At 40.5% G+C, this 144,179-nt stretch overlaps 2 protein-coding genes across 2 annotated transcripts; one reads left to right on the top strand and one right to left on the bottom strand.

Annotated features, from left to right (window-relative positions):
* Nucleotides 1-29,157: 29,157 nt before the first annotated feature.
* Nucleotides 29,158-127,691, top strand: LDAH (lipid droplet associated hydrolase). The gene is made up of 7 exons (XM_015859555.2): nt 29,158-29,349; nt 38,697-38,855; nt 56,747-56,881; nt 70,379-70,548; nt 91,451-91,691; nt 112,730-112,812; nt 124,502-127,691. The coding sequence occupies exons 1-7, from the start codon at nt 29,316-29,318 to the stop codon at nt 124,691-124,693; spliced, it is 1,014 nt and encodes a 337-aa protein (XP_015715041.1). The 5' UTR covers nt 29,158-29,315; the 3' UTR covers nt 124,694-127,691.
* On the bottom strand, nt 124,763-136,215 carry GDF7 (growth differentiation factor 7). Its single transcript, XM_015859484.2, has 2 exons — nt 135,894-136,215; nt 124,763-134,400 (listed from the first exon to the last, which is right to left on the bottom strand). Exons 1-2 carry the CDS (start codon nt 136,213-136,215, stop codon nt 133,481-133,483), a joined length of 1,242 nt encoding a protein of 413 aa, XP_015714970.1. The 3' UTR covers nt 124,763-133,480.
* Nucleotides 136,216-144,179: the final 7,964 nt, after the last annotated feature.

Raw genomic sequence — 144,179 nt, 5'->3', positions numbered from 1 at the left:
AGTTCACCATATGGTTGGGGTAAAGCAAATATATAAAAAACCCACAAAGCATAGCTTCCAAATTTTGGGAGCCTTTCCCCTGTCACTTCTATTTTCATAGAGTTTTGATGCTGCAGATAAAGACATTATACTGTTCTTACTCAGTGGTCCCCAGCCATTACCAGCTCATATGCAACAATACTGATTAGAAAGAACCTGTGTGTAAATCCTGTTTTGGACTTTTTCTCTGATTGATTTCAAATGTCATAATATAATCACATGAGTAAGACTAGAAGACAAAGAATCCATCTTGTTCCAAAGCACAGCATTAAGATTTCAGCAGTTGAACAGCACAAGCTATTCAGGAATCACAGGTTTACTAAGTCTCAAAGTTAAGCAACAGGCAGCTAAAGTTTACCTTCTAGAAAGACCATCATTATTTTTTTTGTTTGCTTGTTTACATTATATCAAATCCATCACAGCCTTCACTATGCAGTGCTCACTGAGAACTGCATGACTGTGAATATCAAGCAGCATTACTTCCATGTTTTTCCTAAACTCCAAATTCATCGGTGCTGTATCCTTCCATGCTACACTAAATAATGGTGGAATAATAAATATTTGGCTGCATGTGCATGCAGATGGGCTTCAAGAAATGTATCAGTTTGGTTTATATACCACTGAACTCCGATATGTTTTGTTTTCCAAATTAAGATCCGTTCTTTTGGTTCATGGTTAAATGTTTTGCTCTACAAAAATATGGATGCATGGAATGGACAGGACATGCCAGAAGGGGCTACATTAAGTGCAGAAGCTACACATGCAACTCAAGACAAATCCTGTTCACACTACTGACCAATGTCAGTCTCCATGTCACCAATGGTATACAGCTCCACACCTCAACCATCGCTGGGATGTCTTGCTGCTTGTTGCCATGGCTCCATCATTATACAGATAATTACTCTAGCAGTGATTATCCATGTAGGAGATTCCCATTGATGTTTATTTTTAGCCATTTGGTTTGTTTTCTTATCCTCAGTTTAAACCAGTATTTTCTTCACATGATTTCTTCTTTTTCTGTGATCAACTGCCAGTGGTCCTCCCGTAGAATCTTATCTCTCCACTCCACCATACCCTTAAAGGTTGTTTCATGTAAAGGCTATAAAAATGTCAACATGGATTAGCCACATTCATATTTTTAATTATCCAATCATTTGTGAAGGACCTGCTTTCAGCTGAATGGCTCTGCAATTGCTTCATCTCTTTCACTCATTTCTTTTATTAAAAAAGACAACCTGCACAGTCTGACAGCCACACGGGAATCACATAAACAGAAGACAAGGAGCTGGCAGAGTTTCACCCAGGTGTTTTGACATTACCCCATCATACGCACTACTTTGGAATACACAGTTATGACTTTCAGGCCTACTGCATGATAATCAGCTCTGTCAGATGACGCTCTTTTCCCTTCTGCCACTTCTATGCTCATAAATGGGAAAGAGATTTGCTCTACTTGAGATTTCCTTAGTGAATTTCAATGGAGGTAGAAAATAATTTGCTATAACTGAGCTACAGCTGAACTTATGAGAATAATCCTACTCTTTTTATGAGTTTTGTAACATTTATAACCCTTATTTTGCTAAATATCAGTGTTAATGGCCCAAAAGTTAATAATTCAAAAGTTAACAAGTGCCCAGGTCAAAAGTGAACCCCTGGTAAACCAAGCTCTTGTTTGACAATGTATCCACCTACAAACAGGTGCAATACTAAGTCAGAAAACTCAGATTTGGAAAAAGTAATTTTTTGTAGCAGAATTTATGGGCAGAATTTCACAAGAGGTGTCATTTTTGTCTCTTCATGTCTTCATATCTCAGCTCTAACTGTAGATTAACCAACCACAAGGTATCACTCTCAGGAAGGAGTAAGAGCATATTTGCTATCTCTATACCGCATAATAAAATTATATTTAATAATATAACATTACTCTGGCCATGAACTCTGCGAACTTTGTCAGATGTACTTGTGGCAGTTCATGATAATATCAACTATTTTATTTTAAAATTCGCATGTCATTGTGATACAGTAAAATGCAAGCACAGTAAAATCTGCACTTCCAAATTTTGAGTAAAAAAATCCCACACAAATAAGTTGAAATTCTTGACACAGGTCAACAATCTTCTGCCAAGATGTTAAGGCAAAAAAAATCCATCCAAGCAGAGGTATATGAAACTTTTTCAGAAGAAAGTGTGCTTCTATGATAGCGAAGGAATTCATCAGTTTAATTCTCTAGTTCTCTAGTATTTTCCTGAACTTCCTAAAATGAACTGAATATAGACTTTTTTCCCCAGTCATATTTGCCTACCTCAACATTTTGGACCTCAAATATTCCTCTGCTCAGATTGCTTAATCATTGACTGTTCCCATGAGAAGGAGGAATGAGAGAGTTCCATCTTCCCTGCGTAGTCTGGTCCGGAGTTGACGGATAGAATGTGGATGACAAAGGTATGCCAGTTTTAATGGGTGTGCAGATGGAAATCAGGAGTTTTTACTCACACAGCATTCATTTTCCTCCTGTTTGCAGAAATATGCCCTGTTTGGACTCGGCAGGTGTGGTGACAGGGCAACAGAAATCCCCTTCTGACCTATTAGAGAAGAAGCATGTTCCCAACTTTCATCACATTTTAAGCTCTGTGGCCTCCAGACTACAGTAAGGCAAGAGATTCCTTGCAATTGCTCTTTCTGGAGCTTTGGTCTCTTTTGTGAGATGGAACATTTGTTTTGTGGATGTCAAGAAGCTGGCAGGGATGTGAGTTCTCAGGAACTTGCTCTAAGATACACAAGTTAAGTCTCAGCTGAGGGAGAGAGAAGGCTGGAGGCAATAAGGGCTGCATTCTTGTGTATGTCTCAGGGGAACTGCAAACAATACTTATAAAGGTCTGAAAAATCTCAATGAGCAGAGGATCCGGGGAACAAACAATGAATGATTCCTTTACCACCTTCCTACAAATCTATGTCCTATTGCCCAGTGACAAATATGAAACAAGGCCAAAGCAGTGGCTGTCAGGTACGTGCGGTGAGACTTAGTCAGCTTCTTCTATGTGAAAAGTGCATGCGATGTGCATGCTGCTGTCTTCCCTTCTCACTTTTCGCTGGATGTCAGCACATCATGTTTTGCTTTGCTTCTCTTTTGACTACTTTTATAGGAAAAATATTTATATATTTCTGAATATGGAAGCTGAAAATCAACAGCAGACACTGCGAGGTCAGTGCTTTTTAGCACATAGCCCTCTCTGCCCCTTCACAGGCTCAGAGTAAATGTTGGGAGTTAGTTGGATTGAGAGTGGAATTCTTTAGTCCCACAGGTTCAATTCAAAACAGATTTTACTCTATAGTTTGTATTTTTTCTGGTGATGTATACTAAGACACTTGATATCTTAATGTGTTGCCATTTCCCAGGCACAGAATCAGGAACAATAGATTTCAGGTGGATGTCAGCAAGCATCTAGAAATGTAGTAGCTGTTCAGACTCTGTGTTTTCCCTCGCAAAGAGGCAAACATACAACCAGATCATTCAGGGTCTTCTCTGAGGCAGAGTATCCCTCAGGAACTTCAGTCATATTTCTCTGCAGACTAACTGTATGGGCTTGTGGTAGCCCTGGCTATTTAGAGGTTGAAACAGTGCATCTAGGTCTGCCTGTTCCATGGTAGCCATAAAATTACTGGCCTGGGAAACATTCAGAACAACTTTCTGGTCCCTCCAAGCTTTCAAATAGAAACATTGAAATGAACACATTAGAAATCTCTAGGATGATGCTCACAGATCAGAATGAATTGCCTGGGCAGATGTGCTTCCAGTAGTTCTTGTTAAAACTAAACTCAGTGGAGCAGTATTGGTCAAACGAATAGACCATCCATCCAGTCTGCCGTGGAGAAAAGAAGCACAAATATCTTTTGTCCTTGGCAGCAACACGTCCATAGTAATGAAATGCAGTTGAATGGGTGCTATCCAGATTCAGTCTACGCTATTCTCACAAGCCTGGAAAGCTTTTATTTATCTGAGCACAATGTTTGTTTTTTAATTGGACATTATGGAAACTCTGACAGTAACGTAAAAGATGATCAGCAATAAAACAAAATATAAACCAATGGCTTCTAAATTTAATAATAGGCTAAATGTCTACATTCAGACATGGTTAATCAAAACCAGTTTGTAAACTTCATTTTATTCAGGTCAGCCAGTCAACAGTACATGTAATGCATACTATAAAACTGATTTAGAGCTTTTGGACACCCAAGCATCTACATAAACCAAGCAAGGATTAACTAGGTCTGTCTACTCATAAATTACAGCACATTGTTTTTAAGTGAACAGGATAAAAAGCAACATGTCGTGAACCATCTACATCATGCTTTTTTCTCCTTTGACCAATTTCCCAGTTACTCTCTCAAATTATCACTCCAGTTCATTCTTTGTTCATCCCTGTATTGTTTCCATATAACTGTCCAAATCCGCCTGCAAGGCAACTAATCAAAAAAGGCTGAAGCAGAAGAACACTGACCACTTGATAGTTTGCCTAGATTATTAAAAATATGAGTTTGACATCCTGCAGCATGTTTTAACAATTGGTTCGCAAATTACAGCATGGCTAAATACAATTAAATTCATTCCATTGTACACAATAACTATTTAACATATGCTGTGAATCTCTTACACAGATCAGGACTCCGCAGTGTTTTTCTACAGCTGTTAGTCAAATCTTGTTGCCTTGTGCTACGGTCCCATCAGATCTCATAACATAAACAGGCTTGGGTTGGGTCGGAGATTTTAGAAAACAAAACAGAAAGAAACAAACAAAAACCTCAAAGAATCTATTCCCATGGGTTTTGGAAGTGGTGATATCCTTCCATAAGCAATGTTTTTCACTTCACTTCTGCACATGCTATGAAAATCAGTGCTGTGTTTAGTCACCCTGCCTTGCAGAGGTGAACTATATCTATCACCTGGACCAGAGCTTTGACTCCTTGTCTGAAAGGCCTGAATGTATCCTTAAACACACCCACAGGGCTGCAAAAACTTACAGCTTATTCCAATTGCAGATCTTGCATAATTTTATAGCCATTTTTCCTCCCATTTCATATAGGCTAAACCTGTACAGTCCGTATTTTATCCAGTGCAATGTATGTGACAATACTTTGGCCCACGTGAACTTACGTGATATAGTATCTGTCCCCCAGATATGACATGGCACTGCACATGCCCTGTATCTGAGAAGCACGTGAGACACAGCTCCCAGGGGATATGAAACACATGTGGGTCTGATTCGCCACTTTGTTATTCCAACTGTACACCACTGGAGCTCTAACGAAGTTACACCAGTGTAAAACTGTTGGACTGAAGTGGAGGATTAAACCCATATGCTTTTATATACAAGCTAAATTTGTGGGACAAAGTTATTCAAATAAATTCAGTAAACATTCAGACCGCTTCAGAGCCCAAAACCCATATAATTCACAGGCAGCACTGCTTCTGCTTCAGGAAAAGCTTTACCTTAGAGACAGCAACTGTTATTTGTTAAAAGAATGTTGGAAACAATCTGGATTATTAAACAGAAAAGCAAAAAGATCAAGTAGATTTGTGATCTATATAACATCTAGAACAAGATGGCATTTCCTCAGACTCATCCAGCCAAGATTAAAATCCTTTTTGCCTGCTCGTAGGCATGCCTCTTTGTATAATTAAAAACACAGCCCATCATCATTTACAAATTTATTTAGAATACAGCAACTTCACTGTGCAAGTTTTCGGAATATTTTTCCTGGCTTCTCTCCAGACAGTACACCTGCATAGTATTTTAGCAATATTTTACTGCAATTGAAAATTAAGTAATTCTGTTTGAATTGGGTTTGTGTAGAATTCTGAAAACTTATAACCTATAGGTTTATATACTAAGGTCAGATACATTTATCCACCAACAGATAAAAAGAAATATTGGACTAATTATTGTAATGCATCATTTAGAAAAGAGGATCTGTGCAGGTGATTTGAGGGGATCTGCTTAATTGAGTTCAGCGGAGAACCCAAAAAATTAAGATTAGCTCCACGTGCAACTCTTCAGAACACTGCAGTGTAGGCTCAAACAGTTAAAATTTCTTTCTGGTTGAAGAAAAATGATTCAGTCATTGCAAAGAATGAGGCTTCATTTCATTTCACAAAGCTGATCGCTGCTTTTAATGTTATAGAAAAAATGCTGACATCAGTGTAAGAATAATATTTTCTTTATAAGAATGGCAACGTTTATTACTTTAAAGATTTTTCCACAATTCACCAAAAATGCACTTTAGAGAAGTTTCAGACACTTATATTCTAATATATAGAAAGAGATTATCTAAAACAGGGAAAAAACAAACAAACAAACAAACAAATCCAGCTCCAGCCCCACCATGATCAATTCCAATGCTACTGAACTCCATCTGATTAGCTGATGAGCAACTTTGATTTGTTGTGTGTGTGGTGACTGCAGGATCCATTTTATGTGTCGTCTTCTGGAAAGTAACACAGAAAATGTTAAGTGATGCCACTTCAGTGCCAACCAAACTCGTCCTAAAATAATATGATGGAAAATGTTCCTTATGTATTTTCATTTAAAACAATCAAAGCCCAAATCTGACTATATGCTATAATTATTTTTTCTCCTGGAAATGTTTTTAATAAGCCATCAGTTTATTTGCATTGTGAACTGCTTAAAAACTATATTATGTACTTCCATACATATACTTGCAACATGATTAGCTATGGCAGTGAATAACTAAACTTTCTTTCCACTTTTCTGTCATTATTTTTATTAACGTGGTACCCAAATAACAGTAGAGAATTCATTGACTGAGGACCAGAAATATCTCTTAGAAATATATTTCTTTATGAATCTTTATGAATCTGGAACTAGAAGGGAGTATCTAAATACTAAATTTTCTATGACATAATCACAGAATGCTTGATTTGGAAGGGACCTTAAAGATTTTCCATTTCCATCCATGTCATGTGCAGGGACACCGTCTACCAGATCACGCTGCCCAGCACCCCAGACTTTGAGCACCTTCAGGGATGAGACATCTACAACCTCTCTTGGCAGCTACGCCAGTGCTGCCTCTCCAGCTTTCTTGTACTCCCCTTTAGACATTGGAAGACTGTAATATCCTTTTCTTTTTAAATAATTATGTCAAAATGCACTTAGGGTAGGATTCCTCTCACTTCCTTTTATTACTCTAAATACTAGGGAGCTGATTCAGTCATTTAAATTTATGTGTCCTATGCTTAGGTTAAGATGCTGGACACGAATATACCTACAGAGCTGGCAGCAATTACATACCACATAGAGTCTTCTGTGGCAGCAGCTGGAGACCAATCAGGAAAATTACATTACTGCTATAATCAGTGGATTGCATTATAATCGGAATTTCCAGTACAGTCAGTGAAATTTATGTAGGACAGCCAGTGGCACTGTAAGAAAAATTCAACACACTTGATACATCCACGGCAGGACTCAGTTAATTATAAGCATCCTGCTGACATTGGGTTTTGGGAGTATCCTCTGAGAGTACCATGCATTCATCCCATCATGAGTTGTGTTGAACAGAACAGATGAAGTAAGCCCCCCTCTCCATTGGAAGCAAAAAATGTTCTTTGATTGGATTTGGTTGACTTAGATGTTGAAACCTAAGGCTCCATTAATTCGCCTACTGTCTTGTGTCACTTTACATTCCCTATTGTGTTTGAAATGATCATATGGTGATGGAAATTGTTAAGATTTAGGGGAGGTGGGAAAGCTTCTAGATCTCTGTAGCAGCAGCTAGGCTGCAAATAAACTAAGATCATCTTATGTTCTTGGCACTAGGAGCCATCTTTGGTGCCACTTTAGATATCTGGAACTTCTGCATGGATTTGACAGGCATTAAACAGAACCTATGGAAAATCAGATCTTTCAGCAACTGGCCAGGTGGGATACCACAGCTAATATCTCATAAATTCCATCCATATAACCTACTGCCATCCCCACTTGAGGTTTGATCTTAAGTCTATCAGCTGGTAGAAGCACTTGGACTGTTCACAGAAGCCCAGAGGTATGGAAGTTTTTCTTTGAATAACTGAACACCAAATCCATTTCACCTTCTCCCTAATGTTTTTCCCACAGCTCTCTGGAGGATGATTTCTCAATTCAAGGCATGATGCTGCTTCCCAGATAATCTGCCTCACTAGATGATATTTCACGGTTTTGTGTTCTAATGGACAACATGCTGTTAGAAATACAACACTTCTGTGTAGCTTCATGTCTAAATCCTACAAACACCAAATCCAAAATTTGGTGTCATCTAAATTTCTATATAAAATGATTGATTAATAACAATCAGAATTATTCTCAGCCTAGAATGTTATAGAAGTAATCCCAGCAAGGACAATACAAGAAAGTATAAAGATAAATTTCATATATATCTCAATATATATCTAACAATCAAATTGAAATATTTCTACTTGAAGGAGATTTATGTTACAGGTACCTTTAACTATATTGCATACAGCATGAGGCGCCACAAAATACAAAAGACATCCTGATGTTTTAGAAAAGCAATGAGAATTTAAATGAGATAAAAACCAGACATCTCTTAGTCCATCTTCAGGCTTCATCCCTTCTTTCTTCTTGTTCACAACATGACTCAGAGGCGCTGATTTTCACCTGATATAAAACAGTCTAGTTTTATCAAAATCAAAGAAGCCACACTTACACCAAAGGAAAATCTGGCACAGTGTATCTAAACTACAGATAGAACATTCACTGTGACTAATTGTGAATGCTGTAGATGTTTCCTTCCTACGCAGTTATGTCTTTACCTGAATATCTTTCTGCTTTTTATTATTAGGCTCAAATGGGACATCAAAGGTTATTTTTTAAAAAATCTGCATGGAAAAATGTCTCTCATTTCCATACGACTCTCTAAACTTCTCCTTCTTACTTTAATTTGCTTCTGAAGACTTCAAAACATCTCATTGTCCGAAATAGAAGAAACATCTGTTGAAGTCATACATAGTTTATTGGCTGGAATCGGTGATAAAAGACAGCATAGAGACTCACCAAAACATTACATTGCTATCAACTTAAAACAAAATATTACAGAAGGAAAGCTTTGAGGGTTTTTTTGTTCATTTGTTTGTTTTTTGTTTTGTTGGTGTTTTTTTTGTTGTTGTTGTTGTTTTTAAATAAATGAAACATGGGGAAAACATTGCAAGCCAAATACACAAGAAAAACTGACTTTAATTCATCAAGCCACACTTGACTGGATTTTGTATTCCAGCCAGCTAAGGCCTAACTGCACTACAAAAAAATGTTTTTTAATTAGCTCAGACAGAGAAGCAATTTATGAACAACGGTACTTCTCTCCACAGGATTTCCTGTTTAAAGGAATTACTTTTCCTCTTCTAATTGCTGATCCCTTTTATCATTTGCCCAATGCTACCTAAGAGTAAATGATAATCCATTGTATTGTATTGTATTGTATTGTATTGTATTGTATTGTATTGTATTGTATTGTATTGTATTGTTTTTGTCAGAAAAAGAAAATTAAGAAAGGCCTCCAACATCACATTTCAGGTCTAATTTAGTCTTCATCTCCCTTTATTAATAGGAAATCAATAAGAAATTGTATACAGTAAGTGCAGCCACTTGCATATTTTTCCCCTTTTCATTAGTCTTCTCCAGAGTAGTTTCTCTGTGCATTATGCACAGCGAAGAAGGAAAAGTAATTGGCAGGCTTACTTAAACCTTATTATCTAACTGACAGAACAATACAATGGCAAATGATTTGGAAAAAGCCACTAGTAATGAGGAAGAACTGCAAAGTGGCACTTTTAAAACTTCAGTCTCTAGGAGTCAAGATGACTGCATCAATAGGAAGGACTGACTTGTAGCAAGTATGGCCCCATCCAGATATTTTGGCAATTTGGACTGTTTGTCTATTCAGTTTACATCTACTGATGGTTCTTCATGCATGTTCTAGTTCAAGCACTTTTGATCAATCATTCTCTGTTCTTTTTGTATTCAGACATTCCATTTCATTCAATGCTACTATACCTACTTCTTGCTGTATGTGCTGTTGTTTTTCTTGCTTATACCCCAGAACATTAAAGCCTGCCCATTTTCTCATTATTTTATTCCACTTTTCCTCTTGCAGATTCTTTCAACTTTCTACTACATTCCTTGCCCTTATGCACAATTCTACATCATTTTTATTTTCACCTTCCTATTTCCTACTTTTCCTCCTTTCCTATTAGCACAATCCCTTCCATTTTCTTTTTCTTCAAGGTCATTTTTGCCTAATTTCTTTCTTTTCCCTTTTCTGTGCTTACTCTCAATTTTAACTCACACATTAGCATTAGAAAGTAAGGAATAAGACAATGAATGAAATTAAGTGTACTGGTCAAAACACTTGACTGTCTCTCATGTACTTCTTTTCCATGTTTCTCTCCAACTGGATAATCATTTTATTCCTCACTGTCCTTCACACTTTCATAATGTCATGAGTTGTTTTTGATTTAAGTATGCACTTATTATTCAACAAAAAAAATTTTTTCTTTCTGCACATGCAGTTGTGAAAAAAGGCATAACTATTAACTATGGATGAACAGATAGGCTCTGCCTTTTTGTGCCAGATTTCTTAATTCCAAGGTTCAGAAGTTTATGACTTGTTTCTTGCAGTTCCAGACTTGCGGTCACGATGCCCTAGCAATCAGTTGAAAGGATCTGTGGCTTCCTTAAATATTTTTGTATTTTGCCACTTCAAATAACTCTGTAACATCTATGTCAAAGATGGACATTTTAATAAACCCACAGTAGCCCTGAAGATCTGCTTCAGAACCTTTTTTCTGAAGCATGTAAGAATTCTGCCTCCTTCAAGGAAGCTGCAAAACATCAGAAGGACATTAAATATATTAGGCTAAGTAAATGATTCAGAACATAACGTTCACAAAATATAGTTTAACATGGTAAAAAGTAATATATTACAGGTAATTGCAAAGTAAAAAACAGTTTGTAGCAAAAAGTCATTACAATTTGCCCCTACTCTGTTGTCTTTAGATACTACAGACTTAAGCATAACAAGATTATGTTCCTCTGCAAAGATCCACACTTCAGATTGTGCATTATGGGTTTAAAGATGCTTGAGGATACATACGAATTATTTGATGAGAAGAAGATTAAGAGATACTATCATAGAATTATAGAATCATAGAATTACCCAGGCTGGAAAAGATCTTGAAGATCATCAAGTCCAACCACAGCCTAACCATAGAACCCTAACTCTAACAACCCTCTGCTAAATCATATCCCTGAGCACCACAATCAATATTATATCAATCAATAATATCAATAATATATCAATCAATATATCAATATTAACAGAACTAGAAAATGAGATGTTAAACACTGGATTATTGTTTCTTCTTTTTTAGAAAAACAGGAAATGCTTTTCAAAAGCAGTATGTATGCCATATTTTCCAGTGTTACATCTAATTGAATTTACATTGATGAACTACATAGAGGTGACTAAACTGAATGACACACAATCTTGTTTCTAGAAAATTTATCATAGGATCATAGGATCATAGGATCATAGAATCATAGAATCATAGAATCATAGAATCATAGAATCATAGAATCATAGAATCATAGAATCATAGAACGGCCTGGGTTGAAAAGGACCCCATGATCATCTGGTTTCAAACCCCTGCTATGTGCAGGGTCGCCAACCACCAGATCAGGCTGCCCAGAGCCACATCCAGCCTGGCCTTGAATGTTTCCAGGGATGGTGCATTCACAACCTCCTTGGGCAACCTGTTCCAGTGCGTCACCACCCTACGTGTGAAAAACTTTTCCCTAATATCTAACCTAAACCTCCCCTGTCTCAATTTAAAACAGTAAAAAAGTAAAAAAAAAAAAAAAAAAAAAGAAAAAAAAAGGTGGTGGTGATGTCCTTGATGTCCTGTGATATTTATGGTGCTTTCACTGAATAGAAAGACCACTCTAACTTTTCTATTCCTTCTTCACTGCATTGTACTGTTTCAAATTTATTCTCCCTGAGAAAATACAGGGCAAGAAAATACAGGGCAGAAAAAGGCAAGCACAGTTAAAAGTCATCACAAAACTGAATAAAAATTAGGTTATGACAAGAAGTAATATTTACATCCCTTGGGTATGGGATGTTTTTAAATAGACAAAATGTTGGGCAGAAGTGTGTACAAGGTTGTGTCTTCACATTTGTTTCCCTAAATCACTGTCAGTAGGTTTGGTCTAAAAGTTATTTTCAAAGTAAGTGAAGCTGACCTTCAGGATCTGCAGCCGCTTTAAAGCTGGTAGCCTCCACCAGTTCTGTCAACTATCATTAAAAGGCACATTGGTTTTATTACAGAATTATGGAGGTGAACTCTTATGGAAGTTTCAGTGGGATATACTGCCAATAACACTACAAAAAAGAAAAGGAAAAAAAAAAAAAGTAAGATTAAGCTTCCAGAATTTTTGAACCATTCATCTAACAAGCTCCACACACATGCCAAACTATGATAAGGTTGGCAGAGCAAAACATGGCAAGGCAATGTTATGTTCAGTTGTATCACAAAATTCTAGTCCAAAGAATTAACAGTAAGAGTTGTGCCTGATCCAGACTTCATTGCCAAAAGGAAGATTTGCTTGTGTTTCTCTGAAAGTAAACTCTCACCATATTTAAATTATTTATATTTAAAAATCATTGACTTCACTGGGGTCAGCATTGTGTCTTTGTTGATGAAGTTTTACTATCAGTGTTTTCTTGATTACCAGTGGTTGCCTGAAACAGCAGTCACCACTAGATAATCTATTTCTGTATTTAAACAGTTAATAATTTCAGTGCCTTCTGTAATCCTGTACAATTAAAAAAATAAAAAAATAAAAAAATCACTAATATTTGGCTATTCTAGTAATCAGTGAACTCACCGAAGTCACAGATTATACTTTTCCATTATTTTTGACTTCTCAATGCAAATTTTACACAAGCCTATATGGGTGACACTAAATAATATATGCTTATCTATCTATGTGTATCGATATTCATTACTTTGACAAGTTATCACTGCAATGTTCAGAGTTGAGTAAATGCAGCATAACACAGGTTACATACACTTCACCGAGTCTACCATCTCTGCTTTGGTAAGTCTGGATCAGCTTTAAATATTACCTAGAGCAGATCGTTCGTGCCATCAGGATTATTTGCTTTTTGATAATATCAAACACCTAAATGTGTGGACCAAACCTCCATGATAGCAGACACTCTGCCTCCTTTCCTTTAATAGTTGATTTTTCTAACAGTGTTACCTGACTTCAAAGGCAAGATCATCGCTCTCTTTTTGAAAAATAGGTCAAGGTCTATCCAGAGAGTGCAAAAACATGTGTAAAGTTGGATACAATCTGACAAGCTTTTCAGATACACCACAGGTAGTGAAAGAACTCTGAAAACATGAAATACGTGACCAAGACTGGAGCCTATAAAATTGCTGTGACTTTGCCAACACAACTTTCTCCAACAGAGCTGAAAACACGCAAGAGATTTAAACATTATAGAACAAATCTATGATACAATGAATCAAGAAAAGTAGCATTTTATGCACTTTATAGTGAATTATATTTTTAGGAACAATTCAACAGATAAATTTCCAAGATTATACAATAGAATGGCTCTTAACTAATTTGAGCACTTAATCAGCCAGTGTAGTAGACTGGCCAGCAGCCAAACACCCACCCCCTTTCTCTCTTTTCTCTCCCATGGAAAGGGGAGAGAGCAGAAGGAAGCTGAGAAGACCCGTGGACTGAGATAATGACAGTTTAATAGGGAAAGCAAAAGCTGCACCCACAAGTAGCTCAAAACATGAAATTTACTCATTGCTTCCCATCTGCAGGCAGACATCCAGCCACTTCCCAGGAAGTAGAGCTTCAGCATATGTGATGATTATGTGGGGAGACAAATATTGTAACTCCAAATCTCCCTGCTTCCTATTTCCTTCTCCAAGCTTGTATTGCTGAGCACATCATGTCATTGAATCAACTTTGGTCTGTTGAGTTTAGATGTCCTACCATTATCTCCCCAGCTTTCTGGGACAGGTGTGTGTGGGGAGAAAGCCTTTAGCTGTACAAGTCCCGTTCAGCAACAGTCATAATATTTGTGTGTTTCAGCCACAAGTCCAAAACACAGCACCATATGAGCTGCTATGGAGAAAGATTTCTCCAGCCCAGACAGCCAAACCAACCAGAAGCTGGCTGGACATTTATGTATCTATTAGTCAATATTCTTGACTAATTCAAGGATAACTGGTGTATGATAAATAGTAGAAGTAGGAAGGGTCTAGAAGTGTCACCAGCTACCAATATATTAGGACTTAACTGAGAATTCCATTGTACAACAAGCTGCAAGGACTTTGGTGACCTCAGAAAAGTGGGAAGGGAGCAGAAAGGAAGGAGTTTCTAAGGTAAAGATATCAGCATCATGCAATAACACAGAACTGGCAGTTTTCCCACTCTGTGGGAAGAAGGGAAGGCAGAAACTATAATCTGGCAAGTGTTTTCATGAAAACACTGCAATATGAATAACACAAATTCCTTCTTAGGAAGAGGTATTACAAAGATAGCAAGTCAGGTGACTTATTTCATTGTTCTTCCTATTTTGAGCTGTTTCCATACACTTAGTTATTTCTATGTATCTTGCTGCTTTTTGCACTCTTATAGAAGAGAAAGTGGTGATTTTCTTTAGGTTATTATTTCCCAGAGACTCAACCACAAGTGAGCTCACCAATGCAAATGGAGGTGGGATTTCAAGACCCAGGGTGCTTTTTTAAGCAAAAAAAAAAAAAAAAGAAAGAAAAAAAAAGAAAAAGAAAAAAAAAGAAAAAAAAAAAGAAAAAGCATCCTCCTTTTGTCTGAAATCCACTCAAGTGTCACAAAGGCCAAACACGTTGCCATTAAAAAAGCACCACCCCCAACCACCATCACCACCAAACAGGTCAAAATCCATGTTTTCTTTGATGCTTTGTATCTCAAAGCATTCTCTTCAAGAACTTGGCTTACCCTACTGTTAATGCAGATTAAGTCTGGTCACTGTTTTGGATTTCTTGCTATCCACAAGAAGTTTTCTTGCTATTTTTCTGTATACTCTTCCAAGAATTAAGCTGGCAGAGCGTTGACCATTCTGGCCTGATCCAGAAAAACACTTAAGCCTGTCTTTAAGCACCAGAGTAGTTCTAACCAGACTGAGCTCATAATACTATTGTTTTACAAGATGGTGAAATATCTGTTTACTCATTAAAGTCTGAATATTAAGATTCGAGATTGCTTGTTATATCCATTACAGATGTTTTCTCCTCATAAATGACAATCAAAGTTTCATTTGTTTGATGTTTATATCTTTGTTCAGTTCTCTACTCTATTGGACAACTTGCAGTGAAAAATTCCAGGCTCTTCTTGAACAATTTATTGTTCTTTTCTCTTTCTTCATTATTATTAATGGGAAATTCCAAACTTTGCAGATAAGATTTATATAGTCTTTCAAATGGGTCAGAACAAGGGAATATCAGAAATGTTCAAAAAGCCTGTTTTGCAATTTATGGCTTTATTAAAAAACCCAAAAAAAAAAAAAAAAAAAAAAAAAAAGTATAAAATTGCCAAAACCTCTGAGACTGATGTACCACAGAGGAATCTGTCCTGCAAACATTTATGCGACCAATTAATCCCAAGCATGTGAGCAGCACCACACTGTATACTTTCATTAACGACCTAGATAAAAGAAGATGGAATACGGCTATTATTTATTCAGATGACACCATGAGAGGATGAGAAATAAAAAAGTCATGCTGTAAACAAAAGTTTGCTGCGTAATAGCAGATTTATTTTAATATTTTTTTTCTACTTTTAAGCTAAATGTAATTAAATTAGGGACCATAATTATCTTTCAACATACAGAACTTCAGGGTCAGGATCAGCACTGCATTTTAGCAGAAATTCATTCATCTGAAAAATCCAGTCTAGATTCAACCTTACGTAATTATCACTTCCTGCAGGAAAGCAGTTGTCATTACATCCTTCGTTCTTTCAGGATCAGTCTGAAGGATCCTGACTGATAACAGCCCTTCAAGAGATGGCAGCAATAAAGTTTTTCTGCCTTTTGCAAGACTTTTTTGACTATTTCTTTGAATTCCAGATTATTCATGATCAATCATAGCTTAACCTTTAATTATCAAATAGCTGCTTATTACCAAATTATACAAAAGAATTTCATGTTCTATTAACAAACACTATTGTGGACCATTTGCAAACTTATATTACACTCTTTGAGACTTCAGGGCTAAAAGCATGCAACGTTATCCAGCTACTTGCTGATAAAAGATGTACCACATAAATTACTTCCATAAACTTTCAAAAATCCATATTAGAAAGATTTATTTGCCCCAACTACCTGCAAAGTTGGAGAGCGCTCTGTATTCCTAACTCTTGCAAAGGCCATGAGTTTCTTTCTGATGCCTAACCTAAATTTAGTCATGACTAGTATAAATCTAGTTGTCCTTCAGTTTAAGTAGTTCTCTTCTCTCCTTGCTGGTGTCTCTCATGATACAGCTATAAAATCAAAGCAGCTCTAACAAGAGACTGATAGAAAACTCGGTACAGCAAGACAAGAGCACCCAGCTGGAAGGTTAGTCACTGACCCTAAGGTTGTTGATGTTTTCCATTAGACAGGCATTGGATAACACAAAGGAATACATTTCCTGTATTCCTCTGCAGAAAATACTGAGTGAACCACAAAGTCAAGCTTCCTCATGCCACCTCTCCTCCCTGTTGATGGTTGACGTGTGGTGCCTTAATATATTAAAATCTAAGTGAGTGCTGACAAAAGAAATCTGAATTCAACCATAACTAGGTGTTTAATATCATAGCTAAGTGCTCTTGGGCTTTGTTCTGGGTGATAAACACTTATAAATCAGGCAAGTTTTTGAAGTTATTCCTTATTAAATTTATATACTGAAGTAAAGGAACACGAAGTTCAAGTATCAGTCATAGGTAAATGACAAAGGAAACAATGTGTATATATAATTACCGATTGTGTCTTGAAAAGATAATCTTTGAACCGTGAAAACATGGACTCAAAACCACAAAAAAATGTGGAAAAATAGGCAGAGAGGATGAGATAACAAGATTAAGGTAATCTGTGCTATATTAGACTGTTATCTGACACCCAACCTGAGAGTGTGCACTGAAATGCTGAACTGTGACTCAACAGACGTGATTGGAATAAATGGATCAGTCACTTTATGACAACCAGAAAGTGCAGCTACAACTGGTCTAACATGTTCAACTGACTGAGCAGGTGATCTTATGAGGACCTGGGCAGGACAAAGCTTCTTACTTCTGGTAGAAAATCCTAACACTGGATCAATTTTAGATAGCTTTAATAACAACAAATTGATCACATCTGCATTATCTTCCACAAAGCAGAAGTTAAAATAAAAAGAGTAATTAATCTCCCAGTATTTACCGTGTAGTTATCACTAAAGTACTAGCATGACATTCTACAGAAAATATTTATATTTTTTTAGTTATTAACTTTTCCTCACTGTAGAGCGTTTGTCAAACCCTGTCTGGCTTGAGCCACAAGACCCAGGGTATCATTTTTCAAGAGTGCTGTGCTCTACAGGCTGCCAGCTTATTTGGAAACAGATCAAGAATCTCTTAACACAGACAAACACCTCAGCCTAGAAGTGCTTTGTCACCTTTGCAAACAGGACTTCAACTCACTTGGCTGGTACCACCAGAGCCTCTAGTGGATACTTTTTTGTATTGCAAAACTTCAGCACAGACATCATATTCTGCAATTGACAGATGTTATCCTACTGGAGAAATAGTGAAATTCCACAGCTGCCAACGTAAGTGCCTCAGTCTAGCAGGTATTTATTGTGATTTGCTCTCTTGATTGCCACAGACATTCTTGTCCGTACTCAGGACTCTTCACCACTCACTCGAAAGTAACCTTCTCCGCTGTGCTCAGGTTTGGATGAAAGATGCATCTTTACCACAAGTAGAAAGGGCTGGATTCAGTTGTGTATACACATAAGCTGCTCATGTCATTTTAGGTGAAACAGGATTTACTGTCTAGCATGTAGATGCTGCTTGACTAAAGCACGTGCTTTCCCTGCAGTCTACATCCTAAAGTAGATGACTCAGATAATCTACAGCATCTCAAATAGCAATATACACAACCTGTAGGCAGATGAACAGGGTGCACGCACTGGGATTCTGATTCAGACAGCTTAATTATCACCACGTAAAGCGACTGGGATGTCCAAGCTCCCATAATATCCAGTGAGATCAATTCCAAAGAGTCACTGCAGCCCAGTGCAGACTCATCTACCTCAGTGGTTAGTTGTTCATGTCCAGGCTCCATTTCAAATGTTCAGGGCATTCTCCCTGGCTCCAGCCACCTCAACAGAAAAGCCAAGGAGCTCCCATAAATCTTGTGTCACATTTTCCAGTGACATTTGACATAACTACCTCAAATGCCCAAACACATCAGGTGACAGCAGACATCTGCTTATGGACAAATGAGTCAAGCCTCTACATTTTGTTTACATACCTACGCCCTATAGAATCACTGAATCATCAAGATTGGAAAGACCACTAAGGCCATCTAGTATAACTGCCAACACATCCCTTCCATGCCCACTGATAGCTTCATATCCCTCAGTGCCACATCTCCATGCTTCTTGAGCACCACCTGGGATGGTGACTCCACCACCCACCTGAGCAGCCTGTTCCAACACATCACCACTCTTCCTGAGAAGAAGTTTTTCCCAAAATCCAACTTGAAATACATAGATATACATAGGTACCTATGCTGTAGGCATCTGAATTTAGATGCCTGCACCTGAATCCCATCAGGAACACTGATCACAAAAAGTTCATCTAATATTAGGTTCTCATTTCTGTAACTGGAAAGAAATGATTTTCCAATCCAGCAAATTAACCAGAACTCCATTACCAAAAGCTTAAAGGAAGTCATTGCTGAAAACCACTAGATTTTTATGAGATACCTAGAACTAGACAATTACAAGAGTTGCAAAATCCAGTCCATGTATTTTGGTCCTTTGGTATATTAAGTGATGACAGTAAAACTGCCAAGTAATTGAGAGTCTGCAAGTGTAGGACTCCAAAAAATCTTCTGCATTCTTCTGAATAAATTTAACAATAAAGTAAATAGACTGTCCAGACTAGAAGATTTTGGTGAAATACTTTGGAATTCATAAGCAGGAATACTGACATGATGTCAGTAACATTACTACATGGTGTAATTACAAGTAAAAGATTTATGGGGCTCCTCAATCATTCTACTAAACGAACACATTTTCTCTTATACTCATTTCCCATATTTGTTAATATCTGTTACCGCTTTCTTACAGTACATCAAATTACCCCAGAAACTTCATGGTCACGTCTGGAAGGATTCAAATTTGTTTTGCAAAATTGCTTTCACATTTTACAAAAACATTTCCTTTTATTCCATGTGTTTTAGAATAATTAAATGTAATAAGTAGAAAATTGGGATTCTTCACATGCCAACAGCTGGCTGCATTTGCAGTTCTCAAAGCAGAAAAGCTCTAACCGATATTAAGAAATGAGCGCACACTTACAAACTGCAAATAAAAGCTTGCAGGGGAACCGAGAAGGCAACCTCCTCAGCTCTTTGGATTTTCAGGGTAGATTTCTTTGAGGATTTCTAACATTGGAAGTTTATAATTTAATCTTGGCGGATTTTCTTACCATCATACTTTAAACAAAATTGCCATGATTTTCAACAGTCTCTTAATTGTGCTACACATCAAAATTAGTACTCTAGAAAAATTAGCAGCTTCCCTAGAACAGATTATCAAAGAAATGTGTAATTCTTGTTTACCAGAGGGATTTTTTTTGCTCCCACAAAATCAACTGATGCATATCCAAGCAGCCCCTGGACAGAGCCTGCTGAAGATCTTTTGCACTTCATGTATAAGACTGCTCATTTCAAATAATGCGTGCAGTGCTGAACCTGAAAGGCATTAATGCCAGAAACAACAACTGCACTATATCAAGCCCAGGAAAAAGTAATGGTGCTAGAAGGGGAGATTTTCCAAAAATCAGAGTTTTTATTTCATGTGTAATATCGTTGATAAATTGAAATGCTACCATGCAAAATCTCAGCATGTTTTTGGCCGGAAAGGCACTCGTGCTATTATAATGAGTCTGGATTATAAAGGTTTGCCAAGCTTAGATCATGTATAGATTAATAATGATCTCTTTTAATGTCTTAATGATCTCTTAATGAAATACATTTATAATGCTATGATTTGGTGAGGACTCACTAAACTTTGCTCCTTTCAGAACATGATGTTCAAAGCCAAGGTTCTTAATATTAATTAACGCACGGACTGCACTTTTTCTCTTCAAAGTGCTCTAGGAACATTAGCAATTAGTTATAAAACCGTGTGCTGAGTGCATGCTATCTGTTTAGGCTCTCAGAGGCCCACAAGAATCAAACTGGAACTAGCCAGCAAAGTCCAAGCAGCAAACAGTGATTTTTTGGTGTGTTCTGAAGAATTTTAGATCATGGCAAGAAAAACATCTCACAGGATAAATTAAATGCAGGTGGTGGCCATTTCATTCATTAGACAAATAATATCAACACAGGCTTCACTTTAAAAAATGTATCCAGAATATTAAAGCTTAATTTCATTTTTTCTAAGCAGAAGTGTAGGGAAAGGTAACCTCGGAGCAGAAGACTTCTTCAAACCATCTGAACCCCCCTTATTTTGCTACTTTCTGTTCTGATAATCTAAAATGAGGATTTCAGCATCAGCAATCAGATGCTCGCAGTTCTGATTCAAAGCTTGGTCATGCACAGCACCTGCAAGCTGAAACAAAACTCCATATAAATCATATCCCTTTGCTCCTGCAGCTAACATCTGGCTGTGCAGAGGTTAACAGAGCAAATAAGAGATTGCAGTTGGCTAATTTGCCATCATCTGATAGACAAGTACAGATAAGGAAAGAGATAAGAGTTCAGCTGTAGCCAAGCAAGACTCAGATTCTGTCCCCAGAGAGCATGGTAGGTTGGGAAGAGGCTTTCATCCTCAAATTAGAATAAACACATCCCCCAAACCAGGAAAAGCTTCATTCTGTGAAATTCCATTCACTCCTAGATAGAAGAATTGGTTCACAGCACTGTTCTGCCTTGGGTGGCAGTTAACTTACTCATGACAAAGTGATCCCAAATACTGTTCTATTTCTGGAAATATCACAGAGTTTTGATTTTCATAAATAATTCAAATATATTTTTGAGAACCCAGGCAAGAAGCAAGCTGTATATAAAAGCTGGACTTTTCTACATCAGGCTAGATTTGAAGATCTTTCAGTACTTAACACCAGCTATGTGCCACTTGTGAGGATATCAATTTATGCATTCACAGGAATACTGTGAAGATAAATACATTAATCAGTAATGGGGTTCTGTGCTTAGAATAGATCTGCAGCTAGATTTATTCAGTTCAAGTGCTGAGAAATTCTGGATGTTTGCTCATTTCAATTTAACAACAAAAAGTATTAAAAAATGTGTCTATCCAGGTGGGTTAATTTTTATCACTTCCAACTTTCTTTGCCATTTTTCATCAATGTAAGCACGCTTTTCTCTTTTCTATTTTAATCGAGAAATGAAGAAGTTACAGGGAGCAAAGACTATGGCGATCAAAAGAATGTTGTGGGATATTCAAACATTAAGGATCTTTTCGTAGCAAATGAAATGCCTTTAGAACAGGGCAGAAGCTGAATGCCTGCTGATTATTTACATACTGCACTCACTTGGGTTTCTTCCAGCCATACAGCAGCATTTCATTTCATCTTATGCTAACTCTTTTTGCAGATGGCACAGTGTTGCCTGTGAGGTCTTGAGAAATATGTTGTCAAAAAGAGCTGATAGCGAATTCTTCAACATGCTTTTTCTAAAGTGAATTATACAGACAGCATAACAAAAATCCAAGGGAAGGGGGAAAGGTTGAAAAATCCGCCACAAGGTGATCAGACCTCAAGCTACCGACTTCTGAGCCTGAGGAAAAATGTGACTAATGTCTCTTCTCTTTTCTAGGAAGCACAGCAAAGAGCAGTTCCTTGAAGCAAGCCTTGCTTCGCCACAGCCATTTCCCTCTGTCTGATGAGGAGTCGGCACCCCAATGCAGCAAGCATTTCCAAAGGACCTCGGAAATCTCATGCAACAAATTCCTTTTGGCACAGCTCTCAATAGTGAAGCAAGCTGTCAAGACATCTTCCCAGAGGATCACAGAGCTCCCGCCCAGGAATTAGCAGAGAAATTTCAGCACTTGCATTAGTGCAATGCCCCCGGCTGCTCTGCAGGCTGAACCAGGGCTGAGACTGCTTAACACTTTCAGTGCAGTGCAAGAGTGTCACTGTTTTCATACAGAAGAACTACTAAAAATACATCAGATGTAAGAAAATGCTTCTTGTTGGAAGCACAATCTAGTGCGTCCTTCCCAGCTTGTAAATGAAACTGCATGTTTTCCTCATTAAACATGCAGTCTTTGTTCTTTCTGTCCTCTGTCTTACATAATTTTATTAAAGTCCTTTCTGCAGTCTCCCCCCAAAAAAGAACAACCCCACACATATGCACTCTCCTTGTGCCAGCGAGCAGGATGAGGCAGGTAGATGTATGCTCTCTGCCTTCTTTCAGCTGCAGTACCTTGAACGTACTGGCCAATCCAGAAACACTGATTCATGTTAATTTATACTGATAATTCTAAAGACTTTTTTATTTCAGTTGATAAGGCAGTGTTTCCTACTGGAATTCCCTTTCTGATGGCTCATTGCCAGGCCAGGATTCTGCTGCACAAACATATGTAAAAGAATTGAGTGAGATGCCCTAGGGTGTGTATGGCTCCCGCCATGAGAGGCACAGCAGGTCCTGCTTTACATGTGCCAGATCCCTGCAAGTCTTAGAAACACAGGAACACCTCAAAACCACATGAGATGCCTATATTTATGCAGCTAAATCCAGATTACAGACTTTGCAAATAGAATGAATGGCAGAAATGCAACAAAAGCAAGAAGCTGGAGGTGGAATAGCTGTGGTCAGAGTCTGCTCTGCAGAACAGGCTGGCAGGGTCAGGAGGACAGTTTTGTGACCTCTGCAGAAGAAAGGCTGAATGCAAGGAAATCACCTTTAGAAAGTCTTTTGACGCTGTGTTCCACAGCATCTTCACAGACAAAATGATGAAGCACCAGCTAGATAAATAGGCAGCAGACTGGAAGCTGGTTGAGCTGCTAAGTTCAAAGGGCTGTGACCAATGCCTCGATCTTCAGCTGAAGGCAAGTTGCTAGCAGTGTACCCAGGGGTCGATATTGGGGCCAATACTATTTAACCTCTGCATTCCTGACCTGGACAGTGGGGCAGAGTGCACTCTTGGCAAGTCTGCAGACAATACTGCCTGAACAAAATTTAGAGGGATCTTATCAATGTGCAGAAACGTCTGATGTGGGGCAGTAAAGAAAACGGAGACAAATTCTTCTCAGCGCTGCTTGGTAACACAATCAGAAGCAACGGGCACAAAAGGAAATACAGGAAATCCTATTTTTTTTATTTTTATTTTTTACAATGAGAGTGATCAATGCTAGAACAGGTTGACTAGTAAACCTGTAAAATCTCCAGTCTCAGAGGTTATCAAAGCTCAGCTGGACACGGCATAGAACCACCTGCTGTAGCTGATCTTGCTTGGGGCAAGGATCTGGTCTAGACAGTCTTCAGAGATCCCTGTCCATGCACTCTATTCACCACCTGTGCAAGACTCAGGAGCAGATAGGTTGACCTCCTTTGTTGTGATGTCTAACTTGGTGCTTGGCATAGAACTACACCTCTTTTCAAAGTAACACAATGAAAACAGAAAGTCTAAATCACCTTCTATGCCCCATAAATCACTGTATCAATTTAATAGTGTCACAGAAGTAAGAGCACCTGAAATTATGGTAAGATTTTCTTTCATGTAACACAAATGTACTTTAAGTGAAAACTATAAGACATCACTAAATGCAAAGGCAGTTGTTGCAGTATTATATCATATTTCACCAATGGAATTCTAAAGAGAATATGAAGAACACTGCACTATTATCAAAGAGTACTTTCAAGAACCAAAGCTTTTCAGAAAGCTTTACTAGTAACTTTTTTCGTCACAGAATCACAGACTCACAGAATCACAGAATTACCCGGGTTGGAAGGGACCTCAAGGATCATGTAGTTCCAACCCCCCTGCCTAGCAGGGCCACCAAACATACACATTTACTAGATCAGGTTGCCCAGGGCCCTGTCCAACCTGGTCACGTGTTTATCCATTTCCAGCTAATTCTGTATGTTACTCTCCACATATATGAACTTTTTTTTTCTTCTATCTGATCTTTGAATTCTTATTTCCACTCATCTGTGGGGCAAATTTAACAAAGGTAACACATTCTGTATCTGGACCGGATTTGCTATCATATAACGGGTGACATGAAAAAGAGTATTTTATATTTTGATTTGCATTTAATAGTGCTTTCTTTGGATTAAGTATATTAAACTGAACTAGGAAAACAGCCTTATATATACGCCATAGAAATTATTGTGTTGTTTGCATTCCTAAACAACTACCCAGCAGATGGCCTCCAGGACCTTGGCCAGAAGAACCTACCATCGGCAGATTTACGTGGTGCTTTGAGATACTACCAACTTCTAAAACCTGTTTGAATGTCGCTGCACCTAGAGTTTATTGCCAGCAAAAATACTCCAGGCTTGTTTGTTTCAACGCTATCATTTATAGAGGCCTTCCTGGTATCTGGTTGTATAAGAATATGCTTGGGGCTATGCCCCGCAACTGAATGAAAAAGCATCAGGAACCATTAATGAAACAAGGAGTCAAGTGACAGTCCAGTCCGACAAGCAGTGGCCCAGTACTCAGGTGCACTCACTGGTTCTGTTTCATTTCTCAGTAAGAACTCAACTAGGAAAGTCACCAAAAACACACTGGAAGACCTTATAAAGCACTACACTAAGCTCTCAGCATTCAAAATCACTGCCCTTCATATCCCTGAGTTAAACTGGTCCATAAACGCACTAATTTTATTCAAACCTGATCTAGCAAAATATTCATGCATTTGAGTCACCTTCAGCTTGCTGTTTTCAAAGGGGCTGTTTGAATAAGCAGTTTGATGCACACTGGGAAGCCTTGGGCCTATTGTTTCATTTAAGACCAGTCGCATGCTCAAAGTTTTATGCTTGCTGTATGCTGACTTTACACACTAAAAATAAGAATCACATGAGAGCAATACCATATACACTATATAAAAAATATACAATCTCCAATTAACTTCTACTTCAAAATGCTTGCTATTAGGTTTGGGTTTTTTTAGCCATATAATATAGGCATATATACTAAAATATTATTACTGCCATTTATGATGTGAATATACACACTTCAAGGCATACCACAGGGTCCTCATGTGCCCACACATAAGGACACAATGAGCCAATTATTTCTCTCTGCAGTAATGTGGAACGGTAACCATTTCCTACCTTCTGTTCCCTTTTCTTACATTCATCACCTATAAAGCTTAAGCTTCTGAAGAACTTTGTTTATTTTCAACCTCTTAGTTATTTCAGTAACTCAAAAGGAAACTACTTCTTGAAGCATTTTGCTGTCTCCAGAACATTGTTTCTAAGCCATTATTTTAAAATACATCCATTTTCAATTGCTCTGTAATAAAAAATAAGTAACTTGAAAACCACAGCAAACATTGTATACCTCTGAGAACATCTCTTTAGACAAAAAGAGTACATATACAACAGCTTAACTGTTGTGTGTGGAATCAAAAAGAATCATTGAATCACAGAATGGCCTGGGCTGGAAGGGACCTCGAGGATCACGAATCTCCATCCCCCTGCCCTGCTGCAGGCAGAACCACCAATCTCCATATCTAATACTAGACCAGACTGCCCCTGGCCCCATCCAGCCTGGCCTTGAACATCTCCAGGGATGTTCAAGCATCCACAGCCTCTCTGGGCAGCTGTTCCAGCACCTCACCACTCTCACAGTAAAGAACCTCCCCCTGACATCCAACCTAGATCTTCCCTTAAAATCATCTCCCCTTGTCCTGCTATTATCTACCCTCTCAAAGCATTGACTCCCCTCCAGTTTATAGGCTCCCCATTAGGTACTGGTAAGCTGTAATGAGGTCAGCCCTGACCAAGCCCAGCTCCCTCAACCCGAATAGAACATATATCCACGAACAACTTAAATATTTATATGATTCATGCACATTTTATACATTTTAGTTTTAAAATCTGGTTTATAAAGAGATTTAAGATAGTGAATTCTGCAAGAGTCAATTAAAAAAAAAATTAAAAGGAAGCAAAGAGAAGCGAAGGGGAGGAGTATTTATGCATACTGTACTACTTTCCTCCTACAGTTAGAACTTATACCTGCAGAAATAGAGAACAATTTGTGATCTCCTAAAAATGTTTTCTTCACATTAAATGATGGTTGAACACTGCAAACAGCAAACCTCCCATTCCTACACCACAGACAGAAATTTGGCTTAAGAAGTAAGTTCATCAACTGGAGATGCTCTTAAGGGGTTAAGGAGTTTTCCTCTTTATGAGAAGAACATTTGAGGATCAATTACAGCCATGAAAGAAATTGTTGTCTAATGCCACAGATGAGTACATAGTGACTAGGTCAGGATGAGTCGAGATGATGAGCTAACAGAACGTGCTGCCCCCAAAACAGCCACTCCACCTGCTTTGTCTCTTTCTTACATTCTACCATTAAATTACTGATTCTTCAGCAAAGATACTGTTTAAATTAACCTCTACTTCTGTTATCTGTTTACCACCTATTAAAATAACCAAATTAACTACAAGCCTGTAATACATGAAGTTCATGTACTATACATATTTGTTAATTCAAAAAGAACACATTACAAATATGCCAGAAAACACATCAAAGAACAGTTATCTTATACTGAACTACTATAATTATTATTAACACTAAGGATATTGGGTTCGCAGAACCCAATTAGAACAGAATACAGGCAAGAATGCTTTAAGCCACTCCTCTGCAACTCTAGCAAAGTGACAGAGTTGTTCACGCATTCCATTCCACCAGGGAAACCATAGTGAAAATTGATGGTAATAAACAACCTTATGGACTCACTTAGTAAATTAAAAATCATTGAGAACATGCAGTGTAAAAACTGTATACCAAATTTCACATAAAACCACAGATTATACTTCTGTGCATATACCCTCCACAGTTTATCACTTGGCAGTATCATGCTGCCATTGACCATTCAAATGCCATCCTCCTTCTTTATGCCATCTATCCTCATCACAGCCAGCCATCAGAACACAAACAGTGGAGCAAAAGCCTAATGCTGATGTTCTTGAAGGGAGGAAAAGACAGAAAACTTGGGATTTACACCGTATCATTGTGGTTTGGGCTATTTTTATTAACATTTTTAAGAGGGGAACTTGAATATGAAAACATTGAAATGTTTCAAGAATTCACGTGTAAAATCCAGAGCAAAAGTGAGAAATTCTTCTTAAAGTCCATACAAAACAGACCAGGGCAAACGTCATCTTGCCCTTCTACCATGTGAAGCAAAGTTCTCACCTGGAACTTGGCTGCAGGAAGTTATCAACTCCAGCTCTGATAAAATGTAACCATTGTAATGCATGCCCGTGAATTTACTTGCTGCTGACAATCAAGTTTTATCAGCACTTTAACAAAATGTACTCTGACCAATAGTATCTCAAGCATCTGGATGGCCTTTGGATCACACAGAATCACACAGAATTATCAAGGTTGGAAAAGACCTCGAAGATCATCTAGTCCAACCATTACCAATACTTCCCAGCTAAATCAAATTCATCAACACAACATCCAAACGTTTCTTGAACACTCCCATGGTCGGTGACTCCACCACCTCCCTGGGCAGTGCATTCCAATGCCTGACTACCCTTTCCGAGAAGTAATAGTTCCTAATGTCCAGCCTGAATCTCCCCTGGCGTAGCTTAAAACCATTCCCTCTAGTTCTATCATTGATTACACGAGAGAAGAGGCCAACCCCCAGCTCACTACAACCTCCCTTCAGGAAGTTATAAAGAGCAATAAGGTCTCCCCTGAGCCTCCTCTTCTCCAGGCTGAACAATTATAGCTCCCTCAGCCTCTCCTCATACGTCCTGTTGATCATTTACACACATATTACACAATCTGAGTCCTACAATGAGAAATGACCTGGACGAGGATTTCAGAAATAGTGATGCTGGTTGTAAAAATAGGGATAGGGAAACTTCAGATATCTGCTTCTTTTAGTGCTCCATATAGAGAAAAATTCCACATATCCAAATCACAGAATCACAGAATGACCCGGGTTGGAAGGGACCTCAAGGATCATGTAGTTCCAACCCCCCCTGCCTGGCAGGGCCACCAAACTTCCACATTTACTAGATCAGGTTGCCCAAGAGACCCCATAGATCCCCATAGAGACCCCATAGACCCCATAGACCCCATAGAGACCCCATAGACCCCATAGACCCCATAGATCCCCATAGAGACCCCATAGATCAGGTTGTCCAGCGCCCTGTCCAACCTGGTTTTGAACACCTCCAAGGACGGGGCATCCACAACCTCCCTGGGCAGCCTGTTCCAGGGCCTAACCATTCTCCTAGTGAAGAACTTCCCCCTGACATCCAACCTAAATCTTCCCTCCTTCAACTTGGATCCATTTCCCCTAGTCCTGCTATTGTCAGCCCTTTCCAAGAGTTTACTCCCCTCCTGGGTGTAGGTTCCCTTCAGGTATTGAAAGGCTGCAACGAGGTCACCCCACAACCTTCTCTTCTGCCACATCTATAGGTTTTGCAGCGTTTTACACCCTTTCCGAGGGATGGGGAACGCTAGAATTGCAGACCATATGCAATGCATATGCAATATCCAAACGCGGCCGCCGAGCACGATGGGGCGGAGCGCTGCGAGGAGGCGGGCAGCTCCACGGCCGGGCGGAGCCGAGTGGAGCCGAGCCGTCCTCAGCCCACCCCGCGAGGCCCAAGGCGGAAGGAGCGGCTCCACCGCCGCCCTTTGCTCGTTGCTCCCGCAGTGGCCCGGCTGTTTGTTTCCGCCCGGCTGAAGCAGACGTCGGGCCGTCAGTTCGCCGCCCCCTATGCTGGGTATCGCGGAGCCGGCGAAAGGGGAAGGTACGTGCCTATCTCCCTTCGTTTCCCTGCTCGCTCTCATTTAGGGCGGGGGCGGCCGCCGAGCTGCCCGCCCGTGCCTTGGGGTTATGAGGCGGCCTCGGTAACGGAGGGGTGGGAGCCCTCGTCCCTCCTGCTGCCGTGGTGCTGGTGGGGTTGGGGGGGACCACCCGCCCTTACATAACGCTGGGGCCAAGTGCTGTCCTGTAATCGTGCTCCACCGAATAGCTCTGGGTAGCGATAACACATCCCCGTGCTCCCTTCATGTTTTTCCCTTTACCTCACTTCGAGAAGCAAATCCTAAGCTTGGTTTCTTTTTCTTTCCAGAAAATAGTTGCAGCAGCGCTGCTTGCAGGGCTTAGAGTGGCAGTGTGTGTTTCTGTGACTGTCTCTTGCAGCTCTGAGTGATGCTCCTTATCTAAGGAGCAGGTTTTTAAGCAGGTAGGGATAGAATGTCCAGTAAATGGGAACCATACGGTTATACCTACCTAAAAGTGAAAAGCAAGATGAGATGCTGAAAGTAAAGTATTGTTTTTTATTAGAATAGCTCAGGTGGTTGGGAGGAGCGGAACCCCATCCAGGAACCCTCAGTAATGTCTGGGTGGCCCCAGTGCATCACCACAGGCCCCAGATGTCAACTAGGAGGTTGATGCTGCTGCAGGGATGTTCCAGGCAAGTGGGGAGCATTGGGGTCAGGGAGCCATGGAGGTGATGGCATGGAAATGGGTGGAGAAATAAAACGGAGGTCATGAGGAAGCAGCATGGAGGCATGATAGTTGTTGGAAGCTTTCCTCCTCTTAACCTGTTCATTGTGCTTGTGGGGTGATGAAGCAGTTTTGTGTTTGCAACAAAAGGATAGTATTGAAGTCGTATCTTTAGAAGACTTGAAGGGCTCAGATGCTGCAGATGCTCATTCACTGAGATGTGGTTTGCTGCAGGCCCTCCGGGACTCTGTGATACTCAGTTGAGGTCTGAAAGTCCATTTGCATGGTCCTCTTGCAGCATCTGATTATGAATTTGCATTGTGGGAGTCTTAGAGGCCTTCAAGCATTAGGTTCCTGTGGAGCTTGCTTATGATGCTAATACAGGAGGCAGCTGCATGTTTTCAGGTCTGGATATGTCCTAGCGTTAACAATTAATGTTTTCCATCATGGAATTACTACAAAGGTTACGTAAAAGCATGTGAAATCAGTGATCTCTCAAGAGCCTTTAGCAATACCCCGAGCAGATGGATGTGTGAAAGAGGTGAGCGTATACTTTTTTACCTGGCCCCGCCCTGTAAGGATTTACTCAGCATACAACAACCTACAGCCCCGGAACTTTCAGACACAGATGCAATGAAGGCCTAAATTTCCTCTGAATTTCAGCGCTGTGAACTCATTCTTACCTTGTGCACTCATGAAGCTCTGGTGTACTCAGCATCCAGCATCAAGTTCTATGGCTCAAATGTCAATCTAATTAAGGAGGCGATTCCATTCATTTTGAATTTCCTTTCTGCTTAGTTTATATTCTTAATTTGACATTTACTCCTCCTTAAATTCCAAAAGGTAATGATGAGTCATTACCTATTCACCTCCTTCATATAGTTTACAATGACAATAAATTGTGTATTTAAATCATTTAAAAGAAATCAATTCCATCATGGCTGCCAAGCCAAAGAGTTTATCAATAAAGTTGACCAGACTTACTTGAAAGCTTCTTACCTGCACTAGTCTTACTCTAATATTAATTTTTTTAGAAAGCTTTGGATTTTTTTAAGCAGTGTTTTTTCCCTTATTATGGCTTATTATTAGGTTGGCATCTTATCTGGAAACAGAAAAGGTCTCGAATTTCAAATAGTGTCGAGATTATATTTGCCAAGTATTAGGAATAAATCTTGACTTGTAAGTTTTAGCAGCGTTTTGCATGTACTAACACAGAAAACAGATAAGCGGGGTATAAAGGGCAGTATTTGGTTATTAAATTTAGGCGTGCTGTTATAGTGGCTTAACCATCTTTTCTGCTCTTGAACCACTGTGTAGGGCTGGATTTTCATTAAGATGTTTGACCAAATTTGCTACCAGTGCATGGTTTGATGGTATTTAGATGTGCAGTAAGACTTAGAAACAGGTGACACATGAGGAAGTCATTCTAAATAAAAGAATATTCATAATAGAGAGCAAACATGTTATGTAAAAGGTCTGAATTAAACTGAACTTTAAGCTTGAAGCAAACCTGGTGTATCACTGAAAAGCCATCCTGACTGCGCAGCAGATAAGTGCAATGAATCAGAAAAGCATTTGTTTACCTGGCTAGATCTGCACAACTGCCTGATGAGGCCATGCATTGTGTAAGTGCCTTGTTTTCATTTATTAGGTAATTCTGATGTGCCAGAGCGATGTCTCACCAGACATGCTGCAAACATAAGCATGGCAGGATTTCTTCCTTCAGGATACTCACTTTCAGCTACTGCCAATAGCCACGTTGTTCTTTCCCTTTTCTGTCTCATCTCATGCTTCTGTTTACAACTGATGTTCCCCTTTATTTAGATGCGTCCTCTACTCAAGTTTTCCTGTTCAAAAAAACCCAAACAAATACTAATTAGAATTAGTACTAATAGAAACATTCTGAGGAAATCCACACAATCAAATTCTACCTTTCAAAATGAATTGGAGCGTTAATTGGAGATAAAATTGTCGGGTGTTAACTGGGTTATTATTTGCACCTTTGATGAACACACGCTTCCTATGTATGTTTGTACTTGGTTGTGTTATCAGGGCTTGGTGACGATGTTTGGGTGGAAGGAGCTGGGTTCCTGTGCCAAATAGTGGTACATGAGAGGTTGTGCAGCTAGTGCTGCTTCCAGTATGGCAAATTCTCTTGTTTCTAAAATTGTCAGAGCACAAATGTGTGGAGAAGCTTTTCAGCTCCCATAGCACTTCTGTCTAGCCTGAGTGCTCAGCTGCTGTCCTGTCCACCTCATTAGAATGATGAACCTCACCACTGCTCCTTTCTAGGAACAATATAGACTCTATGGTTAGTGCACTTTATTATAATACGTTATTGTAGTGACTCTGGAAGAGATTTAACGCTATTTGATACTTTTCTTTGTCTATATGTCACGTTCACTGATTCTTTTGTTTTATTTTTATTGTCTTTTGCTCAGAGCTGCGTAAGGCCTATTTATTGTCATGCCTCGTGGTAACCTGTCTAGGTTAATAAATGAATCAGGAAGTGATACAGAAGATAGGCAGGAGATGGTAAGCAGCAAACACAAGTAGAGAGGTAATTGTGTGTTAGTACTCAGAGTACAGTAAGTTGGCCTGCTATAGGTAAGCAGTATTTTGATTCGTTGTTTGTTCTCGTTAGAAAGCAAGAAAAACGGCAATAGCTAAATACTGAAAGTGAAGGTGAGATGAACCATTGATGTGAGATGACGTGTAATTTGAAAGAATAAAATGAGAAGCAGGAAAAAGATTTCTGAGTTTGTGCATGTGTTAGAACAGATAAGGTAAAAATATGGAAGAAACATAGTAAAAAGGAGTATCTGTTTCTTGTTACTGTATATAGGAAGATACATGCTTAACAGTACAGGAGGGAGTTCAGTACAGGGTAGGGGAAGCCAAGTGAAGAACAGCCTGGTGCTAATTGAATGGTGTAGGGTTGTTTTGGTTTATTTTGCTTTGATGTCAGTTTCTATCCTGTATTCATTATGCTGTTTGAGCTCTGCCTGCTTAACAAGAACAAAGAATGCGTAGACCTCCTTGTATCTAAAAGGTGGTGAAAAAGGAGTTATTTTGACAGTAGGTGAAGTGGCAGATAACAGCAAGCAAAAAAAATAAAGAATGTTAATGCTGCTGATGGATGTTTCTTCAAAATCATCATTTTTGGTGCTCTGGTTTAAAAGAGTGAATAGATTATCGTTACTTTAAATTGTGCTTATTTCTTTGTTGCTGTTGAGTGTTGTCCAGACTACTTACATGACTTAAGCAACAACCCAACAGAAATGTGGCTTTTGTAGGATGTATGATTTAGGATAAGAAATGAGAGCTTAGAACTCTACAACTCCCTGAAGGGAGGTAGTGGTGAAGGGAAAGCTGGCCTCTTCTCCCGTGTAACTAGTGGTAGGACTAGAGGGAATGGCCTCACATTGTGCCAGGGGAGATTCAAGTTGAACTATTAGGAAAATACTACTTCTCCATGAAGATGGTCAGGCACTGGGACAGGCTGCCCAGGGGGAATTGCTGTCCCTGGAGGTGTTCAAGAAACATTTAGATGTTGTATTAAGGGGCATGGCTTAATGGGAAATATTGGTGATAGGTAGACAGTTGGACAGGGTGATCTTAGACACCTTTTCCAGCCTTGGTGATTCTATGATTCTGTGATTCTGACGTGTGTATGGCCGCTCCTTCTCTCACCCTCTTCCTTTTAGATTTCCTTTTGTGCACGTGCCCTTAATTTTCTGTTTATTTCTTTTACAGTGTGTGCTGGTATTTCTCTTCTGTTAACTCAGTTACACGTGAAGGCACGTGTCATCTCTTCTCCAACGTAATTTATGTACTTGTTGACTTCTGAACATGCCTTATTTTGGTAGTGGTGTGTGCTGAAATTTGAGTTCCGTAATGTTTCTTTTCAAATAGATTCTTATAGCTTTGTTCATGAATTGTGACATTCCCACCTCTAACTACAGCAAGTTGCAATGCAAAATGGGGGAACTATTTGGTCTACCTAGTAAGGGTATGGCTTTATCTATATGAGCTCCGGGCAAGTATAAATGTGCTTTCAGTTGTGGACTGAGCAGCCCTGAAGGGAAGCGCTGGAGGTGCTGATGGACAAAAAAATGAACATGAGCTGGCAATGTGCACTTACAGCCTAAAAAGCCAGTGGTATCCTGAGCTGTATCACAGCAGTGTGAGTGAGGGAAGTGACTGACCCTCTATGCTCTGCCCTTGTGAGTAATACAAAGAGGTCTGATGTCCCCAGTACAAGAAAGATGTAGAGCTGTTGGAGCAGGTCCACAGGAGGAACACAAGGATGGTCAGAGGTCTGGAGCATCTCTCTTTTGAAGGCTGGCTGAGACCTCGGGGCCTTCAGCCTGGTGAAGGCTCTGAGAATACCTTAGAACAATCTTTCAGTATCTAAAAGGGGTCTAGATGAAACCTGGGATGGAATTTCTATTGGGGATTGTAGTATTAGGTCAAGGAATAATAGTTCTAAACATAAAGAGGGGAAATTTAGATTAGATATCAAGAATAAATTCTTTACTTGCAAAGTGTTGAGACACTGGCACAGGCTGCCCAGAGAAGCTGGGGTTGCCCCATCCCTGGGGAGTATTCAAGGACAGGTTGGGTTGAGACTCTGGGCAATGAGATCCAGTGGGAGTCGTCTCTACCCATGGCAGGAGGGTGGAACTGGATGGTCTGTAAAGCCCCTTTCAACCCAAATTATTCTGATTCAAGGCCTTTGTGAAGGAGTTTCAGCACAAACAAAAACTGAAATCCTTGCCAAAGGGAAAGAAGTGACCAAAAATAAAAACTAGTGTGTTATTGCCAGAACTATAATGAAAAGTTGGTCTCCCTCATCTATTCTGTTGAGTGCAGACCAATAGTTGGTGCTTTCAGCAGTGACTGTCTTCTTAGAAGTTGTCATTGTGCCTTGTAGTCTTGGATGTCTTTCATTTGCTGTTTTATACTCTTGAAAATCAACACCAAGAGTGCAGTAGCAGTTTTATTATGGGTCATCATTTATTTTAATTAACAAGAACTCCATTTGATTTTTTTATGTTGTCCTAAGTGTGTGATGAGCTCTATTATACCAAAACTCTGTGAGATCTTATGAGGGGTCAGTATTAAGGTGAGCTTCCCTAATCCATTATTTCTCCAGGGTTTTTGACTTCTGTCTTCATAAAATAAGTTTGTATCACAACAATGTAAACATATTTCACTGTGGGATCTTGGCAGTGTTTTATGATTTCTTGACTCCTTACCTTTAGAACTCTCTTAAACTATTCATATCAGTGCAATCTTTCTGGAACAAGTTTGGTGGATGAAGGCAAGAGGTTTTTCTGTTGAGCTTGCTCTGTTCATTACATTAATCACTGGTAGGCATTTGCGGCCGTAGGTCCCCATTTCTCTTTGCAGCTCAACAGAGGCGCGTATTCCTATTCTGAATCCTTAAAAATTGGACCTTCTAAAACTAATTCCTTCTTCAGCCTGAAAGGGGCTAGCGCATCCCTTCTGTCATACAAGATTAATCTAGATAAATCCTTGACTATCAGAATTATACTGTAAAATAAAATGCAAAAATATTTATGTTTCATCTGCCACTGACTACTGCTGAGTTCCTTACGTAAAACAAGTCAAGATTTGTGACCAGTACCACATCAGCTTACAATATCTTTGACACTTCTAATTTTCCCATAGAAAATCTGGCACTTACTATTTGGCTGTGGCTTGTCCAAAGAGAACCTTAGTGAGATCTGGGCATCCTCATTCCAGCCCCCATTTGTCATTGCAGGTTTCCTACCACACAGTGTGTCTGTTCCTTTTGCTTCCAGCTCTTAGCTGTGAGCATGTTCCAGTCTGCAAATTGAGGAGCTTGTGTCAGGTCTGGATTATTTTGTTCTGGGGTTAATGCTGCAGAAATTGTCGGAGCCTGTGTTTCTAGCAGTCGGCAGGAGCAATCTCACTGTACTTTTCCATTTCCTCTTTTGCACTGTAATACTGAATTCAGTCACAAAGCTTAACAATTAGACTTCTTAAAAACAACAATAATGAAATAGGTAGAGTCAATCAGTGGAATGCATCTGTTTCCATTCTCTTTGCTTTTTAGGGGGCTGACCTAGTTTAGGTTCCTTTTCTCTGATCTATATCATTTGTTACTGTCACCTACTGAAGAAACCCTCTTCTACCTTTGCTAGAATAATAGAAAATATTCGTTTATCCGGCTGAGTCTGAATAACTTCCAATAGAGATTCCACTACCTTCAGATTTATCATCCGCTGCTTTCCTAGTGGTTAAGTTTTTCATAATGTGAATCTCTGGAGGCCCAGTTTGGGACTGTTGCTTCTTATTTGCCATTGGATTTCGTGTGGTTCCTGTTGGGCCAAGGTCCATTTGGAGAGCAACACTGTCTAGAGGAAAAGTGGTCCCTTGTTTTGTTCAGCACACAGCATCATGTGGGGGGAGCACAGGACAGGCACTCATCTCTCTGATGACAGTGATAGGACCCAAAGGAATGGCGTGGAGCCAGGGGAATGGCAGGTGGGTATTAGGAAAATGTTCTTCATCAGAGGATGGCTGTACCCTGACCAACAGTACCTTATAGTCTGCTTGCCTAATCTCCATCTTGCCAATCTGATTATAAAAATACTATGGGAGACGGTCTTGCTCAAGGTACACTAAGCAACATAAAAATTTCTTCCATCAGCTATTGAGTGATTTGTCTCTTTGTAGAAGGTAATGAAGTTATTCGGACAGATTATACCTATGCCAAATTCTTTCTGGGTGCTCTCAGTCACATTTATGTGCCTCTAACTTTGGGAAGATTTTCCTTTGTAGCTCGGTGAGATCTGAGGTGAGGCTGACTGACCTGTAGCTCCTTGCATCCTCTGTTTTGAGCAAGCACATGAGCAAGTGCTCTTTCACAGTTTTTGGGGACAGGCAGTTCATTCCAAAGATAGATCCCAGTAACAGGAAAATTCTTTAAGGCTTCTTTGAAGCCTGAGGGGGAACTGTAGCTTTTTGTTGCATTCTTGCAAGTTTTGGGCACCTCTTCAGTCATCATTCTGTAGCAAAAAGTAGATTCGCGGTAATCCTGCCAGCTTCCTGGGCACCCCGGGGTGCGTTTTACATTACTTCTGTGAAGTTGCGTATATCAAGTCTGCTTTGCTGTTCCTTTCTCCTTCAGTTCCCACACTGCTCTCTGAGGCTTACCGTTGCCCTTGGGATTATCACTGTCTCTCTCAGTTATGTACCATTCTTCAGAAGAGATACAGCAGCCAGTTTGTCCTGTCTTGTGACTGGGCAATTCATAGGTGAAATTTTAAATGGCTTACTCTGGTTATGTCATGCACTGCTAGGACGAAATTGTTGAAAGTACTATCAAAAACACTATCTAAATGAAGATGATAAATGTTGATACCAAGCAATCTTTCAAATCCAAGTAATTACAATTCTAAGTAACACTAAGATAGCGTGATTGTTGTACTATGTAAGTAACTAAAAATTGTGCATGCAAAGGAAGGTTATTTTTGCTGTTAATGTTTTACTTTGGAGTCAGTTAAAATAAGGATGAACGTTGAAGAGTCCTAGCTGCATGGCAGCAGTAATCTGTTCCTGTTGGATAACTGTTCTGAGTTCTAACCTCCACATCTAGTACTAGACCAGGCTGCCCAGGGCCCCGTCCAACCTGGCTTTGAACACCTTCAGGGACAGGGGACCTCCACAACCTCTCTGAGCATCCTGTTCCAGCACCTCACCACTCTCATAGTAAAGAACTTCCCCCAGTATCCAACCTAAATCTTCCCTCCTTCAACTTAAAACCATTTCCCCATATCCTGCCTGAATGTACTGCCTTGCACCCCACCAGAGCTGTGGAGTCTTTTGGCTTTAGATTTCCTTTTCCTTGCAGCTGATCTGAAGTACCATCAGCACAGATATCCACGCTTTGAGTGTCTCTGAGAGTGTAATGTTTCAGTATGATAGTCCAGTAAACATTTTGACGCTTCCTAGAGCATTCAGTTTAGATACCTAAGACTTGACAAACTGATAGTAAACAGAATTTGTATCCCTATATTTGGCAGTGAATTACTTCTTTTTTTCACTAAGCAAAACAAATTGAATGTACCAATTTTATCCTTAGCTAGAAACATGAAGATTATGCTGTTATACAAAAATATACAGTTTTACTGTAATGCTATTCGTTGTTGCATCTTATTTAATCATATTGTCATTCAAACTCTTTATCCTAATTCCACGTGCTGATGGGTTGCTGCCATATAAACTATACACTGAATAGTGGCTGCTGAACTTGGAAATAATTTTTCTAAACAACTTTAAAAGTGGTGCTACTTCTGTTAATTTCAAGATGAGGGTTACAAAAAAGTTTTCAAGCTTCTTTGTTTTATTTTTATTTTTTTAATCTTCAAATGTGTTTCAGTTGAATCTTTTCGCTGCATTGCATGAATAAGAAATGCAAAGTTATTTGCCTTTAAGGTAGACTGTATGTCATCATCCATTTCCTCATTATATGCTCTTTGGGAGCATATATTGTTTTTTCCCCAGTTATTCTATGGGAAGATACGATAGCAAAGAGCCAGATATGTAAGTATTTGCCAATTTGTTATAACTGTGTCGTGTTCTTTCTAACAGCCAACATGAGGTCGGTATCAGAAGAGCCAGTCCCATTACATGAAGAATTTATCTACTGTTGTGGAGCTGCTACACATGTTTTAAAGTGTGGTCCCTGGAAAGACCTCTCAAAGGATGAAAGTAAAAATCTACCCAGGCTCTTGTTTATGATTATTCCTGGTAAGTGTCTTTTTGTTCATTTTAAGATTGGAAAGGTGATGAATTGGAACAGGCACACTTAATTTCAGTGTCAGAAATGTTCCTAGATAAATCCGGCACACGTGTGGCTAAAAATCAGTGGTATTGCAATGGTGAAATTTCTTTGTTGGATTTGATTAATTAATTGCACTCTATTTATTGTTTGTGAAAGTGGTGTTGTGATGTCAGCCTTGTGCAAGCTGTTTGAATGTACTCCACTGTTTATGGGCCAGTCAGTGTGTAGGCTGCTTTTTGCTTCATGGTGAGATAGTGACCGGATCCCATTTTTCAGTTTTTACAAGGTTTTGGAAGCACCGCAGAATGTTTTGTTACTTTCTTCAGGCACAATGATTTTATGTCTTTGCCTGCTGGAGTTTACTAGGAGCATAACTTTTCCCACAACCGTGGTGACGTTTAAATTCTTCCTGCAACTGAAAAGAAGAAATAAGGCTCCGATGAGTTCATCACTGCTGCTTCATAGGAACAGCTTTTAAAGCCAGATGCAGTACAGAGTAACTTTTTCCCCCCCCCATATAACAGACTGTTTGGATCCAAATTGTGAAACAGTTTTCCAGAGGTTTAAGTTACGAAGATAGGCTGGGGGAGCTGGGCTTTTTCAGCCTCAAAAAGAGAAGGCCGTGGGGTGACCTAATTGCAGCCTTTCAGTACCTAAAGGAAGTCTATAAACAGGAAGGGATCTCTTCAAAAGGGTAGATAAAGGTTTGGATATCAGGGGGAAGTTCGTAGCATCACAAGGTTGGAAAGGACCTACAAGGTCTTCTAGTTCAACTGTCCTCCCATTACCATTGCTACCACAAGCTACTAAACCCTATCTCGTAGCTCCTCATCCAGATGCCTCTTGAACACTGCCAGGGACGGCAACTCCACCACCTCCCTGGGCAGCCATTCCAGTGCCTGACCTCTCTCAGGGAGGAAAAAGTTCTTTCTTACGTCTAATCTGAACCACTTCTGGAGTTCTTTACTATGACAGTAGTGAGGTGCTGGAACAGCTGCCCAGAGAGGTTGTGGATGCCCCATTCCTGGAGGTATTCAAGACCAGGTTGGATGGGGCCCTGGGCAGCCTGGTCTACTATTATAAATGGGGAAGTTGGTGGCACTGCCTGCCTGTGGGGGTGAAGCGTTTGTTATCCTTGGGGTCCCTTCCATCCCCAGCCATTCTGTGATCCTGTGAAGTGTGAGTTGATGCTTTTAATTGTTAATTTCATACAGCTAAGGCATTTCTAAAAAGCCCTAAATGAACAGATCTGTTTCTTTTCACCTCAGGTTCTGGAGCCTCGGTCTGTTTCCACATTATTTTGCTTGAAGTGCACCAGGACATGCAGACCTTATAGATTCTATGTTTAATATAGAAAACTTGTCTATAGGAAAATGGAGTAGCAAGGCTATGAGTCTTGCTTCCTGCAGTATACCTCTATGGGGATGTAGCATTTTGTATTAACTAGATAGACGATCAGAGATAAGCATCAGAAGAATATTCTAAGTGAATCTGTAGTGATCTGCAAGCTTTTGTGAGCAGCTCGCTGATGTTTTTGCTCTAATTTCAGAAGTGTGTTGGTAACACTGGGAGTTCTTTCACTGAGAGAACTATTAGAAAAAATGCAGCAGCAAGAGCTACCGAGCTGCAAAGTGGTTAGATTAGAAATAATTGATGACGAGGGTGTTTTCTGGTAGCCTAGCCAGCAATTAGAGTACCTAGCTCCTCAGCTTTTCCCCCAAGTCCCTTGGTCTCAATGAAATGCCATGTGTGATGTCCTGATAAGGGAAGGGGATCCTTTTAGCTAACACAAACGGGAAAGCAGAAAGGCAAAGAATTCTTTACAAGCAGAACCTGAAGATGAGAGATGCTGTTGTGGTTACAGTTTTATTTATGGTACTCCTCTTTTTTAACGATTGTATAGTAAGCAAAAAGCAACTAAAGCACTTTTTTTTTTTTTAATCATTATAAAGCTTATTTTGCTAGAATTAAAAAGCTTTCTGTTATAACTGTGTACTTTCTTTACTGTATTTTTAAGGGGAAATTTATATTAATGACTTGTGATTGCCTGTAAAAGTGTTCTTCGCTTCCATATCCATACCTGCCACCTGCATTTTGGAATATAACCATAGAATCACAAAGTTGGAAAGGACCTACAAGACCATCTAGTCTAACTGTCCTCCCATTACCATTGCTACCACAAACCACTAAACCACATTTCGTAGCTCCTCATCCAGATAATGAACACTGCCAGGGATGGCGACTCCACCACCTCCCTGGGCAGCCATTCCAGTGCCTGACCACTCTCTGAGAGAAAAAGTTTCTTCTTATGTCTGATCTAAACCTCCTCTCGTACAACTTGCGGCCATAAATAAGTCAGGGAAGAATTTGTTTCTGTTCCCAGAGAATATCTTGTTACCTGAACATCAATGATGGTGGAAACTCTAAAAAGCCATCAAAGTAGGCAGATTCTGTGTTGAACATAATTATGGCCAAGACACCAATATTGTTTTGAATGGTTCCTCTCTAACTAATGAGACAGTGCTGTTTATACTTCAGCATTTTCATCTTTCCTGCTGTTTCCCCAGCTGCAGTTTGTTGAAGGTCCTACTTCCATCGTTTCCTAGGATACTGTACGGGTTTGTAGGTCAGACTCTGTATTGTATGTTTGTGATTCCTCTTCCTGATCAGAAAAAGGGAATAGGACTAGCAGTGATACATTATAGGACAGTTTTAAGGAAAACCTTATATTGTTGCACAGTATCAATGGGAACAAAGTTGCCCTCTTCCTTTATCATGTAAATACTAAGTGCTTTTCAATTCTTTGAATAGAATATTTTGGGTTGTTTTTTTCCCCCTCTGTGTCTTTGCTGTCCTGAAAAAGAAGTGTGTTATGTACTGGCTCTCTTTAGGGAAGAAGCTGTGTCATATCTGATGTACCTCATCTACAAATGTGCAGTTCATCTAGTAACATGCTATTGCTAGTTGATGTTTAATTCAGAAACTAGGTCAAGAGAAATGGCTATTTTAAGGCATTTGCCTTGAATGACTTGGTTTATACTCTGCTCTTATGTGTATTACGGTGAGATAATTGCCAAGACACTTATGGTTGCAGTGCCGTGGATCTTCATTGGAAGAAAAAACCAAAAATTCCCTTTGACCTTGGCATTGTAGTGAGGGCAAAACCACAGTGATGTTATCTTTGTTTGGGGCACCCAAATTTGGCAGTCAGTCCAGTCACCCAAGTTCCATGCTGCAGTTGCTGGCTAGGAGCTAACATCGCCTAGTGCCATTTTGCTTCTCATAAATTAGATGTTTGGGGTTTTTTGTTTGGTTTTTTTCCCTCTTTTGTTCTATACTTTGTTTTTGGCCTTCAAGGACATTTATCTGCCTACATAAAAAGTACAGTTCAAGGAGAGATCTGGACACTTGGGCCATCTGGCAGCATATTCATATACCTAGACAGTTAGGAGTAGATAGCATTTTCCTCATGGTTTTTGAAGTATGAAATGCAGAACCCTTTAGAAGTCCAGCAATTTTCACATTTGAAAGGCATGTATCCCTAATTCAGATTTCTTATGGAATGAAGTAATGACTGCTACAGGTCAGTGAAAGAAACATCCAGCAACTCTCATTCAAAAAGCAAAGTATGCGAAGCAAGGTGTTCAGTGGTTGAGCGTGCTCAGTCCTGCTGTATATGGTGCATTATTTTGCGTGTTCAGCTGTTTTGGTGCATGCTCTTCCAGTTTAAATGAAGCTTATTTCCATATCAAAACAGGACATGGAGGGGGAGGAAGAAAGGAATGATGAAATCCTCAACTTCTGACAGAATCTTATCACAAGACACTTGAGAGTAACTCTTATGTGCTTATTTTCTTCTTGTTAGTTGGATTTCTCCATGGTGTGGAGGATTCCTTTCTGCCCTGACTTAACCTGAAAAAACTCAGGGGAGCCGATTCCACATCTTCATACTTCAAAATCAATGGAAAATTTCTTACGGAGTTTGGATTGAATTTAACTGTGCTTGAAGCAGTTAAAATGCACTGTGATCAGTGGAATTCAGTCTCATGCCAGAGCAGAGCTTTTGTATATGGTGGCCTGTGTATACTTCAATGAATCGACATGTTGAAATGTTTATTGTAGACTTGGTTGTTTTGTAACCTTTTTCCTCGTGTAAGTGAAATCTGTTTATTGAAGCAATTACTGTGCAGAAGGCCCAACTTGTTCTCTTGTCCTCAGTCCAGAATACATGTGTACTTGTTTACTGTTCTTAATATAATTTATTTTTTTCTATTAAAATAATTAAATTTTCCCATGAGAGTAAAGTTAAATGTATACAGTTGAAGGATCAGGTCCCTGGTTTTCTGGAAATGTAGGCGTTATGGGGAAAGACAGGAATTACTTTTTTTTCCTCTTGTGTCATAAAGGTCTGTTTTTTCCTTTTGCAGTGTTTGTTGAGTGTAAAATTAGCATTGAGGTATAAAATCTACTGCAGCAATATTTAATGTTGCTTGGGTTTGTTGGTTGCCAGGATCCACAGAGTGTAATGGAATATTTTTTTTTACCGTTTTAAGTGTCTATTTGCGTCTGTGTATTTACGAAACATTGGACCTTGTAAATAAATACAGTACACATTTTAAAACCACTGTGCTGTTAGACCAGCCTTCACAAAGCTCTTCTTGCATCTCGTTGGTGAAGTGCATTGTAATACCATCTTTCCAGACATCATAATTTTTATGATCATTTCTGTAATCTAGGCAACTTTGTTGTTTGCAGACCTGTACTCGAAAAGCTTACTTTATGGTTGATAATGCATGATGTAAATAACATTTGTTTTCTTTCTGGTAGAGAATACTATGAAAATTTTGTTCATTAATATACAAAAACCTCAAAATTTATTTGGCACACACGCAGGCTATTCCCTCTGCTTGCCAAATTTCCTGATCTACTTGCTTGCAATCTAATTGCTGCTGGGTTATTGGATCATCATTGTTTTACCAACACAAGCAGTGACTTCGTGGTGTTTAAGTCCTTAAAGGCTTTAAACAGAGGCTTTAAACAGATGCTTACTTTACAGTATAAGGATTTAATCTTGTGAGCTGATCCTCCAAGTCAAGTGTTGTTTTTGTATTTCCCCACAACAGATGGTTGGATTTTGATCTTCTCTTTAGAGTAGCTGCATGACTGACTCCCCCATCACCACTGTCACTTGAAGACTACTTTTTCAGTAGTGAAAATGGTACAAACAATCTTTGTGGATTATGACAAGTCTCTAATGGGTTCTGCCTTGAAGTGAAGCTTCCTCTTACAGTCTTTTTTTGTTCTATTTTTGACTGTGCTGCAAGGAGTCTGAAAAGCTTTCAGTACTTTATCTGGCTTTGTCTTCACCTCTCCTCATTTAGTGTTTAAACATCATCTTTCAACATTTGCTAAGTTTATTAAATGCCACCATGTAGTAATAATTTGCATTAGATCTGATTGTATAGCTCCGAGACTTAATTTCTTTGTATTTCGTGGAGGGTTTTTACTTTTTTGGTTGATTGGTTTGGTTCTTTTGCTTCCACTAGAACTGCTTTCATAGGGTTGTTAATCATCCCCTCTGCTGAGCAATTGCTGTAGTGAATAGTTTTTCAGAGGTCTCCTGAAGGATCTACTGCTACCACCGAGACCGTGGCTTTGCTTATCGGTGAAAATTAGTTCATGACTCTACAAGCTACATAAAATGTGTAAACCCATTGGATTTTAGGGTACGCTTTAATTTAAACAAAATCCATGGGTTTAAATTGTCTTGTTGGTGTGGTAACCATTTCCTAGCAAGAACAACAAGTCCTAGTAAGGACTCCCAGTATTAGCTGATTAGGATGCAGGGGATGCAGCTTCTGGCAGCCTTGGATAGAATGTAATTCAGAATCCAGCATGTGAACTTTAGTACTTAATGTGTGCTTAAACCTGTGAAACCTGTGTTAAACCTTCCATCCTCATAGAGAGCAAGTATTACTTATGTCAGCAGTCAGTGTACCCCCAGCACACAGTAGTGTTCACTTTGTCTTGGAAATACAGCTGGGCAACAGGTGAATGCTGCTGGCAATGAGAAATAAGGACAGGTGAAGAGGGGAGATGACTCTCTACCTCTTGGCTGATGGCATCTTTAGGTTCTAGCACCTGTTCTAGTGCTGTATATACACTCACTGAAGAAGCTCCAGCAATATTTCTATGAACAAAATCAAGTACCTGTTCTGTCTGCATTAAGCAACGAGATCTATTTATGTATTTCTTTAGGACTGAATGCTACCATTTTCTTCTGTGGTTTTGGCACTAACAAGCTGGCTATGAGAGTGAGATTAGGTTATTTATTTATGTATTTATTACGATTCAGTATGGATTTGTGAGACCTGGTTCTTAAAGAGGACTAGCTTAATATAACACATCTAATCAAGATGATGGAACACGAATGTTCATGATAAGAAACAGTATTTCCTAGGAATTTTTGTGTGACTCGGAGCTGGGGATGGGCACAGTCAGGACTGTTTCTACCTACTGAGGGATGGGGTTGCTCAGATGCTGTGGGGATGGTCAAAACCCAGCTGGGCACATTGCTGGGCAACTGGTTGAGCTAACAGTGTGTGAATGGGAGGATGAACCGGGTGGTCTCAAGAGGTCCCTGCCAATCTCAGTGGTTCTGTGAATAAAGCTCAAGGGCTGATCATCCAGGCTTTTTGTCCCAGTCTGGATTTGGATCTCAGTTGATTTATCTATTATATTTTTAGGAGCATAGGTGGTAGCAGACATAATCATATGGATATTTGTAGATAAATACTTGATTAGAATTAGTCACCTGGGCAAGAACGGTAGTTTAAGCTGCCCGCTTCTTGCCTTCACAGCCATATTGCATAGTAAGTGCCTTAACTCTGCAGTGAGGTTTTGTTGGAAGAGGTATGCCAGAAGAGGGAGCTGTTTTAAAGATTAGAAAAAATAGTGTTTTTTGAAAGCTTTTTGCTGTAATAGTCAATAGTATCATACGCAAGCAGGTTTCATGCTACCATCCGAATGCATATGTAGGCACTGTTTCTTCTCTACTTGTGCATCTCACCCACACTCTAGAAAAATAGTTTTATAAGACCATTCATGTGACAGTGATTAATTGGTTCTGTTGGTTGTTGAGGGTCATAAAAATGCCTTCAACTTGTGTTATGGAGAGGGAAATAAAGGAGACCCAGTTAGAGCAGCAAACACAAGGACTGGAATGCTGGAGCTTTTGTTCCCAGCCTCGCCACTGGGTTGCTTTTCAATAGATGCTTCAGCTATCCTCACAAATTGTGTACCAAACAAATCTTTGTTCCCATTTGGAAAATTTATCTAATCTATCACCAGAGTCTCTAAGTTAGTGTTCAGTAATGATCAGCTAACAACGAGTAAGTAAATTAACAATAAAAGCACAACTGGATAGAGGGAGACGACAAATGCTTCCTCTCTTAGAATGTTTAACTCTGAGCAGGACATACATCATCTTCTGTTTGTTCAGCACTAAGACATTAAAGAAAATAAAACAATTAAATACGTCAACTCTTTATTATGGGAAAAAAGGGAATCTTTTCATTTTGGATGTTAATGGCTTGAATTAAGTAATGCTTGTAGTTGCAGCGAGAAATTTTAGATGAAAGTCATAGTGTTACTTCACTCCTGTTAATATTAATATAATTGGAAATGGATGCATGTAGGGTAACTTAGTTTTTAATATCTCAAGCTGAGTTTAACAGGTTGTTTTCCTCGTGTATATGTCTTCATCTGCTGTTTTCTGTGTGGATGTATGTCTTCCACCCTGTTAACACTATGTTTTTTTCTTAATCTTCACTTACCTCTGTTCATTAGAAGTACAAGGCACTCATTCTTACCTGTGCCCATCTTCCCCGTACCTTTCCAGGCAGAGCAGTGCTGCTGTTGACGGATTTCAGTTGAAGGAATGAAATGGAAAGGAAAAGGGAATTGGGGGGCACAAAAATGAAGGTGATCGACTTCAGAACCTTGTGTTGAGTCTTGGCTGCCATGACATGGCGTGTGGAAAGTCAGGCACCCCAGAGTGGTGTCCAGCTCATACATAAATCACATGACTAATCAACAGGAGCCCAAAATATCTTCATTTTGCATCTAGAATTCTGTCCTGGGGGTAGATGTTTACATCAAAAGGCTGAGCAGGATCTCTTTACTATATGTGCAGATACCGCCTTTATTTATGTATCTTCATAAGAAAGTTAAGCTTTTTTATGTAGTAGCTGAACAGCAGCATTGATCTGTTCTCTGGTATTGGCAGTATGTGAAATTGCAATGATCTTCAGGACAAGGTTTAGCTGAGCAGAGCATTCCCTGTAGAACAGCGTGCCTTACGTTTATGACAGTGAGTTAACCAAGTGGGAACTGCAATGAGTTCACTGCGCTTTCTGTGCAGGGAAGGTGAACTCTGTGCTGTTATAATGACTATAGCAGAGGGCTTGAGGCAACCATGTGGTGCTCTGAGTGTGTTACTTGGCTGCTGTGCTGCTCCTCAGGCTGGCTCTGGGAAAGCCAGCTGGTGTTCCTGAAAGTCTTTTCCTGTATTCCATCTGTCTGTCTAATGACCTTATATGATCAATGTCAGGTAAGAAACACCCTCCTGGTGAGTTTCCGTGCTTCCTTTTTGTATTAGAAGTTGGGATGTAACTGAACATCCATTTGGATTTGAGTGCTTTGTCAGGGCACTGGAGGGCAAGCCTGAGTATCCATTGAGCTCTTGCCTTAGGAACATCTGCTTTATGGTCCTGAAGCAGTATAGTAGTTAAAAACCATAGAGTGTATATTGAAACCCACTGGGAAATCCAACAGTTTTACTGCTTAAAGCACTTAAAATACTTCGTAAGACCATAATTGCACAATCCAAATGTTTGTCAACAATAGTGGCATGAGGTATTCCTCTTCCCACCACACTGTGCCACTCCACCCCTTGGTTATGCCAAAACAATAGTTTGAGAGGTCGTGCTGTGAATTAAATAAATCCATACAGTTACTTCTAGGGTCTTTTTTGGAGCTGGAGCAGTTCCCTGTCTGGGTTCACAGCATGGCCCCGCAGGGCTCTGCCAGTGTAAGTCAGGCTGGTGAGCTGTGGTAGGGGGGTGGGAATGGCAGGAGGAAGGTGGAAGGGAGTTCCTTCAGTTGAACGTGTTGCAGAACTTTCTGATGTTTAATTATGGTGTCAGGCCCCAGCACACACAGCGCCTGTGGTTTCACATGCTCCATCCTCAGGCTTTTCTGGAAGGAGCTGGTACCCCACTGGTCACACCAGGTGGTAGTGATTCGCTGGGAATGCAGTGCCCCTTCCTTGCAGCTTCTGCTTTTGTTTATTCTGCAGCTCAAAATGAAGCTGCCAGCAGTCTGTATTTGACCCTGAGTTTTGAGTTTTTTGACATAGTGAATTTGTATGTTACTTTAATTTGAATTTTTCTTTTGCCTGAAGAAAAAAATGGATGGAGGTGAAGGAGTTTCTCACTCTCCAGTAGCTGGTATACACAGTACAAAAACAATCAATGACAACAGATTGTGCTCTAAGGGTTCGAAGTCTGTGTAGGGTAACAATCTAGATGGAAGAGATTACATGGGACAAGTTTATGTGTTTTTCTGTGGACCTGCTATAGGCACCGTGCTTTGGAAGGGGGAGTTGGACTTGATCTCGAGAGGTTTCTTCCAGCCCCTACGATTCAGTGTTTCTGGGATAAAGAAATAAAAGCAGAGCTTTCTATTTCAGTGGGACGTCAATGCAGCAGAACATTTTTTATCTGCATGCTTCCACTGGATGTGTGTTGTATGCTGTCATATTTTCTAAGTTTATTGTTGAAAAGAAACAAGATCAGTGACCAAAAAAGAAAACTCCTGATTACAAAATGCTTTCTTCCAACTTTTCTAGGTACTTGCTCCATTAGTAGCAGGAATGTTCATGGCTCAGTTACAGGTTCAATCTTATTTTCACTTGACCATGTACGTGCTTAGATGACCATGAGTGTTAGGTGATGTTAACTTTTTATAAGCGATGGAGTTCTTAGTTGTTAGTAGCACTTTAACTTTCTTGTACATGTTTTGGCTGGATTAGTCACTTTTCTTCCTGGCATCTGGTATGGTGCTGCGTTTTGAATTTAGGAGGAGAATAATGTTGATAATACGTTGATGTTTTAGTTGTTGCTGAGTGATGGCTCTGCAAACCCGAGGGCACCTCTTTGACAGGTCATTATAAGAGACTGAAGAGATGAGCGTGCACAAGGAGCTGGGAGGGCAGGACCAGGACAGCTTACTGAAAATGGCCAAAATAATGTTCATGTGGTGCCATGCTGAGAATTACCAGGGGGACCCAGTAATCAGCTTGAGGAGTTGACTGGAGGGAACCAATTCTCAGAGACTGTTAGGGCATCAGTCACCAAGTAGTCAGCAATTACACTGTGCATCACCTGCTTTATATATTCTTTTATAATAACGATTGTCATTTTGCCTTCCTTTTCTATCCTATTACACCGCCTGTATCTTAACCCATGAGTTTTATATTTTTTCCCTTTCTCTCCATCACTCCACTGGTAAATGAATGAGCCAATGGCTGCATGGTGCTGAGCTGCATGCGGGGTTAAACCACAGTGGTCTGTTGTTTCTGTTCTCTGACTGGGATTAATGGAATCTTTCTGGGTCAAGTTCTTGTGGATTTGTCAATGAGATGTGCTGTCTGGACTGAGATCCAATTTCTTTGAGGCTCTCTGTATTTCACTATGCTAAACAGTTAGACTTTTTGTGTAAATTACTCCTTGGGGATAAAAGTAATTTGTATGTAAAACTTTGAAGGTATCATCTGACTTTCCCCAAATATTTGTGAGTGATAGGGACCTCAAAGATACGAAAAAGATAATAATTTGGATGGAAGATATACAGACCAGTAAAATACTCCCTGAAGTCGAGAAGTCTTCTGTCCTGTATTAGATATTAGAAAATTCAGTTCTTAGGATGCTACACTTCATTATTTAGCTGCTTATGGATTACTTGTTTGTGAGTAATGTTTGAAAATATGCTGACAGTTTTGCTTTGTTTACTGGGTCAGCTTCCATTGTCTTTAGAAAAGAAGAAAAAAAAAATCATTAAAAATAAAAACTTCCTCATGCAAAGAGGAGCTCGTATGTCAGATCTAGGCTCAAAATATGCCACTTTTGTTGAATTTCCCAGCGCTCCACAAGTACCTCTGACAGGGGTTTGGCACATTTAGGCTTGTTGAGTTTGAGGAGGCAGAGTAATGACAGGATGGTTGAAGATCCAACTGTGCTTGATAGTAATTCCCTCCACTAAATCTGGGTGGCAGATGTGACTTACTGAAGTGACTGACTGAAATTTCTCAATCTGAAGTCTTCTCTCCATGTCCTCTCCCTATTAATGAGGCGTTTTCAGCATGGTTCTTCCTGCCTCCCTGGCCACAAAGCATAATCAAGAGAGGAAGTAATCCCTCCCCTGCAATGTGCAGAAGCTCGACTTGGCCTGAGTTATGGAAATATTGTGTTCTCTGGTATTTTGTTTGATTTGACCATTTAATGAAGAATCTGTTTCTCTTCATGTGATATCTAAGGCAGAAGGGAAGCTCAAATACCTACCTATGATGTAAAACCAGTTTTTGTATGTGTATCTTGTGCTATTAATTCATATAAAATGTGCGTAATGTACATCTCCTTCCTAGTAGCTATTGCTAGAAGTGCCCGAGCTGATATATAGCGCCAGTGGAAATCATACTTTTATTTAGTGATCTCTTTGGAAATCAGGAAAAATAGCTTTCTCCTTTCAAACTGTAGATAATGTGTGGCCTTATTTCTATCTTGATAGCAGCTTCTATTGATTGCTGCAGCATTTCTCAAAATAATGTCCCCCATTACATTCAATAACCAGATTATGAGGACAGTAAAACCAGAAATTCAGTAAATCATTGCTCTTGGCCTGTTGTTTTCCCATTATGAGTGCGATGGAGGATTTTGATTATTGTCCTGCTGTCCGTCTTTTTGAAAGCAACTCCTGATTATTCTCAATGAATCTTAAGACTCAGAAAGAATAAATAAATATGTAGTAATATGTAGTTATGTAATGCCTTTCCACCTTCAAGTTTTAGATCTTTTATATCTGATACTAAAGTCCTATGAAACAGAAGCTCTTCACAGTAGGTCGGAACTGGCTAAAATCTGTGCTTGTACATGGTTACTTGTGCTGACGGAGAAGGGAGGTGTTGGGAGTGTTTCAGTTGAAGCCTTTATGGAACGTCTACTCAGAGCTGCTATAAACAGCCTTAACTGCATGGTTTCACTCTTAGGTTTTCTTCTTGATTTATTGTTTGCAGAGTAGGTTGTTGCTTCGCCTTTCTGTGCTTCAGGAGACCGATAAGAGACAAAAATAACCGTAGACTGCTCTCTCAAATGTTGCATTCTTTTGGCATCCCTGAGCCTCAAAAAGAAATCTTTTCTTCCCATAGAAACTACAGCAACACAATTCCAGACTTTTAGAATCATAGAATCACCAAGGTTGGAAAAGACCTAAAAGATCATCCAGTGCAACCATTCACCTATTACTAATAGCTCCCACTAAACCATGTCCCGCAACACAGCATCCAGTCTTTCCTTGAACAAAGAAATCATCACTATCCCATATTAATTGTCTCCATGCTGCCATAGTCAATTTTCACTTGCTTATAGAATATTTCATCTATCTTAAGACAAAATAAACGCTCTGAAGCCCACAAACTTACACTTTTTGTACACTGAGCAACAGTACAGCATAGACAAATATCTGATACAGACTTGAAAATGTCATTTCTGCTGCCTTCTGAATTTGTTTACTTCCTTCTTGTACAGTATTCAAAAGTGATAGAGTCTGCGGAGCTATTTATCCAAACAAAACCATTTGTGGTGATCTTGTTTTTTGAATTGTTTATTTTTTTTGCCTTTGTCTTTTTCTGGCTGAATTTGTCTCATCAGTGTTGCGTTGTTATTCAGATGTTTCGTTGACATTGTTGTGAACCCATGTGACACCAAGTCTCATGTTCCTCTTCTGCTGCATCCTTTGTTTTCCTTTGTTTCCTTTGGAAGGAGATAGTTTTCTGTTGGTGCAAGTCTGCTTCAGTCACTGAACTCAACAAGTCCCTCTGGGAACTTGAGACCCAATGTAAAGCCTGCAGGAGGGGTTGCAGTACAGATGGGGTCAACCACCTCTATATGTCTAAAGTAGTAAAATATCTTTATCTGTTTAAGTGCACAAGAGGCTGTGCATGTGCAGGTGTGTACCAGGAGAACTAATTTAAAAGGTTAATGTCTAATCTGCATGCAAGTATTAGTTAATTGCTCACCCAAGGAAATCCTGGTTCTTGCTTTTAAAATTCAATTGTTTTACAAAAACAAAGTCCATTTGTTTTGTTTTACTCTGATATATCAGTCTTAAGTCTCTCCCAAGAACCATTTCTTTACAGGTGTGTGAAAAGAATAATTCATATGTATATTTATATATCTGCATGTGTCTTACCTGATTGAGATATTAAAGGTAGATACTTAAATGAGTCTGTGGAGTTCAAAACTGTGTTACACCCCTGTAATATCATGTCATCACAGATAAAATCCACTGGGCTTCCATTCCAGACTTCACGTCATATCTGTCTGAATAAATGTTTTGAGTCATTCATGTGAAGAAACAAGCATGTGTTTTCCCATCACAATTTCTAGCTGTGAATTCTTATTCAAGGGCTCAAGGCACTGTTCTCACTTAGGCAAAAGCATCGTTGTTTGTTCAGCTCAGGTTTTCTCGGGATGTCCATAGGATCTCTTCAGAAGTACATGAACCCATGTTTGCCCTGAAGGTGGAACAGTGCTTGAGAATAGCAGGCAAATGTATTTGCTCTGTGAAATGTGCATGAAGAATGCGTGTTATAAAAATTCATATGGAAGTTTTACAGCTGTATCAGGCTAAAATCTTACATATTTTCACCTATATTTATCGAGAGAAAATGTGAAATATTCCTGAAAAACCTCTGTAATAAGCAGTTACTGGCACCTGGCTGAATCCTTCAGAGATTCCCTGTTTTCACACCTCTCGCCAGTATATTAAGGAGCTTCCCAGCCAAATTCGTGATTCCACAGTTAGAGGGGATCAAACGGAGCTTCCACATGTGTTTCTGCAGAAACACATCCTTGTAATTGTTTGCTCCTTGGCTGATGTTGCTCCCTTAGCGCACAGTCTCTAAGCAGAGCACAGAGCTAAGAATCTCAGTCCCCTGCATCTGCAAGCAGGTGGAAGTTTAATTGATGGGAGGTTGTGATGATCCTTCAGTCATTATTGACAGGTTTAGTTGAAGCTCGTTGACCCTGTGTGGCATAGAAATGTGTGTTTCCTTTTAAGGCCTGACTGTCAACTGCAATGCCAGTTTATGCCTATTTTTCCCAAGTGTGAGAACATCATTGTATTTCATATATATGTATATTTTTTTACATGCTCCATTTAAATCCTCCCGACATCTGCGTGGGCTGCTTTCCATTCATTAACATAGGGGAGTTGCATCTTCTTCCATGGTGGCTGGTCAGATGCCAAAAAACGGATTAAGTTTCCTTGAGTGAGGAACTTGTCATGTCAATCCTTCTGGCTGGAGCTGGGGAGCTTTGGCAGCTCTGTGAGGAGGCACTTGGAACCATTGCCACAAAAATGACTTTTGTGTGGTCCTGCTGTGCACCCCTGGATTTCAAATGTGATTTATGGCTGCTCATTTAAAAACAAACAAACAAAAAAGGGCCTGCAGTTGCTTTTGTTGCAGGATATTATACTGTGGTATACATACTTAATTCTGAAACTGTGGATTATTTCTAAAATTAAACTCATGGTAATTACTGGCATGTTTTCCAGTTCCTCAAAGGTCTCTGTAAGCCTACTGCTGGCTGTGTGTTTCCCTTCTTGTATTCATGTAGCTGCTTCTATTCTTTATGGTCCTGCTGAGGTCCCAAAGGAAACAGAAGACAAACTGCTTGAGAAGTGCGTGGAGCTCCGCAGCCCAGTGCCAGCTACTGCTGTTGCAGATGATCTGGTTTTGGAGACAGCTGAACATACCGAGGGACATCCTGCAGGACAGTTCAGGGCACAAAAGCTCAGTTCAGAACAAGGTGTAAGAAATCCCTTAGTGCTTTGGGGTGATTTAGCTGCACAGTAATCTTCTTTGCTCCCCACTTTCTTTGGTGTTCTCTATAGCCTGATGAAATAAATACTTCTCAGTTTAGATTTCCCTTCCAGAGCTGCTAAGAATTACTTTCACTTTTTCTTTCAGTCTCTGTTTCATTTGCTTGAACTCTGTATGTTTCTGATGTGCCCCTTGCAGGATAGAAGGCCTTTCCTGTGTGATTTGCTATATGTCTTTGTAACCTGAAGTATTTCACAATTGTATAGGCAGGCCATGTTTGTCCTTATGACACGTTATAGAGGTGATCAGGATGAAAGTGATGATTAGTGGTACACTGGGTTAGATACATTGCTTACAGGAGGTACTGTCTCTTCACTGCATCTGTCTTTATAAGATGGAAGCCACTGGTATTTAAAATGTTAGTTTATTGGAAAGAGCTTTAACAAGAACATGGAACACTCAGAAAAGCAAGAGAGTTTTGTTTTCAAGTTAAAAACTGAGGGACCTGGAGTTGTAATAGAATATATCGATGAACTGAGTTGTGTTATGGGGAAGGACAGTGACGGAAGGGAGTTCCTTGTTACTGAACTTTGTGCGTGCACCAAATAAAGTGGCTTTACTGGGTTCTGACTGGCTGAGTAAAATGTCCACTTAACACATTCTTCCCATAAAATGCTTAAATGTTTTTTGCAAATGAAGCTAATCTGCAGTGTCTTACACTTTTGTGTCGTTAACCTGGTCACCACTTACATATATTACTTTTTTTTCTATGAAGCAATGTAAGTGCCGTTTAAAATCGAGCACAGTTGAGAGTGACTGCTTAAGATGTGCTTTTTGGTTCACATGACTGCAACATGAGGCTTGCTGGCATGCACGGATGATTCAGGTGCTCTAAGGTGTCTGAGAATTAATGTGGTTTTCAAATGATTGGAGTAGTCTTCAAATCATGAAGGTTAGCATTGCATTTGCTTATGGTTTCCATTTTTGGCACTTAGGGGCTGAGTGCAAGAACATAGGTTTGTTTTGACATACTCGGAAATCCTTAAAATGCATGAGTAAGTGCTGCATTGCCTCTATACCCGTGTGATGAATTTAGTTCTCATTCATACTCTTCAAGACTTTTTCATCAACAACAAATCTAACAGCTGACCCCTGAGCATGTCTTTTACCTTGAGCAGGTGTGTATCAAGAATAGGAGAAGGGGATTTCTTCCACATTCGTGGATCTGCTTTTATCTGTCTGACATGCACCTTCCATTTAGTACAGGATAAAAATCTCATTATCCCCAAAGAAGTATCACTGAGCTTCGAGAGAGCTCTGAGAGTTCTATGTCATATATATTTGATCCAAAGCTTCACCCTGTGGTTTGTCATGGAATAGAACCATAGAATCATTAAGATTGGAAAAGACCTCTAAGGTCATCAAGTCCAACCATCAACCCATCCCCACCATGCCTACCAACCATGTCCCTCAGTGCCACATCTCCATGGTTCTTGAGCACATCCATGGATGGTGACTCCCCCCACCTCTGTGGGCTGCCTGTGCCACTCCACATTCCAGTCCATTTCAGAGAATTGTTTCCTGATACCCAGCCTGATCCTTCCTAGCACATTTCTTACTTCTTTCTTCTTCAGCTGATGACTCAGTGATGAGAATCCTTACATTTTGTGTACTTTGTGCACTTTATTTTGGATTCCTGCTACCTTCCATGTGTCAGTACTGGAGTGAGCTTCTGAACACGCCTGTTCTGGTAGGCTCACGGTACCTTCTAAACTGCTACTCTGGAGTCATTAAATGCTACTTTGGAAATGCTGCATTGAGAGAATGGGCCTCTTTGGAGAGCAATGAACTTACTTTGTGCTATCTGAAGAGCGAAACACCAAGCCAGATGCCCACTATTTGAAGGGAAGGAGTGGGATCAACCCAGTGTAATTTCTGTATACCATTTCTACGCACACTAGTTTGACAACAGCTCGGACTCTTTCCCAGTCACTACTTACGCTCGGCCGCTCTGTTATTTCCATCAGACTTTTACAAAGGATTTTACACAGTTTTAATGTTTGTCTTTTTTTTTTTCCTTCATACTCTTGCAGCGATACGTTTGTGTTATTTTGTGATGCCTTTGTCTTAAAAATTGAATGACTTTTTTCACATGCTTCCTCTTGCTGTTGATGATATCCAAACTAAGCATTGCTGGTATATAAGTGAAGAACATGCAACTGAGCAGTCCTGTCTATGGTAGTGGGCTTCCATGCTATCTAAGAAAGAAAGAAACCAGTGGGACTACCCTGAGAGAGTAATAAATTAATAGGAAGAAAATATGCATTTTTATACAAGTGTGGTTGGAGATTTCTTTATATCTGCCCAATTTTCATGCTGTAACTTGATGAGATACATGAACAAGCTGCTTCAGCTTTAATAGGAGATTTTCTCTTTAGCACAGCTTCAATTTTAGCTTCTACAATACATTTTGATCTTCAGCATTTTCTATAGTATGCTTCTCATTTATGTCATGGTAGTGGAATTAGAACAGTTCAATAGCATAGTCCCTACTACTGGGAGAACAGAAATTGGAAATGTATAGGAGAAATTAAATTAACAAGTTCGTATATAATGCCATTTAGTTTGCTTTGAAGTACATTGCTTGCTTTTGAGCAGTTAATATTAACTGTGCTGGTGTGTTTCTTTTGGCAGGTAACCCTGGGCTGGCAGGTTATTACAGGACCTTTATAAAGGCGTTATATTGTGGACTAAATCAGCAGTATCCTGTCTGGGTTGTGAGCCATGCTGGACACTGTAAGCCTCCTAGTGGTATGGAGATGATAGAAGGTACTGTACTGTAAATCTTACACACTGTTGTTTGTCACACCCTTCTTCTTTTTCTTTTTCCTGCATAACTTGTTCCAAAGATGTTGAGTTTTTTATTTCCTCAGAACAGTCTTATGAAAAGGGAAGTTACAAAGGAAAATAAATTTTTAGGTAAACTAGATTTGTTAGTTTAATAAAGGCAGTAAAGAACATAGCAGAGTTTGCTGTTTGCAAACTTAAGAGGAAAGAAGAATATACTCTGATGCATTTAGAACAATAATCTATGAACTTTTTTGATTATGCACCTCCATCAGTAATAAATGTTTTTGAGCGTAACAGCAGATAACTGCAAGTTGGAAACTTTTCAACAGACCTTCAACTCCTTTTGGTAGGAAACAAAATGTTAGTTAAAGCTAACACATATCAGTGAACCAATCCTGAAATTGTTCATTGCTAGTTTGAGACTTACAACTGATTCAGTGCTGTCTCACTCACGGCCATCTCAGGGACTAAAATATACAGTCCTGCCTCAAGTTCCTTTAAAAGCACATTAAAAATGGGAGGTTGGATAGCAGCTCCTTGAAGCTAAGTTCCTCCAATGCATTCCATCTGTTTTTTTTCTCTGGCCAGCTCTTCTCAGTGAAGGCAGGTGCACATACCTGTATACAGCCATACCTTAGGGTGGTTTAATTCTCTGAACATTTGTTCTGTCTTGGTAAAAAAGAGAAAATACGATGTCACAGACCAGAATAAGAGACCATGGCTTTGGCTTTGTTTCTACTCAATACAACCAAGGTGCTTTTCTTTGTAGCAGAATAAGATCAAGAAAAAAAAAATTAACTGAAAACAGAATTAATTATTTATTGATTTTTGCTCATATTCTATGTATGTGAAGTGCAATGGAAATCCAAAGTAACGTGATTTATATCATAGGGATACAGTTGAAGAACTGAAATATAGCTGATAAAAGGGCTAGCACGTCTGTGTCTTATTTTTTTGTTCATGGTGCATCTTAATTTTCTACAGTGTTTTCTGTTGATTTCTCTTCAGCACAGAAAGTAGGATCATAGAATCATAGAATTACCCGGGTTGGAAAAGACCTTGAAGATCATAAAGTCCAACCGCAGCCTAACCATAGTACCCTAACTCTAAAAACCCTGAGCACCACAATCATATCCCTGAGCACCACATCCAAACGGCTCTTAAATACATCCAGGGATGGCAATTCAGCCACCTCCCTGGGGAGCCTATTCCATTACTTGATCTTCGCAGACCATTTTGAAATTGAGTTACATCATTAAGGAGAAATATAGGAAAAGTCTGAGATTCATTATGCGATCCCAAATGTTAATGTACCATCAGTGTGAGGTGAAATGGAAAACCTGAAAGTCCCGTGTACATAATTATATGGTATATTGATTGCTTCTTAGCTGTGTTTTTTACTGTTGCTACTCCTCTGACTAGAGTTTGACCAGCCCCCTGATTACTAATGAAACTGCAGAACTGACTGAGTGAGACGCTGCCTCTAGCTGAGGTGACATTAAACTACCAAAAACATTTAATAAAATCATTTGTGGAAACCTGAATTTATACTTGAGCAAGTTAATCATCTCCTTGGTTGTTAGGTAGTTGTCCACCTAATGACAGTGTGGTCATATTTACCAGATGTGAACCATAGATTGCTACTATTGTGTGAAATGCTGTTGTGGTAGGGAAAAAAGAACTAAAATAGCAGCCTGAGCAAGACAAAGAGAATGGTGTGCTATATAATAAGAGGGTTCTGTGGTATTTAGAACAGTGATTCTTGAACTGTGGTCTGTGACCCTTAGTGGTTCCCAGGACACTTGCTTGTAGTCCAAGAAGAGCTGGCTGATTAGACGGCGTTAGCTCAATGACTGGTTTCCACCTGCTCAGATTATTTCTTATCTCTAAATTGTAGAGGTGTGGATTTGAAGGATGGACTGTTCGGTGGATTAGGAACTGGTTGGCTGGATGCAGCCAAAGGGTTGTGATTAATGGTTCTGTGTCAGGGTGGAGGCTGGTCACAAGTGGTGTCCCTCAGGGGTCAGTCCTGGGACTGGTGCTCTTCAACATCTTCATCAATGACATAGATGGCATCAAGTGCACCCTCAGCAAGTCTGCAGATGACTTGAAGCTGAGTGCTGCCATCGATACACTGGAAGGAAGGGAGGCAGTGGATGCCCCATCTCTGGAGGCATTCAAGGCCAGGCTGGATGTGGCTCTGGGCAGCCTGGTCTGGTGGTTGGTGACCCTGCATGTTGCAAGGGGTTTGAAACTAGATGGTCATTGTGATTCCTTTCACCCCAGGCCATTCTATGATTCTGTGATCTTCTTTAAGGTGAATGAGAGCTTACAGCTTTTTATTCTGTCAGTATTAAAACACCTCAGTATTAGCATCTGTGGTGCTCCAGGAGGTCTTTGATCTTCAGATCTTCATGGTAGGAACACACTGGAATGTTTTAAATTGAAATATGTGAGAAGCAGGCAGCCCTAGAGATGCTGCAGTACTCCATTTACTGTAATACTTCTTTCCCATGTGCCACGTTCAGTTAATTATTCATACAGGAGCCGTTATCAATGCCTGTAATTATGCAAATGAATCCTTTGAGTGAAATGTTGGCATTTGGCATTGTTTTAATCAGTTCTGCTTAATTTTAAGCATGTGTTGAAAAATCTTGTTCAAGTCAGAATCAAAACTAAAAAAAAAATAAATATAAAACTTTCCCATATGTGCAGTATTTCTAAATTGTTTTATTATTTTCTTTTCTGGCCAACGAAAATGTTATCAATTTTAACTGCTCATAACATCATGCTTTATTTGCCATTTATTTATTCATAATGGTTACTTCAACGCTGTTAAGATGACTCTTGTACCACCTAAAGCACAGCTCTGTATTCCTTTGCCTTTGATGGAGTAGTGACCAGTTTTTGCTGGCGTTACTCAGAAGAGGGCTTTGCCTCTACTTTTGTTACAGCAATATGACAAACAGGTTCTCTGTTTTGTTGAAGGTTTTTCACTGCATCTGTCAGCATTGTGTCTGTATGTATATTATTTTTAAATTCCTTGACGAGCTTTATAATCCATTCTGGTGCTTTATCCAACCAGTTCCCCTGTTAAAGCTTTGTTCATCGATATCTACACATAAGGTTAATATAATTCTAATTCAAGGACTTTTTTTTAAAGTAACAATTTTTGAAACCTGATACATTCTTCTGGATCCATATCCACAAAACAGGACATTAGAGAAAAAAAAGCCCAGCATCTCTTGGAGAGTGTAATGTCTTCAGTGCATTCCAGGAAACTTTGGATGTAGGTTTTGAGATTGTTTATGGGTCATTTTCTGCCTTTCACTCCATGACTTAGGTATGTTCTCCAGCTGATACCATCTCTTCTAATTAGACACAGATGGCTGTTTAGTGAAGGGGAAAAAAAGCGTTTAAGAATTTGAACCCTATGAAAAGGTAACATATCTTCTGGTGTCTTGACTTTAGAAGGTGTGTCGTAGTTCACTGAAATGAGAGTGATGTGATGTTTTCCCATTCTATTGTAGGGAAAGTTAAAAAATGAAATGATTCAATAAACAAAATATTGAAATGATTCTGATTATTTTCCCAAGAGGGAATGCTTAAGAATCCTTTAATACAAATCAGATTGAAAAAACACATTTACATTTGCTAAATGACTGAAAATGGACAATCCCCATAGCAGAAAATAATCCCTGCTCTCTGAAGGTTTATCAGGCCTGGGTTTGTTTCAGTAGTTGAACCAAAATTTTATTCACTTGTGTAGGTTACTTCTGGGGGAAAAATATATATATATTTTATATATTATATATATGTGTACATATATATAAATTTATTAATTCCAATTTCTACTTTGGTGTACAAGCCTTACATTTAATTTTAATACTACAAAGCATGCCAGAAAAATGGTGTCAATCCTAATTCAGTCAATCCAGTGCTTCACGGTAATGTGATTTTTATTTCACTGTCATATACAGTCATAAGGCTGAGGAACTATCAGCAGTGCACTGCAGAATTCCAGATGCAGAAAATATTCAGATTTGCAACTTCAGCATCTGCTTGCTGTGGTTTTGGGGTTTCCTTTTCTTTAAGGAGAAACTTGGGTGTTTCAGAGAAACATAGAATAGAGTAAGGCAGGAAATGCAGGTGGCCTCACACCTCACACCTGTAGTCAGTGTCATTAATGAATTACTCATAGCTGTAGTCCACTGTGTGTGTTACGTCTCTTACCAAGATGTGGGCAAGGGCTGTTTGCTTTGAGTATTGAGCAAGGACTACATGGTCGCAGTGCTGTGGAAGCAGGATGCATGAGGGGCTCATGTTTCTTGTTGGATAAAGGAGTTTGTGTGTTTTTTTTTACCTCCCTTTGATACAGCATGGGACTATTACTTTGCTTTAGGCTGGACATAGTCTTGTTCTGCAGATTAAATACTATGTTTTGTGGAGTAATACAGCAATTAAAATCTTACCTACTACAGCTCTCAAATTAGTAGCAAGGTCAGGTGGCTGCTTGGTTGCTAAGTTAACCACTGTTGGGTTAAACCATACAATAGACTCTACTGACGTTCTCTAGGATTGCTGCTGTAGTGCTTCTGTTTTTGTTTTGTTTATTTAGTGGGTTGTTTGTTGGGTTTGTGGGTTGTTGGTTTTTTTTTTGAGAATAAAACTTTTCAGACATATTACCTCTGAGACCCCATTGACTACTGTTTAGATCACTGAGGGGAACTTAATCCTGCAGTTAATCATGAAGAGACTACTTTTCATAGTCCTGAATGCACATCGATACGTATTAAACATGATCACATTTAAATCTGTTCATGTGTAGAGCGCGGTTCAAATTCAGTTGCTATCTTTCAATATATATATATATATTTCAATGTTATAAAGCCACAGATAGTTTCGCCTATAATGACCAAGCAGCTTTGTACCAGTAATGTTTTAGCATCTATTTCAGTTATAATGCAAAACTTAAGAAGAAAAAATAAAGTTGTCACAGAACTTTTGGTGTGATGCCATACATGCTCTGCTCTGTAGTACAGCCAGGTGACTGTGAATAAAACCTACAGCGTTTTCAGCACAAGGGTTAGAAAGGAGTCTGCTGTCATGATTTTAGGGAATGAATCTGCCAGTTTTAAAACAATGTAGCAGTGCGAAAGGTATAAATCATAATTTAAAGTGGTTAATTTGACAGAAATGTGTTTCTTCCCCAAAGGTAGACAATTTGCATTCTGTCTTACTTTCATGTCGGTACTTAAAACGTCAGCAAGTGATAAAGAAATCTCCTGTATTTCAAGAAAGTACAAAGTGAAATTAGACTTTATCTCTTTGGCTTTGCTACTGCTTTTAATACAACCAGGTTTTTACATGTTTTCCTCCTCCCAGCTCTTATTGCCCATCATGACACCCTATGGAATAGGGCATCCTTTTTTTTGGCCAGTTTGGGTCAGCTGTCCTGGTTCTGTCCTCTCCCAGCTCCTTGTGACCCTCATCTTCTCGCTGTGAGAAGCTGGAATGTCTTTGGCTTTTTGCAGCACTGCTCAGTGACAGCTAAAACTCCGGTGTGCTGTCATCACCGTTTTCATAAACAATGCATCATATGAGCTTTTTCAAAGAAAATTCAACTATATCCCAGCCAAAACCATGACAGAATCTAGGATATAATATTGAAAACTTATTACAATCTGCCATTTTTGAAGAATACAAGTTAGAGATGGAACAACGTTATGTTTGCCTAAGTGGGTCGTTTATTCCTTAAAATAAGGATGCTGGTCGGTGTTATTATATCATCTGGACCTACTTATTTCAGGTGTTTACTCTAGATACTAAATATAGCTGGTGCCACTGTGATAGGAAATGCAGTCTTGTTGTTTTAGTATTACTTGAAAAACTTACCGTTATTTGAACATTTCAACCTTTGTCAATATCAGTTCTAAATACAATTTGGGGATGGATTTTCTAGAGAAATTAGGGCTGATCTAACAAACCAAACATTTTATCGTGGTCTCAGCAAAGTGTTGAGTGCTTCAGCAAATGTCATCCATTGATCTGTTCATTTACACCTTGCTGCACGTGGCTGTAAAATCCCATATTGTTATTTCTGTTACTCTATAGCTGCATATCCAGTTACCTTTTACCTGCTCGCTTGTTCTGCTTACCCCTCTTAATTCCGTACTGTATTCCTTGCCATTTTCTCCCACCCCTAAAATAATTCTTTTTACTCCCTCTCTTTGGAATAACACAGGTTGTCTTCCTTGGCCAGCTGTCTGCCTTTGCTCCAAGCTTTGGCTCTCCTTTATTTGATCTCAGCCTCTATTTCTCTACTTCTATCTGTTTAAACTTCCCAGACTTCTGAAGTGCTGTTTTCACTAGGTGTGACTGTTAGACTTACCTACTATGGTGCAATGTTATATTTATCGTGCACCTATTGAATCCGTTCCTATTAAATGACATCCAGTATTTTTTGTTCATTTCAATACTCATACAATTGCCACTGTCCTTTCTTTGTTTCTTGTTGTCATACTAGATGTAGCCAGTCTTGAGGATGTGCAGCATGTCATTATTTCAGTTTACTTCCATTGTCAACCCGTGCCAACACAAGTTGTTGTTGAAGTGTGCTTTTTACTGAAGTTACTTTCTGTTGCTTCATTCAGTAAGAAAGTCCCGTGCTTTAGTTTCAAGAATGAATTTTCACCATGTGAAACTGGAAGATGTTAGGTCTGGCCAAACTCAGAAAGATCTTGATACTAATGTGCTAAACAGTACAGAACTACCTTAGGGAGCAACGCCCTGTGTGTGTGTTTTTCCTGGATGGACCTATACATCACATGCCTCAGGCTGATGGCGCAAGATAATTCGAATGCCAGTAAAAAACATTTACCCTTGTAAAACTCAGTGATATTTCAGACCATATGTGAGATGAGTATTCCTAAGAGAAACACTCAACGTGGGTTGAAGGTGTACATCTGAAAGAGTACCACCTACCAGCAAAGCAAGGCAAACAGACTTCTGGGGGCATGAAAGTGGGATGTGTTAGACCTGGACTGATTTTTTGCAACCTAGCTCAGTAAGTCAGCCAGATAATGGGAATTATAAGCTTTCCATTGTCTTGTTTAAACGCATGCTGCTGGTATGATTCATAGAATCATTCATAGAATCACAAGGTTGGAAAGGACCTATAAGATCAACTAGTCCAACCGAAGGTAAACCCATGATAAACCCATCCTAATGCTCATGCTTAGTGTGTAGTCCTTTCATGTTTCAGGGCACGCCTCATGGCATATTTCTGCCTGAAAATTGAGAGTATCCAGAAAACAAGAAGATTAACATGAGCGATCAGCTTCCCATTTGCTCAGACCTTTTTGATTTTGCTCCTTGAAGTAATTGTCTGATGGAAATGTTGATCTGCTCCTGTACACTGGTGGTTCTCTAGCTCCCCTACTCTCTCAAGTTCTGATTGTTTTATTTTGCTTTTTGTTATTTTTGTTATAAAAACACTGAAAAATCTTATAAAATGCACTTTCTGCAGTTATTCAGTTTGACAGTAAAGTGCAGTCATTCAGATACAGAAAAGCCCATTTATAGGGGATATTAGATTTGGCTAATGTATGTAAAAATGATAATGGAAGTAAACATTGGCATAGAACTTCACAATAAAACTGCTTAAAGTTGCTTGCTTTGCCTAAATTAAAAGCAATCAACACAACTTTGTCTCAACACTTGCGCTATTATCTCATTAGACTCAGTAACAGCTGCTCTCACCAGGGGGAAGCAAGACTGGGAATGCAAAGTAAAAAGATGTATCTCAGAAATGTCTTCATGTAGGAATTTCAATGTCTCCTGTATGTTTTGAATCAAAAATTCTTTTTTAGTGAATTGTCCATTTAGTCCATTGTGTCAGGCTACACCAATACTAATTTAATTACGCTACAGCTTCCTTTCGACAACAGATTAGATGTTAAAGAAGCATATACCCAGCAATCGGTACAGATAGCAAAGGAAATCATTAGTTTAATTTACAAACGAAGGGTTGTTTTTCTAATAAAGAAAATATTGCCAATGACCACTACAGTGGCTTGAGTAAATGGTAATTTATTTGTAGAGGATACCTTTACAAAAAGTAATTACTCCAATAAACACTAATGAGCGGAATGTTTATCTTAAAAGTTGCATGAACAGTTCCTGAGGGTACCAGGGCTAGATTAAGGTCTAAGGGTTAATCTAAAACACAGTGCTTTAAAACCTGGTTCCTGGTGTCAGTAGGAGTTCTTCAGTGTTTATTGAACATTCTTTCACGGTTTCCATCCCATTTCATTGGCATTTTATCACTCGCTGATACAAATTATCCAGGGTTCAGTAATCAAATGAAAGATTGGGTGAAGCATTCAGGCTTCAAGCAATATATCTTTAGGGGATGTATTTTCTAAAAGATTTTCCCATCTTAGACCCACAAACCGGAAAGCTCAATTTTTAAGCTTACGATTCTCTTTAAACATTTTCAGATGGCATCATCCAGTGGTAACAAATTACTGTGTTTTGCTGCAAAAACAATCACATGGATTATTTGATTTACAGAATTAGACTTCTGACTATGCAGCCAAGTTAAGCAAGTAATCCTCCTAGATAATTTAGTCATGGGGCAGCTTTCTGTCCGTCTCCATGTGAAGGTAAAGATTAAACCTTCCACTGACTGCTCCATCTTAACACCAGTTACACAGTCCCAGTTTCTCATTCTCTCCCCAGTGTTTGTATAGGTTGTGTTGGAAAAGTGAGGTGGTTCTTTAAGTCTAAAACGCTTGGGCCAGTGTGTTGTGTTCTCTTATGGTCTCTGAGGATGAAATGCACCTAAGGTGACCCTGTGCTAACTGCTTGGTCACAGTGATGCCTTCCCTTTCCTAAGCTTTGGTATCATCACTGACCCATCAGTATCTTTTCCAGGTTTGTTTTCTTTCTCATGACGTGTTCGTGTGTTGAAACTTTTCTCCTCACTGTTATCACTAAGTAGTATGGGGATGTCATCCACCTGAAGAGGAAGAGGTGAACCCCTTTCCAGCTCTGAGCTGTTTCCAGTTACATTCTTTTCCTGTAAAATGTTCAGTTCTGAAAATTCTTATCCACGTTCTAAGTCCGTTACAGTTTGTCCTTAGATATCCTGGTGCTGCTTTCTAGAGTAAATGACTTGTACAGTGACAGATACAGGACTGGGTGGGGCTTTTTACTTTGCTTTTCCTCATGGCACCTCTTCACACAGATGCTGATGCCAGATTCAGTGGCCCTGTCCCCTTTGATGTTGTCAGTGTTACAAGGTCTCATCCAGTATTTTCCCCCTGTAACCTCACTATTCCTCTTCGCTGTTACAGTGCTCTAACGTAGACCACAACTGTGAAAAGCCAGCTACCAAGTGCAGAAGCATATGTGGGCTACATTATCAGTACTTATGAGAATCCTCCTAGGTTAATTTTCTTCTTAGGCAATAAGCAGCCCCTTGGTTTTGTTCAAGACAGGTGTCATCACAATTTTATAACAACTTTTGGGTCTCAGTGGCAATAGCATTGTGACCTATTCGTGTAAGGGACAAAATCTTGGGGAGTTTGTGTGGGTTGTTGGTTTTCTTTTTCTGCTTCGTAGTTGTTAGGATGCTTATCTTCTTCTCTATTATTAGAAAAGCAGAATAAAAGTATATTTTGCCTCATTGTTCCTGAGGAATTCCCAGATCTCATGTACAAGTGGATGCTGGGACAGACTTCGAGTCGCTCTCTGACAGTCAGATGAATGCCTGCATACTTAGCTGCGGTACTGTCATTCACTAGGAGCAGGGTAGCAGAGCGTTTGGATGTACAAATACTCCATTGTGAAATTAGGGAGGTGCACACACATGCGCAAAGTGTGTTCACTTTAATAGTAGCACTGGAAAATCTTGCCTCCAGTGTCTTTTTGAATAATTGAAGGAAAAGAGAATCTACGGTTTCTGAATAATTATCAATTTCAGGAATATACAGTATATATAGGTTAGTTTTGTTTGTTTGTTTGTTTTTGCCTAAGAATTTCCCATGCATACACAGCAGAAAAATAAACAAAATTATGTTATTTCGCTAAAAACCAAAGTCCTCTTCCCAAATGAAGATTAACTTGTCGACTAATCTCAGAGCAAACACTTTATTTTAATCTGTCATTGTTTTCTGACACTGGGTTTAGCAGAGGTCAGAAAAAGAGATTCATTAAAGTGATTATGCATTTGTTTTTCCAAAAGCACATCAGAAGATTGATGTTTTGCCAAAGAAAATAAAGAAGTACAGTATTTCTTTTAATACACTTCAGCTCAGTAAAGTCTTGCGATCACATGCCTTGGCCCAGATGGGGTGTTTGTGGCATAAGGTACGAGTCGTATAATTTCTACTATCTGAAAAGAGCTTAAATGAAGTTTATTTCAGCCATGCCATTTGTTCCACACCTGAGGTGAAGTAATTCGCTCTCTGGTTCCTCCTCTGATGTACAGCCATCAGAGAGCTGACTGCCAGTGTGTTTGTGCAAGTCTATTTGCTTATATAAAGAACCAATTTAAGCTCCTCCACCCAAGAAATTCATGTTGATTTTGGATAATCCCCGGACGATATTATTCTATAAAATAAATAAATAAATCTTTCAGACGTATGACACAGCCCAGCTCCACATATTTTGGATTGTTATAAGCACATCATTTGTACTGAGGAAACATGAATTACCATGAGACATGGGCAGTTTTATATTTGTCCAGAAGTAAAATAAAATATGTATTTTAGTGTACAGTTATGTGACACTGGAGTTCACCTGACAAGAGCTCTGGTTCTATTGGGATGACAGGAACTCGGTGCGTACATCTCCAGACCCTGTGCTGCATGCTCATCCAGGGTGGATATTCTGGAAGCAAAACCATTGCAATTTGGTTTGGCAACAGACCAGTGTTGCAGAAGAGAAGGAAAACTTGTATTAAACTTCTAGAACAATTCTATTGAGTCAGCACTGGTTGTTAGGACTCACTTTCAGTATGTTTGAGTCCTAAACTCCAGCCTGAGCAAACAGCAGGAGGAAACAGCCCTTGTTCTCTGTTTTTAATCCTATATGCACAGTCCTTACCCTTCCCTGACTTCCTTAGTTTGGCAACAAAACTGGTTCTCAATAGGTACATCACTAATAAAATCAATAATAATTTTGAGTATGTTACCCTGAATTCTACACTGCTATTTTAGTGGGTAAATAAATATTGAATTGGATATCTAGGGTCTTAAGAAACTGTTTAATTAATCAATTTATTAACTATGTTAGACAAATAACTTCGACTTGGAAAGCATTGAGGCTGTACAAAGTTGTGTTTGCTTATTGTTCATTGACAATATTTCAGTAACTTTCGGCATTTTGCTTGTAGCGGATATTGAGTTTCTGCTGAGAAAAGCAGCCATTAACCTGGACGTGTATAATTATCTGTCATGTGCGCTGACAATGGTATCATAAAATTGATTCAAAATCATAAGCTTGTATGAAGAATACAAGAATACAAATAGAATTAGTGTTCTTTCCTGGTTGGTCTCTGTACGCTTATGAACCTGGACAGGTTGTCCAGAAGATTTCTACTCCTACTAAGTTAAAAGACTTGCTGATTAATTGTTGAAGTTGGCAGTGCCTAAGAAGTAAAGTATGGGAATGGTAGATGATGTTTACAGAGGAAAATTGACCTCTTCAACCCATTGCGTGATCATACAGTTATGCTCAATGTAATATACTCTGTCACTTGTTCCTGTATTCAGTGGGTCACTATATTTCTAGTGTTCTGTTTTCTGTGTTTTACAGATACCCTTAATTAGCCTTGCAGTGTAGACAGCCCACTCCTGCATGAGGTTGAGCTACTGTATAAATAACTAAAAAGTAGCTCTCACTAAAAATAGAAACTAAGATTAAAAACAATGTGTTGGCCTTAGGGTTTTGGGAAACAGAACAAGCTTCTTGTTTCACGTTACTTGTAGAAAGCCTAATAGGTAATATATTACTTCTAATCCAATTTTACATTCCTTAAGCGTGTTTTAGTCTTTTTCATTCAGAGTAAACTACTATAAATTATGTTGGGTTGTGATCATAAGTAGTTTCAGTAGAAATACTAGTTTAACTGAAGAAAAATGTGCTTGTTATTGCCTCTGTGGTAGTATTTTAAGCTCAGGAAAAAGGCATCAGAGTACATTAGAAGAGCAATTATTTTGCTTCAAAACATTATGTATTATACAGATCATTGAAGAGGCAATTTAGCGCCAACTCATGCTACCAGTTACCACTGTTGTGGCCAAGATTCCCATAACTCATTTGTATTAGTAATTTTTGGCGTCTGAGGTTACAGATTTACTACACAGAGATTGAAGGACCTGTAAGTCATCATAATTTGATAATGGACAGTTAGAAAGGTTTATATTCTCACTTCCTCCTCACAGGTACAAAACCAGCAACATCTGAAGTGGGCCTACTCTGTAAGCTGGCTTTCTCTTACAGCAGGTTTTGAGTGCCTTTCAGATTCTTTAATTGTGCTTTTGTTACCTTATGTTGGGAAGCTGCATGCTTTGTGTAGGGCCGTAGGTGGGTAAGGAGCCAATCTCCATCCTGTGTGAATCTTGCTGCCATGAGACTGGGCTGGTTCCAGAATGAAGCTGCACTGCAAGTCAATGTGTGACGTGATATTAGTACCAGCACATCTCTTGTGGACAAGATAGTAGGAATGTGTTCCTTCATGCTTTCTGCCCCTCGGTTTTCATTCTTGTTTCTTGGATTCTTTTCCATATCGCAGTCCATCTTAAACCAGAGTGGTATATCCTTAACACACCTTGTAGTTTAGCAGGTGGAGTACTTTTCCTAGCAGATTAATGTTCTGTGAGTCCCCTTAGACTTAGAACTTCAGAGCCATGTCACCCACATCATAGGCCAGTGCCAATGAAGCCCTAAGTGCTGCAGATTGTTACAGTCACTGGATTATCCCAGTCTTCTTGGTTGGCCATATTTTTCCTAGCCCTATGGGATTTTATTTTCTGTGCATTTATTAAGACAAGAAATTTTAGGTATCTGACTGTCCTCAGCACATGATAACATTGCTTATCATTTGTCTTGAGTGAAGGATCTCTTGTTCCTGGGCAGTATTGCTGTATTAGGTCCCGAACTTGCAAAATAAAGTTGGGGTAATTTAGGCTGTGCCATTATTGTGAGTTTGGCCTTGTACCAAACAAATACCGTACTAGATGATGGACCGTCAGGCTCCATGGGTTGCTGTATCTTTCTCTAGTTGGCTAGTTGTATATGCTTGCACATTTAACAATGGTCTGCCATGTACCAGCTCTGTTAACTTTTTTCTTCTTTTAATCAAAAGTTGTATTTCTTTCAGAATTTTCCCCCAACAAAGTATAGAAAACTGAGATACTTGAAACTTGTATTAAAACAAAGGACTTTTTTTCTTCTCTTTTGTTTCAGACACGGACATTAAGGAGCTGGAGGATGTGTTTGGACTTAATGGACAAGTAGAACATAAGCTGAACTTCCTTAAAAAGAATGTATCAAAAGATATAAAGCTGGTACTGATTGCTCATTCGATTGGTTGCTACATCACACTGGAGATGATGAAGCGAGCATCAGAACTTCAGGTACGTCAACCTTGAAGCACGGGAGTTGCATTATTAGCAGAACAGTGCACATTATGGGTATTGCCAGGACTTTCCTGTGGAAGCTGTATTCTTCTATAGGCGAGCTTTCAATCCTAGTTCTCATTAAAATGAAATAAAAACATTAATGATTAAATTGTTTTAAATTTGGACCTCAAAATGCCCACATAATACAAATGATTATGAATGGTGATAAATACATTTAAGGCTTTATTGTTTTATCTTTAAATAATTTGTAAACAGATGCTATATACATGGTAATTAAGTTATGTTACTACACCAAAAATTAGAACTGGTTATGATTTTAATAAGAGCTTCTCAAGGATCAGGTGGGAGATTATATGGAAAATAACAATAAAATGAACTGTGATGAGAAGTGCTCTAGAAGTCATTTTAAATTTTTAATACATATGCAAATATCAGTGCTTCTGCAGCACAGTCCTGGTTTGTGTAATAAGAATTAGTGGTGTAACTGCAGATTCTTGCCTTTGTTCATCAGAACAGTTTTCTTTCTCGCTGTGAAGCAGCAGGAAATGTGATGAAGGACACTGCCTTTGCAGCTTGGGAGACAGTGAACTGTTAGAGCTCGGTAATAACTCACTCTGCTAGTGGATGGTCAGTGAGGAAGGCTGAATTTATTTGTTCACAAATATTCACTTTTGCTAAATCATTGCCTCTTCCTTTACATTATAAGCACTTCAGTGGAAGGGAGTGCAGTGTTAACGGTAAAGTCTATGTTTAACATATGCATGAGTAGGTTCTTCCAGATCTTCAAAACCGTTTCCACTGCACGTATGTCTAACTTTTTTTTTTTCCCCTTTCAAGAAAATGGCAACTAAAAAAGTGAAACATGAATGTTACCTTATATGTTAACCTTCTGTATTTTCCCAAGCTTATTTCGCTTTGTTTTTACAAATAAGAAAAGGTGGGTTTTTTTTGAGATAACTTTTATTACTGTTTTGTCATTTCAGGAGGGAGTGTTCTAGAAAATATCATATGTAGTAATTTGTCCAAAAATACCAACTTTTCTTTCTGTACAGTCCTTATTACACAAATGGTTTTACCTGGTTTCGATTGAACTATGAATTGTTGAGTCATTTTTTTACACTTGACCCACTGGATGTTGGCAGCATGTTACTTATCAGTGTTTTGCAATGTAGGTATCTCTGGGACATGTTTAGACTTCATAGTGCACTGTGTGCATGAAATTGTATGATAAACCACATTTAAGATGCATTTAACAATAGAAAATATTTGTATAAGCCAGAGTGTTGTGCAACCTTTGTCCCTTTGCCAAAAATAAGTTAACTGTTAGGTTTTATAACATATGAAGTGTGATAATAAGAAACTTGTGTTTCCATCTCTCCCTTTGTTTTTACTGGAATATTTGATTCCCACAAGATTTTGAGCACATATGTGTATTTTAGTAGCTAGATCATTTGATTTTATTTTTGTGTAGTTCTTATGTGATATTCTTTTATTATATGAGCTTTGCTTTTGGTCTTAAATTCTCTGCTTTTAAAGGCCCTTATTGCTTACAGTTTATTATTTTGAGCTAGAGGTTAACACATTGAACTTAGTGCTCTAATGATTCAGTAAACGTTTGTATTTGGAATGGTCATTCAGCAGGCTTCATTTTTGTTGCCCCATTTAAATCCCTTTCATGGTCTATCCAAAAGTAGACTAAACTTTCTGAGGGAACTTGATGAGCACGGAAGGCATAACAAAGATGAAGTACTGCCTCCACTCCTGTCCTTCTTGGTGGCTTTTAACTTCATAAGCCCTTTGCTCTGCAGATTGAGGGATCGTTGTGATATTTCTTTTTTTCCTATGCTTCTGTGAAGCACTGCTGTCTTTTATTAAAAGAGAAAAGAAACAAGAATTGCTAGTGTGAAACCCATCTGACATGGGTCTGAGCTTGGCAGAGGATGTGTTCCATTCCCAATAGTTTGGGTACAAACGTTGTGTTTTAAGGTGGGAAGAATTGAGACATGGCTGTGATTGACCACCCCATGATCCTGAAGGTCTTTTCCAACTTGAGCAATTCTATGGTTCTGTGATTCTATGCTATCCTTTTTAATCTCAGGATCAGAGAGTAGTTCCAGGTTGCTGTTTGCTGATACACATCTAACCAAGGACACTTTTCAGTTACCGTGGTGGGAGTCAAATCTTTTAAGAGTCTTCTCTTTGTGGGAAGTAGAGCATTCAGAGCTTTTCAGACTGCTCTAAATTTTTCTCATGGTGTTCACAATATTAATCATCCTTACACTTTGTTGATGGAATAATGCAGGAATGTACTCTGAAGCTTAACTGATGCTTGGTCTTAACCTCATAATATTCTTCATGCTTCATTCATCTAGCAGCACTGAAGAAAGACAGTAACAGATAGTTTTCACAGTTGTTGAAGCTTGAGCCTAACTCACAAATACACTACATCCTCCAGGCAGTCTCTTCTAGAATACAAGTCCTTACTTGGACTAATTCTTTGTGTTTTGCTGATGGCATTACTATTTCCTAAAGCAGTCAATTTTATTTGTTAATTTAATCAAAGGACTGACACATTTCCTAGCTCATGAAATTCATTCTGTTCCAGAATTTATCTTACGTATATGATGTCGCTATTGAAATGCTAGCACCTTTTTGGTGGTGAATTAACAGTAATGAATTAAATTATTATGCAATATAAATATTTTCCTTCCTATAAAGCTCGCTGAAGAGAGGGTTTAAAATCTCTTAGTTTCTGTAAGCTTAAGCAAATAAAATGCCATGTCCAGGTGGCTTTTGGAAAACTACAATAAGGAAACCCCACAGCTCCTGGGCAGCCTGTGCCAGTGTTTCATCCCTTGTACAACACAGAAGTTCATCCTTATAGTGAGAGCAATGGAGAGTGGTGTTACTTGTTCCCATATAAGAAAATAATTAAATATACTTTAGAAATAATGTTAGAAAAATTTAGAAAATTATTTTATCACTCCTTTTTCTTTTCAAATGTAGCTTATACTGGAGTGTTTCTTCTGTCAGTCCGAAATTTCCTATTGCATTGGTAACAATAGAGACTTCTATTAACTTCTGTGCTCTCCTAGACTGCACCTTTAGTTTGACATGCATGGTTCTCATTTCCTATTTCCATTCCTGAACCAAAGGGCCGTGCTCCATCTGTTGTTAACAACTTGCTTGGAAACATTGATGGCCTACAGGTGTGTAACACAATGACAGATGTCACAACTCCACTGTTTTTGTTTGTTTTTTTTTATTTCTGCATAGAAATCTGCATCTTCCTGATTGCTTGCAGCCCTACGTAGCACAGCTTAGTAGGAGAAGACAGCTCTGCATGTTACCCCTCTGACAAAGGCACTGATGAGGAAATTACATTTCAGAAGCCATCTCTTAGTCAGGAAATTTCTTTTGTTCAGGATGCGTGAGGAGTTATCTGTACCCTTAAAAAGCTCCCCTTGGCTTCAGTGAAAGTAGCATTAGGCCATAAGAGAGAAATAAGCCTGAGTTCTTCTCCTAAGTGATATATTGTGATACAAAATTCAGTCCAGTGACACTTTACAATAATAGGTTAATTTAAGTTGTGTTGAGAGCTTGATTTTGGGTTGAAACTAGATGATCATTGTGGTCCCTTTCAACCGAGGCCATTCTGTGATTGTATTTGAATTTGGGAAGCACTTTCTTGATGACAGGAAAGAAGAAAATCACCGTGATTTTAAAGATGGGTACTTCTACTTGAAAACAAAATTCTTTTGTGTAGAATTACTGGGAATCCATGAAGACTGTGAGATTAAAAGCAGCAGATTTAGTAACAGTGCAGGAACTGCTAAGCATGTCTGACATTTGAAATAATAAGAGAATCTTTTCATATATGGATGAGAGAAAAAGTGAATTAAGGCAGTGCCATCTTCCATTTTGATAAGATTAAAGCCAATGTATGTAATCAAAGGCAAATAGTGCCACTGTGACAGAAAATACATTCTGAAAGGACACTGCCAGATCCAGTGCTTAGAAGCTGTTTTGGAAGTAAAAAGAAAATGAAAGCCTAAAAGCAGCTGAAATAAAGTGGAATAGAATTTTTTCCATTGCGTGTTTTACAGTTTTATTTAACATGGTCCCATCAAGTTGAAGTGTTGAATAGCTGAAATACATCATAATATTATTTAACAAAATCAGCTTGTGTAGCTCTTGTCTAGGTAAATTCATTTCTGATAATTTGTCTCAAAATTATAAAGATTAAACTGTTGTCAGTGAAAAATGAAAAAATCCACAATCTTCAATACTGTCAAGAGGGTATGATGGCTTTTCTCACACAGAGGATTATACTTTGTAGACCTTCTCACTTGTGTGTGGTGTCACCAACAACAGGGCCAAAACATTAAGAATGTCTTTGGTTTGTGCAGCTTTGTTTTGACTTCTCCTGGCTCCTGGAGATTTTTATGCTCTTAGCTCCTTAATGGATTGCAGTGATGGGTATAATGTGGGTATGTGGTCATGGCCAACAGTAGGGGTCATGATCTGAAGAAACTCTATTTTTATTTAAATTTTACGTGAGTTGAAGACAGAAATGATAAAAATGGGGCATTAAAAAATGGGTAGCCGGTAACACGAACCCAGTGACAACATTGGCAAAATTATTATGCAGAAAAAACAGGTGGCTAAACTTAGCAGATATCACAGGGGAATTAAGTACATATTTTAAATACATGTGTATCTGGATACATGTGCATGTGGAGAGAGCTGCACATTTCTAAACTGTAATAGAAAACTAACCAGAAGAAAGGAATGTTCAAGCTTTTATCTTCTAATGTAGTGGTCAGGGGTGTGGTTTAGTGGTGAGCGTGGTAGTGTTGGGTTGACGGTTGTGCCTGGTGATCTTCAGGGTCTGCCTCAAGCATAAATGATTCTATGATTCTGTGTCCAGCTCTTTAATCTATTCTCACATACCCTCTTCACTATTACGTGGATTTTCATTTTTCTCTTCATTCCTCAGAAGAGGGAACTGCTAAATCATCAGTCAGTCTCATAAGCACAGCAAGAGATTTCTTCCCTCTCAGCTCTCAGTAATTCTGCTCAGCCTTGCTGCTTCATGCATTGAGAAACAGAGCAGTAAGTTGTTCAGTAATGTTTGCTGCATGGTAACACCTCAGTAGTAAGTTAAAGAGATTTCCAAAAGTCCCTACTTTGTACATCTGCCTGATCACCATTCTAGTCTTATTCTTGCTTGTAGCTGTGGAGGTAGTGAGCAAGAAACCATGAAAGTTGAGAAGTGACTAACATGAATGGTGAAATTCTGAATTTTTTTTGCAACACAAAACATCAGGATTAGGAACATGAGGAATTTCCAGAGTTTCATGTTAGGTAGGATTATCTAATTATCTGTATTATGCCACTTCTTAAGGTCTGTGCTGTAGCTGTTCAGATGCTAACTTCCAAACCAAAGTTTAGAGTATGCCAAGGAAGCATGAGTGGAGATTAGGCTTATGGTGCTTGTCAGTTTTCTTGGCCAAAGCTCATTCCTGGTTATCTGGTCCAAGGAAAGCTTTTTAACATTAACCTTACATTGATTTGATTGCTTTATTTTCCTCACGAATGTCTTGTGCCATATTTCTCTTGCTCTGTGTGAGCACACCATGGCTCAGTTCACGTTAACCACAAATGGGAACTATAGTTCATCATGCTGTCAGCACCTGAAAGTGGGCACTTGGGTCCTAGATTTGCCTGACTGAGTTCAGTACCTGACCAGTTTTAAATATAAGGAACTCAGTTTAGATAACAAAAAGATTAAAGATGGCATTGTGGATAATAAGAAAAAGATTAAAAAGTGGATATATGCTTAGCAAAACTGGTTGATAAAACCACCCATATCTACAGAATATAGACCAAAGACTACACACTGACAGTTTTCTTTATTTGATTACTAAGTGTCTCATCTAAAACAGAAATTAGGGCTACTTCAAGGTACAGTGACAACTGAAGCTCTATTTTTGCTTCTAATAAATTCTTTTGAAATATACATTTTATTTATTCTTAATAGTGTCTTGTATGTGTTATTCAAGTAAGTAAATCTCTGAACAGTGCTATCTTACAGTTTATGCTTTCTGAGTGGGTAAGGCAGGTAGATACCCCTTGCTCAGTCCTGAAACTTTTAGGGAAATATAGATTACATACAGTCCAGTACTCTTTATGAGGAAAATTTACAATCCAGAAGTCTTGAAGATCAAGAGAGACCTGTAAATAGTAGAGTGATAATAGATAGTGCAAGTACTAATTTAGTAAAAATTGATTTCTAGTGCAATAAAAATAGAGGCTTGACAAAATCATCAGCAGTGCTTATGTCACAATGTAATAACCTAGTGTACGTGTGCAGGCTTCATTTTAACAATGACCACATTTTTAAGAGTGAGGATCCAAAGTAAATAATAACACTGCTTTCAGATTAGCTTGTTTAGATTCTAAGCATGTGACAAGAAGGCCGCAGGAAAAAGGGAAAAATGAGGTCTCAAGGCTTTCTAAGGAGAATCGTATTTTATTCGTAACGTCCACAAAAGTGTACAGCTTCTACCATTGACTTTAATGTGCGTGATAGCTGAGATTGTTGTCTGCGATGATTCAGAGTAAGGAAGCACAAATGTTGATTTGGAGAGGCTTGATTTTTTTTTTAATAACGTGTTTATTTGGTTACTAATGACACATCTGATTTCTTTTCAGATACATGTAGTTAGAATTCAAATGCACCTATAAAAAATATTTTTTCTAGGAAGTTAAAAGATATTAAAGTAGCCAAATGTACAAACAGAAAAAGAATAAAAATAAACTGAAAACCGGAATCTTTGGTCATTCATCAAGAATCCAAAGTAAAACATGAGAATGAAGAGGAAATGAAGGACTAAAAATAAAAAGATGGCCAGAATAGTGAATAGCACAACAGGATTTATGAAGTACTGTGGATTTTTACACATTTGGTCATAAAATCTTGTTACTTTGAATCTCCAAAATTTTGGATTTGTACAGAAATAACTAAGCTGAAGGATTCTATAAAAATGAGGGTATCATAAACACGTAGCAAGAAGTGAATTTCAAAAACAATTAGGATTTATAGCACATGTTTTCAAAAGAGCTCAACACCCTTTTGAAACCCAGGTTTCCCAAAGAACTTCAGCTGGGCGGTGAGATCTTTTGAAAGTCTGGCTGCAGATGTCTGTGGGTAGGACTTGAAAATCAGAGCCCAACACCTTTGGGGAGCTGGGCCAAACAATCAAAATTCACTATCAAGATGTGTTGCACAGAGTTGAATTTGGTTTTGTTTTGCACCATTTAGTGTGCCTTTACAGAAGTAAGCCAAGCTAGGAATCAGGACTTTAATTTACTTTACTAAATGTAAAATTGAATAGAGAAAGTCAATAAGGGCATTAAGGAACTGTTTATGAAATGAGCACTTGGGAGAATTTTGTGGAGTTTTTGAACATATACTTCCCATACATGCAGTTAAACTTTTAGTGCAGCCACTAACTCCTATCACCAATATCTCTTCCCAGAAGATTTGTATTAAATTGGGCAGGCTGATCTACTGGTTGGCGACCCTGTACATGGCAAGGGGGTTGTAACTAGGTGATCGTTGAGGTCCTGAAATTCTTGATTTCTGCTGTTTGGAAATAATGCTACTTAACTATGGTATTTAAAAAAAAAAATAAAAAAATAAAGAAAAATTGAATTTGCCCTTTTATGTGGAATTTAGTGTTAAATATACATTTAAGTGAAAATCCAGAAGCCACAAATGTATTTAATAAACCCATTACCTTTGGAGTCCCATAAGAAAGTTCAATTAATGCTAATGAAAATATGCCTCTAATAACTTTCTTACAACATTTCAAGTCACTGGAAAATTGTAAGAACACCCTGCTCCATTTCAAATTCCAGAATGAAGTATAATTCTGTGTGAGTAGAATTCACTGAGTCCTAATTGTTCTTGAAAACATTAGAGTGAATTTCTGCTTCTCTGTTATAAAAAAGCAGTATGGCTATTGTAAGTAAATTTGACTAAAACCAAAAGTACAGTAAAACAGATCTGCATAAATACCATTTGAATTGTTACCTTTAATGGCAACTGGCAGAGTCTGGACTTTTTATTTGGCACTGGCAATTGCAAAATCTCACCATACTGTCGTTTTCAGTTGCACTAATGCCCTCCTAACCTGATGACCAGTTTTATTTGCATGATAAATTAGAGTTGCTGCGTATGCTCTTTTAGCAGATTCTTGCCCATATTCCACTCTTTGTAATACTATTAAGACTAGGGCAGTCTGTAGAATTGCTACAGGAAATTTGTATTCTTCCTTTGTTATTCAAAATGCTTGCAGTAATGGGTAAGTCAGTAGAAGGATGGGAAAATGAGCTGATTCCTATCTTTCTGATTCTGATACCCTGGCAAGAAACTGAGTGGTAAGTACTATCTTGAACTTCAGATGTATACCTTGTTCCTTTTCTTCCATTCACAAAAATACAAGGCAGAAAGTTTGGTGTTCTGTTCTGTTTCTTCTCAGTGTGTAGTTCCTGCCTCACTTCTGTTTCTTTCAGATTAGGTAAATCAGGACTTGTCCAATTTTAAATCTCATCTTGGTTTTCCTTATCTGTCTGCTAGCTCTTTTAGGCAAAAACTAGCATTGGCGGGATGCCTTTTTGAAGCCTGATTTCAGTGGAGGATGGTGATACCCCATAAGTGTCTCAAGCAAAGTTCTTATAAATAGAAGTCTAAGGATCTCAAGGCACGGTTGGAAAATCATGACTTTCCTTTTTCACCAGCAAAATGAGATTATAATTGTAAGGCTGGTTTCTCATTCACCTTGTTCAGCCCCTTTTCCTTAAATGCATTCTCGTTGAGATTTATTATGCTGACGACTGTAAAAGCAGTTGGTTCAAGACAGCAGAGAATCTGATTCTTAATACTTTCTTTGTGTTGAACCATCTGTCTCTTCATCACACACGTTAAGGTTCATCCACAGTGGTAAGTCTCCCAGATCATGTCTAGAAGGACTAAAGTTGTGGCTACCATAAGGGTACCTGCAGATGGAATGAAGTGGTCTCATGTGAGTGCTACACTGAGAAAAAAAATCCCACCCTGTACTTCCAACATGAAAATGGAAAGAATTTCTTCTGGAAAGTGGCAGCTGCGTTCTGACATTCATGTAATGGGAGCAACTGAAAGCTTTATGGTGTGTAACTGTGACACTGCATTCCAACATAAGCTTCTCCCTGCCCTTCTTCCAACCAATAAACTATTCTTCCTCTCTTTTCACTCTCACCCCTCCTAATCTTCTTCTGTTTATATGCTTTAATCATAATAGCAACAAATCCATCCCTGCCGGTATTATCACACCGTTGCAAATTTTGGCTGTCTCCTTTGGCACCTTCCTTGTAGATGGAATGATATTGCCCACTTTGATGGGGCTTAATTCTCAATGTAAAATATTGCTCTGTCAATGAATATTTTCTCTATTAAACTATTTCCAGTCCAACAATAAGATACAGCTTTTTGGGAGAACAGTTTTCTCATTATTACCTTAACCCATAAAAAGGCTTTTTTTTTTTTAATTTTTTTTTTTTAAACATTTTGGGCAAGTCTTCAGTTACCCAAATATTTGTAGTACAGAGTAATTTGCATTTCAGCCCTGTGAGACTAGTAAGTGTAATGAACAGTCTGTGTATTTAATATTTTTAATGTTTTTAATAATTTGCAACTAGTTCAGTACGTAGAGCTGACCTATTGAGAAGTAGTTTGTAGTGCCTGTAGGGAACACTCCTGTGTTAGAGTCTTTTGGATGTCTAGCAGAATTCTGGACTTTGATTGGGAAAATTCTAGAAGTACTTCTGTTTGGAAAATATTTCAAGTAATGTGAAACAACAGATTATTTTTTTCTTGTGCCATGACTCATTTTAAGGTGAGGTATGGATGGTCCCTTTCCTGTTGCCATTAAACAGGTTCCAGCATTGGAAGTCAGGTATTAAGAAAGATACAGACATCCTTTTGAAAGGGGGACCTGCAGCCTGGGGCACAAGATATGACTTATTTTTGGCTTATGGTTTTAAAATTGAATGATCAGAGTTCTCAATTTAGTTCCCAGTCCAAGAAGATACTCTGTGACTACTGTGATAAGTGTGTTAGGGCAGTCTTGGCCTTCATCTGTCTCCATAAGAACAGTGAGAGGATCTTAGTCTTCAGATCGTGGCTTTGATGGGATTTACATTGGCTGTAAACAGTCATATTTAATAATTGAGAAATAATTTTTTAATCTGAATTTATTAACAAGGCAAAATTAAATGAATTGATAGAAAGTTTGCCACTAGTTTTTGGCTGGACCAATTTCACTCTCGTTGCTTTACAGTAAATGAAGTCATGTCATGACCAGAAGCAGTCAGTAGGATATTGGTCTTGCTAGTTTCTTCAGGATTCTGTTCTTTCAGTTATTCTGCTAATCACCAGCTATAGTGTCACTACTCTTAGCAGCAGAAGTTAGGACATACCAAAATTTCCATTCCTCTCACTGCGCTATTGAAGGATACACTTATTCTCATTCCATTGTAGTTCTACCATTGTTGAACTCTGAAGAAGAGGTTTGAGTGTATTCACATTAATGCTATGTGTAGTTAATAAGCCTGATTGTGATTCACGTTTTAAATCTCTTAAATCTTTTGCACCAGCCCTTCATATAGCTGGTGCACTGAGTTCAGTCATAGGAATCCACCATGCAGGGCACAGAATCAAATCTATATTAAGTCAGTGTAATGTGGCCTTGAAGTAGACATAAATTTAGTCACACTTCACCTTGCTGCTAATGGCACTCAGACCTACTTAACTTCAGATGGGACTGCATGTGGTCATTGTGCCCAGCACTGTGTGCATTGTTGCACTTAAGACCACGGCACTTTGAAATACAAACGCATTTAAAAAATGCTGGTTCTTGAATTTTGTTTCCATTCAGATTGAATAGCCAGAAAACACTGGAGGCTTGAGGCATAAAAGTCAACCTTCAAACAATATTGAATAGTGTATGTTAAGGAGGGTGCCAGGACGTGGTAAACCTTATGATCACTGTTGGACGCTTCAGACAGATGAGAATATTGCTAAAAGGTAGAACCTGAAAGCAAATGGTAAAAAATAAACCCAAGTTTTTCATTCATTTGAAAAGTATGTCTGTTGTATTTATTTGTAGTTAGTGAGTCAAATTCAGATGTTGAAAAAGGCAGAGAAATTTATATGGGATTCTGTTTATGTTGAATATAAAGGAATCTAATTAGACCAACAAACTACGAGCAGGTAGATTAACTTTGATTTCAGAGCATCCTAGTAATTGCTTTTCCTGCTAAATTATTCTCTTTTTGTCACATAGCATAGAAGCAAAACCATACCAGCTACACTGCTGAGTTAAGGAGAATCTCTGCTGCTGCCAGCAAATTGGCTGTAGCTTTGTTGGTTTGCATGGGAGAGTTCTGCCATTTTCCATCAGCTGGAAAGTTGAGTTTGTCTGTTTTCTTGACATTAAACATCATTAGCTGAGAGTTAACATCTATTAATACTTTAAAGCGTTGCCATCTTCTTTTTCCAGGATAGTCTGTGAAAGTATAACAGAGGTGAGGTGCCTGTGAGGTGCGTTGGTATATTCATTTTGCTGCTGCATTTAATTAGCTAAGAGTAGCATGGCTATTCTTGGCTAGTGTTTGTGCTGCAGCTAAAAGAATGCCGTAGACTAACTTCTCCCAGAAACAGTGACATACTTCAGGCAAAGAATATACCAGGAACAGAATATGAAAGCCGAGCAAGCTCCTTACGTTTTTTCTAATAATATTTTTCTGATTAAGTCATGAAAAAATAAGACAAAGATTTGGCATTGGGAATGAGTCTGTAGGGTGGGGAAACGGAAAAGTGAGGTTGTTGTAATCTGTTGTGTTACACTGCACTACTTCAAAAGGAACATACAAGAAATTATGAACCTACTTAAAAAGGAGATTTCCCCTTAAATTTTATTTACTGTTTCTGGGCTTACCTACATTTGTGTGCAAGCTACAAAAAATGGATTTCTTTGCTGTCACTGAGGACAACATTGTCTTTACTGCAGTTTAATCTTTCCATAAAAAATAAAAGAGTTAATATGTCCTTATGTTTTACCCCAGTAAATAATAGTGAGATACCGTGAAAGTGTGAGGATTATATACAACTTCACAAAAATAGTATTGGTGTTGCCTATATCTTTAATTACCCTCTATCTTTGCGGATGCTAATTCTTTTGAAGTATTAGGAAACGATGCACATGTGTACATATATATGTATGCGTACTGTTTCCTGAAGAATCTATATAGCAGCTGCTTTATGAATATGTCCAAATAGAAATAGTCTTACTATAAGTTTCTCTGTATGATTATTTGAATTTATTTTATCTTAAATCCAACTTGTTGTAATGTTCTCAGAACAGAATCTCCCACAGTTCTAAAATCCCCCCTTTTTTTTTTTGCAGTCCAGAGTGTTAGAGATGTGACTGGCCTAAGTTGACCAGCTCCCTTAGGGCCAGTTCAGTGATGATGTTTTGTAGAGGTGAGAAGGAGTCTATCAGGATTGTACCTGTGGTCCCAGAGAAGTAAGGATGGACTCTCTCAAACACACCATTAATTCTCATTTTGTCTGTTTTTTTCAAGTCCGGAATAGGGTTTGGATTCAGATTCTACCCCAAACTATTAGACTGTAAGTAATTCTATCTATCTATAAAAACACAAAGTATGAACAAAGAAGAGTGCCTCAAATGCCAAGAGGCAGAGGCATCCTTGACATCAAGCTAAGATAAACGGAAAACAGTGCTCAAACAGGAAACAGCCCTTGTCATGCTGCCAACTTCAGCTTAGGATGTGATGCAACACAATATGAAGGCAATATTATTTTGTTAAAATATGTTATGAATTTCTTGTTGCTTGGCTTTGCAGTTCTCTTGTGAAGGGAGACACTGGTTGGAGCTTGGCTACCACTTCTCCACAGCGTCAGCTTTTGCTCCCTGGGCTCTGGTTTGACCTCTGTGTGACACAATCTAGCCAAGGAACAAAAGTGAAAAGGCTGTAGAGACAACAGCATTTTATGGTGGCTATGTCATCTATTGGGCACATCCTGTAAGAATTAAAAGTTTGGGTGAGCAGGAAAAAGATTTAAAAATATAGAGCATTCATGGAGAGCTACAAAAATGGAGAAGGGGCAAGATGCATGAAAAATCTGCTTTTCACACTGTAGATGTGGATTAACAAAGTGTAGCAGAGGGCTAAAGGTTTCCGTTAATGCATTTATGAAGATGAATGACAGATGTCAGTTGGTTTGGTTGGGATATTTAAAGGTAGCAGTAGTTTCTGAGTTTGTTCCATGAGCTGAGAATTAAAATACCAAAATTAACCAAATGAAATACTAAAATTAACTGTACCAACTTTTGTTTCCTGTGTAGTATCACAGTATGGAATCTCAGTGCACTCACAGTCATCACATACTGATGTTTATGATGACAACTGGCATTTGTTGATTTTTTTTGTCTTTGCATACACTCTATAGACACTATATGAAGTGATGCTTAATAATTCTGAAACATCCAAGACCAAACAAGGCCATCTAACCTGTGCTGAGACAGCATCAGGGAAGGTGCTGCTGGCTTTGGCCAAAGTCATGCCAGAGAATATAGTAAAAAGTTGCATTTCTGGAGCCTTGAATCTGGCCCTGTGTCTAATTATGAATTTGCTCTTTTTCTGTAAGCTGTCATTAATATTCATGTAACCAGTGTGCTGGATGGGGATCCTTAGGTTTCAGCTAAGAATTAGGAGGATGTATGTGAGCAGTGTGTACATGAGGTGTGTGCATGTGTTGGACTTGGCGTGTGCCCAACACAGGGAACTAGGCCTTACAGCTAACAGCACAGAACATATCAAGCAAAATTCACGCCAGAGTCCATTTGGTAAATGAATCTTAGGGACAGCTTGCATGTGTTTATGCTTAGTCCTTAAAAGGATATTTGATGTTTATATTCTAGTGTTTTGAGTCTTAGGCATTATCGTTTGCATTCATACAGTTGATTTTAATCTTTCTCTTTAACGGTATACATTTTGATGTACAATCATCTAACTTGGTTAGGTGCATATTAGGAAACAACTCCTACTGAGGGTTGATGCATTGGCACAGGCTACCCAGGGAGGTGGGGGGTCACCATCCCTGGAGGTGTTCAAGAAAAGGGTGATTGTGGCACTGAGGGATATGGTGTAGAGCAGACACAAGCATGCATGGATGGTTAGACTAGAGGATTTTAGTGGTCTTTCCAACCTTAATGATTCTATGATTGTAAGATTTAAAATAAAGGGAGGACGGTTGGACTAGATGATCTTGTAGGTCCTTTCCAACATTGTGATTCTATGATTTTATAAATGTGCTAAGACATGCCTGGGGGATTAATTGTCATTAATACCCTGCAATTTTCAGGCACAGTATTCTTTGCTAACTGTGTTGGAGATATTTATTCTGTTACATATTTAATATTGCCACACATTCATTTGGGATCACAGGAGGTCAAGAAGGTAAAATAGAAGGAAGTTCACATCATATGGAGTTACTTCACACTAGGACTGAAACAATTTTTTGCAACTTCTGTTCACTGTTCAGTTCATTCTCTATAATGAAACTGTTTGGTTTTCTTCATATCAAGCTGTGACAGCATGCAGATATAGCAAACAAAATGGCATTTCAAATGAGCAGCTGAAGAAGTATGTAAAGGGGGGCTGTGAGAAAGAAGGGGATGGACTCTTCAGCAGGGTCTGTTGTGATAGGACAAGGGGAAATGGTTTCAAACGTAAAGAGGGAATGCTTAGGTTGGATATAAGGAAGAGGTTTTTTTGCAGTAAGGATAATGAGGACCTGGAACAGGTTGCCCAGATCTGTGGTTCGTAAACGCCCCATCCCTGGAGACACTCAAGGTCAGGCTGAGCACCTGATGGAGCTGTAGGTGTCCCTGTTCATTGCAGGGGAGATGGGTCAGGTGACCTTTAAGGGTTCCTTCCAACTCAAATAATTCTATGATTCTAAGAAATTATTGAAGATCTTAAAATAGAATTTGCTGTTGACAGCATACAGAGACAGAAAAACAAACAGAAGAGTGTGCTTAGAAAAGCGACAGAGCAAAGTGAAGTGGCAAGCCTAGGAAGCCCTGTTTTGGGCAGGGAAGGTGTAGGCAAGCGCCTGCTGTTTTGCCCTGTGTGTTTTCCTGGAAATCCTCACAGCACAGCTGTGCTAATAAAGCAGGATGCACTCCCCTGACCCAAACTGTTTTGCCTACACGTCTCTGCAGACCGAGTAAAAGAAATCGTGATTAATGTGGCACTCTGTGTCAAGGGTAGGCTGTAGATTACCAGTAAGTGCATCATTATGTTATCTTTGAAAAATTTACTAGGTTTCACCTGACAGATAATAGCTTTTCCTTTGCCAGCGCAACAGAGGAATAATAAACTAATACATGGGCTGAACAAGATACATTAAAAGAAGTGTTACGTTTGACAGCAAAATGGCTGTTGCTTCTCATAGGCTTTTTTGAAGGATTTTAAAGTAAAAGTTGCTCCCGTTTTCTTTCCAGCCCTAAGATTTGAAGTCCTGCCTCCTTCCCACATCCTGATGCTGTTGGTATGGGTCAGGGCTGTGTGGCTGCAGAGTGATGCTGGGCTGCTGCACTCATTGCCATGGGTCAGGGCAATGGCTCTTATATTGTCACAGAGTTATCTAGATCAATCTATGTCCATGACGGGGGGACAGTAGGTCTGTGTGCCCGCCAGCCCCCAACAAATGGGAAGGGAAAAGGGAAAGGGGTAGGGAGATGGGAGATGGGCTCAAGGAAACCAACAGAGCAGCAGCAATGATCTAAGGAGAAAAACTAATTTCACTAACTATGATATGGGAATGCAAGGTAACACAATGTAATACAATGTAATTGAGATTGTAGGCAAGCAAATCGAGTGAAATAAGAGACAGAGAGAGGTTTCCGGAGACCAAGAACCCTACTTTGAAATTGAAGTCGCCACTGCTTGGAAGCACACCCACACCCGCTGCCAGGCAGTGAGTGAGAGAAAGCCAGCATCATTTCCATGATGTATTTCCCTCTCCGACCATGAGGTCCTCTGGGACGTGTAGTTCATCTTCTCTGTGCTCCACATGATGTTATGATGGGGAATACCAATAGCAAAAATTACAAAACTGTGACACATAAAAAGTTGTGTAAATGGTGTGGAATCCTAATCTGATATTCCTTTATTGGTGGTTGTTGCATTAGCTGTTCCTGCACCCAAGTATGAGCAAATTACGCAGCAGGAACAAAGACTTCAAAAACTCACAAGTCAAAAGCAAGTGTCCAGCATCAACCAGAGCAGAGTGAACCATCAGGACTGTTTTGGGGAAGTGCTCGTTTCTGATAGTGTAGGAGGTATATTTTTTTCAGTGGATCAGAGTTTTGTTTCTTTACATCTTCATTAGAGAGATATGAGCATGGGTGGGGACAGCCAATCCATTGGAAGCCAAGGCATGCCACCAACAAAGTCAAGCTGCAGCCAACACCTGCTTGTGGTTTCTTCTGGGGAAGGAAAGGAAAAGTCTTTAAAATGTCTCTTGTCTTGCTCTGACACTCGTATCTGTCTTTTCACTTTAAGTGTCTGCCTAATCACAGCTGCCTGAATTTTCAGTCTGCATTTCTTATGCTTAGTCACAACTGTTCAGTTTCAGAGGTGTTGAACTCCTCTCATTGACATCAGAGGAGTTAACAGCTCTGAAAATCATGGCACTTTTTTGAATACCGATTGTGAAGGGACATCCCATTTTTTAAAACATGAAATCATAGCTGACAGGTGCATTTCAACTCTTACAACAAAAGACACTAATGAAAAATAGGGATGTGTTTTGTTGGCTGGATCCAATCTTCGTGCTTTCAGTGTCTTTATATAGAAACTATTTAAACATCTTACAAAAATCCCATGTTACTGTGTTCAAGACTAATAAATTGTGCAGTGATAAAAACCATTTTGTTGGAAGTATAATGGTTGGATGTTTTGTTCTCTGTTCTCATTTTAATCAGAAGAAAAAACCTTCTGACTGTTTTAGCAGATCCAAAAGTGTGGAAGTAACCATTATGCACTGAAAACTCAATGTAGGAAAAAGTGGGCTCTGAGAGTCATAGCAGGTATCTGGATTTGGATGTCCTGTCCTATGCTTATGTACTCACCTCTGCTAAGTGGGTAGGATTTTTTGTGTTTTACAAGAGAAAATGCTGGGTGTTACAGTACAAATGAACTGCCTGAGTTCCCGTCATAGTTAGCAAATGGGATGTCCTCCCACAGTGATTGCTATTAGTTTTCGTACCACTGTCTTGAGTTAAAGAGATGAAAAGGCAGATAGATTGTCCAAATGTACAGGAATGTATGAGTTCTTTCTGTAGGCAGCTTGGAGGAAACCTGTGTTTTACTATTTAATGTTTGCATGAAGCAGAGATGGCGTAAGGTGAATCATACTCACTTAGTGGTCCTGCCTAAGCAGAGCTCCTTGGTCACCATTGTGTTCTTGAGGGCTCACTTTTCTCTAAGTGGTTCTTCTATGTCTTGTAGAAGTTGTGCAGATTATACACACCTGGAGTTGATAGATTGATAGTTCTAGACACTGAAGTATGTGAAGAAGGACAAAAATAAAGCTCCAGAAGTCTGTACACCTTCCTCCTGTGATGTGCATTGTAAGGTAAAATGTACTGGGGACTTAAGGCAGTTTATTCTCTGAATGCAAACCCCAGCTGTATCCTCTGCATTCTTGCAGTGACTGGGAGCTGCCTTGACACCCACATTAAATTATGAGATGTGCTTGCAGATAATGTTAGGTTTCTGTTGTTAACAAAGGCTAAAACACTAAAATTTGTGAGATGCTGCATCATATTTCAGTCCTTTGAATCTTTCGGGTCTTGAGCCCTATGTAATTTGAAGAGTTAAAAATAGATAATGAAAGCACAAGAAGCTGCCTGGTGACAAAACCAAAGAGGAACACCTTGAACTTTAACTGTGAATGAATGTGTCATCCCAAGGGCTGAAATCTTGCACTTAAATAGCATTTTAAATAAATAACTGTTAAGCAAGTGAAAAAAAAAGCTTCGCAAATACTGTTTATCATCACAACAATCAGCAGTGATTATTTCAGTATCATGTAGGAAGGTAAGCATGGGTTTTGGCAGGTTGACCAAAGCACAGACAGGGCTGTGGTGTGACCTATAGCTCTCAAACCATGATGAGCACAGGGCATGTTTGCCTTCAGAAGGTTTGCCAGTCAGCTTGCAGAAGTCACTATATCCATTCAAGTCTCTGTGAGCAGTGTCTCTAGTTGGCCAGTGCTTAACCAATAAGCCTCAGTAGACTTTGAATGAGGGGTAGCTTGAACAAGGAGATACAGGTCTCTCAGGCTAGATGTCTGTAATGTTTTTGATGTTTTGACTGATTGTTATACCAAGAAACTTGTGTTATTACATATGAGAAGAATTTCCGTATACAAAGGGATCACTGTGCCATACAGGTTAATTAATGATATTTACAGTTGCATTTATAGCTCTGACAGTACCTGGTGCTTTAATACGTAATGGCCTCTGTTATCAGAACTACTAATTTATAACAATTCTGGGAGTTGTAACAGGGAATATAACAGAATGCCAACTATGTGTTTTCAGCTGGTGTCAATTGCAACTGGATGAAATCTTAGCATTTGACAAGACAAAAGTGATTAACTGACGTCAGGTGTTTGAATCTACCATTTTCCTTCATTTTCCTTGTATATTTCTAATTCACTTATTCCAAGGCACAAAAATAACATACCGTTATAAGCATGTTTCAGAGTCCTGGCTTGGAATCTAGCGCTAAGCTAAGAAATAGTTGATAAGTGTTTGAATAATACAGATTTTGAGTTTCTATGTTATTCTCTGACAGAGATTAAAGGAAGAAATTATATTAAATTATTCTCCGTATTACCACCATCTTTTAACTTTATATGCCATTAAAAGATGCAGGAATGCAAGGGACATTCTGACAGCTTTCTTGGTTTGTCTTTCTTTTACCTCCAAGGTTTAGCGACTTCCCCCAGTGGTTAGTGGAGCACTCCAAGCAACTAATCCTGTATCTATAAACTCCAATGTCAAAGGATTAATGTGTGCCTGGGAACACAGGTCAAATCTGCTTTAGATCACAAGAGCTGGAGTTCAGCTCCTAGCTGAAATATCACGAAACTGCCATATAATTTAGTACAAGTCTTGCATTGCTGTACTTCAGCTGCTGGTTGCCTTTAATAAAAAGAGGCCCAGAACTGATTTCCCTGAGAGTGTATTTTTCTTTGTCTAAAACCAAAGTAGTATCAGCTGGGAAGTGGAAGGATTTCTTTAAATAGTTCTGTATTGGCTATAAATAATGTTTTCAAAGTCTGCTTTTAAAATACTGTGGAAAGTCCAGTCAGGCAAGTTACCGATGTTTCCTGAGTTACTTTGCTGTCTTACAGTGCCCAGATTTTGTAAGCATCTTGTGAAAGCATGATGCTGCTCACAGGTGCACTGGCATGCATGAGCTGGGGCTGACAGGTGAGCAAAGACACTCATTATGAAATAGTTCTAGAACATTTTTAACGTATTAATCTAACCTGAGCAATCTGTGATATACGCAGCGAACAGACATACATATAATTGTATGTGTAACTGCATCTATCTATGGTAGTTGACAACAAAGCACTGTGGTTTATACTTAATTATCTGCAAAGGCAATATCCCAAATCTCTCTTATTTTGCCTCCTTGATACTTCTGTTAGGTCCAGTAGTTGTATATCTTTGAGGCTTTGTCATATAAGAATTTCTGTAGTCATGTTTCACATCCAGGAAAAAGTGGCAGGTATTCTTTGAGAATGTTGGTTTGATATTAACATGGAGGAATAATGCAGAGTGTGTACATTAATTTGTTTATACTTACTGTGGGTGGCATTTTTAATTACTCTTATGCTAGTTTAAGGCTGCCATGTATTCTGTTATCACAATATAAAATACTTTAACTGCTTTAAAACACATCTTTTTTACTCTAGCATGCTAAAAGCAGAGATATACATCACTGTGTACATCTCAGTGGTGGGCTTGAGCTCTTATGCTCCTGTCCTTACAGGGTGTATCAATATGGAACTGCCCGTTGACAATCCTGTGTGCTGTCTGATAGTCCGGATGCTGGATGTGGGGCTGCCTGCTGCCCTCTGGTGGGGCACTGCCTGCTGGACTCTGGCGCCTTCTGTCCCAGATGGGCTCCCCACTGTGTGCTCCTATTCCCATTTGTCCACATTTCCCAACCCAACTTTGTCTTTGGAAAACATTAAGTTGATAGCCGTCTTTAGATGGAAGCAACCTTTCAGCATCTATCATAAGAAAGGACAGACTCTTCAGCAGGGTCTGTTGTGATAGGACAAGGAGAAATGATTTCAAATGTGAAGAGGGGAGATTGAGGATGGATATAAGGAAGAAGTGTATTACAATAAGGGTGGCGAGGCACTGGAGCAGGTTGCCCAGAGATGTGGTGAATGCCCCAGCCCTGGAGACACCCATGGTCAGGTTGGATGGGTTTCTGAGCACCCTGATGGAGCTGTAGGTGCTCCTGTTCATTGTAGGGGAGTTGGACCAGGTGACCTCTAAGGGTCCCTTCCAACTCAAGTAACGCTATGATTATGTGGTCAGAGCACACAAAAAGCCTAACTTTATGACTGCATGTGGCAAACCCATGTGACAGCTGGGTAGCAATGCCTACAAGGCTTGTTTGTGTGCCTCGGGTGTTGCTGACTTTTCTCCTTGTCCCACAGGTCCTCCGCTCTGTGCTGCTGTTTCCCACGATAGAACGCATGGCCCAGTCCCCGCAGGGCAAGCTGATGACCCCGCTGCTGTGCAAGCTGCGCTACGCCCTCTACATGCCCGTCTACCTGCTGTCCTTCCTGCCCGAGGGCGTCAAGGCCTCCCTCGTGCGCTTTGCTCTGCGGGGCATGAAGACCTGCGATGAATCTTCAATAACGACCTCAGTAAATCTCTTCAGCGTGGATTGCATCGGTGAGCACGTGGGGGTTTTTTGATTGCCTCAGCTTTTGTGTTGTTCTCGTTTAGTGAATGTAGATTGGGCTTTCTGTAGACAAAAGCTTAGTACTGAAGCACAAATAAATTGTAAATTGGAAAATTAAGGAGTACAGGAAAATCTCAGTTTGTCAATTAAGAAAGAAAAAAAAACTCTTCAAGGGAAAATAAGAAATAAAATACTTTCCCTAAGCATCTATACTTGTTAAGAAAACCCTGACCTGTACTGTTAGCACTATCTTTTCATTCATCCCTCCTATCTTTTTAAATTTCCTTCATACTGGGTAGTGAAATAAATCAATGATCAGTTTGACAAAGGTTGCTCCATGTAAGTTTCATTAAGCTGTGATTTAACTCTCTGTCACTCTTGTAATCTGAATTGGAGCACCGGTGAATTTAGGAAAAAGGCCTTCAGCCTAAAGAGACGCATAGAAGTTACTTTGTGCACAGAAGAATTTCAATGCTTTTTTTGGGCAAAGACAGAAGATTAATGTCCTTCCATTGATATGGCACACCGTATGCATAGTTTGCACGTTCTAACAACAGGAACAGCTTTAAGAAAGGGAATAATTTCAGATAAATTATGTTACATTTAGAATGAAAACCAGAACATGGATTGTGCTATACTCCAGGTATTTTAGTAAGTTAGCAGTTGAAAACAATTTGGAATAGAATTGACATGCTAACACAGTAATAACAGCAAGGAGGAAGTTTAGATTGCATTAATAGTAGTAAAAACACATTCCTAGATTTCCAGTTGTGTTCTGTCTTCTATCAGTTAATTTTACCTCCTAATCGTCCAAACAGATGTGCCAGAGTGACTCTGTGCTTGCAGCAAGTCCCTTTAACCTCATCTGTGAATGTGCTGCTCTGTACCAAAGACTTGCCTGTAGGGTTGTACAGAGGCTGCAAGCAGGATGGGCAGTCAGGGTTTTTGCTGACAAACCCAGACAGTGCTGTTTATGTTGTGCAGAACTGCCCTAAGAATAGTGGCTCTGTTGCAGCACCCTGTACCTGACAAAGTCAGGCTGCTGGTTGATAATGTAAACTCCTGATGGAAGTCATATGGTCTGCTGCTTGAGTTCCCATTAATTTATGGAAATTTTGTGCCGATGAAGGAGAAAACATCCCTGCAGTCATACGTATAGTAGGAATTCAGGCTTCTTCCTTTGCTAGTTTAGTCTCAGAGAAAGGTATGTGAAGGTCTGTGGGGTCATATCTCTACAAGCCAGGAATACTCTGGTCCACACTGATAAAATTCTACCTCTCAAAGCAGGTAGCCGCATCCAGGATTGTGGTGGAAATGGTCCTTGGCCTGCATTAACCTCTAGAAAATTGTGGCCAGTCATTGTTTGTGAGTGCTGTTTGGCACAGACCACTGCAGTGCCAGGAATATTTTAAGAGGGCGGATTTGACGTGCTGCTGTTGGAGCCCAGCTCTTCAGCTTTTCAGTCCCCAAGTGTATCTGTCCTGGCATGACAGCCAGAGGTAATTTTTCTGGGTGCGCCAATGTGTCCAAACTGCAAGGAAAATTGAAGCAAGAAGGCAGGCCGAAGGGACTTGCTCTCATAGGATGTGATCTTTATATTCAATTTATTGACAATTTATTCATTGTACCAGAATGAAAGTCCCTATGAGCCAATGTCTTGTAAAACTTGAATAAATAGGCCTTATGATGCAACTAGTTCCTCTGGGCTTGTGATATCATCTGTTAGGCAGAATTCCTCTTCGATTCCATCTTTGGAAAGTGATGATATTTTACAGTCCAATGACTCAGGACCACATGCATGGATTAATAACATTAGGGCTTTCTGGATATTGCCTGTTGCCCTTTTCTTGTATTCTTTGTGGACAGTAGTGTAACGCTTCAGCAAAACTATGCTAAGCTTAGCACAAAAATGGAGACTGTCGTACAGAACTGCCCATCTGTGACTTAGTGAAGCCCCTGAATTTGTGATAAATACTTTTCTGATTTGCTTCTTGTCCCTTAATAAACTGCTAGATATGGTTGAGAAACGTTGAGCAAATTAAGATGTTCCTCCTCTCCAGGAAGGTTGCATGTCAACTCATTAAAAATACACGTATTGCCTTTGGCATGTACATCTGTTGCATTACTGTAATTGTAATAAAAGCTGTGATTAAGGGCAGAAAAGATGGTAAAAGTTTCCTTAAAACTAATACGTCCGTTAAAACAAACCAACCTGCCAGGGATTTGTTACTACATCCAAAGCTTAGTCACAACAATGTTTTCTCTCCTCTGAAAGGAAATGAGGCTCGAAAACTTAATTATAGTGGAACTATAAGACCTAGTGCTGCTCCCATTGAGATCAAGAGTCATGAATGGTGTTCCCGGTCATAAGTCTTGTTCCTCAAGGGTCAGGCCTGTCCTCTTCGGTATCTTTATTGATGACCTGAATGAGGACATTGAGTGCACCCTCAGTAAGTTTGAAGATGACAAAAAGTATGGATAAAGTGTCGATTTGCCTGGGGGTACTAAGGCCATACAGAGGGAACTGGACAGTCTGGATAGCTGGGCTGAGGCCAATGGGATGAAGTTCTACATTGACAACAAAATTGAGCCCTTAGGTGAAACAGTCAGTGAGGTTAGAGTGCTGTGAAGAAAGAATTGTATTACTTGTCCATCCCATTGTTTCAGATTGTGTCTGCTCCCTCTTCTTATCCAAATTAAGCTTTCCATTGACCCAACCTTACAACTGACAGCATGGAGAAGTCCCAGTCAAACAGCAGAAGCCTTGTGATTACACTGTTCAGAAAGGTAATGGGATATAAAGTCTAGTCCCAAGGGGGAAATGATGCAGAAAGAGGAGAGAGAGATAGCAGGGATTGCAAAGAAAAGTGATTGTAGGGTAGGACAGGGAGACCGCATTTAAAATATATGTATATATAAATGAACCTATTAGAAGTAAGCAAAGGGGTCTGAAGGCAGTTTGAGGTTTTAAGTATTTGGCAAAGAAAAAGTATGACAACTAACTGGAATTGGGATGCTTGCATTCCTGAATGTCTGGGATGAATAGGCAGAAAAATGGAACATTAGTGACCTTGAGTTATCTGAAATGTCATTCTGTGTATTCATGCTGGCCAAACAAGGATACCCTGTACTGTACCACAATGGTTATTCCACAAATATTGTATAGTTGTTCAATACTGGAACGCTTTGGCATTCCAGCCTGTTGAAATTTGTAAACATTTCTTTGGTGACAGATGCCAGTAGCAGACTTACAGTGACAGTAAACCATTCTATCTACATAGGACAGGATTTATTGTCCACCAGTTTGACTGGCAAACTTCCTCCATTTGTTTCTGCAGAATTTCCACAAAAGCACAGACATTACATAATAGGTAAACACTGCAAGGCTTTTTCGAGAGGCGGACTCACAGGTCAGAGGTTAACGTCTGGATGACAGGGAAGATACAGATAAGCACAATAGCAAGAAAAACCTCCAACTGGCCCAAACGTGGTCGTCCTTTGTGATCTTGAACCTGTGACTTCCCTTGAGGAATCTCCCTGTTTGTTTAACCTATTCACTGAGCAGGGGAATACAGAATGCTGGAGAGCAATGGAAGGGGGAAAAGGTCTGCTGTGTGGAATTCATGAAGGTTGGGAAGGGGAACTCAGAAATCTGAAAGTTTCAGAGTGGCTTCAGCTGTCACACAAATGAAAGCTGGAGACATTAGATTTTCATTTTATTGTATGAGTCCAAGAGATGTTGTTAAGAAGACAAGGAGTGAAGATTAAGCATCAGAGATGCTTAGTGCTAAGGCAGTGTTAGGCAAACTACTCTGAAGCCTAAGTTAGGAAACTGCATACAGTCCATAATGCTGTGTGGGAAATTAGATGGCCAGCTGAGAGAACCGAGGCTACTTCTGTTCCTCGTGTGTACAGGACAGCAGTGTCTGCAGTGTCACAGAGAAGGAAGTTCTATCATAGGATAAAATTTTCTGAACTAGCAAGTAGCTTCTGGAAGACAAATGTGTATCAAAAGCCAGTGAAATGTAGGCTTCTAGTTACTTCTATGATGGAATGTAAGCCTTTGCATTAACTCAGTTGTTACAAAAATTTGTCTCCAACTGGCAAATTTAATACTATGTTTGAATTATCCCCACCATGGGAGTTATCATATCTTGAGATCTGTTTCTATTCCAGTTCTCTCTTCTTAAACGAAGAGATGTTAAATATGATACAAGTGGTCTTCATCTGCCCATGTGCAGGCATACCTGCTCCTCATACAGCTTGCCCTCCAAATCCATCACCATCTTCATAACCCTCCTTTGGATGCTCTCTAATATTTATATGTCCTTCTTGAATTGTGGTGCCTCAAAGCTATCTGAGCTTAGAAGAGATAAATCCCTCTCTGTAGGTACCGGCTGTTCATCTTGCTGCTGGCATCAGCGTGCTCTGAGTTGTACCCCTGCTGCTGGAAGGACAGCCAGATATCCTAAGCTTTGACTGCATTAAAATTTACAGCTGCTGTTTCTAGTGACGCAGTCCTATTGTTTGCTTCCTACCTTATTTGAAAACTCATTTTACATCTTTGCTTCCACTTCCTGACAAGAAAAACAGGAAACATTCTGAGAACTCTAGTAGAAGTACCTATCTAACTAAAATACATAGGTAAGGGCAGCGTGGCATTAATTTTCTGACACTTCTGGGCCACTCCAATTATTCAGTTGATTTTTTTCTGAGCTATATATATTATTTTTAAAGTATTAGGCAAGCATTTTATAAATAAGCTCATGTGAAGTGGTGAAATAAGAGCGCTTTGCTCACTCTAATGAGTTCTTTAGAAAGCTATGTACAGTGGTGTTTTCTCACACTGAAATTAAACCTGAACTTTTTAAAGGAATGGGGGATGCAATGAGCCCTTCTAACTCTAGCACAGAAGGCAGAACTCTTTTGGTTGGAGTCGTATGGAACTAAACTCTCCATTGAGGCATTTAAGGCCAAGGGGGTATTGCATATTATATTCTACAGTTTCATCTGTGGGATCTGGAGGTTTTTAATTACTAGCAGTTTATGTAGTGTTAGTCAAATTTATCCTCTTAGTTCACATTGAACTAGCAATGCCATTTTATTTCAAAACCATTTTAAAAATAACTTGATATTCAAGACAACCAGTGAGCATCAAGGAGCATCGCACAAGACAAGCAGTGAGTGAGCTATTGCCCCACACCCCACAGCTGATCATAGGGAGAAATGTACGAGGTATATCTCAAGGAAACAGTTTTAGATCTTAAGCCTTCTCGACCATTAGTCTAACCTTATAAATAAATATTTAGACATGTTCGTCATTAGCAGCTTGCACAAACCTCGTCAGCTAGACAGGTAAACTTCTGCCTAAGTGAATAAATCATTGTAAGGATATTAGTTCTACTTTTATAGCTAAATGTGTATAGATTTTCAGAGATGATGTATAGGTAGACAGAACTTCATGAAGAGATGAAGTTGCCAGCATGATAAGCAAACTGTATCTACGTAAACTAAATACGTTTATATCTGGACAGTGTAGTATAGCATAGCATGCACGCAAGGATGAAGCTCAGCAGGTCTTCATTCTACTTGTATGCATTGCTTGATACTCCACGGGGCATAAAGAGGTCAAAACAACACATCAGACAACCTTTCTCCTTCTCACTAGCTTCTAAGTAAATAATATTCAGGAGAAAAATTTCCTGAAATCAGGAGTCATTTCTGACAAGTCGTTTTTTGCCTGTATCTGAATTTACAACCACCACACACTGCCCAGAGTGAGAAGGCTGCTGTAGGCAGCCTACATTTCTGACCCAGTGTGCTAAATCTGTTCCTGCCGTGTTTCTCTGCAGGCTCCTGTGTGCTGTCACAGTTGAGTCCTATCCACTTCTGACATTTTAAGTGATGATCGTAATATGTATTTCTGCAGAGTGTTTAAGAGTGTTTCCTTACCTGTGGAAACATAGTAATATTTTATCACCTGCTTCACAGGAAAAGGGGCCAAAGAATAACAGTCTTTAATATTTTCATGTTTCCTCTGCTACTGTTTATTTTCCTGTGTGATGCCTGACTAAAATGTTTGTTTAATGTTGTCGGACAACTTACCTTACCAAGGCTGCACTTCAGCCGATGGAAAAAGCTCACATCTGCTTTATTCTTTCTGGGAGTGAACTAAAGTTTTCCTCATTTAGAAGTAGGATGCTCATATTAAATTACTGGAGGAAAGCAATGACTTTTATATATTTATAGTCCTATTTATTTTTAAAGTCAATCTGCTTCATAATTTACCCTATTTCCAAAAGAAAGAAAGACATTTAACAAGGACTTTTATTACTTGCAAAAACCTTTTACTTTCCTGTGAAAATCTTATGAAAATAATAGTAATAATGTGGAAATTTCTCATTGGTTTTATTTTTGTTAATTATTCCTCTTTTGGGGGGAAGAACTCAATGTAAAAGACTCCCATCATAAATATTACTCATAAGGCGTGAATGTTTTGATAGTGGAACTGCTGATAATTTCCGTGAAATGTGAGGCCCATTTGGGATTTGGCTTTGGAAGGGGAGATTGTTTATTCACCCCCTGGTGGGGTTTCATCCCTAGGGATCTGGTTTATTCCCACAGACTTGCAAGGAGTCTAGCAATACCTTGCAAATGGAGTTAAAAAAGAAAGGGTAACCAACGAAGTGGAAGGGATGTTGAAAATAAGTGCCAGTTAAATGCTAGCAGCTACCAGTTGCTTTTGGTTATCCACTGTCATCTGTCTGTTGTCACCTTGTTTTCCCAAGGCTCAGTACAAAGCTCCCTGAGTTCAAATAAAAGATCCCACAGTAGACTTGTGCCTTTTCCCTGAGAGGTGTCTCCTTGAAGTTCTCCAACAATATCGAAAGTAGAGCTCATGGTTCTGCCATAACTTGTGTTCACTGGTTGGGAGTTCTATGGTTCTGTGATTCTATCACTACACACCACTGAAAAGAGTCTAGCCTCATCCAATTACCTCCAGCACGTAACATATTTATAAACATTGATCATATCCCCTCTCAGTATTCTCTAGGCTAAACAGACTTGGGTCTCTCAGCCTTCCCTCATATCGCAGGTGATTTAGTTCCTGGAGCATTTTTGTCACCCTCTCCTGGACTCTTCCTAAAGTACTCCACAGTACTCCAGATGTGGCCCCATCAAGGCAGAATAGAGAGGGAAGGATCACTTCCCTCAACCATGTTCTTTTTAAGACATCCCAGGATACCACTGGCCTTTTTGTCCATGGGAGCGTGCTACTGGCTCATGGCCAACCTGTTGTCTACCAGAACACCAAAATCCTTCTCTGCAAAGCTCATCTCCAGCAGGTCATCCCTCTAGTTGTTTCTCCCTAGCTTCAAGATTCTACACTTGCTCTTGCTGAACAGGTTCTTCTCCACCCAGCTCTCTAGTCTATCCAGGACTTGCTGACTGGTAGCACAGCCTTCAGGTGTGTCAACCATTCCTCCCAGCTCTGTATCGTCACCGAACTTTATGACACTATCCATTTAGGTCATTAATGAAGATTGTTGAACAAGACCAGACCCAGCATTGACCCCTGGGGAACACCACTAGTTACAGACCATCAGCTAGACTCTGTGCCACTAATGACAAGTCTCTGAGCTTTGCCTGTCTGCCAGTTCTCAACCCACCTTACTGTCCACTTATGTGTCCTGCACTTTCCAAGCTTCATTACAAGGATGCTGTGAGAAACAGTATCAGAAGCTTTGCTGAAGCCAAGGTACAAAACATCCACTGCTCTTTCCCCATCTACCCAGCCACTGATGACATCGTAGAAGGCTACCAGGTTGGTCAAGCACAATTTTCCCTTGGTGAATTCGTGCTGACTACTGATAACCTTCTTCTCTTCCAGTTGCTTGGAGATGGTATCAAAACCAAGTTGTTCCATCACCTTTCCAGGGATATCAGTGCAGCCGAGTGGCATGTAGTTTCCTGCATCGTCCTTCTTGCCCTTTTTGAAGACTGAAGCATCACTGCCTACCCTCCAATCCTCAAGCACTTCTCCCATTCTCCATGACTTTTCAAAGATGTTTGAGAAAGGTTCAGTGATCACTTCTTCTGGTTCATCCAGCAGTGTGGGTGCATCCCATTGGGGCCCATGGATTTGTGTGCACTGATTTTGGCTAGATGGTCTCTGACCATATCCTCCTTGACCAAAGGGAAGTCTTCCCTTGCCCTCTGACTGCCTCTCTTGATTTCCAGGATCTGGGATTCCCAAGAGGTAGTCTTTGTAGTAAAGTCAGAAGCAAAGAATGTGTTTAATATCTCTGCATACTCTTATCAGGGCACCCACCTCATTTTCTCTAGTTTTCCTTTTATTGTTGCCATACTTAAAAAACACCTTTCTTGTTATCCTTTACCACCTTCAACAAATAAAATTCCCAGTGGGCCTTAGCCTTCCTCATTGCATCCCTACAGGCCCTGACAACATTCCTATATTCTTCCCAAGTGGACAGGCCCTTTTTCCACATTTTGTGGACCTTCTTCCCTTTGAGTTTATCCATGAGCTCCTTGCTCATCCATGCAGGTCTCCTGCCACTTCTCCCTGATTTCTTACTCTGAGGGATGCATAGATCTTGAGTGTGGAAGAAGTGGCGTTTGAATGTCAGCTAACTCTCACATGCTCCCTTTCCTTCCAGCACTCTAGAGCCCGTGGGATACCTCTAAGTAAGTCCTTGAGTAGGTCGGAGTTAGCTCTCCTGAAGAGCAGGGCTGCAATCCTACTTACTGCTTTTGCTTCTTCCACACAGAATCCCAAACTCCATCATCTCATGGTCACTGCATCCTAAGCTGCCCCCAGCACACGTAATCAGACAGACTTTCCTTGCTTGTAAGGTCAAAGTCCAGCAGCCCACCTCTCCTTGTTGGCTCCCCTACCACCTACATTATAAAGTTATCTTCAGTACATTGCAGGAGCCTCCTGGACTGCGCATGCCTGGCCATGTTGCTAATCCAACAAATAACACGATGGTTGAAATCCCCCCCACCCCCCATAAGAACCAGTCCCCAGAATCACAAGCCTGCTTCCAGTTGTTTGTAGAAAGCCTCATCAACTTCCTCCTCCTGATCAGGTGGCCTGTAGTACACACCCACAACAGTGTCACCCATATTAGCCTGCCCCTTAATTCTCACCCACAAGCTCTCCACTCCATTATCATTCACCCCCAGGTGGAGCTCGATACAGTTTAATTACTCTCTCATAAAAAGAGAAACCCCAGCACCTGGCCTTGCTGGCCTGTCTCTCCTAAAAAAGACTAACCATCCACGACATGCTTTGCTTTTTTGTCAGGACAGTGTTCGCCAGTGCTCATTGTCTGCCTTCCTGGTTCTTTGACATGATGAATATCTCTCTGTAGCACTGTTATAGGTCTTCAGAGGAAATGCTGGTTTATCTTGACCAATTCCAGTGGTGCAGGAGATTGCTTACTGGTTACAGCAATGCTTAAATGTATTTACAATGAGTTTTCATGACAATTAAATCCTCTTCACCTGCGAGAAGTTCACCCCATTCATAGGAGGGAAATCATAGAATTACCCAGGTTGGAAAAGAACTCGAAGGTCATCAAGTCCAACCATGCCACAACCAAATCTCATCATCCCAGCCAACTGTTCTCTGTGTGAAAGCTTAAAATGAAGATTAATTTCCCCAGCTGAGGGCTAGTTCTGTCATTTGAAGATAATGGCAGTTGCTTCTAAGTAATTCAGAGCAGGATTAAGTCCACAGACATTTCGGTTTCGGTCACACACCTCACTTCTAGCGCACATGCTTCATCACACAAAGTAAATTCGTGTTTTTCACACTCCTTAACAAAGCACCTATTGTTTGTAAGGCACCTGGATATAATTGTTGAATTACTTTCTGTTTATTTTTTGCCATCAGCTGCTACTACGCTTCCTCAAGCACAGCTGACTGGTTTTCTTGTGTAGTTCTGATCTTTCTGCAGCTTTAATACCAAGCAGATTAAATAAGTCTGTCATAACAAATGCAGCTAGTTCTGCCTATTTCTTTTAATTGTTCTGTATTAATTGGTATATTTTCATTCTAAATTCAAGCATAAACTGAACCAGCACCAAAAGTCAATGTTTACATCTTCAGGCCTCTAAACATCAACATTTTATCTAATGTGTGTGTGCATGCGTAGATGCCCATGTTCCTGCTTTAGTCATCCTTGATACTAAGCAGTTCCTTCTGTTTGATGTTTTAAACAATGTTATACGATATTTCCAAGATTGCTGTTGGCAATAATTACCAGCAGAAAATATGTTTTCCCCATAGGAAATTACACTGCTGTTTGGTATTATTAGTTTGTACCGCTGTGTTCTGAGTCTGTCTGAAGAATGACAGAGATTGCTTCCTTAAGAGCAAAGGATCAGCTGGAAAGGAAACTGGTGTCACACTCCTGTGAAGACCCTTACAATAAGATAGGCAACTGACCAGGAAAAAATCTCCGACCAGATAGTAGTACGGTCCCTGAGGAAAAATATTTTCAGAAGCTCAGTTTGCTTTATGCAAGGCACTTCAGTTTAGCATGAGAATCCAAATTAGACCTGATGAAGCATTTTGCAATTTAAGCAAGTTGACTTTTGAGTTGAGAGAACATTTGAAAGAGTCATATTACAACACTTCAAGGTGCAGGTTTTCTGTTGTGCATGAAAATAGTAATCCTTGGCAAGAATCTTCCCATTGAAATTAAACTATTTTCTTCTTCTACCTCATTTCCCTCACCCAGAAAAACAAGCCAACCTCTGCCTGCATATCTACAATTCAGTGCTGTACAGCCGCGGATTTAGAAATAGACTGTTAAATCTGTGGGATAGAAAGGATGTTTTTCCTGATAGCTTGAATAGCCTCTGACACACTGAAAGCCAAACTCCTGACTGGGACCTGGAGAAGAGAAGGCTGCAGGGTGACCTCATTGCAGCCTTCCAGGACCTAAAGGGAGCCTACAGACAGGGGGGGAGTCAACTCTTTGAAAGGGTAGATAACAGCAGGACAAGGGGAAATGTTTTGAAGGAGGGAAGATTTAGGTTGGATGTCAGGGGGAAGTTCTTTACTCTGAGAGTAAGCAGTCCTGCATAGTCCTCCTAATTCTTAACTAAGAAATAATTATAACCAGGCAGTCAGTTTTCAGTAAGATCTCTTCCCTTTTGCTACATTTACCAACAAATTGTAAATTTACTTATATGCTGTACAATTTACCTTTAATGAAGCCAGGAATGGGGATTAAAACTTGCCAATGTTTTGTGTGTTTTAAAATATTTCTCAGGCATTTCATAATAGCAGATTATTGTGAAATTATCCTGCTGCCAGGCAGATTTACTAAGAGAGGCCTCAGTGAAGCACTGTGGGAGAGGGAAACCAAGAATTTTTGGAGGTTCTTTGGAATTCCCTTGTGCGACATAAGAAAGCATCATTTCAGGCTTTTCTATGTGTAGCACTGCCAGTACCTGACAAAATGTGTCCCCAGTCTTTACTGCAGCCCTTGGCCAACACAAATAGTAGTCTAAAGTAACAGCAATAAGCAATTAAATGGCAAATGGTGAAATAGCAGATGCGTTCTGTGAAAAAAAAAAAAAATAATAATAATAATAGTAATAATAAATAAAGACAGTAAATGATGGTTTTTCAAGGCAGAAATGCATCAGAAATGTCCTGGGAAACTGGAAAGTCAGAGTGAGAAAGAAAGATGCATGGAAACAAACTATATATAGTGAAAGATTGCTACAACTAATCACAATGATCACAATGGAATGAGATTTCTTGTTCTTGACAAGGCTCAAGACATGGTTATTAAAACCACTGTACTTCCTAAAAAGAATATTTGCAAGTATGCACGGCTTTACAGAGGCTGGATCACTGTCATGATTGACATCATGGGAGCTTTGGCTTGTTAAGATGTGAAGATATTATTCACAATGACATATTGAGTAAATAATAATTGATTAAGAGTTTATCAGGAAAAATTAAAAACAAACAAACAAACAACAACAACAACAAAAACTTGCATATAGTTATGAGTAGAAGTGCCCTCCTGAACACTGTGAAATTAAGGTAGACAAAGATCTTCTAAGAGTTCAAAGCAGTGCTGTGAAGAAATAGTGGCTGAGCCAGGCAGTATGCAGGTAATGTAAATTACTAAAGTATGAAAAATGAACTAGTGTGGCAAGCCTTAATACTATTTATTAATTGGTATAACAGACCTAGATGGGTTAACTAACAAAATCAGATTATCAATATGAAGAGATGTAACTCACTCAAGAACGAGAGGCTCAGAGAGGGGAAAAGATGTGAAGGGAGAAAAATTAAACTTAAGATATTCACATCTTGCATGTGAATCCCATGACAGATATTGAAAAAATAATAAATTAGAATTGTTTGGATTAAACAGGAGAGATGTCGAGAGCATAAGAGTCTTCAAATAAAGGAGAATAACTTAATATCTGTGTTAGCAAGAAATAAAGTGCAAAAGAGTAGATTCAGAGTAGACTTCTGTTAGTTATAAGAATGGAATTCTTCATGGGATTTCCTGGGGGACTGGTGCAATTTTCTCATCCACAGTGACAAGTGGTGTGCAAAAATTAGTTAGAAATTGGACAAACGTAAGAATTAACGCACTAACTTAAATGTTCTATTAAACATCCTGCCAGTTAATATAGGCATTGTTCTTAGAGGTAAAACCTTAAAGGCATGAGGCCTTTCCGGTAATATGGAGCTTTAAATATTGGTTCTAGTTTATTAAGAGAGTTCTAAATATTTGTTGATTTTCATTTCATATTTGTGGGTTCTAATCATACATATTGAACACCCAAAACATGAGGGAAGACAGAAGCCAGTTGGAAAATGGTATTTGAAGAATGCAATGGCTAAATGGCATTTGACTTAGAAAAATGAGGGGAAAAAAAAATGCATCTGAAACAGGTTCTCTGTAAGCGAAAAACAGAATCAGAGGAAGCCAGAAGTAGGGGGCATATGAAGTCTTTCTCCACTCCATTTGTATGAGTGAATTTGTCCACCTTGGAAAATCACATAGTGCGTAAAAATCTGGCTTCCTGTTTCAACTTGTACCAATTCCAAAGCATAGCTCCTACTAAGTTACAAAATAGAGCAATATTTTGATGTGTGGGGCATAATAAATTTACACCTACAGCCACAATCTTGTTGATAGAGTCAACATTATCTGAAGCCAGCAGCAGTGGAGAAATGAAATGAGCTCGTGTAACCCTTTGTAGGGTAAAATTTATATTAGTCTGTTGAACAGGCTGTTGAAGAATGTGTGTGTGTATCCATTAAAGTGTCTAGATTGGAGCTATCTTCATAACCACTCGTTTTTGTTGGAAAAGGAACTGTTCTGATTATTTCCTTAAGTACTTAGCCAATTGAGTCAATCTTTTGTCCTTTGTATTGTTTCTGCTGTTTCATTTGTATGGCATCTCTTTCTGTCTATTATTTCTGTCACAGTAAATTCAGCTCCTTAGCATAGCAAAGATTGCAGTATTGTTTTTATGTAGTTAAGATGCTGAGTGCAGATCGAAACCACACAGAGGAAGATCAACATGCCACCACAGCACAGATTCAATTTTTAAATGTTGATGGGCACGTATGTCTCTCAAAGTTTATCAGGGCAAGGTTTGATAGTGAATTCCACTTCATATTTTATTGATATGTGCAACCATGTGGAAGTCATTTTTTTCTGTGTTGAAACATAGTTGTCTTTATGGAATATCTTTCATTTCCACAGACAGCATTATGTGACCACTCAGTTTCCAGTGTGAGTTTATAATTAATCTAGCCTTAATCTAATCTTTTTCTTGCAAATAAGCAAGCAAATGATCTTTGGACATTCAGTAAACAAGAAGTTCAAAGTCTTGAGGAAAAAACACATTCTTCAGTGCCAGAACAGGAAATCTCTGTCTCACTTCAAGATTCAAATGTAAAAAGAAAGTTTATCTCTCCCAGGTTGGAATCATGTTTCTTCACTTTAGCACAGCTTTCCAGCTTCCAGCATATCCATAGAGACAACTGACAACGTATCAGTTCAGGGTTTAGTTCTGAAATCTTCAGAAAGTAATAACAACGCTGCTAAACATGTGTTTCTTCTGAATCAGGAAATCTTTTATTTCAGATTTCATTTGCTTGACTGCATTGGGGATACATCAGTCTGTTTGAGCTCTGTAGATGCAGGTATTCGCCTAACAACTGGCTAATTGAATTGGTGGTTAAATAACCCTAAGCACTGAAAAGCTTGATTGATTTCAGTCATTATTGTTTGTGAAAACTAATAATTTAGTTGAAGGATATTAAGTCCTTGCTGTGACACTCTGGGTTAAAGAGCTACCAATGATATAAAGCACTCTTTTCTTTTCTGGATCCTTGATTTGAGCCCAATCAGAGTTCCTCTATCACAAAAACACCACAAATAAATCAAACATGTTTTGGCACAGTTTGTTGTCTCTGCTTAGCAAATGTATGAGACTAAACTGACACTGATCCTTAATCACCTTTAATCCATGGAGAGGGAATGATCCTACTGGGGCAGGAGAAAGGTCATTGGCAGGATCATGGGGAGAAAGTAAGTTGGCAGTTAATTTCTTAAATCTGACCTGTGAATAAATGAAAGGCTTCCATTTCAGGTTAGTCTGTGAAGCGGCATATATAAAAGATCTGCATAGAAAGAAGTTATGCTATTTTGAGAAGTTATTATGAGTTAAAATCATGGCGTCCATGGTATTTGCCTTTTGAAACGTTGATTTCACTTCTAACTTGTTAGACCTTATTATTTATGATTATATATAATTAACAATAGATTTTTTCATTATTAAATTCTAATTACTTGGTTATGAATTACAAGAGGTATCAGCAGCTTGAAATGAAATTGACTATAAAAAATGATGTGGACTTCTACAGCTTTTCCAAGTACACTGACATGTTTCTTTCCTCTGTTTCTTTTTCATTCTTTTCTTTCATTTGCGCATGAGAAGTCCTTTTCCTTTCCTAATTACTACGTAAAATACCCACATGAGTGGATATTTGCAGAGGCCTGGGCCCTGTGGAGACTGATGTTATGTTCTTTGCTTTCCGTGTTTTGGATTATTCCAGTGACCTAGGCCATGTTGTAATGTATCAGACCTGCATAAGGAATTAAAAGAATGGAATTAGACCAAGAAAATTCAGGGTGAAAAAATTGCTAACATTGGCCTTAGGATGTGAAACTTGATGAACAAAAGTACTTCAGCAGGAGAAGCTGGAGATCTTCTATGCCTTCAGAAGTCTTTGATTCAAGACCAACCATTTAAGATCTCATTTACTAAACAGAGAACATAGAGGTAAAGGGCTTTTGCCATTCATGCAAAGGTTGAAAAAATAATGCTCCTTCCAGATTGTCTTCAGAAGAGCACTGGAGTTCATGCATTCTCAGTAGATGGAGATGATTCATCACTGTCAGCCAGGATTTAGGTTTCAACCCTGGCCTCATTCTTTCAACCTATCTTTGCTGGGTAACATGCTTTCCATTCTTCATGTCTGCTTTTTAGTAGAGTTCTGAAGTGATCAAATTCATTTCTGTGAAAGCTCAGTTCTCATTTTGAGACCTAAATATCCAGGTTTCCAAAGGAACCAATGAGTTTGGTGATCATCTTCACACATCTCATTGTTGCTGTGCCTCAGTGAGTCCTCTAAGTGACAAATATTTTCATGCTTAATCATAAGTTAATTTTGCCCTTCAGAAAGGAAGTTGAACTGTCTTGCTTCATATAGAACACTGTAAAGCTCATGCCAACACTGATGTATACACCATCATTTTACGACAAGATGAAGTTATTACAGCTTAACCAAATATCCATTGTGGCTTTATTGAAGATCAACAAATTAAATAACATAAGGTGTATCCTGACTTTGGGTACTTAGGCATTAGCACTGGTTTTGATGTATTCTTTATCAGGTTACTTTGAAGATTTTATTCTTTGATGATTTTAAAATGCATACATTTCTCACTTCAGCAAGTGGTGAGATACAGTAGTAAATGCCAAAACACCAAAGCTGCATTTCTCCACATTTCAGCATGGATGCCAAGGTGACAACCACAATACAACTTCCACATCGTCAATTATGGGGATTTCCCATGTTAGCATTTCAAACTGGGTTCCTGCAAGCTCCTGGATGGGCTTTATTTTGTGCAGTGACTCATTCTGCAAGTTTCAGTGAGGCTGCTTTGTCGTTCAGGAATTTCAGAGCACATGGGCTCTGGGTTTCATTTTAGATCATCCTTGAAGTCATGGCAGTCAAAACCCGTGAACATTTTTCGAGGCTGTAGGAGTCCTGATAATGATCCTGGGAATCTTAACAGACGTGCAGCCAAGACAAACATTTGCACTTGATGGGAAATTTTCAAGAGCTGGTACGTCAGGTAGCAGGCACTGACCAGGAGATCTCACAAGGCAATCTTCCTTCACGCAGGCTAAGGAAAGATTTCTGAGTCCATTCCTTTTATATGTCTCGTCTTCTCTTACTGTGGCCACTTCACAGCCTGATTTTCAGAGCTGCTCAAAGTAACAGTCCCTGGAAGCCATTTGAGATGGCTTTATAATTAGGCACAAAAAAAGAAGTGAATTCTTCTGAATTATTTCCTTTGAAAAAGCAGCTCGGTAATAATTCATGTAATAATGAAACAGAAAAGCTTTTTTTTAATTATTTTTTTTATTTTTTTGCCTTTTTTTTTTTAAAGGAAAGAGATAAGTATTCAAAAAATGCCAAGGTTAGCAGAGTATAGTTTAGGAAATAGCAGAGGGATTTCTCCCTGAACTTGTGACTTTTGCTCATGAGAAAAATAGCTTCTCTGAAGAAGTTGCATCAGCAAGAGAGAAGAAAGTTACTGTTTGTGCTCTAGAATGGTATCTCTTTCAGTATAGCTTTACAAGGTAATGTGGTTTAAAGGAAAGCAGTAGATATTTTGACTTTAATAAGGATTTTTAGGTTGTCTCCCACAATATCCTTATAACAACATTCAAGAAGTAGGACATACCTGAAACAATTGTCAGACAGCTGTGTGACTGGAAAGTGGGGATCAGGAAAGAGGAAGATGGTTAGAAATGTAAATAAACCACCTTTTCATATATATATTTGCCCTAAGACTTGCATCATGATGAGCTTAGGGCAGCAGCATGCTTGGATGAGAATGCCTCCATGGCAAAGATCCATGCTTAGCACTTTCTGTGGCAGTGAAGTTTGTAGTTAAAGGCATACAACTCAATGGCATAAAACATGGAAAAACAGTTGTATAATAAATATTGTGACTCTGTTGGTAACGTCTTTACTTCTCTGACTGCACCGCTGCTCTTAATTGTGCCGTATCCCACAGCGGTTGTGACACTCAGTGTGAGCACTGCTTCAGATGCAGTCATGTTATAGGGCATATATAATGGTACTGCAGAATTCTCTATTGTCAAATTCCTGTTGTTTATGGAACACAATGTATAATTTCATTGTATCTTTGAGTAAATGTGCACAGTGAATAACATTCATCTTATGGGCCTCAGGATTTCTGATTTCCTTCCTTACATTAATTTAGAAGCTTCTAAGGAAAAAGAGTAGTTCATGCATAGTTTTATGCATATAAGCTATTTAACATTTCATGAATTTGAATTTTGTTTGCTGAGTTGATGTTTTCTCGCTGCTTTTTAGGTCACTTTCACATTTCTCACTGCCTGCCTCACAAACTGACTAACATAAATTACCTGAACAAATGCTGTTAGTAAACATCAAACCATTAAGGAATAAGTAACCCATGACTTTATACATGAAGCTGGACTAAATCTCAGGCCAGGACTCATCTCAGTTCAGATGTTTAACTCAAGTTGAGATGATTAAGGTCTCAGGATAAAGAGCCATCTGAGGAGGTGAATTAACCCACCCCATAAATGATCAATTCACCAGTTGTGTTCAGTGATTATTTACACGTATTGGTAGTAATCACTACTTTACCACATTTGGGGTGAATTTAGACTTTATTCCTTTCTGTGATGAAAATGATCTAATCTTTTTTCTTTGCTTCCAAAATATTCCTTAATCCATTTGCTTAATCCTTTCACTTCACAGTTGCGTACCTTCATCTACAGTTTATAGTGTGAATCTGTTACAGAGAGCATTTGGAAGACCAATAATTATTGTCATCTGGTTGTGTTTACTGAAGTGTTCAAGAAATTATGGATCAGGAAAATGCTATTTTCCTTTGTAAAATCAGTAGGGATTGGACACTGTTTTCTTATGCAGTAGGAATGCCATGAACTCAACAATTCTGTATTTAAGGTTCTTTAAAACTCTGATAGGTTCTGTCTTACCCTGACTTTTCTGATGTATTCTGTATTCTCCACTGTTGGTACTTCATGGTACCTCGTTATGCAAAGAGAAATCATTGTTGTGGCCAGGAAAAGCATATAGAGCATACAGAGTAGAAACCACCTGAATGTTTTGAACAAGAAAGATTGATGCATAAAAAGGAAAATCATTTAACTTCCAAATAGTGTAACTATCTTCTTTAGCTGCTCCCTTAGCCTGTGACTCTCCATGAGACTCCCCAGTTCTGCTGCAGGCTTCTTGTTTCTGATATGATTAAATATTTTATTGTTTATTTTTAATTCTTGTGGTGTTTGTTCTTGGAAACCTACTTTCACTCTTTGCAATTTCCTCTTACTTAACGCCTGCTGAAGTTTAAGTTCCTGTTTATTGGCTTCCCTGAGATCAGGTTTCCCAAATTTTAAAGATTTCTATTTGGTTGAAAGAGACTCTTGAACGTTGCCATTCATCCGGTTCAGCTTAATCCTGCCTTCCCAGTTCCTCTTCTTACACATTATACAAGTCTTCAGAGGCAGTTCCAATTAGTGTCATTATTACCTTTGCAGTTACTATTCTGCTAGTTTACTTTCAGGATCTTTCTGACTAATTACTTACTAAGTGTGTGAATTCCACTTCATTTCTTATTTTCTTACTGCAGGAATATGAACAGGATGGTAGGATGGAGAATCTTGTCAGATGAGAGATAGGGAGCACAGGAGCACTTAACTTATGTATTGCCCACACTCTCATTTGTGCTGTATGCCTGATCTGGGAGTAGAGAGCTGCATGCAGAATCCCAGTAACACTGAGCACACAGATATATGACAGGTTCTCCCAACAGGATGTTCGTCCCTGCCTTTCATTCACTGCAGATTCTGCAAGGTAATGGCAGAAGTTCTGACTGTAAGCTGGCTGTTCATTGTGTCCTACTAATGAAAACCTTTACCTGGTTATCTTGCCCAGTGCAGTGGTTGGTGCCCCATCTCTGAAGACACTCAAGGTCAGGCTAGATGGGGCTCTAAGCACCTGGTCAAGCTGTAGGTGTCTCTATTCACCACAGGGGAGCTGGACTAGATGTATTGCTTTTCTTTCTAGCACACAGCAGTGCTTTTAACAGGCAGATAGTTTTATTTATAGGTGAGAATTCTGAGCATTAAAGTCACATTTGACACGTTAGAAACAGGAATCAATCTGAAGTTAATGAAATACACTAGGAATTGTTGGTGTTCTTTTGTACCTCTTACTCAAGGTTTTCTGAGGTGATTTTTGAAGGCAAACTCTAAGGTGTTCTAAAAACAAAGGTGCAAAGGTGCAAAAAATTGTTTGAGCAGAGTCTGGAGCTGAATTAGGAAAAAGAAGACAAGTATCAGGACTTGAACTTAGATGTAGATGGGTACACCGACTGTGCCACTCGTACCACAGGGTTAGATGACAAGGTTGCAGGACACAGAGCCACACTGAGGTCCTTCTGCCTGGCATAATAGAGTGGGATAAGTATATTTTAGCATGATTTGCTGAATTGTTTATATGCTGTCACATCTGCGACCCTTTTGTCTGACATTAGCTGCATTCAGCGTTTAATTGAGAAAGCCAGAACTCTGCAGGCATAGAACAGAATTGCATCTTCTTTGGCTGACTCAGAAGTGGATAGATCTTCCTAGGATGTTGTTTTTCACTTGAGAGCACTGGTTTTGTCTTTTAACATTTTCTCTTTGGAGCCATTGCTCATCTCTCCAGTGGCATTCTGTTTCTTTTGAGCGCTGATGGAAGTTAGCCAGCTCCATGTTTTGACCACCACCAAAGAACTGTCTAATTGCTATTTCCTTTGCTATCACACATTTTGAGAATGTATTACCCCTGTCTCGTAGTAATTTCAGGCCTAATACTATCATTAACTATTTGCACACAAAACTTCTTTGATTCGTGTTTCAAGAAATCATGAGTGTGTGTCCCTTTTCTCCTTTTTTTTTTCAGCAAATCAATTAATAGTTTAGAATGTTTTCAGTTAATCTGGGACCTGAAAATAGAAATACTTAAGAGTTATTTATCCTTTAGTAGTCTTTCCTTGGTTTTATAAAGTGTGGCTAGTCCTGCTTGGGTAAGTAGCATCAATATTATTCAGGATGGCAAGTTTTGATGATATTGTATTTACCATTATTTTCAGTATGTATATAATTTTTTTTTGCATTGAATATTTGAATGACTTTCATTTGGAAATGTCAGTGACTTAATAATATAGTGATTAATGGTGTCGTTTAACATGTGCTTTGTATTTATAAGCCCACACGTAACCAATGATTTGTCGTATGTATGTTTACCCCTCTAAAGTATGTAGTGACAGGTAGTCATCAAAGTTCCTTCTCTAGTCTGGAGAGAGGCTGATTCAGAAGACTGTGAGACAAGTGAATGGAGTCACGTTCCAATGTTGTCTTTCTGTTTCCATTAATAAAATATGGAGTCAGAGTGACTTATTTTTTGTATTTTTTCTAGGTTATTAAGTAAGGTATATCCAGCCATTTCTGTTAGTGGGCTTCTTTTCAGTGGGATTATCAAATTGAGGACTGCTCTAATTGCCTTACTTTTTTGCAGGATTGGGTCCACATAGCTTTCTGTAAAAGATTTGCCATGTAATTGCTTTGTTGCATGTTTCTTTTTCTGCAGCCAACATCTTGTATATGGCCAGCCAAGAAATGATGAAGGTTGTGGAGAGAGACAGTACAACCATAAAGCAAAACTTAAAGAAGGTAACTTCTTAATTCTCAGAGTTTTCATGGGGAGCCCACATGCATGGAAAAATGTTGTATCCTAATATATAATTGCAAAACCAGAATTTCATTAGAGTTGATTCTGATTTTATGTTCAGCCCTTTCCATTGGTTTGGAAAAACCATCAAAGAATTGCAGGTCATTGAAGTAATACTGATCTACATATTTGTCGATGTAGTATTCACCACTACCACATCTAGTATGTCACAGCACTCCTTCCTTCTTCTGTCCTTGCTTGTATGGTGTCCTCGGTGGAGGTATGCATGTGTTCTGGCTAAGCCTGAGATGAGGTATGCAGCGAGGCCAGTAGTTAACATGGGTTCTGATCAGACTGGCAGACAGGTGGCCAGAACATAAGTTCAGACTGATTGAGCAGATCCTCCGCTTTGCACCTCCTGCACTGCATGGTGTGCAGTTCTGCTCAAGTCATCTAGGTCAGTGTGACCAAGAGTCGAATCTGATCAGTGACATTTTCAACTTGAGATCAGTTAATATCAAGGGATTCTGCGACCTTGATTTTCCCGTGGTATCAAAACTTACAAGAGAGGGGTCAGCAAAATGTGCACCATTCTGCCATTCAGCTGTAAAAGGTGAAGATGAATAGTGCATTGCTGGGAGACTGAAGCTACTTCTGTAAACTAAATAGTTCCAAGGACATTTTCCCTCTTGTGAACTTTCTTAACTGTACAGATTAATCACTGAAACAAGTTCTGGTACAGTTTTGGTCTACATCGATTAGCATTCTCTCAATCAATTCCCAGACACGTCTCTGGGGTTGACACAGGCCAGGAACTGTTCCTAATTTGAAGTTTTGATGTGGTCACCCTGTTTTGAAGCTGAGAGAATTTAATAGCCAGACCATTCCAAGAAGGCTGATAAGCCAGAAAACTGACACATCTTATAAAACACTATTGGTGTAGCTGCTGTGTGATAAGATAATCGGTATAACATGTATTACTCTGTAGTGTCCCCTTTCTTCCCTTTTTTATTATCTCATCCCTGCCTTTATAATGAGAGAATGATTCCAGCTCCTTGCGCTGGCATAGATTTTCCTTGGAGAATTCAATTCTCTGGAACAGAGGTCCTAGATCTCTATCAGATTACTTTGTGCCTTGTAAATAGATAAGGTACAAAGTTCACTTAATAAATCAGTCTTTCTTTTTTTGGCCAAGAACTGATATATTTTTGACATCCCACTGCATTCTCTGCAATTTGAAAGGTATGTTCAGATGGCTCAGTTCTAATTTGTTTAAAAAGAAGTCAAAATAGCACACATGACTAAGAAGCATGACACTGCACTAGGCGTTCATATTTCTTTGCATTGTTATTGCAGAGCATTTGAAGTTCTCCTGCACCTAGGGAGAAATTTCGGTGAAGAAACTGAAGGGCTCATCTTGCAGAAGACAAATATTCTCATTGTCTTAAATAAAACTTTCCATGGGTCGATCCAAAGCCTAATGATCTCAAGGGAAACTATTAATTTTACTGACTGAATTGCCTCTCTGAGTGTCAGGGAGCAGCAAGGTCTGCCTGCTTGTTAAGGGAGAGGCTCTGTGAGCTGAGAGTGACCCTGAACCAAACAGGGTGCTCTCCCACAGAGTGGGAGTACAGTGATGGCAACAGATTCCATCAACTCTCCCAGGCAAAGCAAAGCAATGAGGAAGAGAATCTAATCAGGAGCAAGAGGTGGCAACCCCAAAGACAGGGCTATGACATGCGTCTGAAGTCTGTCCAAGAGAACTGACCAGAGACAGTGGGACAGGTTGCTCAAAGAGGTGGTGGGATCAAGCTGTAGGTGTCCCTGATCAATGGCCTCTAAGAGTCCCTTCCAGCTCAAATAATTCTGTGATTGTTTTCTATGGCAGGAGGCAAGCTGTGAGGTGGGAGCCATCTAGGCAACAATCTGTGTACAGTGTAGTTCCACAATCAGTAGGAGAAGGGGTAGAAGCTAGCTCTTAGCAGAACTAGTAGCATGGGCAAAGGCTAAAGGGCCTAGGGCAAAGGTTGAAAGCTCAGGTAAAGGCTGAAGGCCCAGGGATGGCGATGGAGGTGCATAATGATGGAGAGCCTGGGCCCACAGACGGGGATTGTGGGTGAAGGTGCCAGATGGAGCTGCTAAGGACCTAATAGCACTTTCAGGGCCCTGAAACCCAGGGTAAGACTCTGCATGGGATTAGTCAGGATACAAAAGTGAAGAGTTTCCAGGGTCAGGACTTTGAGTGCTTGTGGAAATTTTAATCACAGGCAGATGCTTAGAGTTAAGCATAAAAAAAAAGAGCTAACAATTCGCTGTAGCTCCAGTGAATTCAGAAGGTCTGCTCAAATGTTCCAGATTACCAAAATTCTTATTTCTTGTGCTGAATAAAGGTCAGTAGCCAGCAGTAAAAGTTTGCAGGTGTCTCTGCTTCATCTGTGCTGTTGTTGACTCTGTCAGTCTAAGCACAGCCTTGGCACACAGCAGCATTTTCAAACCTGTGTTAACTTTCCTTTATTGATTCTTCTGTGTCCTTATACTTTAAAAGTGGCAAACGTATTCAAGTAAACAGGACGCTGAAGCAAGCTTACAAACAGCAGGGAAACCAAAGAGAAAACAGGTCTAAAAGGGAAGCAAAATACTCTTTTTTTTCATTCTTCTAGCAGTTTCAGAGAATGTATGAATGAAGGAAAATTTTCTTTTGAGTTGGCATTATGTTAAATTGAAGTGTATTGACAATAAAAACGGGCTTCACTTATGAAGGTTGGAAGTTTATAAAAACAGGAACTATAGTCCAAGTTGCTATAGAACTGGCGAGCTGTCACTTCAAAAAATTTATACTGTTTAGTGGTCGCTGTGATCATGCTCTAAAAGCCAACCTTAACACCTGACTTTGCCAGCTTCTGTGGAATCGAAAAGTTATTTCTGGATCATATTTGCATTCTGTGATCTGAAGAAGAAAGAAGAAGAGACACTAAATTATTCCAGTCTTTCCATGTGTCCAGGTTTGACTATAATTATTGCTAGTTAGGAGCAGGGAGATATATTACCTTCAGATCTCAGATTCAAACCATGCTAATTGCTCAGATTTCTGTTGAGAGAATAGGAGGCTGGCATATTTTTGGGGAAGTTAATTGAGGTATTTCACTTATAATCTAAAAACAGATGGTATGCACATTAAATAGCAATGGAATTGTATGAAGAGGACTGAGACCTATCTTCTGACAAAATAATATATGATAGAGCATTTAAAATACAGGCTCTAAAGTCACATCTGGATCAAGCAGTGCATGAGAGTGGGCTTCTTACCAACACAGGGAGTTGTGAGCAATCACAAAATCCAAACAAAAAGTGCAGGGGATGCTAATGTAAGATTTGCTCAGCTATGAAAACTAATTAGCTGGTTATGTCTAAGCCAGCAGAGCTTCTTTCTTTTGCTGTAATAACACCAGCTCTCTTTCCTAACAGAAACTGGAGGGAAAGATACTAATGTACTAGAGGAAGTTTATTGTATTTCTTGCACAAAAAGGAAGTGGGTGTAATTCAGCATTTCTGGAAAAAAAATGGGTCAGCATTGAGAGTCATTGAGGTCTTACATATAGAATAACAATTTTAGAAGTGAAAATGGTTACACTGGACATTCACTGGCATGCTTGGGGCAGACAGTGGTATCTTTATTGAAGAGCTCCATACTTTAACTTTGCATTATGCCACACTGATTGCTTTATTTTAGGCCTCAGTTTTATTGCCTTTCTTTGTGGCAGGTAAATCAGTAAACTGTTGTAATCAAAAAGGAATTGCACTAAGGGTGTTTGGATAGGACATTTTGTAAAAGAAAATCACCTTTTATTGTGATTTTTTTAAAATATTTTTTATTTAAACACCTTTTATAGTGATTATTTATTGTGATTTTTTTTTAATTCATTACACTGTGTAGAATACACATTAGTCCTACTTTGAAATATAGGATCCATTCCAAAGCTCATCTAAACCAATGCAGAAGCTCCAACAGACTTCATCAAGTCATGGATCTGTTAGACAGTGATCTTCACACGGTGGATCATAATTTCTTAAGACCATAAGTCATCTCCTCCAGCAACTGAAAATCATTATTATTTCTATTAGCATATTAAATAATATTGTATAATATTGTATCAGATGAGGTTTGGACTAGACATAAGAAGGAACCTCTCTCAGAGAGTGGTCAGGCACTGGAATGGCTGCCCAGGGAGGTGGTGGAGTCACCATCCCTGGCAGCGTTCAAGAGGCATCTGGATAAAGAGCTAGGAGATATGGTTTAGTGGTTTGCTGTAGGTATGGTAAAGGAGGGATGGTTGGACTAGATGATCTTGCAGGTCCTTTCCAACCTTGTGATTCTATGAAATGACAAAAATGTCTATCTGCTTCTTCAGGTTAGTCTTGATAATGATTTGGTGACGCAGATACATTGGTTGTGTAAGGAAAAAGACAAGAAACATCTGAAGCTGTGTTACAAAGGTGGAAAAATGTGTTGTCTGAGAAGAATGATTTTTAATCGTATGGGAAAAATATATACTGGACGTGTAGGGACACATTTATATTTTCTCTCACATTGAGGAAGTTTGTGTTGTGGGCAGCTAATAACTTAGATTGTTTAGGTGGGGAAGAAATTATCATTTGAAAAAATAAAGGAGTGAAGTGCATGTTTACCATTTCCTGCATATTTCTGTGGTGAATTTAGAATTCGAAGTTATGCAAGTTCATATCTCATCAACCATAACCATAGAAAAAGTATTATCCAAGAGTATGAACTAAGCTGATACCGATACACAGATATTAGAAGTAAAAATAGCAAAAAAAATGAGACATTTTCTCCCCACAGAAATGTGAAGTGCTGCGTTTTTCTTTTGAAAAACTTGTATTTATTAAGTAAAATTTACAAACCTGAGCAACCAAGAACTATTTTGACGCCTGAAGCATTTGGTTTGATGTCACTCAGTGTTTTTGTTCGGGTCTCAGTAGGCATCCATGCGAGTTTAGTAATTATTCCCAGTGAGAGAAGCACGATCTGAAGATAAGCAGTTAAAAGAATACTACAAATATTTTGCCTGCCGACAGCTTCAATGAGTTGCTTGCCTACATTTGTGAAAAACCTTCCAAGCGCTTTTTTTGAATAGGTGCAAAGTGATCTCCTGAGCCAAGAACACCTCTTTTTTGGCTGGACTCACATCCTCTTTGGCCTGCACTCCCTGGAGGTGCAGAGTTGAAGCTGAGGAAGTTACACAAGTGCTCAGGGATTTTGGTGCCTGTGTCATTTAGCCACAAAAACAACCTTCTCTTTGAAGCACCCAGAATGCCTGATCGGGGATCAACACTTTCTCTCCTCAATGGAAAAGGATCTCAGCGAAGTTTCAAGAAGCTTAGTGGGCCTCAGTGTACTCTTCTGTGATATTATATTTTTTCATATAGCTGAACTCCTCATAGCATCATTCTTGCTGTGTGGTATTCCAGTAGAAAGGCAGTGACATGGACTTCCAGGATTTTGTAGTGTGATAGGATGGGCATAAAGTGTGTGCTCCACAAAACTATCAAAGGCAGCAATATTTCCATAGCCTTCTGAAAAGTACCTAAAAAGAAGTTACCGTCTGACTGGTACTATCATTGAATCATAGAATCATTTGAGTTGGAAGAGACTTTTAAATACCATCTGGTCCAACTCCCCTGCAATGAGCAGGGACACCTACAGCTCCATCAGTGCTCAGAGCCCCATCCAGCCCAACTTTGGTGTCCCCAGGGATGGGGCATCCACCAGCTCTCTGGGCAACCTTGTCATTTATGTCCCATTGCTGATCCTGTTGTTGCAAAAGAGATCTGAGTGCGTCACTTGAGATAAAGTTCCCAGAATGTAGGTAGTGTCAGGCTGGTGCTGAGAGATTATTTACGGTAAATATGGTTGGAAGAATCTGGCCTAGCAGTAGTATTGCTCAAATAGTGGTTTCAGGTATGTTTGTTTTTATTTTCATAACTATACAGCCTTGACTTCTGAAATATTCATGTTGCTGACGCATCTAAATATATGCCTTTGAAAGGTTTCTAAGTCTTCAAAATAAATAAGTTAATCACCCTGGTTTGTTGGTAAGGCCTGTGCATCCTTCTTAAAAGAACATTTTTACGTGGCATATAGTTTGGACTTCTGTTGTCTGTGAGAAAGTGGAAATAGAATTGGCTTGCTTGATCTCTTGGGCCTACGTGCAGAGCTGCCAGTAACATTGCTAACAGAACTTACGGAGGTAGCCAAACAGAGAAACCCTATCCACTTCCTCAGTTTACTGAATTTCCAGTTGGCACTGACAAAAGCATGAGAGGAGGGAGCCTATGCTCAGTCCATTTGGTATAACACTGTACGTGACAGGGAGGAGATGATAAACATGTACTCATGTGCAAAGTAGCCACTCTACCTGGCTGCGTCTAAGGCCTTGCATCTTAATTTCAATGAAAGCAAAATATTTATCCACTGCTTTCCAATGAGGAAGCTGGTTTTGTCTATTATTTATGTTAGTCTAGCTAAACTGGGCACATTATTTATGTTAAATAAAATCACCACCAGTGCTTGAACTCCCCATTACAGCTTAACCATACAGGTTAGTATGTAAAAATGGCATTATGCACCCCAGGTTGTCAGCTTCCTTCACTCAAAGTGGTCCAACAGAAGTTTGGCTTCCCCAGTTCTGGTTAAACAAGGTAAGAAGCAAGTTCCAAAGACTTTGCTGTCAAACTAACTGATCTCAACCATGGCAAGATCACGAAGGGAAAAAGATGTCTTGGGCAACCAGATCCCAAAGCACTTAGTGCTTCCTAAGGCAATGCCAGCTCTTTGAATTCTTACCAGAAACTGATTAGTAAAGCCAAAGCATAAAGGATGAGAGTCAAAAACAAAAACAAAAACAAAAACAAAAAAAACAATATAATGATTTGGAGGGTTGGACTTGATGATCTCTAGAGGTCCCTTCCAACCCCTACAAGTCTGTGAAAACACAAAAAACCCAATGTGTCCCAAATCAGTATGTCCCAGTGTCACTTACACTATTCTTTCAGCAGGATAAGGTGGAGGCACTTTCATAAGTCTGGAGGACCTAAGTCATTTCTTACAAACCTTGACTGGAGCTACAATTAATTCAGAGCTAATAACTTTTAAAACTAGTTCTAATCCAAGAGCAAATGAAACTATCCACTGGTTACTGCAGAGAGATGTCACCAGGGAGAAATTACTGCCTTATCCAGAATGCATGTGAGTGTGACACTGATAAAAATTACTGCCTCAGACACAAGGATTTCAGCAAGGACACTGGTCAGTCTTGCTTGCCATTGCACATGTGCCATCAGTTCATATCCACAGTGATCAGTCCTTCACTCTTTGCCATCATCTGGACTAGTGCCTGCCAAAGTAATAGGATCCTAATGTTATAACGTGTACCAAATTCCAGAGATATAGAGGAAACTCAATTAATATTTTTTAACTTTCTTGGTTTCTTTTTCAGCGTTGATCTATGATGGCCACAGAAGAGGCATAAAAAAAAAATCTCTCTGTAATTTATACTTCTGTGAAATGTCATCCATACTAAAACAAGTGCCAATGGAGTCAACTGCAGGAAATCTTTATTATTTTCTTAGAAACTCTTTAAAATGTAAACATCCTGTTGATATGAATCTCAGATTCTTCTGATGTTTACTTAGCAGCTGCCGTCATTGTGCAGTGTCTGAATACACATACCGTATTACATGGTACACAACTGACAGAGCCATATTCTGGCTTGTGTTTTATTTTACAAAAACAGAGTCTGAAAATGGTTCTGAACAATTGAACTGTAGAACAGCTTACAAGAACTCTGCTGTTACTTTGAACTATATGAAATTGCCTACCTGTTTAAAGCACAGTGTTGGAATGGCAAAGATAACACACATCCCCTTTACTCTGCCCCCATTGTCGGATTTGATGGCAGAAAAGTTAAAAACCACAAATAGTGCAAACTTCAAGCACGGCTTAAAAATAGAACCTTCTATTTATTGTTTTGTAAATCTGATTATTTTTAAGCTAGTTGCATTATTTTGGGGACCTGACTCACCATTTCTGAATGCTTAGGTTGGCAACAGTATTTCATTGCTGGTACAGTGGTTGTGCTGACTCAGGATGTCTTTACAGCCATGCACAGTCCACAGGAAAATATGTACTTTACAGATCCATGCAAATCATATACTGCACGCCAGTGTTTCCTATCGTTAATGAAGATTCCATGTGCCTCTGGTTACACATGGCTCATTAAGTATGTCTGCCTATGTGCTGCGGTAGCAAAGCTACTGGTGTTAAAATGAAGATGAGAACATTTGAGTTCTGAATGCTTTGGTACAAATATGTCTAAAACAAATATCCCGTAATATATGAGGAAAGCAGGTAACATCCTATCATCGATTCTGTGTGTGTGTGTGTGTGTAGGCAATGAACAGAGAATTTGTCATTGGGAATCCCAGCAGTGCCACAAGTGGCAGTAAAGTACTGTCAGTTTTCCTACTGTATTCTCTATCACTGAAAATTCCCACTTTAATTACAGTTCTGTTAGATTTTATAGAATAATCCATAAGCATTTTGAAAGCAATTCTGAATGCTGTTGGCAGCTTCTGATTAAGAAACATGTATATTTAAGTTGTAGATTGGCAGACATACTCACATAGGCACACAAAAAACACACACCAACATCTGCACAAAAAATAAGGGGGCAGAGGTTCTAGACTGATATTAAAAAGTGGAGAATTCCATGGGAAAGAAGAAGTATTGGAATTGAGACTCAGAATGGGCTGAAGAGGTGAGAAGACTATAATTTGAACTTACAGGGTGAGAAACTGAGAGTAGAATAAGAAGCAGAACTAGTAGAAATTGGAAATGATATGGTATGGAGGATGGCTAAAACAATGATCCAGTGATGAACAGGCTGAGACCAGAAAGGTTGGATGGGAAAAACAGAAGTGGCACTTGGGAAGACTGGACAAAAGACTGGACAAGGCCTGCAGCTGGTAAATATACTGGCCTTTTTTGCTGAGTGGAACCTAAGTTTCTGAAGTCCTATTGCTCTTGTTCACAGCAGGAGCAGCACAACATTTGTAGAGCAGAGTAGTAGGTTGTGAGATCCTGATGTTCCCGATGTAAGCATTTCAGAGGGTTATTACTTTAACCAACAGTTGCCTGTTCCTATGGACTGAATACTGAATAGTGAATGGAGCTCAAACTGGATCCTGAAGAGCACGCTTTGACTTAGTTTCTCCTGAAAGAATAATGTTGAGCATACTGGAAAACCAGCTCATAGGTGTTACAGAGAACACATTCATATTAATGTATGTAATCTGACATTAGCGTCTGCAGAATGGAGATTAAAATGGCCACTAAGGTGTTGCAGAAAGAAATTAACAAACGTGAGGATACAAATAAATTAACAAATGGCGAATGCTGGGGGAATGTACATAAGAGAACAAATTCTGCCTGTAAACCTTTAAATATGTAGTAAATAAATCCTGAGACCACACACAGAATTTAAAAAGAAAACTACTATCAAATAGCAGCTCATCAGCTGAATGTCATCCTGTCAATGGATTGAATGAGTCAAGGATCCTTTGGATCATGCCGTGAAAGTTTAAACCATAATACAAATATACTGGAGGCAAACTAAGAATGCACATAAATCTTTTGTTTAGGCATTTCCAAATCTGTGAGTTCTCAAGGTTACAACCCTATCTGGAGAATAGCCCGTTTCTCTGTTCACGCAGACTAAGCCAAGTACATTATCCACCTATGTAAGTGTAAATGACTTTTCATCTTTTTTTTCTAAACAATCATGTGATGAGATTCTAGGAGTACTCCATCAAAATGCCTAATGATTTCAAGGAGAACTCCATTAAACTGGAATTGCTCCACTGCTTTTCTCGTCAGTTTCATATTCTTTATTTTTGTATCTGTTGGTAACAGAGTCCAAGGTTGAACATAACTTGGTCAGATGTTTGGCTTTCAGAAGATCTGAATGCAGCTGGCCATTTCACACTGGCTTTTTTGAAGAATTTTTGCCAATGTGACATGGTGTGATTTATGAATAGTCACCATTGAAGGCAAGATCAAAGGAAAATTTCTGCTCAAACAAATGACATACCTTGTTTTCAGCAATTACTTAGTGACAAAAGCAGTGATGTTTGCTAACACGGGATGGTTTGTGTTTTATGCATGTATACTTGGAAGTATAACGTGGGTTAGTGTCTATGTAACCGAGATGTTGTATTTTGGATACAGTCAAGAGTAATGTCTAAGATTTGGGTAGGCTTCAATATGAGGAAAGCAAGACAGAAACTTGTAACGTTTTGTGAAATGCAGTCTGGGCTCTTAGCCCACCTCTACCCCAGTGGGCCAGTAGGGTACATTTACTTCTATTTCACGTGGCTACAAAAATGATGGAACTCAAGATTTTTGTGATTAAAGGCAAATGTCTTGTCCTCTAATTTACGTTAGCGTTGCTCAATTATTCACTGAAGTACTGAAATGAAATATGAAACAAATGAGTGTAATGGAATTGGGCCAAGCTGTGTGTGTGATGGGTTGAGCAATCAACATCCTTCTGGTACCTGCAGTCAAGCATTTTAGAATAAAGAATCCTCATAATTAATCTTGTTCTTGTATAGATTTGAATGAGTTTTACTCACTTCTGGACAACCACTCTCCCTTGATTTACTTTATGGAAATCAAAAATATAGCGCTAGCATACAAAGTTGAGGGGGAAAATGATGACTTGTTGTTAACCAAATTTATTGGAGTAAGTTCAGAACAAAATGGTCTTTGATAGAATTATAGTTCCACATTCCTTCGTGAAAGAAAATGGCTCATCAATCTGAAGGAACCTGTCTGTGCTTTACATGTGCAGTATTTCAGAAAGATAAAATGCTCCAAGCAAAGAAGTTTTGCTTCTGAGAATGACCCAAATTAAAGGTCCTTTCCAACCCAGACCCTTCTATGACTGTGATAGTTGCCATTATTCTGACATGACTGAGTGATTCACTTCTAGTTTATGTCTAACACTGAGAATAAGAACACAAATGTTCCAACACCTAACACCCTAACCAGGCAGATGTTATGAGACCACATCTGAAATGCCAAAAAGAACGATCTACACAAATATGGAGAAACCTCTTGCTTTTACTTTGTTCATACTCAGAAAGAAAGAAATAAACATAGTGGTTTGTCCACTCACCTGGGATATGGCCTCAATTTTGTTATTTCATTAAGAAGTTAGAAAGCTATTATAGAAAAAAAATAACAAATAGCTAGTGAAAACACAATAGCTTGTCTGTGGAGAGGTGAAGTTGATGAACGAGATGCTTAGTCCATGTTAACAGATTTCTCAGAACAGCTGGGCCTTTGTCAGCAGACCACTGTTTCTGGAAGTAAGCATATATCACGATCCATGGTTTTACAGATGAGGAAACTGAGTTAGAGTCCATTTAATTGACTGAACTGTCATTGTAGACTTAGAAGTAAGTAAGAGTTACCAATCTGCTACTTCTCACAGTGTGTGTCGGGTTGTGAAGCTTCAATTCTTTCCAAATAATTCACTGCTCTTTGCTTGGGTATTTGTTGCTTCATCAGTAACTTCTTAAGTTAATGGTTTGATATGCTTTGATTTCTAGCTGATTTTTTACTATGGAACTGGAGACAGCTGGTGTCCGCAGAACTACTACGATGAAATCAAAATGGATTTTCCAGATGGGGACATTCGACTTTGTGAGAAAGGACTCCGCCACGCGTTCGTGCTGGATGCCAGCAAGGAGATGGCTGCCATGATTACGGACTGGTTACGGGATGATCTGACCAAATTATAAGTCCAGTGATTAACAAGAAAACGATGTAATTATTTTGTGACCGTGTAATTTTTTGTGAGAGAGTCTGTCTTTTTTTTTTTTTTTTTTTTTTTTCCTGTTTATTACAGATTATGGCTTGTTTTCTAATGAGAAGTTTTAGAGAAAGTTAAAGAGAGACTGGCTGGTCCAAACTATAGTTTTATCTTTTAATGGCTATGTACTTTAATCCCGTGTCTTCAGCACTCTGAAGGGCATAGAAAAGTATGGAATATTTATTGTCTTCTAGCACTCTAGACAACACTGATAGTAGATTCATTGACTGAAAGTGTGGCTGAGTTACTGTCACCTCAGCTGCTCACTGAAGAACTGTCAGGGCTGGATTTAGGGCAGCCCATTTGGCCTGGTTTAGAAAGAAATATCAGGCTATTCTGTGCCAACTGAAATTGGTATGCTCTGAGAGGTCTGACCCTCTCCACCCATTTCATCTCTGTGTATCCCTGGCACAAGAATAATAGACAGCCAGGACAGCCCAAGGGCCAGCATTGTCTCCTTCAGGTGGGACAGGGCTGCTGGGTTTCAGAGATCAGGCCGAGGCTGGGGTTTTTATGAGGGAGATGTGAAGATGAGGTGAAGACAAGATCCTCCAAGTGGGGTTCAGAGTACTACCAGAACTCCACAGTGTGTTAAGCTTAACATAGGGTAAGTGTGGCTGCTCAGCTGGGGAAGATATTTGGAGCCTTTGGTTCATTTTGTGATTGTAAAGAAAGTAAAGGACCCTTGTCACAAATGCCAGTGCTACAAGGTTGAAGTCGATTCAGAATCCATGTGTAACTACTTGTAAGTGCCCAGGCTCTCTGAGCTGTCATTCTTATAATGAAACCCATGAGAACAGTGTTTGCTCAGCAATTTTGAAGAATTAAATCACTTTTGATGCATGCGTAAATTTCAGTTCTTTGCTCTAAGGACTGAAGCATGATTTTTTCTGCCAAGGCACGGATTAGATAAGTGAGAAAATGGCTGTTCTGCCATTGTCGCACCCATGGAAGTGCATGAAATGTTAGTATTTAGGACCAGATCCCATCTGTAGCACACTGTTGACAAGTATGCTCTTCCTTACATTTCTTCATCCCTCTCCTCTACAGATAGGGGGGAAAAATATGCAGAAATATCCTATGAGCTGTGATAATACAAGTTGTGATAATACAAGAGGTTAAAGCCTAAAGCTAGAAATGAAAACAGCGTAAGTAAGGGGAATGGAGCCAAGTGCAATCAGGAAAGGCTTTCTAGCTGTGAACCTGTGAAATAGTCTCCCTGTAGAGTCCCTAGAGACATTTATAAAGAGATAAATAAACAGAAACACTACAGAACATAGTCACAGGAAGTCCTGCCCTAGCAACCAAATGAATTCAGATAATGCATGAAGTATCTACCTTGCACAAGTAATTAGCAGCATTAATGTGGCACTACTGAGAACGGTGCTAGAGAGCATTCTCTGATGCTGTAGGACTGAATGATTAACTCCTAGCTTATCTTGCACTACTGTATACACACCATCCACTTCTCTCTAGATCCCACTTAACTCTTTTACTGTTATTTAGAGCAATTTGTAGAATTCAGTTTCTGGATATTGTGGACCAATTTTCAAACCTGCTGACAGCCTGTGGATTTAAGTGCCCTTTTCTGCAGTTTGCCTTTGGAGACCAGCCAGTGGCTTTTCAGATTACACTGCCACATAACGAAACAGGTAGTGATGTTTGGGGCAGAAATGCTGAGACCCCAATCAGTGTGTCCAAAGTGAAGGATCTGTGCCTGTGCAACTGATTCAGGTTAGTGGGGAGCCCTGGAAAGTTCCTTCTTTCCAGAGGCTCGTAGTCAGTGGTGATTGAGATAGTTCCTGTGCTCACTTTGGAAATCCACAGTTCTTGTGTATCTGTGTGTCTGTTCTAGCAGCCCCCAGATGTTGGCGTGCAGTCTTCTTGAGTGTCCTTCATAATGACAGGTGCAAAGTGCATCAGCTGGCCTGGGTGCTCCCTGTGGCAGAGTGAGGATGTGTGTTTGCATCTAAATGTGTGTGTATACGTGTTTATACACATGCGTAACACACGTGTGCAGGTTGGCAACAGAAGGAATACAGTCAGTTTGGTCATTTTGATTTACACGTTGATACTGTTGGAGAAAACATTTGTTCTTTGCGGTACATGGAATCAGGAATTGTGCAAGGAATCAGTCTAAAAATACAGCTGTTGTAGTGGATCTTCTGAGGACAGAAAAAGTCTTGCATTAACCAAAGATGACAAGCAGCTATTACAGCCTGGGAACTGAAGTACCTATCAGAGGCAGTTGTTTACAGTGCATTCTTCGTATACTTTGTATGAGCAATTAATTTAGCAATACTTGTGTATTCCTTTTATACAAATGCTAATCTATTATAAATCCTACTGACTGCATTAAGACCTAAACTGAGATGAGACCTGGTCAATGATGACCAGACCTACTGCAGGATAATGCCTTACTATTTTCTTAAAGGAATTTTCTCTGAGATGGTTGAAACCGTAGCAATCCAATTGCGTCCTTCCTCCTCAAAGCCGTTACCATAAGGCAAGGAAAATTTGTTATTCTGTTCATTGCAAAAAACAGAAAAGCATGGATCTGATTGTCACAGCTGTGTTTCCTAAGAGCAGTAGATCTCACACGATGGGAATCCAGTGGTGTTTGCCATGACCCGAGGCAAAGAGCGTCAGAAGTGCTTGTGGTCCAGATGCGCCAACTTGCCATAAAAACACAGTGTAATCTGCCTGTTTTAGGCTATTTTAGAGTTACTGGGAATCCTATCACACACGCATTGACCGTATGCAGTAGCATCTGATCTGTGTCGTTCACACTTTTGTGCTTTGTCACCACGTGAGTAAACCCTGCTAGCTGCAATGACTTGGACTCATGCTCGTGTTTTGCTAGATCAATACCTTTTGTGATAAGTACACAAATCCAGTAAGAAAAATAAAGACATTTGTTGTAAAATATAAGTCAAGTCTTTAATAATTTGGTTAGCCATTTACCACCCTCATTACATTTACAAAAATACAACTTAACAAAATACTTGCCAAAGCCATTTAGGTGTCCAAACTCACAGGAAGTCAGTGGGTGGGTGGGAGGCACTTGACACACTGAAGCATTTTATCCAGAGCCACTCCAAAACAGTGTTCTCCCCTTGCTCCCTCCATTCAGTGTTTGCTTCTCTGAGCTACAGTGCATGCAGGCCAGGAAGGGCTGTTCATTTAGGAGGGTGAGTGCTTTCCCAGTGTTTACGGTGAAGAATTTGGAGCTGGACTCCAAGCTAAACATCAGTTTCTTGCCTCACAGGAGACAGATTGCATACATGAGCCACAGCAATCATCTCTTTTCTGCAGCTCAGATCATGTAGGTATTGGTTTTACAGACAGTGTGTTTGTATTTGCATCCACTCCCCGACCCCCCAGCCCTGTGCTTGGTCTAGCTAACAGCCAGACCCATGTTACTCCATGTCACAGGTCATGCTTATACTACCAACCTGGGTACATTGCTGAGGCTCATCGCTTACAGGTAAACATTCTCTTTTCTGGCATTTCTACAACATAAAAATCTTGAGAGCATTTAGAAGTGACCAGGAGCCATATACAAACAGCAGAGATTTCTGAAGCAGCTGAGAGGGTTTATTGCAAGCAAAAGATAATATCAGAAATACAGTCCAGCTGCCAGGAGCAATCATTGCTTGGTAGCATCACACAGAAGTTATGAAACAATACGCATGCTCAGATGGCATAGGCAGGGGGACATCTAATTGGAGACTGTTTTTAAGTGCTTATGCTGATAGTAAATGGGCTCGGTTTTTCCATTCCACGTATTGCAGGAACACGCAGTTGTGTTGTGGTTTCTTAGCAGTTTGCAGTAGCTAATGAAACACAGAATGTTGTCTAAGGCATCTGACTCATCCTGCAGTGCAGTGTTTGCCAGTCAGATATTGGAGACTTTTGGCCATCCCATTTGATGCAACTGACAATGGAAGAGGCATCAGGGGAGTGCCCCTCATTTGATGATGAGGGGCTGATGAGTACTTGATCAAACTCACTTTAACACAACGTGTCCCCAGCTCAACAATACCGTGTTTCATTTATTAAGTGAAATGACAGAATGGTGGAGTTTGGAGGAGACCTTAAAGCCCACCCAGTTCCAACCCCCTGCCGTGGGCTGGTTGCTGCCCAGGACCCCATCCCACCTGGCCTTGGGTACCCCTCAGCAATGGGATATCCACATATCTCTGGGCAGCTGTGCCAGTGTCTCACTTGTACTTCAGGCAAACCTCCATCATCAGTTCTCCATGTTTCCCCCTAGTTTCACTGTTTCCTTCAGTAACTTCAATAGCCCAGGAAGCCAAAATGACTTAGTAAAGGTACTCTGAAATGAGCCATCTGGTTTTGGCACACAGATACAAGTCTTAGAAAGAAAAAACTATCGCCAAGATCTATTTATCAATAAAATATTTAATAAACTTATCTGTACAAAATATTAAAAAGGTTATTGAAGAGTATACAAGAATACTTATTTAACAAATATATACTGCTATATAATATATTCAAGAAAATATAGATTGCTGTTTACAGTTCATTTACAATCCAATATGTACAATCTATTTAGACTTTAGAATACATACAAACAAGGCATTTACACCATCACTTACAGAGCTATCTTCTTCAGAGATATCCCACGCTCAGACCTGACAAAGCTGAACAAATACATGGAAAGGTTAGAGGCACACGTAGGGATACAAGTATTGCTTCAAAGAAATTAAGTACTAGAGATACAGCTATTGGAAACTTGAGTCCTTTTTCATTTACTGATACTTTCCTTTCTAACCAAAGAAAATAAGACATAAATAAAACCATGACTGACCAGCAGAGAGGCTCATTTTGTCACAAAAAGAGCTCTGGATAGTCTTGACTTGACCTCAGAAACAGAATGGGCAAGGGTAAGATATGTGGTAGTTTAGCAGATGGGATTAACAAGGACTGACACTGCCCCAGGCTGCATCTAAACTGGGGAGCACCACAGAGAAGCTCCTCCATGCACAGAAAGGCCTTCAGAGTCAGGCTCCCAAACCACAGGGCAAAGAGCTTGATTTACAAAGGTACAGCACTTCAGATGCTCAGATCTTTCACTTATGCACTATTTAATCCTACAGGTTAACCTGCTCACAGAACACGGGGTGAATAAAACCAGCACGATCACCTCTTCCATGGCACGGATCGTCCATATCTACAACTCATGCTGGTAGGCCTCAGCCTTCAGAAACAGGCTGCTCAGAGAATCTGTGGATGCTCTCTGGAGGCACTCAGTGTCAGGTTGGATGGGTCTCTAAGTGGCTTCATCTGGTGTGGCACAACCAGCCCACATCAGAGGAGTTGGAACTGGATGGGCTTTGAGGTATCCTCCAACCTAAGCCATTCTATGATATGGTATGATTCCCTTCCTAACTTGCTCTCTGTTCCCCAGCCATCACAAATCCCAGAGCTCCTCATCCTGAAAAGCCAAAATAATAACACGTATCAAAACTGAAAAGCAAGCTCACCAATGTGAGAACAAACTCTAGAGTGGAGACAACAAGAGCAATAACCCAAAGAGTGGGTGAGATTCATTTGGTGTCATTTCTGGGAACAGATCAAGCTTTGGTTTAAAGGTGCATAATACCAATGTACTTGAAAATGCTCTGCTGCCCACCCTGGTCATAGAATCATTGAATCATTTGAGTTGGAAGGGACCCTCAAAGGCCATCTAGTCCAAAACCCCTGCAATGAACAGCGGCACCTACAGCTCCATCAAATGCTTAGAGCCCCATCCAGCCCGACCTTGGGTGTCACAAGGGATGGGGCATCTACCACCTCTCTGAGCAGCCTCAGCCAGAAGCTGGACATGGATACATCACCCTGCCTGTGCTTTCCCCCAGGCTCCTTCCAACACAGCAAAATCAGGAGGACTGTTCTAATAGTGGTACCAGCAAAAGGGAGAGCAGCATCACAGCCTACGCATCCGGAGGCTGTAAAACATCCTCAGGGATGAAGGATGAGCTCTTTGGTCAGTCCTCCTCCACCAGCAGGAGTTCCAGATTTTGGTCATTTCTTGAACATCCAGGACAACTGTTGATGCAGTATGAATATCAGAGAGCGCTGCACATTCTTGTGTGCGCAGCAAAGCATTAAAAGCACAAGGAGCTTCATAAAGCTGACTGCAGCTGGTTTTGTCACAGAGAAGATAAATCAGCTTGTGGCAAAATTCAGTAGGTGCACCAGGCTGGTACAACACATCACTATTGCAGACCAGAGACCCACTTAAGGACAGGAGGGGCAGAGAGCTCCCCGTGCCTGCGGTTCTGGGGGAGCTGGCAGGGTGACTGCCGCTAAACACACACTTCAGGTACTGTGGGAGAGGGGCCTGAAGCTGCCAGCAGCAGAAGTGGCTGCTTGCTTTGCAAAGGGCGTGTGACCAATAAATCACTGCCTGCCTTCCCTGCTCTCCCCAGCAGTGAGAGCCACACGAGCGAGATGTGAGCTAAAATCCATATGGTGTTAACACACGCAGAAGCGGCTGGCGCTCAGCTCTGAGCAGAAGGCAGCTTGGGGTTGCCAGACTTTTCCTCACGGGTGTGCCAAGCATCAGCAAACAGCCCAGGAGGACATCACCGCTCCATCTGCCCCTGCTTTGGGACCCCAGAGGGTTGTGGTCTCCAGGATGCAGTGAAGCGGTGCCGGAAGCACAAGCTCTGGTTTTACACACCGTCTCCACACACCAGGCTTGGCCTCACCACGCACCCCGAGTCCCAGCTCAGTGCTGGCAAAGCCTTTTTGGGTCTGAGCAGCTTTCCCTGCCCCTGAGCCATTGCTGCCCCCACATCCAGGAGGGGATGGAGCACCAAGCGCAGGTACGCGGCCCTTTCCAGATGCTCGCTATTTCTAGCTTTGCTGTAATTACATCCCGCAGATAAAAATGGTGCTGAAGGTCAGACAAATCCTCCAGGAGAACATAACTCTGCATGGAAACTGTTTCAGTTTTCTTTTTTTTTTTCCCCTCTCTCTTTTTTTTTTTTTTTTTTTCCTGGAAAGGCTGTATAAATACTGCAGGTTGGGAACCTGTAATTATCCATTCAAATCATTCCGAGTCCACTGAATCCACCTTTGTCCGCTTTCAGCCTCTCGTCTCCTATTTATACTGCTCAGAAATCAGCCCAGGTGAGAGGAGATGGATCAGGAATACCACTTCATGAGGTGGCTTCAATGCCTTTAGAGGGTCTTGGCAGTGATACCCCAGAGAGCATCCCCTGGCAGAAGCCAACCTTGCCTACACAGCCATAGAATGGCGTAGGTTGGAGGGGGCCATATGATCATTTATTTCCAATCTCCTGCCAAGAGTGGGGCTGCCACCCACATCAGGCTGCCCAAAGAAGAGCTCTCTGCCAAAAAAACAGAGGTGCCCAATGGGGAGAGAGGCAATTCATTCCCACATGGGCAAATCCACAGACAGCACCGCCGCCAGCAGCAGCCACTGTGCTCTTCCCAGACCTCCCCATTTTCCCTTACTGCAGTGATCCAGGCTGCAAACCTGCAGTGACCAAGCCAGAACTTTGCTCCCTGGGGCACCAATGTGGACATGGTTTTGTGTCCTGCAAGAAGGGGCCTGAGGCCACTTGTGGGGCTGTCGGGAGCTGTATGTATATATAAATACTGAACTGCCCACAAACCTCCACTGCAAATATTTGGAGGAAAGAATTTAAAAAGTGAAAACACTATAAAAATCAGCAGTGAGGAAAGCTACGTGAAGACCATCAGTGATTGAACTGCCAGGCACATGGAAGCATGGCAGGTTCAGGAATGCCGTGGTGCCCACATCCCCTCACTCTGAGTGATGCCTGTGCTAAGGGTATGGGACGAGAGCTGTTTGTTAGGGATGTTGGATGAGGTTTGCTGGAGCCCTGGGGGTGAGAATGGGGAGACACTGGGATTGTCCCGGGGGTACCTCTCTGCTGTGATACGCAAGGTGGGAGCCCTCCTGATGTCATATTGCCCCAGTGGGGGCTGCTTGGGTGAGAGCTGGATGCTCCCTCCTGCCCAAGAAATTGGTCTGGGGCTGGGAGGATTCCTGCCCTCTGTTCAGAAATCTCTGATATTTATAAGGCAACAGCCTGGACACTAACAAAAACCAATCTCATCCCTGACACAAGCAGAGCCACAAAGCTGCTTGGTACAGAAAGCCACCTGACAGCATCCCACAATTGATGCCAGGCTTCTTGGGGTTCAAGGCACTGTTTAAGCCCATTTCCTAACAACTTGCAGCCCTCTCAGCTCTGCTCTTTGCGAGTTAAATGTCTCTGCCCAGAGGATGCAGGCTCCCTTAGGGTAGGCAGGGAGGAATGGAGCTGCTGCCAAAGGGAGGTGGAGCAGAGCCTGGACTTTTTATAGCAATTATTTGGGGGAAAAGAACCCAAGTAAAGCAGCTCTTCCCTGGGGAGCTCGGAACTCTGCTTCTCCCCAGATGCTCTGAAGAGGTGTCCTTATGTGCAGAAAGAAAAGCTCCAGCTGCCCCAACTCAAGAGCAATGCAGAGAGCCCCAAACCTTTGAGCAAAGAGCATAGAGGGTTTCCCCATCCCTGCAGGGCAGCCCCTGGGGGCAGGGGGTTCTTGGAAAGGCACACACCAAAATGTGTATGTATATATATATATATATTATATATATATTTATATATAAAATGGGGTATGATGGGACAGGGAAGAGCTGCAGAAATTGCTACCTGCAGCCGCACGTCTCCACCACCATGTCCTCATACTGTTTGTACACCACGTTGTTCCCAGAGTCTATGTAGAGGATGCTGATGGGGCTGAGCTTGGAGGGCACGCAGCAGCTTGGGGGAGTGGACTCCGGGTCCATGGAGTTCATCAGGGTCTGGATGATGGCGTGGTTGGTGGGCTCCAGGTGGGAGCGCAGGGGGAAGTCACAGACCCCCTCGCAGTGATACGCCTCGTAATCCAGCGGGGCGATGATCCAGTCGTCCCAGCCCAGCTCCTTGAAGTTGACGTGTAGGGGTTTCCTGCTGCAGCGCGTCTTCGCCTTCTTCCCATGGCCTTTGCCTCCAGAGCGGGCAGCGATGGTGGTCCTCCTCTTCCTCCGTTTGGGGTAAACCTCCCGGCCGGGATCAGGGGGCTCCAGCAGGGGGGGACCACCCAGCACCTTCATCCTCTCCCGGATCTCCTTGAAGAGGTTTTCCTTCCTCTGGGTGCGGGAGAAGGCCACGAGCAACGCTCTCTCGTGGGGCTGCGGATGGGGTTTGCCGAATCCCAGCTGCCGGGGGGGCAGGAGATGGCCCGAGCGATCCGACACCACCCTCAGCACGAAGCACAGAAGTTTGCCTGGGGGGGGCCTCTCCCTCCGGTCTCGCAGCGCTTCCCAGACGTCAAAAACCTCCCATCTGGAACCTGCATCCAGAACATCGGCCGCCCTGGAGTCCAGCAGCCGGGGCTCCTCACCAGCGGGGCCGGAGCAGGTGGAGAGGAGCAGGTGGTGGAAGGTGCCTTCGGGGGACAGAGCCAGGCTGAGGTTTGCAGGGAGGGAGCGCAGGACCCGCAGCTCCGCGCCTGTCACTTCCTCCGCCTCGGGTAGGCTGGAGATGTCGAAGAGGTAGCGCTGCTCGGGGGCGGACGGGGAGGAATCTGGGAGGGAGAAATAGGAAAGAAATGCGAAAANAAAGAAATGCGAAAAGAAAAAAAAAAAAAAAAAAGGGGGAAAAAGAAGAGAAAAAAAAAAAAGTTAAGAAGAGAGGGGAAAAAAAACAGGCATAATATCAAAACCCAGCCAGGCGAAGCCGAGCGCTCGTCACGGAGGTGCGCGGGACAGGCAGTGAATGGCAGCAATGGGCGAAGGGCTGAGCATCCCGGCGGGAGGGACACAGCCCTCTAACCCGGCGGAGTCACCGCGTTGAGGGCTGGAAAAAGAACGGGGAGGGAATGAGGGGGGTGGAGGGATGGCTCCAAGCGAGTGCCCTCCCGCTCCCCGCGTCCCCCCAGCAAAGAAAAAGGGGGGAATCCTATTGTCCCCTGCAGGCACGGGGTGCTGCCTCGGGGTGTCTGACACGGGCGCTTCCCAGAAGCTGAACTTGTCCCTGTTTTACCATAGAAACAGCAAATATCCGGAGTTGGAAGTGACTTATAAAGATCACTGAGTCCAAAGGGGTGCATGCAAAGCCCAAACGCAGATTGTGCTGTTTCTGGCACCGTTTATATACTAGATGTTAAGTTAAAAAGAAAGAAAGAAAGAAAAAGAGGCGCTGGAGGGGGCGAGGGAAGGGGAGATGAACGAGGTCAACGAGGTCTGGGGTTTCTTCTTTTCTCCTCTCTAATAAGAAACCGGACCGCTGCACGCTGACGTGCCCGAGACCCGCTCTCACCCCGACCCGCAACCGCTCTCCGGCTGGGAAACACTTTTCTCCCCGTCCTTTATTATAATAACAGTAATTATTTTCTTTTAAAGCAAATCCGCAGTTCCCGCGGGGTCGGATAAGGGGGATCCCTTTGCAGAGCCCACCCCGCAGCATCTCCCCTCAGCCCCGGTCCGGCTGCTCCCCCGCAGAACCGCAGAGCCGCCGCCGGGCAGAGCGCAGAGGCTGCGGGGGTCCGGGCACAGGGGGAGCCGGGGGCTGCCCTTCCCTTCGGATATCCATTGTATTCCATCTGGGAAGGGCGAGGGAGGGAGGGTCTGATTTAATTATTTCTTTCCCCCCCGAAAACTTCTGTCGGGACGACACAGTGAGAGTAAACGCACAAGGGATAAAAAGCAACGGATCGGTGTGTCTGCTCGACACAACATCATCGGATCCGCGGGTACGAAAAGGGCAAAGGGGGGCACCGCAGCCGCAGTGCCGACTCCGAGGTGCGCGCATCCCTGTGAGCACCGGCACGGCTGGGAGAGGATCGGAGCTCTGCCCCGCGCCTGCTTCCATCCAGCACATCCCATACCCACACCCTACAGCCACGCACTGCCCCGCGGGGCTCAGCCGGATCCCCATCTCCTGCGCAGCCCCATCCCCACGCACTGCCCCGTTCCGCGCACCGCCCCGTCCCAACAGCCGCTCGTCTCCGTCTCCATCTCCATTCCCGTCCCTCGCACATCCCCGACGTGCGATCCCTCCGCCCTGCCCCGCACTCACCGCCCCGCAGCCGCTCCACGAAGCCGGTGACGGTTCCGACGGGGCGGGCGGCCGAGCCTCGTCGGGCGGCCAAGCGCTGATAGAGGGTCACCATGTAGCGGTGCGGCACCACCGTGCCGTTGCGGAGCGCCCCGTCCCTCCGCGGCGGGGAGGAGAAGGGGGAGGCGGCGGCGGCGGAGGAGGAGGAGGAGGAGGCGGAGGAGGAGGAAGGCGCGGCTGCCGGGGGTCGCTGGGGAGCGGCGGCGGCCTGCGGCCCGCGGCGGAGGCGGCAGGCGCCCAGCAGGCAGAGGCAAAGGGCGGCGGCGGCGGCACGGAGGCGCATGGCGGCGGCGCGGGGCTCGGCGCTGTGCTGCTGCCGCCGCCGCTCCCCGCCCGCTTTTGAACATCGTCTTCGCCCGCCGCCGCCGCCGCCGCCGTCGTCGCCGCCGCCGCTGTCCGCCTCCCGCCGCCCGCCCGCGGCGCCCCCTGCCGGCCGCCCGCCCCCCGCCCCGCCCTCGGCCGCAGGTGAGAACCGGGGGGGCCCCCGCGCCCCGGTCCGCCCCCCGGTCCGCCTCGCTCGGTGCGTCCGACGCGGTGTCCCGTAGGTCGGAGCGCTGCCCTCCGACGGCTCCCCGAGCTGGGGGGTCGCTCTCGTTGCGCCTTATTTTGGGCAGGGAGCTCCTCCGGCCTTTATTTCCCTTGGAGCTCTGCCCTCTCTCCCCGGCTCTGTTTCACGCCTCACACCTCTATCTCACAGCCCACGCTCCGGATGGTGCCTCCCCTCCCCTCCACGGGAATGGGGGTTTGGGGCAACGGGGCATCCCCGAGCCCGGTAATTCCTCCCCGCGGCTGAACAAAGCCCCGGGCGGGCGCGGGGTGATGTTTTCCCCCTCACCAATGAGGGTTTCCTTGGTAAAATTCAGATGTTTCCTCGGGCCTCGATTAAAATAACAACGTGAGGGTATTTACCGGGATGTTATTTCAAGTCTCTTAAGTCCCCGCTTATGTCTGTTGCGATTTCTTCGCAAATACAAAAACAAGTGCCGCGATGATTTATTGGAAGGAATGTGAGCGTTTGGCCAAAACAAACACGGCTTTTCTTTCCCCCTCCCCCCAAAGAAAACAAACTCTTCTCACCAGCGTTTATCACTGCAGCCTCTCGCGTTTCTTCCTGCTGTCATCCTACAGGTGCTCCGTCAGCCCGTTGGGTTCCTAATGCCAACGAGCATCGCCGCCCCGTGGAGGCTGAGCACTCGAAGCAGCCCTTCCCCAACGCAGGAAGGCAGAAGAGACCCGTCCTGTCCCAATCCCACCTGCACCAGTGGCACCATAAAATCACAGAGTGATTGGAAGGGACCTTAAAGATCACCCAACCCCGACCCTCCAGATCAGGCTGCCCAGAGCCTCATCCCACCCAGCACTGAATGCTTCCATGGATGTGGGCAGATGTGCTGGTGCCTCCCCACTCTCTGAGTAAAGAATTGCCCCAGGTGGGACTTCCTGCTTTTCATGTGCTCTCTTCCCAATGGGACAGGAATGAAATGGCCAGGGAAAGGATGTGATAAGCTTCAGAAATCCATCTATGAACTCTCGGGCTCAGTGCAGTGGCACTGGAGCTTCGTTCTTGGATTCCTCTAGAGCAGACAGTTTGACAGGGAATGGAGAAAGGTGAAAAATGGTGTCAGTGGAGGCACACGTTCATTTAAGGTCAGGCTGGATAGGGCTCTGAGCAACCTGATGGAGCTGTAGCTGCCCCTGTCCACTGCTGGGGAGCTGGCCTACATGGCCTTTAGAGGCCCCTTCCCAATCTAAGAGGCCCCTTCCCACTCTTAAGTGGCGCCTTCCAATGATTCCACACACGAGGAACTCCAGGCTCCTCCATATTCAGGGCGCTTGGATCTGCCCTTGCATTTTTTCAGTCTATCTGCTAAAAATTAAAATGATATGGACACAGCAGAGCACCCGAGTCTTCTCTTTCTCCAGTTTTCCAGCCCCAGAGCAGCTCCACACAGTGCCACATTCACAGGGGCACGTATTCACACAACAGGCACACACACCCACATCAGCACATGGCTCCATGGGCATGTGTACACACAGCAAATCCTGCCCATCTATGCACTCCCACAGCCCATCCTCTCCACTGCCCAGCATCTATGGAGGTGATGAAGTTCCCCATCTGTTCTCCATTGCAGCTTTGTCCAAACCCTTTTGGGTTGTCTTGAATTTCTATCGGCCCAGCCCAGCTGTGGGAGCTGCCCGAACCACCCCATCTCCTGCCCTGCTCAGAGCACACACACCCTGCCCTCCCAGAGCAAACCCTTCTGTGCATAACTTCACACTGGCAAAGGGCCACCTTCTACCAGCCCCCTTCCAAAACCAAATTAGCACGCGGCTGCAGCAGCAGAAATTGGAGAGGAAAGGCTGCAGTTTTATTTTACAACTCAATTAGCAAGTTTATACAGAAAAAACACCCATATAACCACAGGAGATTTTATGTCCATTTGACTTCACCAGCAAGGAGACTTGTTCCTCTCAAGGGCACTCCCTGTTGCCCATGGTGGCCCTCCACCAGTATGGTCCAGCCCCATTCCCTGCTCTATCTCTCCCTACTCTTACAAATCCTCCTTGTAACTCAAGCACGAACAGACAAACCTGAGATGTCCCATCATCACAGGTTGGATATTTGGGAAGATTTCTTCTCCAGAAGAGTGGTGAGGCATTGACACAGTCTGCCCAAGGGGTGGTGGGGTCATTGGCCCTGCAGGTGTTAAAGAACTGTGGAGATGTGGCACTGAGGGACATGGTTAGTGGGTATGGTGGGATGGGTGGATGGTTGGACTCGATGATCTTAGTGGTCTTTTCCAACTTTAAGGATTTGATGATTCTATACTGAATGAACCAGAAGTCTGCCAGAACCTAAGGTGAAGCTAAAGGTCCACATCTGTTTCTGTGTTTCCCCAACAACCTCTCTCTAGTATGAGAGAGAACCTAGAGAACCTGTCTCTAGTACGGCATGAAGCCAATGCTTGCATACCAGGGATCAGCACGGCCTCTCCACGACACAGCTCTAGATGGGTTTCTGGAAGGAAGGGTACCTCTACATATGGAGCATAAGAAGTTATTTGACATAACCAGAACAAAGCATCCCACCAGGTCCCAAAGGAGGAAAATGAGGCAGAAAAGAGATCCTTAAGGAATGACCATGAACCCAGTGCCATAGCCATGTTCCCAGAGACTTCTGTCTCCATAGCTGTTCACCTTCCCCTTCATCAGCACTGCTTGTTGGAACTAAATTGAACTATGGTAACAAACATCCCCCAGGACTCAAAGCTGGGGTGTTTGTGGCTGTTTCCATCAGCCAAACCAGCGGGGCTCCACCAAATGTTCAAGTCTTGTGCAAGTTTGCAGTGGTCACGATGTGTAATGCTTGTGATTATTTAGAAGAATATGTTCCCATGTGGTGACCACACATGAAGCCTCTTGGGGTTTCACTTAGCAAACTTCCTAGTGAGATGGCTACAAGTGACGACAGTAACCAAGTAACCAAGCAACAGCATCATTTTCTTTCCAAATCCTATCATAGAATCATTGAGGTTGGAAGAGACCTCTAGGATCATCTCGCCCAACCATCAACCCATCACCACCGTGCCCACTATCCATGTTCCCAGCAAATCTTTCCAAAATTTATTCAAACTGAAGCCAGGCTGATTTTTTTCTGATTGTCTGCACAGGGATCACCAGAGAAAGTAAAGCAAATTAATGTACAAAGTCAATGCATGCAACATCAGATGGATCCGTAAGTCCTGCAGGAGGTTTTGATTCAGGCCCAGAGAGGATACGCTGCTGCAAGCTGAATGTCCACCACTTTTTATCTGACCACTATACTTTAGCTAAGGGCCAGGAGATATAGAGAAAAACCTTGCCAAGAGTTCATTTACCCCTGGAAAACAAAAGCCTTTTGGTAGTGTTGCCCAAGGAGGCTGTGGATGCCCCATCCCTGCAGGCATTCAAGGCCAGGCTGGATGTGGCTCTGGGCAGCCTGGTCTGGTGGTTGGTGACCCTTCATATAGAAGGGGATTTGAAACTAGATGAGCATTGTGGTCCTTTTCAACCCAGGCCATTCTATGATTCATATCTTTCTGATGGGGAGCAAGACCTCCAAAGGCTGTTCGTACAGCACTAACCAAGGAACCCAGCTGGTTCCTTGGCCTGGGAAGATTTTTTTCCCTTTAGGTTATCTTCCCATCTCTTGGTATTGTTTATTCCTTATCAAACATGAGCTTTGCTCTCATATTCAATTCAGTGCTCTTATTTTCACCTATAGATCAGCCCAGTGGAGCAACATCAGCTGAAGTCCACAAGGTCAACCCAATAATTCTCCATATGACAAGGATTTGGCAAAGCGAGTCTGCCCCTGTAAAGAGAATATTCTCTCCTTGTTGGGAATATCCCTTTGGGCAAGAATCAACAGGCAGATCCAACCTTTCTAAGCACAGCTATCAGCATGAGGTAACTGCAGGGAGGTGGGTGCTTTGGTTCCTCCTTTGGTCACGCTGGGGACACTGGTGAGATGTGGGGGGCAGCTGGGGCAAACAGGGAGCTCACAGACATACCACCTCCTGCTTCATCTGTTGCTGGGTTGGTGCAGCAGACCGAGCACCATCACCAAGCCTGGAGTACCAGGAAGAGTCCGGCTTGCAACAGGGCTGACTGCCGGGACAGGAGCACCATCTCCTGGTGAAAGGATTCATAGCAGGAAATCTCTGCGAAGGGTGGTTTGGGAGGAGCAGGTGGAGCGTGGAAGGCAGCAGCAGGCTGCAGCTGTATCAGGTGAAGCTCCATCTTATTTTGCCTTGCCTCCATTCTGCCTCAAAAAGCCCTTAAAGTTAACAAATACAGAACAATGATTATAATATCACATTTATCTCAAAGCTCCGAAAGTAACTTGACAAAGTTTTACCAAATCTAAATCAGAGCAAGATTTTGTCTGTGTCTTTGTGCAGTCCCTGCCCATCTGGAGCTCCCACTAAAGCAGAAGGCAGACCCCTGAGCAGGGACAGCTGTGTGTGCAAAGCCAAAGATGCACGTTGCATGGTGGGATGTCAAATGCCTTGTTAGCAAAGACCTCTCTCTCTTAACACAGTACAGTGGCACATGGTCATGTGTACGTATCTACAGCTAAATTCTACCTACATCCTTTCTGTAGTGCCTCACCCTATGGCACAAACTAAGCCTGGGCTGGTGGTTTTAATGAGAGCACAAAGAGGCTTAAGGGGATTCCTGGGCTTTGATGATTTAGTGATGTAGAAACTGCAAGTGAATCGTTCTCTAAATCTTCTCATCGGTTCTTCCTCTGTACAGTGAGCTGTAATGTGCGTGTAAGACAAGCTGTAAATATAAAGGATGTTAAACCATCCAGTGAGCTCTCCAGGTGGATATGGTTGTGGAAGCAGAAATAGCCACCTGGGCTACATCTATACAAGCAAATTAAATGTGGGACCTTTCTTTAGCACCAAGGATTGATACTAACAAAACCATGTGCACATGACTGAACTCCCTTAGCCTCCAGGGCTGCTGACCAGAGTGCTGGATAGGAATGGTCCCTGGCTTGTGTTAACAACTGAATTGCCCCAGGAACTGCTCAGAACAGTTCTAGGCTGAAAATCATATAACCATAGAATCACCAAAGTTGGAAAAGACCTCCAAGATCATTCAGTCCAACTGTCCGCCTATCGTCAATGTTTCCCACTAAACCATGTCCCTCAGTACAACATCTAAATGTCTCTTGAACATCTTCAGGGTTGATGACTCCACTTACAATCCCCTGGGCAGCTCTCGACTGCCAGTTCCCTGACCATTCTGTCACAGAAGAAAGTACTTCACCTAATGTTCCAACATGTCAATCTCACTCTGTTTTTGATTTCACATCATCACTTAATGGTATTCTGAGATGCTGAGAGACCAAAGGCAGGTCCTGCGTGATGGCGTTTCGTTTGTTGGTGAAAAACCCAGATCATTCCTGTCTGTGCACTCTTGCCTTCATTCTTTCAAAGCCTTATTCCAGCAAAGTTTGTTGGACTTCAGTTTATTTTAGGCTAATCCATAATTAAAGCTTTTCTTTTGATGAAAGAGGTCCAGAGAGGGTCTTCATTAAAGGGAGTAGCTTCCACACAGGTGCTGAACAACCAACTAAAACCAAGCAGACCTTGTGCTCCTGTTTATCTCCAAGCAAATAAATGAACATGGACATAAATATGATTCTCTGATTCTATGACAAATACCTCCAGAGCTTACCTGGTGGGAGTGATGAAAACCAAAGTAAACAACAGCTTACGTTAAGCATGGTGAAGAAGTACATTAAAAACTTGGCAAACATTATTTGGGAGTTTAGCTGTAAATCGTGCTCGTTACTGACCCTGGATCGTTCGACCTCATATCCTTGATTTGGGGAAATACTCTTTTCATTGCAGATAGAAGACATAAACTGGTCTTAATGAAAAAGTAGTGGAGCAGAACAGGAAGGAAGGAAGGAAGGAAGGAAGGAAATGGAAGGAAGGAAGGAAGGAAGGAAGATAGGCAAGGAAGGAAAGGAAGGACAGGAAGGAAGGAAATGTGGAAGGCAAGGAAGAAGGAATGAAGCGAAGAAGGAAGGAAGAAGGAAGGAAGGAAGGAAGGAAGAAGGAAGGAAGGAAGGAAGGAAGGAAGGAAGGAAGGAAGGAAGGAAGGAAGGAAGGAAGGAAGGAAGGAAGGAAGGAAGGAAGGAAGGAAAGTGCAGTTTCTACCTACTACAGATGAGTTTTTGAATAATATAGTTTATTATTATTATTATTATTGCATAGTTTTGTTTATTTTATTTTATTTTATTTTTAAATTGAGGCAGACCAGAAAACCTCATCTCTTCTTTGCAGCTGTCTACCATGAATTTTATCCATGATTTACATCGGTCTCCCAAACTTCAGAGACAGGGAATTTTAATTCCAGGGCTGCAGCAGGGCAAGAGCCAGGTTATCTTTCATCAGGGATTACCTATGGTTTCTACTGGATTATTCCTGACATGAGGCTCATCGTATTACAGGTTAACTGTTTAAAGGAGGGAAAAACATGAGGTATAATGAAGAACAGCAATATAACTCTCCTCCCTTCTTCACAGAATAGATCGATACCAAGTTTAGGAGGTGTGTAGATTAAAAGGCTGCCTTGACAGGCTATCAACAGCCTTACCACATCATATAACAACAGTGAACTTTAAATCTAGCATTTCTGCTACCTTTGAAACTCACAAAGCACTTCAGACTTAATATAAAATCTCCTAGTGGTTCGCATCTGGGTTCTGTAATTGTCATCTGAAAACAAATAGTGGTAGAAACAATGAAGTGACCGATCATCTCACTGGAACCCTATTACCCCAGTGCAGTAATTAAATTATATTATATTTCTCTCAATATGATCTAGGCTGAAAAAGGTTTCATTTCAGCTTTTAAAATGTGTTTTTATAGCCGATTTATTTTGTATGGAAGTATGTTCCCTTGTCCTTGCTTCCCTCCAGCCTCTCAATTTTACTTACTTACTTACTTTACTTACCCTTTGCAGGGCTCTGATTCCTCTACATCTATGATTACAAGCAGAGCATTTTGCCAGGGATCCAAAAGTTGGCAGATAATTCCCCTGAGACTTATAAACTCACTGCTGATGGTCTGTTAGCTCAGGGGAGATGAAAAGAAAACCTGAGAGCTGCCAAGAATCACACCCAGCCAGGGCTGTGCTCCCAGCCAGAAGAAAGACGTGACTCTGAGATAGCTTCCAGAGCTGGGTCCCTAAGGGTGAGACATAATACTGGGCTGCAGTTAGCACCAGCAACCTCTCATGGTTTATTGGTTTGATTTGAGTGCTCTCTAGTGGACAGAAGAATGAATCCAGAAACAAACAGCTTGCTGCTCACCTTCCCTGAGCTGATCTGGCTGTCTGTGGCATGGAGTTTGCAATACTCACAGGCTTGTGCTGAATGTCTGGAAAGGGTCTTCTTCCATGGGACATTCCTCCCATTTTGAAGGATGCACATGCAGGAGCTTCTCCAGCTTGTGCAGCAAGCAAGAAGGGCAGATAAGCATGAAGACAGGAGAGTAGAACCATCCACCACCATATTACTGAACCATGTGTTTTAAAGGTATCCCAAAATCATGAGATTTGTAAGGGTACTGTAATTTAATTGTCATTGCCTATATTAGGTATCAGAGTTCTGAGGTCCAAAAATCACTCATCACGTTTTCCTTTTGTTTTTGTGAAATAATAATGGCCAAAGTATTTTTG

This window comes from Coturnix japonica, chromosome 3, assembly GCF_001577835.2.
Source record: "Coturnix japonica isolate 7356 chromosome 3, Coturnix japonica 2.1, whole genome shotgun sequence".
NCBI lineage: Eukaryota > Metazoa > Chordata > Aves > Galliformes > Phasianidae > Coturnix > Coturnix japonica.
The sequence above is the reverse complement of the archived record's forward strand: the minus strand, read 5'-3'. Positions and strand labels throughout refer to the sequence as shown.

What these genes read in the sequence shown, in the direction of transcription:
- LDAH (XM_015859555.2), top strand. Translation starts at nt 29,316, where the DNA reads ATGCTGGGTATCGCGGAGCCGGCGAAAGGGGAAG. An exon ending in GGAGCCGGCGAAAGGGGAAG is followed by an intron (nt 29,350 to 38,696) that starts GTACGTGCCTAT and finishes TCTTTCTAACAG; the next exon opens with CCAACATGAGGTCGGTATCA. An exon ending in TGGTATGGAGATGATAGAAG is followed by an intron (nt 56,882 to 70,378) that starts GTACTGTACTGT and finishes CTTTTGTTTCAG; the next exon opens with ACACGGACATTAAGGAGCTG.
- GDF7 (XM_015859484.2), bottom strand. Translation starts at nt 136,215, where the DNA reads ATGCGCCTCCGTGCCGCCGCCGCCGCCCTTTGCCTCTGCCTGCTGGGC. An exon ending in CGTGGAGCGGCTGCGGGGCG is followed by an intron (nt 134,401 to 135,893) that starts GTGAGTGCGGGG and finishes TCTCCCTCCCAG; the next exon opens with ATTCCTCCCCGTCCGCCCCC.